Below are 117,673 nucleotides of genomic sequence, written 5' to 3' on the forward strand. Positions count from 1 at the left end.
ACACATGTGCTTTACAGGATAAAGGCGTTGTAAAAATGTTTTTCAGAGCTAAAGATCCTAACAACGATGTAGAGACAACACTGGTGGTAAAAGGCAATAGCCCACATCAGTTGTTAATGTTAATTCCTCAGGCTTTGAGCTCCAACAAGCTTTATGCCTAAATTCTCTGCAGGATCACTCATGGGCCTGACTGAGTTGAAAATCCAGGTTTTTCATCTGAAGTTATAAGTTGTGACTGGTCCCCGTGGACAAAGACACATTGGTCAGAAGTACTCCTCTGAGTAGAGTCACGCAGCCACCAATTACAAGAGACATCTGTCAGTCCTTCATTCAGCTCTATGATACCCCTGCCCCTCAGAGCAGGAGCCAAGTGAACATAAGGTACATTACGTTATTACTGTTGCAAAAAAAGGCCTCATGCAGACTTAAATTCGTTGAATAAAAGCGTATGACACTTTCCCAGTATCGTTTTTCATTTTTACATTGGACGAATATATATATTTTTATATTTTTTTGTTGAATCATATCGTAAGAACTGATCTCCTTGTAATACACACCCATACCTTGTGAGTTTAACTGAAGTAGTAGATAGAGAAATCTAACATGATGTCTGGCCTCTTTGGTGCTGTCCCTTTAAGCAGTCAGTATTGCTGTGATTGGCCTGATGAGCGAGTGTGTTTCAGCCTGGACTGCTGTAGTATGTGATGCTCCAGTGGGGTCCAGAGCAGCAGGTAGCTCCACTACAGTCACCCCAGTCCAGTCAGCTGAGCAGCATGCAGTGTCTGCTCCCACACTGACCTGTACACACACTCTGAGCAGAGACAGCATGAGTACAGTGTCTGAGCCTCAGGTTGGCAGCAGCAGGTCTCTGTCTGCAGCCAAGAGGCACAAAAGTATCAGGAAGAACTCCAGAAGGATTTATTCAGCCTACCAGGACCACCAGCAAGGGTGAGTTTGCTCTGCTCACTCTTCTTTTTCATTTGATTGATCTTATTTCTATCAGGATTTCTCCAAGCTTTTTCTGTCTCTGTCTGTTTCACGCTTTATGACTGTCATCTCTTTGAGCCTTAAATTACTTCCTGTAGCTTATACAATTAGTCTTTTTCTAAATCTAATCATCAGAGAAAATACAAAGAGTTTCCTGTGTGCTGTGTTACCATCGACTGCCATCCAGGGACATTCTGACCTGTTGGTCATCTAACGTTATGCGTATTTAGTTTATTAATCACACAAGATTAAAGAGTTTGATTCTGTGAATTATTCATATGATAGATATGTTGATCAGTTATGAATGAAATGTCAAAACAGATTGCAACCACTTTAATTTGTCATTAATGTAACATCAACCATTTGGTTTAATTCTGATAATAACTTGGTGATGGTGGAGCTCATATGTTATTCAAGTTCTTCCAGTGATTGTAAACCATGTTTGGATATGGAGATACTCACAACCAGCCAAAATCCCGTTTCTCTATTTGTATTGGGGAAGCATTTACATGATGGCTTGCTACGGAGGTTATTGATATATCTCGTTTATTTGGAGATTGCAATCTTTTATCATTTCCTTAGATATTTTCATCAGATTAACTCAATCTACTCAGCGGACACTAAAACAGCTGTCTTCATCTCCAGAGACTGTTTCTAAAATGTACACAACATGTATTACAAAAGGAGGGACGATGCGATTGAAGAAGTGCACTCGACATACAGAATTTCTTTCTCAAAGCTCATAAACACAAAATAATATACGATTTAATTATTGTGAGATGCAGCACAGGATATATTATACCTTTGAAGAAGATGATACACAAGATGAGAGGTGGTGAAATGTTATTTCCCATAAAAAAAAAAAAATAGACTGATACAACAATTCTCCCTCTTAATCATCCCTTCTGACCCACTAAGTGTGTGGGTGTGTCTGTATCTACAGGAACCCTGCCCTCAGCCTCTTTCTTCTGATTTACTTATTTTGTTATTATTATTCGGGACATTTCTGCATGCACAAGCACGCATTCAAGAGGAAGCTACGAAAAGGTGAAACTCCAAAACAAGAGTGAATCTGGGGTTTGGTGGTACACCGGGCTCTCCTCTGGCCACCGCGGTCAGGGGACGTTCGCTCCTGGTGTGGCTGAGCCACGGGAGAGGGGCCAACTTTGAATGATGTGTTTTCAAACAGCTAGAGAAGGGTGTATCTGCAGTCCAGAGGCTAAATGACACAGCCACTTTACTATGAGACCCCCCCCCCCCCCATGCATCATTTTGTAAATCTCCATCTTTGTTCATCAGCCACTAGATACAGTATTGATCAGCACTAATGGTAGTTATCCCATTCACCAGAGATCTAGGAACTTGCCAGCAATTGGAGCATGGATCAGGATTTTTGACAGAATGGAAATCAGCAACTTTGGGATGTTGTTATTATTAATGAAATAGTATTTGATGAATGTGCATCAATTAGGCCGAAAGCAGACCTACAATAAAATTAAAATCATATCAAGTTAGCTTGACATGTTATCTAATTAACTACTAATTGGTCAAATTAAATGAAACACATTGACAGTCACAGTTCTTTTTTTGAAATGTTTCTAATATGATCACTTCTGTGATGCACACACACATTCTTCAGTCCATGAGCGGTTAGAGGACACTTTAACTTTTCTGTTTCCACAGTAAACTGAACCGTAAACTAAGACACTCATGACATCATCACAAACCAAATCATCCATCCATCCATCCATTTTCCTCCGCTTATCCGGGGTCGGGTCGCTGTGGCAGCAGGCCAAGCAGGCTGACCCAGACTTCCCTCTCACCGGCAACATGTTCCAGCTCATTCTGGGGGATCCCGAGGCGTTCCCAGGCCAGCTGGGAGATGTAATCTCTCCAGCGTGTTCTGGGTCTCCCCCGGGGTCTCTTCCCAGTTGGACGTGCCTGGAAAACCTCCAGTGGGAGGCGTCCAGCAGGCATCCTAATTAGATGCCCGAACCACCTCAGCTGACTCCTTTCGACGCGAAGGAGTAGCGGCTCGACTCCAAGCTCCCTCCTGATGACTGAGCTCCTTACCCTATCTCTAAGGCTGAGCCCGGCCACCCTACGGAGGAAGCTTATTTCGGCCGCTTGTAGCCGCGACCTTGTCCTTTCGGTCATGACCCAGAGTTCGTGACCACCAAATCAGTGGTGCATAAAAGAAGTTTACCGGCAGCCTAGAGTTTAACAGACAGAACTGTTTTTTACTATTTACTGCACTGTTTGGGATAGCTGTCTTAAGGAAAATGTCCCCTCTGAGTATCATCTAATTGGTTTGATCTGATCCCAAACATTTCAGGCTACAACATCATCATTTATTTTTCTTTGTTGGAAAAGGTGGACAAACTGTCAGTAATAATAGTAACTTAATCCTCTTTTATTTAGTGAAACATAAGGGTCAGCCCAAAGCAGTCGCTGAGATGAGATCTTTATTGGTTTTTCTTTCAAATATTAGCAGACCGGCCCCTTTTTCATTGTGCCCCTGTGTCTTCTTTTGCAGCTCCTCAGATGATGAAGATAAAGAGGATGAGCGGGTGGACAGCAACGACCCAGAGGAGATGTTCCAGAACATTCAGTACCAGAAGGAGATCATTGCCAACATTCGGACCAGACCCTGGCCAATGAGACGCAAGCTCAAAGTCTTAAAGTACCAAGTGTGATTGTTCCCTCTGTATCTGTGGTGTGATAGTTCACTCTTTCCCTCCTCTTCTGCTCTTAACACACACAAACACACTCACAAGGCTATTTTTCTCAATGAAAGTGCTGTATATATGTTAATGTCATTGAATTGAAAGCAAGTATGACTCAGCAGCTGACTCACCAAAACCTCTGGAGGTATGAAGACTGTGTATCCTGCTGTGTTACTGAAATACATCCAAAGATCAACAGCTAACTGATACTATGCTATCTAACTGATCTCTTCTTTATTAGTTTGCCTCTTGTGGTGCATGAGTGTGACAAGACAACATCATCAATTACTCTTACAGCAACCCTGTCTTCTACAAATATATACTTTAATGCTAAATGCTTTGCCAAATGCATTTTGGACAGAAAGCAATTGCTGTGTGCATTATGTTCCCTGGCAGCAGTTCTTCCACTGCACAAAGTGCTGTGTGGGGAGAAGGGGGGGTGTACCAAGCTCTGGATTGTAACACCACAGACCAAGGTTTACATCCACAGGAGCATGTGATTAAGTTTAGGCTACTGAGGCACTTTGGTTCGGGAAATATGGTCCATCCATCCATCCATTTTCCTCCGGGGTCGGGTCGCGGTGGCAGCAGGCCAAGCAGGCTGACCCAGACTTCCCTCTCTCCAAGGCTGAGCCCGGCCACCCTACGGAGGAAACTCATTTCGGCTGCTTGTAGCCGTGACCTTGTCCTTTCGGTCACGACCCAGAGTTCGTGACCATAGGTGAGGGTAGGAACGTAGACCGACTGGTAAATTGAGAGCTTTGCCTTCCGGCTGAGCTCCCTCTTCGCCAAGACAGTCCGGTGCAGCGCCTGCTTTACTGCTGCAGCCACACCGATCCGCCTGTCGATCTCCCGCTCCATCTTACCCTCACTCGTGAACAAGACCCCGAGATACTTGAACTCCTTCGCTTGAGGTAGGCACTCCGTCCCCACCTGGAGGGAGCAATCCACCGGTTTCCGGCAGAGCACCATGGCCTCAGATTTGGAGGTGCTAACTCTCATCCCCGCCGCTTCACACTCGGCTGCAAACCGCCCCAGTGAATGCTGGAGGTCACGATCCGAGGAGGCCAACAGGACCACATCATCTGCAAACAGCAGAGAGGCGATCCCGAGACCCCCGAACTTGACGTTCTCCACCCCCCGGCTGCAGAAATATGGTCATTTGGGTTAAATACTGAAAAAGTAAAAAGGTCCTGCTCATATTTGAAGCTGCAATGTGTAACACCTGACCACATACTGCAAAGAAATAGGGGGCAGCATTTCACCTCAATACAATCTACATTTACAGTTATCAGTTATAAAAAGCCAACTACTAACTAACAGCAGGACAAGAATACGCAAGATTCAACCAAACCGCTGAAACTCTGAGAGACGGTCAAAATAACATGCTGTCGGTCTATAGTCCACGTCAGACATCTGTATGTTTACTGTGACAATAACCGGGCCTGTACGGTCTGTGTTCACTTTGATAGATTGTTTATTGTATTAAATCCAGGGGTTAGCTGGTTCGCATGCGTTTTCACTAGATATCTCTGCAACACAATACACAGATGTCTTTGACAAAACGTCAACACTGTAAACACTTCACATTCTGTCCATAGTATTAGTACATTGTTTTGTTATAAACAAAAATTATGACCAGATCTAACACGTTGCACCCAAAAGTCACTGTTGACTTTTTTTCAAGATAAATATTTCCCCCAACCTTGAGTTGCCTCAACATTACTATGTAGTTGCTACATGTGTATAGTTGCTACATGTGTATCTTGAAGGAAAGCACAATTAATTATGCTGTTAGTAAATATTTTGCAGATATATTCATTAAAACAGTGTCCTCATTATGTTAATAAAAAAACTATTATTTGCTGTTGCAGATTAATAGTACATGGATGTCATTTTGAGGAGACAGCATTGGTTCTCGAGGCGCTGCGGCGTGTTTTGTACATATTGATTGGCTGATTCATTTGTTCCTCCTTTAACTGCTTAGTCCTACTGGCAGTCACAGAGCTGAAGACATATAAGCATGTTCGTGAATGGTCATTTGTAGAAGACATCTGTATGAAATGATTTTTGTAAATGTTGTACAGCAGCATTTGAACTGAACATCATTTTTAAAATATATAAATATACTGTACTTACTACTCTGTTAACATTGACAGCAGACATCTCTGTGGGACAACATGTGTGAACATTCTGCCAGGTGTCCAAATGCTATATGAACCTTGTGAATGTCCGCATGTCTAAAGAAGCTCCTCCATAAGTGCTGTGTGATCAGACACAAAACTGTGAAGGCTGTTCTAACAGTTGACTGAATGTAATTAGACCAGTAGATAGAGAACAGGCTGAGCCAGAGAAAACCAGAGTAGATAGAGAGCTCAAGATGTGCTGAGTATGTGCCATGGATAACAGGTTTTATATGGGCAGTTTGTTATTACTGCAGAGGTTTTATTACCATCATCAGGGATGGGATGCAAGTCTGCCCTTTTACACCCTCTTTAATCTCAGGCTGAATGTCTGCGATTACTCCCACTGAAATGACTCATTGCAATGACTCATTTTTTTTACTTAGATTTCTGACAAACCTCACCGTAACAATAAAATATAAAAATATAATATGACAAAATAAAACCCATGTATAATTGTAAAAACTACAGTTGCTTTCCCTAGGAGAGTGTGTAAGGCAAGGCAAGGCACGTTTATTTGTATAACACATTTCAACAACAAGGTAATTCAAAGTGCTTCACATAAAACCATTAAAAGCATCAAAACATAAGGCAAAAGAAAAGTAGCTTTAAAAACAATTAAGAACATTCATTGAAACATTACAAACAGTCATTAAAACACTAAAAAGCAGTGTAAGAAATAAAATACAGTAGTAAAATGCAGAAATGCAGGAAATTGATTCATATCCTTGCATGTGGTTCAATTAAAGGCAGCAGCAAACAGAAAAGTCTTGTTGAGTGTCCGTTGATTGATACATGGCTCATAGCCCTCCTAGATGTCCCCAGTGCTGAATAAGCTGTTTCTTTGTCTAATGGACTGTAAAGCTACACAATCATTTTAGACAGTTTATTTCAATGGAAGCAGTCTGCTGCTCTACTGGTTCTAGAAGGATCTTGGTTTTAGTACTGGTTTGAAAGGTGGCCGACGAGTGCAAAACTTTTCCACTGGGACAAGTTTGCATCGTTTCTGTATTTGCTGCATGTTTCCGTTGTTGCGTTTTTTTATGATTCCCCTATGGAAATGGCAAACATTCACTTTCACTTTGAGGTTGTCCTGAACTCTCACTCATCCACTATCATCTTTACCAGGACACCCCCGCATGTGCAATCACCACTGATCATTCATTTTAAAAACGTCTTTCTAACAGTTAATAATCACATCCCTCAGATGGAGGTTTTGGATCAGAAAGTACAATATTTAATCTAGTGGAGTAGTACTAGAAGTGTAAATGTACACAAAATGGAAGTATTTGCGTAAAGAATACAACAAGTCCATTCAGTTTGTGAGTACTTGCACTACCACCTGTGTGTCTTTGTGTCCCAGGCAGGCCAGAGAGATCGTTCTGAAGTATGAGGGCCGACTCACCAGAACCAGAGGCTACCAGACTGCAGGAGCTGATGTATGTATGTCATTCATACTCGCAGTATGTTTTTGATCCCATAGCATTAAATGCAGTTTGCAGAGAATTAAAAACAGTTTGTAGTCCACTTGTAAAATGTTGCATAATGTTAACCTGCAAGGGTTCTTTGTGTGTGTAGAAACAAAAGAACCAAAGTTATTTATACCACCACTGATTGGTTAAAATAATAATACTAGCAAATCTGAGGATGACTCCAAATTGTTCTTTCAATGCTTCTGGTTTAGAATATGTATTGTATTCTCAAGGATCCTTTTGGTCAGGTTGTTCTCATACACAGTTCAGTAATGCACTATGTATATAACCCATGTAATCCATCTGATGTGATCCATGTAATCGTAAGGCAGGACCGATGACGTAGTATAAAGAAATGGAGGAGATCTGGGTGGACGGATGGGTCTCATGACCCTGGAGAGCGCTCCTTGTGTCCCATGTGAAACCAGAAGTCAACTTTGACATTTGTCACCTAACCAAACCTAAACAAGTAGTTTTATTTCCTAAACTCTTCGGGCTTGTGCAGGTGCAATGATCGCTCACGCTGCTGGACATTTGCAGGAGAAAGCACAGAAAATAACAAAATAACTTTTCTTAAGATATCCTATGAAGCGTTGTATGAGGATACATTCTTTTTGTAGATCCATGGAGCATGGTGGTTATAATCGTCAAGGGGTGACCAAGGCACCCACATCTCAAGCAGCCACAGAGAAAGATTGTTATAAGGACTTGTTTGTTTATTGACGATGTTGTGAAGGTGGATGAGAATCGAACAGATCTTGTCCTTAACACACACAAAATACAAAAAACATTGTAACAATGGGTCTGCAGGAATATGAAATTGAAAACAACAAAGGTGGCTCTGCTTTGGATGACCTAACATACTCTTATATCCAGTTTGTCACTCAGTAAAATATGTGCTCGAGACACAACTGCATTGATTTTGTCTGACTGTATGCTGAGAGGAGCTTCTTTCTGCTATTTTACTGCACTGCAGTAACTAGATGATTATAAAACATGCTGGATTTCCATTGTGCAGGCTGCCTCCTGTGAGCTGAACATACACATACTGTGGATAACTTTATATACTGTGTCTGTCTCTGTATTTCACACACTCATATCCAGAGAGGAAAAGGAGAGCTTTGCAGCTGTAGCACAGCAGCATGAGTGAATTTATAGCCCGTTGTAAAAGCTCTGTTTAATTAAAATGTTCAGGCCCCATTAAAATAAATTGAGTTTTAGTGAGCAGTCTGATGATGACTTATTTATTTTACAGTTTGGCTTCCAGATAATGAAAATGAGAATTATTGGTCCAGCTAATAATTATCATCTCAGTTCTGATTTTACTTTTCATCACATGAGGTGAAGAGCTTCACAGAGTCAGTTCTTATGTGGACAACATGGATACATATGTGCAACAAAATGACATCCTAAATAATGCTGACTATGTGAGAATGTGTGAACACTTGTCATTGATCTGAGACAGCTGTTACACCAAAGACTGTCCTCTCCAGAAACAGAAAACAGCTGGTTTTACTGCTCAAACACCTGGAACACCTATGATTGACATTTACTTGCCAAATGTTATGCTTCAGAAGCAAAGGCAGAAGTAGTTCATTGTTACACCTCTTCAAAACCTCTGTTTCAAGCCAAAAGTTATTGCTAGATTATTTTATCCATGACCAGGGCCTTTTGCTTAACCCCGACCACAGAGGTGAGAGGTCACAAAACACTTTGATCGATACACGTCTGAAAACAAATGCCAGATTAAGAGATCCGGCTACAATGATCCATAACAACAGATCTGACGATTTGTCATGAAAAACACAACAGTTAGAAGACCAAAAAAACGTTTTGTTTAGGATCGTCTAATGCATCTCAGAACTCAGAAGATAGTTGCACAAGATCAGAAAATGTTCATGTATTTAGATAGGCAATACAAATCATGTATTTTGTCATTAAGTTTGGAGGATTTGTTACAAAGTTTTTATGGAAGACACAGTACTACAATATGTGTTGTAAATATATTAGCATAGCTTTTATCATTGCTGCATGCTCATATTACTATTAGATATGATTCACATAATAGATATGATTTATGTCCTGCTCAATTATGCATTCGTATTCTGTTTTAGTTTGCATCTCTGTGTTAGTCCACAGCTTATCTCACATTCTGCTGAACCAAACTACATAAGATATGACTGCTGTGACCCGGCCCTCTGCCGGTAGGGCCCGCTGGTGTTACGCAGCTGAGTGCATCACCGCTGCTCAGCCGACACAGTTAGCGTGCACCTTTTAAGACAGTGCATCTATTGTGTGACACCTGCGAGTGAAAAACACGCCTGATGATCTTGTCTCGTAGTGGGGGGGGCGCCAATTGTAGGTTGATTTAATTCATCGTATTTCATTGCAGACACACCTGCCGGAGATCTGCACCTGTCTAGTTTTCCATGTAAAAAAACCTCTCTATAAATACAAAGTATTATCATATTATTATAAAGGGTTTTCTATCATCTAAAATGATCAGGTATGGACAGCAAAAGAGTTTATCTCGAATCCTTGCTAGATGGTCAAATCATTTTACAGTCACCACTGCCCATTATGGAGGTGAGTGTTACTCAGAGGTCTCAAATCTGGTTTCTCCTCCTGCAGCTGCTGAAGAAACTTTCACGTGTACTTTACAACATCGTGGTTCTGTTCATTCCCTGGGAAGTGAGGATCAAGAAAATTGAAAGTGAGTTTTTTCCTCAGAATGAATAACAGTAATGCTATCTTTTCTTTTGTTTTATTTCCAAGGATGTAATGACAGTTGACAGAACATTTTAGTACTTGACTCACCTAGACCTAAATTCCTTTTTTTCAAGACAGTCTTCTCTCAGTATGGTCATACTTTCTGGTGTTAGTCCTTTTCAGGGCACAGAAACATAAAGTAGAGTGTGTGACTGTGCAACAAGTCAACATGTCTCAGTCAGATGTTTCCTGTGTCTTGTTGAGGTCACTTTGGGTCGGGCGTGGCCTCCTACTTTATCTTCCTCCGCTGGTTGTTTGGGATCAACATCGTCCTCACCATCATGACTGGAGCCTTCATCGTCTTACCAGAGGTCAGCAAGGCTCTTTCACTTTACAAGTTTCATATATTGCACAATACTCCATATCATATATGAGTCATAGGCTTAAAGCTATACTGTGCGGAATTTTCCTAAAAAGCAATGTATGGACTTATACAAAAACAGCCTCTGATGACTCATTAGAAGTGTGTGTAGGCCAAGGATGTTGCTCTGCTGATGGATACTCCACCCACCGATTCTAAATAAGAAGAATAGATATAAATGACATGGGTTGATAATTCAAATGTATCGGTAACACTTTATAATAACTACACGCTATAAAGCATTAGTTAAGTATGAGTAAACACTTAATTCATCATTTATAAAGCATTGTTCCTACATTAATAATTTATTAGTATGCAGTTCATAACAACAGTTATAAATGTTTTATTCTTGATTAATAAGCTCGTCTATTATGTGTTTCATGATTGTGTTTTCATACTTTATAAATGATGGAGTCCCCATTTGTAAATGGAGTATTATATATATTACGAACCAATTATTATGGAGTTGTAGATGATTAATAAGATCATTTACAAAGTGTAAGTAAATGATTAAGAACTTATTTAGATGTACATTATTCATGCATTTATATATATATAATAATTTAGAAATGCACTAATGGTTTGGGACTATGTTAATATATGCTTTATTAATACTGCAATTCATGATTAATTCAGGTAGTTAGTCGTTAGTAAAGTATTTTGTGTGACCTCAACCAAAGTGAGGCTGGTGATTCTCCAGCAGCTACAGCTCAACCAGTTCAAGTACCAAACTGTGGTCAAGATCTAATGACAGGAACAAAATGCTGCTGATTTATGTTTGTCACTGACATCCAGACACAAGCAATTTCCCCACACATTACTCATCCTATCATTCCCAATGCCCGTTTATTTCATCTGCCTCTCCTTGTTGGAGCTAAGCTACCACTGTCTGCTCTGACACATCCGTCCTTTGTCTCACCTCTGCTTAGTGAGTCATATCGTCCAACATCACACATCATGGATGTTCTGTCACATTGATGTGTGTGCTTGTTTCCTGCTGTAAATGATGTGTCCACGGATGGACTGGAAAGTTATTATTATATCAGTTATTACTCACTTTTATTCCTGAAGTTTGCCTCTTTTTAAGTGTAACACTAAAGACACACTACGCTCTTTCATTTTGCTGAAGCACACAGGACTTTTCTAGTCAGAGGTTCTAGTATGTCAGAGGTGTCACTAAGTTCTTTTCAGGATGCATATGTGTCTATATGCAAGTTCTCGCTCCAAAAATGGACAGACCCAGATCCGGCTTCTCTCCAAGACTGAGATGAGAAAATTAATATCAATGTCATGTCGGTGTGTTAAATACAGAGCTGGAGTAGCTGCACTACACATTGTTGGTTGAATCAGAAATGTAAAAACAACAGGTCATGGTCTTTGGATGAGTTACGTGTTTCGGCTGTTATTAATAAATGACAGTTTATCCTTCAGCAGTTCTGTGTAGCATACACAGTTGCTACACAGATACAGTCAGTTAGTTTTTTAGAAGTGTTGGTAGGACAGAGCCAAGATAGCTGTTTCCCCCTGCCTCCAGTTTTTATGCTAAGCTAAGCTAACCATGTCCTGACTCCATATCCTGATGATATCAATCCTCTCATCTCAGTCTCAGAAAAAAGGAAGGTGTTGAATGATTCCTTTCAACTTGCATGTAGCTACTGACCTAACAATTGTCAGTCATCACAATGAACTGCAAATATATTTTGCTCCACTCTTGCCAGCTTATAACCAAATGTTTTACAAGGTCAAAAGTTTAAATCAACTAACTACAATAAGACATGAGTGTGTTATCACTGTATATACAGTATTTAAATGTCTGTATTAATATCATATTGTATTGGTCTGTGATTGTTTGTACTAGCTGCTGGCTGGAGCTCCTTTTGGAACAACGAGGAGTAAAACTATACCCAAGGAGCATCTGGCTTCAGCCCAGGACCTGGACACCATCTGGTCTCTTGGGGTAAGCCTCTCTTTCCTTTTACTGTTCTGTCAATAGCACATTACAGATACAATAGACCATTGTTCAAACATTACTTTACTGCCTCCCTGACCTCTACTCCAAGGCCACCCCACCTTTTATGTTAGTAGACTGAGCTTGTAAAGACCTGTTAGCATTATTATATACATTTTATTTGAAGGCAACAATGACTCCCTGTGCATTAAGCTGTTGTGATCAGTCACCTTTTTTGAAAGTTTCCTACCAGGGCAAGTATGTCTCAGTGTATCACTCCCTCCAGGAAATACACGACACCTTAGTTCATCTCAGTCAACACCACCGTCATCAATCCACCGTCGAACTGTTCAAATACATTTCAACATACAAAATAAGCTGGCGTTAACATTACACAAAAAAACTGTTTGCACGTTAAACAGTTAACATAAATAACATACCTCGCTGGGTGCACACAACCACGAGGGAAATGAGTCCACTTGAAAAACATGAATCTTCAAAAACAAACACTTTAACACTTAAACACTTAAACTTAAATCTTTGAGTGGAGTATATCAACTTCTAATAATAAATAACAAATAATAATATGTAAACAAGCATATTAAATAATGACATAAATAATATTTATGGCTGTTAAACTCCCACCAAATCACAATTTTTTGGGATTTTGCCTCACAAAAATAGCCATGACATTTATTCTGCTTCAAGCTGTAAAACTGTCTTTTGTACAGGCCTTTCAAGATAGACTGGCTTAGTGGTGCGTTTTCCCTGGTTATCTAAGGTTGAGTCACTCATTAACAGTTTTACCTTTCTGACTCTTCAATCACTGCTAGGGTTCACCTGTGATACTCTTGCTAATCTCAATTGATTTTGTGGAGAGCCGTCCTCGTGTAGGATGACAATGTCGTTAACCTTCGTATTTGTTTTATCCGTTTGCCATATTTGTCTTTGCTGAAGATTAAGGAGGTACTCCTTCCACCTTGTTCAGAATTAATTTGCCAAGAACTGCACCTGGCGCCATCTCTTGCGTAGGTAGAGAGCCTGACTAACAAATTGACCAGGAGGGGGAGATATTATGTTAGACTTCATCATGAGGATATGGTTGGACTTGTTGGATCATTTAAGTGCTCTGTTGTCAGTTGTCTGATATTTACAGTAGCCACTTCATACAGAAAGGTTCTAAGTGATGCACTGTCAAGTTTTTTAGCAGATTGATCAAGGATTGCTGTTGGAACACTTCTGATTGTCCTAATTTGTCTCTCCTATACACCTCCCATGTGACTTGATGATTGGAAGTTCATTGCAAACTCACATCCATGTTCCTTTAACTGTTCATGATCCAGGTCCTTCATTGCATTCATGAACTCTCCCATTGCGCCAACAAAGTTGGTACCTTGATCACATCTCAACTGTCTTACATTTCCACGTATTGCGATGAATGCACGCAATGCATTGATGAACGCATCCGTAGTGAGATCATTAAGCATTTCACTATGTATGGCTCTAGAACACATACAGGTGAAAAGAAGACCATACCTTTTCAGTTCCTTTCTAGCTTCTTTCATGTAGAACGGTCCGAAGCAATCTATGCCACCATATGTGAATGTGAATATGTGAATCTGCCATCTTCGGACCCTGTTTGTTCCTTCTATACTTTCTGCATGTTGTGCACTTGTACATGTGTGAGGCAACTGCGCTGTTGCATCCTGTAACCCATATTTCATTGGATCGCAATTAATTTACAGTTATTCCTCTTCCTTGATGATGCACCTTTTTATGGTAGTGCTTGATGAGTAAAGAAGACACATGACTTGCCTTTGGTACGATGGCATGATGCTTGACATGTGGGTGAAGGCTAGATCTTGTCAAACGTCCTCCAACCCTGAGCACACTGTATTCATCTACAAAGAGACTTAGTTTGTGTTTGTTTTGTCTTCAGGTTTTCCTTCCTTGCATTGATTTATACTTTTGATTTCATTGCTGAATGCTTCCGTTTAAGCTCTGGTTCCAGTCTTTCCTCAACACTTGTGGCTTCAGTTGTTTTAGGTTTGAGACCCTTGATTTGCTTAGCATTAGCATAAGCTGTGCTTTTCAACTAATGTTGACTACTTTTTTTTACCTGTGTTGGACTATGGTGATCTTCTTTATATGCATGCCTCTGCTAACTGTCTTCGTATGGTGGCCACAGCTTACCATGCTTCACTGCGGTTCATTACCAATTGTAAAGCTCTGACTCACCACTGTGAGTTATACTCTCGGGTAGGATGGCCTGCTTTGGCCACCCGTAGGCTCTGTCATTGCTACACCTTCATTTATAAGGAAATCCTTGGTGTGCTCCCAAGCTACCTGTGTGTCTTCATCATGCAGGAAAGTGTCGGACAATACTCCTTGCGTTGTCAGGACTTCTTTATGCTCACTGTCCCAAATGCCAGAACGGAAATGGGAAAAAGGGCTTTTGTGTACTCTGCACCCTCATCATGGAATATGTTGCAGAATGATTTAAAACTCAAAGAACTGATACCACTTACTGTTTTTAAATCTAAAATGAAAGAAATAGAGCCAGGTTCCCAAAAATGTCAATGTTTTCTGTCTGTAACTATGTGTTTCTTATGTTGCTGCCTGTCTTGGCCAGGTCTCCCTTGAAAAAGAGATTTTTAATCTCAATGGGACTCACCTGGTTAAATAAAGGTTTAAATAAAAAAATAAATAAATGGTGCTTGAGACGAGCAATAGCTTTGACAGCTCTTTTCCAGTCAGAAAACCTTGTCAGGTAGCAATGTCCAGTCCTCTTTTGCTTTGGTGTTGAGCACCTGGGCCTTTCAAAGTTCTGGATCGTTGTCAATAACCTCACTCACCTTGACGTCTTCTATGGGGAGCTCATTTTTCCACAGAAAATCTGGCCCATTAAACCAAGTTGAAGCGACAAGCTGATCTGCCTTTAGGCCTCTTGAAACTTGATCTGCAGGATTATCTTCGGAATGTACAAATCGCCATTGTTGTGGATCTGTAGTGGACTTGATTCTTTGGATTCTGTTCGCCACAAACACGTGGATTGTTTATAAACCCAAGAACAACCTTCGAGTCTGTCCAAAAATATTGTTGAAGACCATCTATTTCAAGCTCATTTCTGAGCATAACACTTGTCCTTACTGCTACTACTGCTGCAGATAACAAGTCGTGGTACTGTGGTCACCTTTGCGGGGGCAACACGTGCCTTACCCATGACCAACGAACAATGGACATCTCTATTAGTGTTGATTGCTCTGAGAAAAGTACACTCCCCATAGCCTGTGATGCTGGCGTCTGAGAAGTGGTGAAGCTCATACTGTTTGACATTCATGAAGTTTGCTGGAATATAGCACCTTCTGATCCTTACGTTAGACATGTTTTGAAGATCTTGTAGCCATGATTCCCACTGTGTCCTGAGCTCTTCTGGGAGTGACTCATCCCAACCGACCTTGTCTTGAGACAATTGTTGCAATATCTGCTTTCCCAGCATAATGAAAGTGGCTACGAACCCAGATGGAAGCTACTGTAGATAGCACTCCTCTTTTTGTCAGCAGGTGTTCCTTGACTGTAACTCTGAACTGAAAGTCATCAGAGGACACACACCATTGAACGCCGAGAGCTCTTTCCATGAGCGGCTCTCCCAAAGCCATATCAAGGTCTTTGACACTTTCAGCGCACTCTTCCTTTGGTATTGATTTCAATACATTCTTGCTGTTGGAAATTAACTTATGTAGTCTTAGCTTGCCTGTGCTGCAAAGCCCTCTTGCTTCCTTGACAAGATGGATTGCCTCAGCATCAGACGTTACACGTCCATCGTCAACATGAAAATTCCTTTGGATGAATTTAACAGTGTTTTGGTTAAATTGATCCTGACCTTCAGCGGCTAGATGTTTAAGACCAAAATTGGCACAGCCGGTTGAGGAGGCAGCCGCAAACAGATGGACTTTCATCCGGAAAATGAATGGTGGAGATGCTAGGTCACCATTCTCCCACCATAAGAACCTCAGGTAGTCTTGGTCTTCAGGCCTTACATCAAACTGATGGAACATTCGCGCCACATCACATATAATAGCAATCAGGCCCTTGCGAAACTTACAAAGAACTCCCACCAAGGTGTTTGTGAGCTCTGGCCCAGTAAGAAGGTGGTCATTCAATGATGTGTCTTGGAACCTTGCTGAACAATCGAAGACGACACATACTGTATCTTCCCAGGCTTTTGAGGGTGGTATACCCCATGGTGGGGAATATACCAGACTGGCTGATTGTTGAGTTCTTCTTCTGGAACCCACTCTGCATCACCACGAGCAATGATATATTTCATGAAGTTCACATAGTCTGAGCAGTATTTCTGGTCTCTCTTGAGCTTCCGTTCCAAGCACATTACACGCTGAACAGCACATGACTTATTATTGGGTAGATTTGGTCTGTCTTGTTTGAAAGGTTAGGGCATTGCCTAATTACCATCTTGTCTGTGTTTGATTCCATCTCTCAGCTTAGCCAAGAAGTGGCGATATTCCTGAGAGACAGTTGCCTCTTCTTCAACTATTTCACTGAAATCAGATGCTAGCACCTTAATTACATCATCTGGACACATAATTTCTTTGATCCGAGTCTTGCAAACATAGTGAACTTCACTTTTGAGCTTGACTGTTGGTTTGGGTTCAGGCGTCACTTGCCTTACAACGATGCGGTGACTTACTCCATAAGCATCGCTGTAGTGCTCTCGTGGGTCACCATAACTCACTATGCTCCAACCTAGTTGTTTTCTGAGCAAAAGATTGGTTTTCTTCCCCACATACGACTTCTCTAGGCATTAGCGTTTGTGGGCAATTGTACCCAATTGGGCAATTGGAGGAGCCTACACATCTCAAGGATATAGGAAGTCCAGTTTCAGCTTTTGCTTCAGACTGTTTTCAACTTCTGGAGCAAGAACTGAACTTCTGACTCACCCAGAATCTGATAGGTATTTTATTCTTGCTTCAACTAAGTTGTCTTTATAGCTGTACTTAGGCTTGCCTCAGTGGTGATTGGACTGAGTTTCTGCCTGTCTGAGGAGGTGTGATTTAGTCTCAGCTGCTGAATAGCTTTGCTTATTGCAAGGGAGGAGCCTACACTCCTGGCAGACAATCAGTAGATTGCTGTCCTTAAGCACTTCTGTAGGCTGGAAGCGTCAGCTTTCAAGCGTCTGGCAAACGAAGGCTAGGGCGAACAAAGGCAACTAGGCGACTTTTTCAAGCCCGACTTCGTCAAGCTAAGACTTCTCGAATGTGTAGTTATCTCATTTTTATTGTTCAAACCATGTGTTTGCATCCGATCTCGGTCCTATCTCGCTAACCTCATTTATCCTACTCTCTCAGCTCATGTTGAGCAAGTGGTATCGGGAGGGCTCTGGAATTGCCAGTTGGCAGTGCCGAAAGCTGAGTTTATCTCGGGCTACGCTTCCTTGCTCTCTCTCAGCTTTCTTGCTCTAACTGAGACCTGGATCACGCCAGAAAATACCACCACACCTGCAGCTCTGTCAGAAGTGTACTCTTTCTCTCACACTCCCAGAGCTGCGAGGCGGGGTGGTGGTACTGGCTTGCTAATTTCCCCAAAATGGAAATACACTCTTGTCTCGGTTCCTCAGTTCTCCCCGTCCTCTTTCGAATTTCATGCGGTTACTGTCACTTATCCAGTCAAGCTCACCATTGCTGTTGTGTATCGCCCACCAGGCCCTCTTGGGGAGTTCTTGGATGATCTCTACACATTAGTCTCACACTTCCATGATGATGGCTCCGCACTCATCCTGCTCGGAGACTTTAACATCCAGACTGATAAATTAGAACCGCTTCTTTCCTTCCTCTCCTCATTTGACCTTTACCCCGCCTCTTCTCCTCCTACCCACAAGGCCGGCAACCAGCTGGATCTTATCTTCACTAGACACTGTTCTACTGCTAACCTCTCCGTCACTCCCCTCCAGCTCTCTGACCACTATTTCATGTCTTACTCCCTCTCCCTCTCCTCTCCCCCCGTACTTCCACCACCTACCCACATGGTTTCTACCCGTAGTCATCTCCGCTCCCTCTCCCCGGCTGATCTTTCATCTTCTGTTACCTCTGCTCTCCCTGATCCTGAAGCCTTCTCTCTCCTATCCCCTGATATTGCTACTGATCTTCTCCTCTCCACCCTTTCCTCTTCTTTGGACAACCTCTGTCCCTTCACCTCCAGGCCTGCACGGCCAACCCCACCTGCCCCATGGCTGTCGGACTCAGTGCGTAATGACAGACGGAGCCTAAGAGAGACTGAGCGTAAATGGAGAAAAGGCAAACTCCCGGGGGACCTTCTTAACTTCTAAGCTCTTCTTTCCACTTTTTCCATCACGCTATCTACTGCTAAAGCTGCTTTCTTTCGCTCCAAAATCCTAACCTCTGCTTCCAATCCTAAAAAACTCTTAGAAACTTTCTCTTCACTCCTCCAACCCCCACCCCCTCCTCCTACTTCCTCCCTTCTCCCTGACGATTTCGCCAACTTCTTTGACAAGAAGGTAAACGATATCAGATCCTCCTTCTCTCAGCCCCCCTGTCCACTCTCTCCCTGTCCACCCTCTCTACCATCTCCAGCTCTTCCCCCACAGCTCTCCCTCCCCTCTCCATGCCCCATCTTACCCTATCTTGCTCCCCTCTCCCCTAACGAGGTCCTCAACCTTGTTACATCTAACCGCCCCACCACGTGCTCCCTTGACCCGATCCCCTCCCCTCTTCTTCAGTCTATTGAGACTGAACTCCTTCCTTTTCTCACCCACCTCATGAACACATCTCTTGTTTCAGGATGCTTTCCCACGGCTTTCAAGACTGCTGGAGTCACCCCCCTTCTGAAGAAACCATCACTTGACCCCTCTGATGTCAAGAACTTCAGACCGGTGTCTCTTCTACCCTTTCTTTCCAAAACACTTGAACGTGCTGTCTTTACTCAACTATCCTCCTATCTCCACCAAAACAACCTCTTGGACCCTCACCAGTCCGGGTTCAAAGTGGGTCACTCGACTGAGACAGCCCTCCTTGCGGTGACGGAGTCGCTTCATGCAGCGAGATCTAACTCTCTCTCCTCTGTCCTGATTCTCCTGGACCTGTCTGCGGCGTTTGACACTGTTAACCACCAGATCCTCCTATCCACCCTCGAGGGGATGGGCGTTTCAGGCTCTGCACTCTCCCTGTTTGCATCCTACCTGACAGGTCGATCCTACCAGGTGTCATGGAGGGGCTCTGTGTCGGAACCACGCATGCTGACTACGGGGGTTCCGCAAGGCTCAGTCCTGGGCCCCCTTCTCTTCTCGCTCTACACAACATCTCTGGGTTCTGTTATTCGCTCGCATGACTTCTCCTACCATTGTTATGCCGATGACACCCAGCTGGTCTTGTCATTTCCCCCCGGGGACACTCAAGTGGAGGCACGCATCGCTGCGTGCTTGGCTGACATCTCGAAGTGGATGACGACACACCACCTCAAGCTCAACCTGGACAAAACCGAGCTACTGTTCCTCCCGGGGAAGGGTTGCCCGCACCGAGACTTGTCCATCACCATTGATGATACCGTGGTGACGCCAACTCGGACTGCGAGAAACCTGGGTGTGACCCTGGATGACCAACTGTCGTTCTCAGCAAACATTGCATCGGTTACACGCTCCTGCAGATTCCTGCTCTACAACATCAGGAGGATTCGCCCCTTCCTCACTGATGAGACGGCGCAGGTGCTAATCCAGGCTCTTGTCATTTCCCGCCTGGACTACTGCAACTCACTACTTGCCGGAGCCCCAGCGTTGGCCATCAGACCTCTGGAGCTTGTCCAGAAAGCTGCAGCTCGCCTGGTGTTCAATCGCCCCAAGTTCTCCCACACAACTTGCCTTCTCCGTTCTCTACACTGGCTACCTGTAAGAGCCCGCATCCAGTTTAAGACTCTGGTGCTAGCCTACAGGGCAGTGAAAGGAACAGCTCCTTCCTATCTCCAGGCCATGGTCAAGCCCTACACCCCGGCCCGACCACTTCGCTCTGCTACCTCGGGGCGACTGGTTGCCCCGTCGCTCAGAGGTCCCTGCGGCCGATCGACCCGGTCGCGGCTGTTTTCTGTCCTGGCCCCACAGTGGTGGAATGAACTCCCCACTGACGTCAGGACGGCAGAGTCGCTGCCCATCTTTCGGCGCAGGCTGAAAACTCACCTCTTCAAGAAGGCCTACCCTTCCGCTTAGCACTTACTTAGCATCTACTGTATTCATACTAGCTTATTGCACTTATTGTTTTTATATTAGCTTGTGGCACTTATTGCATTCGTTTGTTTCTGCACTGTACGTTGGCTCTGGTTTATGCTCTTTGATGCTTGTTTGAGGTAGGGACATGCACTTATTACTTCTGGTGACTAGTTGTTCTCTCGAAAACCGATGTTGAATACACTTATTGTAAGTCGCTTTGGATAAAAGCGTCTGCTAAATGACTGTAATGTAATGTAATGTAATGTACCCGATCAGCAGACCAATTTCACATTCTTTTGGTGGCGCAATGTGTTCTGCAAGATCCTCCAAATGAGGCCATGCCATTGCGGTCTCTGGAGTTGGGATATGTGTCCAATTAGCAGGGATAAATTCACAAGTGTAAGTTGTTGGCACTGTGATCTTCTTAGAGGAGAATAGCCCTCTTATTTCTAGGCCTTTGAGTCTTTTACAGGGTACAATTGTCCTTTTTGACGACATTGTAGATAGTTTCAGCTTCACTTGTTCTGTGTTTGTATCTAGAATATTTGCCACTTCCTCAAGAATGAATGAAGAGTCACTTTGGGAATCTAGCAGAGCATAGACAAGAACTTCCTTGCTTGAATCATTTTGTGTTGACACATAGACAGGTACTATCGCTGAAGTCTGTGTAATATTGCCATCTTGCACAACTCTGTTAGATGTGGTTTCCTTGATAACTTGTTGTAGTTGTGTTGACTGTGGATTTCTTTCCTTGCTATAACTTATTTCCTTACAATGTTCTCTCCTTGGTTTTTGTTCTTGTTTTGAGCGATCTTCGTGTAGCCATGTAGGATGACGTTTTGAACAGGTGTCACAGACCATCCGGCTACTGCAGCTCTTGGATTGATGGCCAGGACTCAAACATCCGAAGCATAGTCTCTCACTCTGAATGACTGGCCTTTCAATAAGTTTGCAGCACTTGTGTAAACTGTGTCCTAATTTCTTACAAAACACACATGTGACTGTTTCTTTCACTGGTGTTGGTCATGTAGATCTTGGCACCTACAGTTTTGTTCTTGAAGGCCACTATGGTTTGGTTCTTGATCTTTGCTTTATCAGGTTCACTCTGTCATAATGCATGGTAAGATGTTATAAGGTTGCACGCAATACTAGCTTCCATTGTCAGGAATGTCACAAAATAGTTAAAGCTGTTGAACCTTCTGTGTTCCATCTGGTACTTAACCAGTCGGATAGTTTGGCTTTGGTTCGTTTTTGATTCTCAATATCATCATTAAGAACATTTAGACTCTCGTTGTGAGCAATAGCGGATTCACAACTGCGTAAAAAGTCCACACATTTTTTTAACTCAGCCCTCTCCCTCGAGGCTATTATTGGCCAAGCATGTAATTTGTCTCGGAAGGCTTTGGCAATTACATAAAGCTTGCCATATCGTTCATTGAGCAGGTCCCATGCTGAGTGTTATGAATCTTCTGAATCAATCAGAAAATTACCTTCTAAGGCCTCTGTAGCTGCTCCTCCCACATATTTCTGAAGGAAGAAGATTTTCTCTGCAGTTGGAATATTTTTCATCTCAATTAGTGTCTGAAAGGACGACTTCCAATTATTAAACTTGAGTGGATCCCCACTAAAGATTGTAGGCTCTGGAATGGGCAGCTTATTTGCTGATATAGCCTCAGCCAGTACTTTCACAAGCTCTCCCATGTTGTTTTGAAGCACACCTCATGGAGCCACATGTGTTAGTGATTGTGGGTGGTGATACACAGGGTTCACCTGATTACTTGCTTGCTCAAGCGTAGACAGCTCAGAGTTATGTGGTATAAGCCTTTGATCTGGATATAACTAATTTTCATCATAGACTTGAAGCCTTGCTCTGGCTGCATTCAGTCTTTGTAGCTCCTCCAAACGCTCAAGCTCACTTTTCAAGTCCTCTACAGACTTTTTTCTCGTAGCATTCTCTTGTTGTTTCTTAAAGAGAGCAGCTTCTTGTCGCTCCTTTTCTATCCTACGTTCAGTCTCTTACCTTTCTCCTTGAAGACAGCGAGTTATTGCAGCTGCTTCTTGGTCTGCAACTATCAGCTTGTTCTCAATTTCAAGTCTTTGCAGCTTCTCTTGGTGGCACTCTTGCTCAGCCATAATCTTCAACACAGCTTTGGTGGCTGCATACTCGGCAGCAGCTTCTTGTCTTTTAACTGAGGATACATTAGAGCGAATGGAAATAGCCTTAGAACACTTGGAGTCTGGAGATGAAACACTGGAAATCGTAGATGTAAATACAGAGCTTGCATCCGGCCAAATCAGTCCCTCCTCTGTTCCTTGAATTTGAGACTGAGCGTTGTGTACAACAATCTTGGTGACTGATATGCATTTGTCCAGCTTGCTGTCAATCCTTCAATATTCATCATAAACATTATTCAGTTCAGATAATTTCCTTTGAATAGTACTGATGTGTTCTTGGAGGATGTTACTGGAATCCTGTTTTGTTACAGATTTTTTAGCCACCTTAGTTATTGCTTTCCAGCATTCGTAAATACTGTCAAAGCGAAGCAGCAGCTCTTTTGTTTTTTCTTTCTGAAATTCTCTTCCTTTTTCTGTTAATATGCGGTCTCTTTCACTTCGTTGAGGCTCTTCAGTATACTCCTTGTTGTACAACACTAGACTCATCCATCTGCTCTGTCTCTGCCACTTGTTCTATGAGTGTGCATACACACTGACTCTCTTTACTTGTTTGTGACATTTCAAATTATTTGAAAGTGAGCTGTACAGAATCAAGTTGTCTCAAATAAGTAGTGCAGTTCACAACAAACATTTTACAAAAATACTCAAGAGAATATGATATATTAAATTAGGTCTGGAAAAGATTACAGTCACTTACAGTTGACAAAATATTAAACCATTAATACAAAACCTCCCTCCAAATGCCAGCTTTCTTAAAACACACAAAAATCTTCTTTTCTTAAGTAAATCAATTATCTCTTTTCAATGAAATAATGAATGATTAATCAGCCGTAACACTAAATCACTTACATTAATGCCCCTTCATATCTTGTGAAACACTGTTATGTTAATTGGCTACACAGCCCCTTGTAGTCTTTTTTTAGTTTTTCAATCCTTGTGGCACCTTTCAGAACACAAACTTAAGTGTCTGACTTATGGATGTCTTTATGAAAAAACAGATGAACTTTGTGTCCTTCAACGCTAAACAGTGGCTGATCTGTGATTCCGTCTTGACGAGCTCTCGGTCACGAGCAGGTCAGGGAAAGTTCATGCAGGTCCAAGTTTGACTGTCACTCCCTCCAGGAAATACACAACACCTTAGTTCTTCTGTTACTCATGGATTTATTCGTTTTACGTGCATCTCAGTCAACACCACCGTCATCAATCCACCGTCGAACTGTTCAAATACATTTCAACATACAAAATAAGCTGGCATTAACATTACACAAAAAAACAGTTTCCACGCAAATATGCACGACGAACAGTTAACATAAATAACATACCTCGCTGGCTGCACATAACCGAGAGGGAAATGAGTCCACTTGAAAAACATGAATCTTCAAAAGCAAACACTAACACTTAAACTTAAATCTTTGAGCGGAGTATATCGACTTCTGCCGCTTCACATGTTGCAACAACTAAATGTGTCCCAGCACAACATAGGACGTAAAAATAGTTCCCATCAAGTATAAAACCAAACAAAAGTCCATATTCATGAAAAGAAGTTGTACAAATAATAATATGTAAACAAACATATAAAAATTTTTTTATGGCAGTTAAAGGTAGAGCAGGTCGTCCTCAATCAGAGGGTTGGTGGTTTGATCCCCGGCTCCGCTAGTCCATGTCGATGTGTCCTTGGGTAAGACACTTAACTCCAAATTGCTCCAGTAGCTGTTCCTACGGTGTATGAATGGTAGCCCCTGCCATCAGTGTATGAATTGGTGTTAATGGGTGAATGAGAACATGTAGCGTTAAAGCACTTTGAGTGGTCGAGAGACTAGAAAAGAACTATACAACTCCAGTCCATTTACCATTTAACCCAAAAAGCTTTATTTGTTTTCTCCTGTTTGTCTAGACCTAAATAAGGATCTCCCTAAAATTAGAAGTCATATGAAGTTGCTTCACAATTGTCCCCAGTGCTAAATCGCAACTGCTGAATGGTAAAAAAAATGAATGTACAAATGCCAAATGACGAATTTAATTGATAGACATCAATCAATAATATGAGTCACTGATTCTACCTGGTCACATGCAATCCTTTCCATTTATTTTTGTTTCATCGTAATTCATTGTACTCTTCATCGTATTCTTTATTCATTCCATATATTTTGTTTATTTTATTGTTTATTAATTTATTTTCTGTTTAGTTGTTTAATTATGTAGTTAGTCCAATAAATATTTCATTTATAAAGAACTTGATCATTTGATTCTTGTGTATATGAAATAATAGGTCCTTGTAAACCATGACAAGAACTCCTTATCAACCCTGAGTTTGAGATTTAATTGATTAATATCAAATATTTCAAAGTTTTCTCTATTTTATTGGTTGGCTTCCTAAATTGAATATAATGTTGAATTATGTTACTTACACTAATGGTGTCTTACGAGTATCATCGTTCTTTTTTTATACAAATGAATTGGTTTATGATTCATAATTGAATAATTGTTAACCTTTACATATTTGATATTAATTATTATTTATTAAATTAGCTTCAAGCAATAAAACTACATATGTATCTGACGAGATCCATCAAACAGATTTAGCATTCATGATGATCTCTAGTGATTCTGTTTGCCTAACTGTTAATGTTGTTAGACTGCATACTTCATACTCTATATCAGGGGTCTTCAACGTTTTTCAGGCCAAGGACTCCCAAACTGATAGAGAGATGGAGCAGGGACCCCCGACTATATATATTGTATAAAATTGTGTTTTATATTAAACTGGGCCTAGTGCCATGTATAAACATACCTCTTTATTGTGCATTCAATACTAAGCTATTCAAATAATACACAGGTTCATATATTCATGTTTTTATTTTAAACATGTGCAAGGTACAGTGAGCAGGGAGGCCGTGCCACTGCCATTTATAAACATACCTTGTCAGCTGATACCAATGCCAATATCAGCATTGTCTGTCAATTGCATGATAATCATGCATACAAGCTATTCAAATTGATGTTTTCATTTTAAACATAAATGTGGAAACGAAAAATGAGTGATGGCCTATTAGTGCCACTGCTATGCATAAACATACCTGTTATCTTGCATACAATACTGAACTATTAAAATAATGGACAGATTCATGTTTAGAGAAATAAAAAACCCTGTTGAAGACCTCTGCTATAGATGTAGTTGTATACTGTAGATGTAGATGTGCTGTACTGTCTTGTTGTTTTCTTGTCAACATGTGTTGTGTGTGTGTTTGATCTCCACAGGGCTACCTGCAGTACTCTGTGTTATTCTATGGTTACTATGGCAGGCTGAGGAAAATTGGCAGTGCAGGGTACCGGTTGCCCCTCGCCTACTTCCTGGTTGGGATGGCTGTCTTTGCCTACAGTTTCATCATCCTTTTAAGAAAGTAATCATTAAGCTCTTTACAACTCATACTGACATGATAATGATTTGATCATAGAAATGGCCTGGTCACACCAGCATTTAAAACTGCAAAGTTAAGGAGCAAATGTAATTCATCTTTAATGGAGCTGCAATCAGCAGATCAGCTCACAAGGGGGAATTAAGTAAACAAAAATCTCGGTCTGAGAGTTCAACTTGAGGGAACTTTGTCATGCAAATGTGTGCTGTTGACCAAGTGCAAGCCATCTAGACAGTGCAGACATTTGAGGAGACGGAGAGTCTGAAACAGAGGAAGCTGTTAAAGCTCTTGAGACTATCTAGAACTAGCATGTTCCCAACTGGCTCTGTGTTTTGTTTAGGTAACACAACTACTTGGTTAGGAAAAAGTTGTGGTTTGTGTTGAAATAAGCTCATTTGCAGCGGTCTCATGGGTGAAAGTTCTTTGTTTGTTTGACCTGTTCATCCATGGAGCTTTCTTCCTATCTTTATTTAAGAATGTGTTTTTTTTCACATTCAGATTTTTAATCAGAATCAGAACCAATGCATTCCCTTAAAACCCTGTACTAACACTCAAATAGCATCTGCTTCAGTTTGGCAATTTCGGCATCGCCATCATGGATTACGGCCAATGCCATGTTGTTTTCCTTGCAACCAATGTTCGGAAGTTACCATATTTGGAATGCGGAGGAGAGACTTTTGGCGGCAGCGACCTGTCAATCACACAGTAAGTCACCCTAAAGCATTCTCCGCTTTATGGTCTATTTTTTACCCTAAAATGGACCATAATTTACTAAATGAACATCATGCTGTATTGAAGAAGACTTGCGATTGAGACCATAAACCCAATTTTACAATGTTTACTCAGGGAATAAATCAAGTGAGGAGGACTTCTTTTTGCAACCAGAGTAGTCGCCTCCTACTGGTCAGTAGAGAGAATGCAAGTTTTAAGACACTTCTGCATTGGTTCACTCGGCAGAACCGGAGGTTGCCGTCTGACAACAACCCTGTCAATATTCCCCAACCAATAGAATGCCATTGCAGGTGTAGTGTTGACCAATTAAATGATACCTGCCTCATTGTGGGTGAGTTTGCTTTACTAGAGTGTCCCTGACGGGCGGTTACTCTTTGACCTGGTTTATCCACTTCAAGGCTTTATTTTATTGCTCTCTTTACCACTTTTGGAATAAAATTAGTTATATATAAAACAGCGAGTCGCCAGTACTTTTTTCTTTTACTATAACAGCTACATCGGCCTCCTGTGCTAGAGAGGAACAAATAGTGGTGTCGGCATAGTTAGAGTTACTGTCAAAGGTAGCCGCCGCATATGCTATTGAGCATCTTTTCATGCCTGTGGGGAGAAGAACCAGTCCAACATGTATGAGTACTGAACCAACGGGCAAAGGAACTCAAAACCAGACTCAGGAGACATGTCGGTTGAATGTACGACCTGGATCTCTTTCTCTCCAATAATATCTTATCGATCTTGATGGCTACAGAGATTAGGGAATCCAAGTCAGCTGGTAATTCAAGGGTAGCTACTGGTCCTTTGAAGAGTGAGACAAACCATGGAGAAAGTTGTCAAACTGGGCAAAAGAGTTCCAGTCCCTCTCAGCTGCAATGTTGTGGAACTCGATTGCGTAGTCAAAGACTCTCCTCTTCCCCTGATGCAGACCCATGAGTGCCCTGGCTGCCTCTCGTCCCGGTGCAGTATCCTGGAAGAACCTGGTAAGTCCCTCTTCCTGCTGATGAATGCGCCTTCTTTGAGCCTGCAGCACGGCTCACACAGAATCCGAGTCCACTGAGTCCATGTTGGCCAGTTGATACATCCGTGCTGAACCAATGGGGAAAAGGACTCAAAAGCTAACTCAGGAGACAGATCAGTAGTAAGTAAAAACACTTTATTGAAGCAGGGTTTGGTACACAGGAGATCAGTCAGGATAAGGCGAAAGTACAAAATCGATAGGCTGAGGCAAAGTCCAAAAATCCCAAAACAGGTCTAACACTAGAGACTAACACTGGGACAGAGAACAGAAAAGCTGGAACACTACCCACAAGGAGTCCAGACAAACTGGCACGGACAAAAGGGAGCAAACAGACTAAATACACAACAGAGGAAGGGTAATCAGGAGCAGGTTAGGCCAATCAATGCTGGGCAGGTAATCACACAGGCAAGAAAAATACAAGGGCAGGAAGTGAAGACTGAAGCGAGAGACAACCGGTAAGTGTCAAAATATAACAGGAAACATGCTGTTGTAGTTTATGACCTTAGCATTAGGCTTCTACAATAGTCAATAGCAATTCCACTGACAATAATGCTATACAGGTGCTGGTCATATAATTAGAATATCATCAAAAAGTTGATTTATTTCACTAATTCCATTCAAAAAGTGAAACTTGTCTATTATATTCATTCATTACACACAGACTGATATATTTCAAATGTTTATTTCTTTTAATTTTGATGATTATAACTGACAACTAAGGAAAATCCCAAATTAAGTGTCTCAGAAAATTAGAATATTACTTAAGACCAATACAAAGAAAGGATTTTTAGAAATCTTGGCCAACTGAAAAGTATGAACATGAAAAGTATGAGCATGTACAGCACTCAATACTTAGTTGGGGCTCCTTTTGCCTGAATTACTGCAGCAATGCGGCGTGGCATGGAGTCGATCAGTCTGTGGCACTGCTCAGGTGTTATGAGAGACCAGGTTGCTCTGATAGTGGCCTTCAGCTCTTTTGCATTGTTGGGTCTGGCATTTCGCATCATCCTCTTCACAATACCCCATAGATTTTCTATGGGGTTAAGGTCAGGCGAGTTTGCTGGCCAATTAAGAACAGGGATACCATGGTCCTTAAACCAGGTACTGGTTGCTTTGGCACTGTGTGCAGGTGCCAAGTCCTGTTGGAAAATGAAATCTGCATCTCCATAAAGTTGGTCAGCAGCAGGAAGCATGAAGTGCTCTAAAACGTCCTGGTATACGGCTGCGTTGACCTTGGACCTCAGAAAACACAGTGGGCCAACACCAGCAGATGACATGGCACCCCAAACCATCACTGACTGTGGAAACTTTACACTGGACCTCAACCAACGTGGATTGTGTGTCTCTCCTCTCTTCCTCCAGACTCTGGGACCCTGATTTCCAAAGGAAATGCAAAATTTACTTTCATCAGAGAACATAACTTTGGACCACTCAGCAGCAGTCCAGTCCTTTTTGTCTTTAGCCCAGGCGAGACGCTTCTGACGCTGTATGTTGTTCAAGAGTGGCTTGACACAAGGAATGCGACAGCTGAAACCCATGTCTTGCATACGTCTGTGCATAGTGGTTCTTGAAGCACTGACTCCAGCTGCAGTCCACTCTTTCTGAATCTCCCCCACATTTTTGAATCGGTTTTGTTTCACAATCCTCTCCAGGGTGCGGTTATCTCAATTGCTTGTACACTTTTTTCTACCACATCTTTTCCTTCCCTTCGCCTCTCTATTAATGTGCTTGGACACAGAGCTCTGTGAACAGCCAGCCTCTTTTACAATGACCTTTTGTGTCTTGCCCCCCTTGTGCAAGGTGTCAATGGTCGTCTTTTGGACAACTGTCAAGTCAGCAGTCTTCCCCATGATTGTGTAGCCTACAGAACTAGACTGAGAGACCATTTAAAGGCCTTTGCAGGTGTTTTGAGTTAATTAGCTGATTAGAGTGTGGCACCAGGTCTCTTCAATATTGAACCTTTTCACAATATTCAAATTTTCTGAGATACTGAATTTGGGATTTTCCTTAGTTGTCAGTTATAATCATCAAAATTAAAAGAAATAAACATTTGAAATATATCAGTCTGTGTGTAATGAATGAATATAATAGACAAGTTTCACTTTTTGAATGGAATTAGTGAAATAAATCAACTTTTTGATGATATTCTAATTATATGACCAGCATCTGTATACCACGGCACCCAGGGCCCCGTTCCTCGTACCTGGCTAACTAAGTTAGCCGGATAATTTTCAGGATAAGATTACATAAATCAGGCTTTTCGGTTAAACGAAGCAAGTTTGGCAAAATCACCATAGCAACACATCCATAAACTTGAACCTGCTCCAGTGCAGGCTAACTTAAGTTAGCTGGATAAGCTTGCCACTCCCCCGGAAAAAAATGGCAGCTCCCTTCCTGAGAGATCCCATTGATGAAGGAGCGATATTAGTTAGATTAGCGTTTTATAGGGAGAGTTCTTCGACATCGCCAAGATCCGTTATCACATCATGATGACTTCCTATACGAGCGCTATCGATTCTGCCGACAAGGAATCATTTATTTACAAGACATTCTCGAGCCATACATTGCGAACACCACACGCCGCAGCCGAGCATTGACTGTCTCACAGACTGTATGCATAGCTTTGCGCTTTTTTGCGAGTGGTACATTTTTGTACAGTGTCGGCGATGCGGAGAACATCGGGAAAGCCGCTGCATGCCGTGCTGTTCATAAAGTTTATTTACCGCTTAAGAAACTTATGGATGTGTTCATTACATTACCATGGCATATATTGTATTGACTCACCATTCTGAATAATGTTTTTGTGCTTAGTTTTTACTTGCTCCCATGTCCTCTTGATGGCTGGGTTGCAACTACATGGGGGTTGAAAGCACTCATAATTATATGACAGTGTTATTAGTACACCATAGCATATCATTATTGTAGAAAATGATTAAGGTGGACTCATGATAAGAATAGAGAGAATCACACACAATTTCTTTTCACTGCTTCAATTGATTGAATTTCTGATTGTGAATAATACATACATACATACTGATCTGCCCACACAGATTCGCACACACATATTCAAACTCCTAGTTCTATATGGTAATCTACACATGCATGTATATACACATATAGTACATGATACATAAGCGCATACAGTACATATATCCTCATAAGTATCTATTAATTCGTGTCAATTAGATACTCTTTGGGCTTGTTTTTATCTACTTATTCTGAAAGAGTTGAGATAATTATTTTCGCTATATCTTATTCGATGATGCATTCCATTAAGCCTACTGCCAGCAGGCACGTTTAAAGAAATATAATCTGATTGATTGGAGTGATGAGGCACTTAAAATTAGCCTATACATTTTCCCAACACTTATGCATTTAACTTGTCTGCGATATTTTGCCATGCTTCTTGTCTAGCCCTCGCAGCGGTGGCAGTGTTAGATTTTGCCATGATTATGGTCTTGAATTCCTCATATGCGTTCATGATCATCTCCTGCTCGTCAGTGGAGAAAAAAGAGGCTCTTTCTTTGAGTTTATTTGCCATTGTACTGTTAGAAAATCATGGTTTCGGTGATCGACACTTCCCCCTTTTGAAGTAGGACGGGCACGCGCAATTATCCTGATTACTGAAGTCTGGTTCGAATTAACGAGATTGTTTGAGCGCGGATCAGCGTTTGAGAAACCGAGATAGCCTGACTTCAATCATCGGGTTCATTTAAGCTGGCTAATAGGACATTTGATCGACTTAGTTGAACCACGTACGAGGAACGGGGCCCAGACCTTCACTTACAAAAACATAGCAAAAGCACTACAGAGCTAACTTTAACTATGCAGTTTTAGCTAGCTTTAGAAAGCTAATGGCTCGCTCTCTGTGTGCAACTGTGAACAAGATGCGGTTGATTCATGGCATCCTTGTCAGTGTACAGCAAAATGGTTCGTTGTATTTAGTATATCGTAAAGGAAAAAATGAAGGCATTGGTCAGACACCCAAGCAACAATCAGACTATCATTTTATTTCAAAAGTTGTAAAGGAAGCAAGGGAAGTACCTACTGATGCCGTGGAGGGCCAGGTTAAAGAATAACCACCCATCAGGAACACCATAAGAAGAAAAGTGAACACATCCGCAATGAGGCAGGGATCATTTCATTGGTCAACACTAAACCTGGCATTCTATTGGTTGGGGAAACAATCCAAGAGCATATGAGAAATCTGAGTGCAGATGTTTCACGAGCACGTAGAAGCAGCCTGAAGAGCTGGAGCTGGAACTGGAGAGCTTTACAAAATCTGAAGTGAAATCAACAAGTCATGCTCTCAAATAAAAAAACACACAATCTTGAATAAAGGTAGAAAAAAAGCTCAATATCCATCCACCCCAACCTCCTATACACAGACCTTGCCGCTCTTTATACCTCGTGACTTCCTTAGAAGCCACCCTGCATGCCCTGGCTCAAGATAACGTGGGTTATATACGGACTGTAGTGTATTCCTTTTTGCAGATGTAAGTACTAAGACTGAATGAGAAGGGCAATGTTCATTACACCCCACACTAAAAATGTAGTGGACAAGACTGACCAACATATCTAAGAATGATACATTCATAATATTATCATTTTTAGAGCTTTAACAATAATGGAAATAGTGTCCATGTTGAAAAATAGCAAAGTAACCCTTCAAGAGTAGTTGGTTTGACCTGAGGGAGTCCCCATAAGAACGGGCATGTGAATTCAGGGAGGTATGATACATTTTGCAAAGGTCACAAATGTAAATATATCCTGAGGGTGGCGCCAGAGGAAAGGTTCACAAAATCATTTATTCTCCAGGAATCAAAAATATCCAAATATTTATGCAAATCTGGACAGAGTTTGTCGAGAATCTCACTGTGAACTAAAGTGTTGGACTGGACGACTGACTGATCACCCAACTAGCATCAGCGTCCTAAAATTATAGCGTTGATAATGTATTGTATGGTTTGATAACATGATGTGGATAAACTCCTGCAGAATGGCCAAGAACTCTCGTCTGAGCCTGGCCAGTGCCTCCGATGAGAACTTCACGTTCTGCTGGAGAGTTTTCTGTGCCTGGGATTACCTGATAGGAAACCCAGAGGCCGCAGAGAGCAAAGGGGCTGCCATTGTCAACAACATCAGGGTCAGAGGCACACTTGAACACACTGCACACTCAGATTGTACATATCCAGTAACACGTACTGTTGCAACCCGGGGGACGTGGAGGCGAGATTCAGAGATAAAACAGGTGACTCAGAGACAGTAACCATGTAACAAAAAGTGTCCTTTAATAAACAGGGTGGGGTAAAGGGGGATAGGGTCAAACTCAACAAAAGATTCCTCCCGGTCGGGGTCTTTGGCCTTCGGTCTACACCCAGTGTGAGACGATTCCTCCGTCCTGTTTGGGCAGAGCAGAGGAGAGAGGTGAGTCCGCTGAATTACCTCCGGTCTGCTGAAGCTCCTCTCCAGAGGTGCAGGAGATCCTCGTATTCTTCTGCCCAGTCTGTCTGCCGCTGCTGCTTCACAGCCCTGGGAACATGTGCTCATTCTAATTAGCTCATGGGCCGCAGGTGTGACCACTGCCACGTGCCTAGTGGCTGCAGCACCTGCACCGGATAGTATACTCCCTCTATCACCTCCCCCAACCTGAGCTTGGGGATCCGCCTCCTGTGCTGTGTCTGCTTGGCTTTTCCCCCTGGTTTGCCACACACCTCCTCCTAGGTGGGGGCTAGGAGCGTCGACGAACCAGCATTCCTCTCTCCTGGACAGGGCATCCGCATTTCCATTGGCTTTTCCAGGCCTGTGCTCAACAGAAAAATTAAAGCTTTGCAATTGAAAGAACCACCGTGTAACTCGTGCATTAGTGTCCTTGGCTGTTGACATCCATCTTAATGGTGCATGATCTGTTACCAGAGTGAATTTTCTGCCCAGGAGGTAATATCGTAGCTTGGTTAGCGCCCATTTAATTGCCAGACATTCCTTCTCTACAGTTGAATAGTTCCTTTCATGTTTTAGCAACTTACGGCTAATATAGGTCACTGGGTGTTCTTCCCCTCCCCTAACCTGGGACAGCACCGCTCCAACCCCTGATCCTGAGGCATCTGCATGGACTCCGAAGGGCAGGACTTTATGGTGATATAGGCCCTCCAGGGTAGCAAAGGCCGTCTTTTTCTTGCCTCCTTCTGTGAGGGGAACCTGCCAGTAATCCTTGGTGAGGTCAAGAGTGGACACAAACCGTGCTGGGCCTAATCGCTCGATTAGCTCATCAACTCTCGGCATGGGGTAGGCATCAAATTTTGAGATTTCATTCAATTTCCTAAAATCATTGCAGAATCCATCAGTGCCATCCGATTTGGGAGTTAGAACAATTGGGCTGGACCAGGCACTATGTGACTCCTCAATAACCCCCATTTCCAACGTCTTTCTCACCTCTTCCTTGATGGTCTTCCTTTTTGCCTCTGGGATGCGATAGGGCCGGAGCCTCACCTTCTTTCCTGGCTCGGTGATTATGTCATGCTGGATCACATCGGTGCGTCCAGGTAGGTCAGAAAACACATCCTAGAACTGACTGGTCAGTTCCACCACGTCTTGTCGGTGGGCCGGGCCCAACTGGGGGCCTAGAGGTACCTGTGAAGGGACAGGGTCTGGGATTTCAACGGTTAATGTTGCCATCGGAACACCGTCAGGGGCATGCCATTTCTTTAACAGATTGATGTGATAGATTTGACAGGTCTTCCTTCTCCCAGGTTGTCTCACCTTATAGTTAACCTCGTTCACCCTCTCAATCACTTCATAGGGTCCATGCCACTTGGCCAGGAACTTACAGTCAGCCGTTGGAACCAGGACAAACTAACCAGGCTGGAACTCCCGCACTTGAGCTTTCCGGTTGTAGATTCGGGCTTGAGCGTGTTGTGCTTGCTGCATATGCTCCCGCACTAGGGGCCATATTTTACCCATCCTCCCTTGCATCTGGTCCACATACTCTATTATGGAGCGGTGGGGTGATGGCTGTTGCTCCCAGGCTTCTTTAGCCAGATCCAGCATGCCCCTGGGTCTCCGTCCATACAGCAACTCGAACGGCGAAAACCCTGTGGAAGCCTGTAGAACTTCTCGGATTGAAAACAAGACAAAGGGGATTAGTTGGTCCCAGTTCTTCCCATCCACATCAATAGTATTCCTCAGCATTTGTTTTAGTGTGTTATTAAAACGTTCTACGAGGCCATCTGTCGGTGGGTGGTACACTGAGGTTCTTATTTGGCTCACCTTCAACAACTTGCACATCTCCTTCATGACCCGAGACATGAAGCAGCTTCCCTGGTCGGTTAGGACTTCTTTTACAATGCCAGCTCGACTAAAGAGTAGGAATAATTCCCTGGCAACTGCCTTAGCATTTGCAGTGCGTAATGGGACTGCCTCTGGGTAGCGGGTGGCATAATCCATGATGACCAGGATGTAACGATGCCCCCTACTGGACTTTGGCAGGGGTCCTACTATATCCATGGCCACTCTATGGAAGGGGACATCAATTAAGGGTAACGGGATCAAGGGATTCTGATAGTGTACCTTTGGAGTGGTCTTCTGGCACTCCCGGCAGCTTTTGCAATAATCCTGGACCGCCCTCTTCACCCCAGGCCAGTAGAAGCGACCCAGGATTCGGTCGTAGGTCTTCTCTGCCCCCAGATGAGCTCCCAACAGGTGTGAATGGGCTAGGTACAGCACTTTTGGAACATAGCATTTAGGGACTAGCAACTGTTCAACAAGTTCCCCCAGCTTAGCTACCCTATACAAGAGGCCATTTTTCACCGAAAAATGTGGAAAAGTGGTAACACTCACCCCTTCTACCGGTTTCCCCTCGACCACCCCCAGGTTCCGTCTGGCTTGTTCCAGGTTGGGGGTCTTCCAACTGGGCGGTCCCAAACTGGCCTGGGCGGATAGCATTTTCCTCTTCTGCCTGGGGGAACTCAGAAAAAACTTCGTTTGACGAAGCCTCATCCGGCCGTGGATCCTCCCTCACCAGGGCCTCCGCTGGGGCTAGGGCATCCTCATCTGTCTCCACTCCAGATGAAACGGTTGGGCTAGATGGTGCTGCACAGGCATGTACCACCTTGGCTTTCCGGTTGCCCCGAGGTTTCTTGTTTGAACAGCTTCTCCTGTGGCCAGCCGCCCTGTGGGCCCACAAATGCCAAAATATGGGGCAGTCTCGCCCAATCAGCACTGGTACCGGCAACATTTTTACCACCCCCCCATGACTTCAAAAGTGCCCCTTGTGGTCTGAACCTTAATGTGAGTGGTGGGGTAATTCTGCAAATCCCCATGGACACAGGAGACTGGGATAGGGGGCCCTCTGGGCCCAGTTGTCAGTCCTGGCCGTAGGAGAGTGACGGCACTCCCAGAGTCCAGTAGGGCTTCTGCATCCTGGGCCCCTATTCTGACGGGAAGCTTTGGGGCCCTTGTGCCCTCATGGGCCCAGCAAGTAGTAAGATAGCTGCCGGCCTTCTGTTGTGCATCTGATGAGCCCGCCGTGGGCATCATTACATCACCCACCGGACAATTCCAAGCTAAATGGCCCTCTTGGCCACAGGTGAAGCACTTCCGGCGGTCCTGATTCACAAGGGGTCAACGGGGGAGGGGTGGCCTGGGCTGGCCCCCCTGGGGGATCTGGCAGTGGGGTGGTGTCTCCGGGTCACCCTTCCTCAGCCTTGGCTTGTCTTCCCTGGGGTCAGAGCGGCTGGGTCGTAAGGGCTCTTGCCGACTGCTCTGCATCAGCTCCACTGTGACCTGGTGGTTTCCCAATAGCGCCACCAGGTCATCCATTGTCTCTGGGCTGCTTTGGGAGGCATGTCGTTTGGCATCCCCTGGTAGTGCTCTAACACACCGGTCCATTACAACTCTGTCCATGGCTGAGGGCCCATCCCCCGTGGTTAATAACCAATTACGTGTCAGGCGCATAAGGGTTGCAACCTGCGGTCGCACTGGGGCAGTGGCATCATAGGTCCAGGAGTGGAACTGTTGGGCCCTTGTCTGGAGGTTGTGACCGTAATGGGCTAAAATGGCTGCTTTTAATGCCTCATTATTCACTTCTGTGGGGGAGAGGTCCCGACAGGCTTTTTGCGCTTCACCTGTTAAAAAAGGGGCTAGGATCCCTGCCCACTCTGCTTTAGGCCACCGCTCCCTCTCTGCAGTTCTCTCAAAAACTTCTAAGTAGGCCTCAATGTCATCTTCACCGTTCTGTTTGGTGAGCACTTTACTGGGTTCTGTAGGCCTCTCTGGTTTTATCAGATGCTGGCCCAGAGTAGTCATTGGATCCTGTAATGCTCTAAGGCTCTCGGCCTGCTGGGTTTGGATGTATATGAGCTGTGCTAGTGCGTTCTCCATAGCACTGCGTGTCTCTCTCTCCGAGTACCTATTTTATTCTGAATCTTTAGCGACGGATCACCGTGCCCACATTCTCCACCAAATGTGGCAACCCGGGGGACATGGAGGCGAGATTCAGAGATAAAACAGGTGACTCAGAGACAGTAACCATGTAACAAAAAGTGTCCTTTAATAAACAGGGTGGGGTAAAGGGGGATAGGGTCAAACTCAACAAAAGATTCCTCCCGGTCGGGGTCTTTGGCCTTCGGTCTACACCCAGTGTGAGACGATTCCTCCGTCCTGTTTGGGCAGAGCAGAGGAGAGAGGTGAGTCCGCTGAATTACCTCCGGTCTGCTGAAGCTCCTTTCCAGAGGTGCAGGAGATCCTCGTATTCTTCTGCCCAGTCTGTCTGCTGCTGCTGCTGCTGCTTCACAGCCCTGGGAACATATGCTCATTCTAATTAGCTCATGGGCTGCAGGTGTGACCACTAGTGGCTGCAGCACCTGCACCGGATGGTATACTCCCTCTATCACCCGTCTCCTGTCCTGTGTCTGCTCGGCTTTTCCCCCTGGTTTGCCACAGTACCTACACTCAAGCAACAACACCCCTGTCCCCTTCTTGTATTTCTGTGTTGATGCATCTCACAACACTTGTCCTGCACAGAACACTTTGAATCAGAAATTGTGACTCACTGTGATTTACCCTTAAACTAATAACAGCAAGGGTCATCACAAATGTTATCAAATGTTTCTCTGCACAGGAAGCCATCGTTGAGGAGCAGGAAAAGAAGAAGGATATCAGTCTGTAGGTGTCTGTATTTGTTTCTTGTTTTTGCATGTTGTCTGTCTTGTTCTTGTTCTTCCTCCTCCTCCACCTCTTTCCCCCTTTGAATCATTTTCAAACCCTGCTGATTTGCAGCACCCTCTGTGTGAAATCCCTATTGATGTGCATCTTGGATTATTTTTAAGAAATTGACAGTAAACCACAAAAAGGACATGACTGGAGAGACAATATATTATAATGTCCTGTATGTCCTACCTAAGCTATCACATTAGATGTTATCCTCTACTCTGACATACAGTTGTAAAAAGTAATTTTAACCTTTATTTTTAAGCAAATTGATCATTACTAGTGCAGTAGCCGTTGAAAACATGCCTGTGCAGAACGAGGTTGTCCTGTGGTGTTGCTACTTGCAGCTTTCTGGAGAATCGCTCATACAAACAACTTCACACTCAGCACTGAGCTTTCTCTGGTCCTCAGCAACACACCTGACATGAGATAGTTCCATCACACACCCATGTCTTGGCTATTCACAGTCAGAAACAATACATTCTGGTTAAAAGAAAAAACAGCAGGGACAGACTTTGCTGTTAGGAAAAATAGCAACCTGGTCCAGCAGCTTTAGATTAATTGTTATGTTTAGAAATGAAAAACATTGAATTGTGTTACTATTATAACTCTTTGTAGCCTGAAATAACTTAAAGAAAGCTCCCAAATCTCTTCAAACAATGCAACTCATCTGTATACTACTTACTATGTACTTATACTTGAGAGGAAAACATTGCACTACTACATTTACTTGACAGAGAAATGTTACTGGTTACATTGCAGATTTAGATTTGATTCATAAAATATAACAATTAAAATATGATGCATTATTATTCATGAAAGGATCCAGCATCATATTAGAATTGAAGAACCACCTTGAACAGAGTTAAGTATATTTACGCACATTGGGCTCTATCTTCTCTTCTCTTCAAGTAAACCTCTGAATGTCCAGTATTAATAGTTTCACTATTAATAGTTAATAACTTTATTTCAGAAAAAGGATTTTGAGAACTTATTTTAGCATTGCCGATAGCAACATTCCAAATTAGAGAAAGGGTGAAAAGTAAAGCAGGACAGTGTTTGCCGGGAGCCGTGAAAAATACACCAAGGTCGGGATTACTCAATGAAATACACTTAGCGAAGGTGATTTCCAAATAGGCTTTGGTCTCTTACTTCACCAAAACCAGCTATAAAGAAGATCATGGATTTAATTAGCGGAGGCATTTTGCTGGCAATATTAAAATATTAGTGTAATACAGTGGCGGGCCTGCATTTTATACCTGGGCCTTCTGTGCTGTCCTACTGAGCTACGGTTATTTGTTTCTATTGGTGTAATAATACACGTATTCGTATTAAACCGTTCGGTACGAGGCTTACAAACCGAATAATACGTTTGAATAATACTAGTGCATTTGGAAAATGCAGAAGCTTAAATTGTGGGACATATAATGTTTTCGGGGGACTGCGCTCACGTAACAGACAACGGGACAGTGGCGGCTGGTGGAAATTTTTCTAGGTAGGGCCATCCTATCAATTTCAGCAAACATCCCAGTATGATTTAATGCAAAAAAGTTAAAGTATCAAACACGCATTACTACTTTGCAGTTAAATATTTAACATTTATTCCAACACGAAAACACCCAGTAAATAACACTTTGATAAACATGTCAGGACATCTTATTTTAGTCACCCTCACAGGGAATTCAGTATAATATAATATATATATATACAGTATAATATATATCATATAATAATATTCAGTATAATATAAAACACACACATATATAGATATATATATACAGTATATATATATAATATAATAGAACATGTTTATTTATTGAGATGCCCCTATGGACCTTGTTATAGGAGGTAACGATCAGGAGAAGTACATGAAGTGTAATTATGAATACTGATGTTAAATTAAGCTATGATGAGTTTTCACTGTTAATTCACCATCTCAATTAAATGTTGATGCCTCCATGACCAAGTTAAGCAGATGAGACTGAGGACAACTATGTAGAAGAAAAGATGTTCACTTTGCCTAATATGTAGCTTGACAGAGTTCTCCATGTGTGTCCTGGTGTTCTCATGTTTCCTTACTTCCTCATCCCTCACTCCCTAACTGTCCGTGCTGGATCTGTCCCCTTTGTTTTAAAAAGCTAAATAAGTTATTAGCATGACGTCATGCAGCTAGCCAAACCTGTCTGGTGTTCAGCTAGTACAGAAGCTTCGCATGTACTGCTTCCCTTTCCCGCTAGTCTGCTGTCTGATTGTGAGGTCAGGCTGATCTGGGATCAGCTCTTTGGCCTGAAGAATCTCCGCCAAAGTTCTCCTCTCAAACGAGACTTGGAGGAGTAGTACCGGCGCTGGCGCTCGCCTGTAGAGACTTCTCCTGACGAGAACGCGCAGCTTTGGGCAAAATCGTTTTGGCCCCACGCTGAATCTATTTGAGGACGCTGATTGGCTAAATTGTATGTCACTCGTTTATATCTTCAATCAGCAATTGGCTAAACTGCTTCATAGACCCGCCTCTTTTGGGCCAAAACGATTTGGCCCCCCTAGCTGCGCGTTCTGAGACGTGTCGTGCACAGAGGCGAAGAGGACGAGCACACAGGCGGAGAGGACGAGCAGGAAAAGCATATATTTTGCGCAGATATCATATTTTACACATATTACTGTGTACATTCCATAGTTCAAAAACACAAATATTGACAATTTGTATAATTTATTATTATTATTATTTTTTTTTTTTTTTGTGGCTTAAGGTGGGGCCAGGCCCCATGGCCCTCTATTGGCCAGCTGCCACTGGTTGGCTATCTACTCAATTTGACTTGAGAGAAGTGAAGAAGGGTTGTAAAGTGAACTTACGTCAATGAGCTGCTGGACTCAGTCTGCAGAGCGATGAAGCCCCACCCCTACTGCTGCACAAAGCGCTGTGTGTGTGTGTGTGTTTATCAAAGGTTATTTATATTTAACGTGTTGCTTGTCCAAATTGAACCAAATTCTAGAAAAACACTCCATGAATTCAATACATCCACCAAGTTTGAAGTAGATCGGATGAGCTATTCTTGAGCTATGTGAAAGATACACACACAGATAGACAGGCAGAGAGACAGACAGGCAGAGAGGCAGACAGACAGACAGACAGACCTACAAACAGACAGACATAGAGACAGGCGGACAGACAGAAAGACAGACAGACAGAGAGAGAAGTACAGAGTTTTTCTTCAAAACATTTTGAAGAAAAACTGTGAACTTCCAGAATTTTGGGAGATAAAAACTTGAGCTCTTCCACCAATCCATGTATTTCTCTGTATTTGTGTGTTTCTTCAGGGCAGTTCTGATCAGTCTGCGTATCTTAGCCAACATCCTGGTGCTGCTGTCTCTGGCTGGCAGCATCTACATCATCTACTTTGTGGTGGACCGTTCTCAGAAGCTAGAGCAGGAGAAGCCGGAGCTGACGCTTTGGGAGAAGAATGAGGTACAGACATCATTAGTTTGATTAGATTATTCAACATACAATACTGTTCCAAGGAATCAATGACAGTGGAGAACCGTGACTGATTCAGTACAGCTCATCATTTCATTCCCTTCAGAGAGGCTGCTGTTCTACCAGCCAAATAATTATATGATCAGTTCGTCAGATCAGCACGTGAGAAGAAGATTCTGATGATCCAATTTCTAAGTCTTATGTTTTCTTTCCTGTGTTCATGACTGAAGAACAGTTTAAACAAAAGGATCATTTTTGTGATAATTTCTCCAATCACTTTAAACACAAGATTATATAAATTAAAGGTCACCTTGAAGACAACATGAAGACTTTGCATCCTAATTAGAAGGTAGTGCTCTTCAGCCTCTTCGGGCTGAAATGAAGAACAAACACTCACTGTCTGTTTGTACATTTTTTTAAACTTAGAAAGATTAAACTTAGAAAATGGATCACCACAGGTTTTTGTTTGACTGTTTTCAACTTCTGGAGCAAGAACTGAACTTCTGACTCACCCAGAATCTCATAGGTGTGATTTAGTCTCAGCTGCTGAATAGCTTTGCTAATTGCAAGGGAGGAGCCTACACATCTCAAGGATATAGGAAGTCCAGTTTCAGCTTTTGCCTCAGACTGTTTTCAACTTCTGGAGCAAGAACTGAACTTCTGACTCACCCAGAATCTCATAGGTATTTTATTATTGCTTCAACTAAGTTGTCTTTATAGCTGTACTTAGGCTTGCCTCAGTGGTGATTGGACTGAGTTTCTGCCTGTCTGAGGAGGTGTGATTTAGTCTCAGCTGCTGAATAGCTTTGCTAATTGCAAGGGAGGAGCCTACACTCCTGGCAGACAATCAGTAGATTGCTGTCCTTAAGCACTTCTGTAGGCTGGAAGCGTCAGGCAAACGAAGGCTAGGGCGAACAAAGGCAACAAGGTTACTTTTTCAAGCCCGACTTCGTCAAGCTAAGACTTCTCGAACGTGTAGTTACCTCATTTTTATTGTTCAAACCATGTGTTTGCATCTGATCTCGGTCCTCTCTTCTGCTCGGTGGTCATGTAGACATTGGGCCACTCCCAGGTGCCGTGACCCCGCTAACCTCATTTATCCTACTCTCTCAGCTCATGTTGAGCAAGTGGTATCGGGAGGGCTCTGGAATTGCCAGTCGGCAGTGCCGAAAGCTGAGTTTATCTCGGGCTACGCTTCCTTGCTCTCTCTCAGCTTTCTTGCTCTAACTGAGACCTGGATCACGCCAGAAAATACCACCACACCTGCAGCTCTGTCAGAAGTGTACTCTTTCTCTCACACTCCCAGAGCTGCGAGGCGGGGTGGTGGTACTGGCTTGCTAATTTCCCCAAAATGGAAATACACTCTTGTCTCGGTTCCTCAGTTCTCCCCGTCCTCTTTCGAATTTCATGCGGTTACTGTCACTTATCCAGTCAAGCTCACCATTGCTGTTGTGTATCGCCCACCAGGCCCTCTTGGTGAGTTCTTGGAAGATCTCGACACATTAGTCTCACACTTCCATGATGATGGCTCCGCACTCATCCTGCTCGGAGACTTTAACATCCAGACTGATAAATTAGAACCGCTTCTTTCCTTCCTCTCCTCATTTGACCTTTACCCCGCCTCTTCTCCTCCTACCCACAAGGCCGGCAACCAGCTGGATCTTATCTTCACTAGACACTGTTCTACTGCTAACCTCTCCGACAGACGGAGCCTAAGAGAGGCTGAGCGTAAATGGAGAAAAGGCAAACTCCCGGGGGACCTTCTTAACTTCCAAGCTCTTCTTTCCACTTTTTCCATCACTCTATCTACTGCTAAAGCTGCTTTCTTTCGCTCCAAAATCCTAACCTCTGCTTCCAATCCTAAAAAACTCTTCGAAACTTTCTCTTCACTCCTCCAACCCCCACCCCCTCCTCCTACGTCCTCCCTTCTCCCTGACGATTTCGCCAACTTCTTTGACAAGAAGGTAAACGATATCAGATCCTCCTTCTCTCAGCCCCCCTGTCCACCCTCTCCCTCTCTACCATCTCCAGCTCTTCCCCCACAGCTCTCCCTCCCCTCTCCATGCCCCATCTTACCCTATCTTGCTCCCCTCTCCCCTAACGAGGTCCTCAACCTTGTTACATCTAACCGCCCCACCACGTGCTCCCTTGACCCGATCCCCTCCCCTCTTCTTAAGTCTATTGCGACTGAACTCCTTCCTTTTCTCACCCACCTCATGAACACATCTCTTGTTTCAGGATACTTTCCCACGGCTTTCAAGACTGCTAGAGTCACCCCCCTTCTGAAGAAACCATCACTTGACCCCTCTGATGTCAAGAACTTCAGACCGGTGTCTCTTCTACCCTTTCTTTCCAAAACACTTGAACGTGCTGTCTTTACTCAACTATCCTCCTATCTCCACCAAAACAACCTCTTGGACCCTCACCAGTCCGGGTTCAAAGTGGGTCACTCGACTGAGACAGCCCTCCTTGCGGTGACGGAGTCGCTTCATGCAGCGAGATCTAAATCTCTCTCCTCTGTCCTGATTCTCCTGGACCTGTCTGCGGCGTTTGACACTGTTAACCACCAGATCCTCCTATCCACCCTCGAGGGGATGGGCGTTTCAGGCTCTGCACTCTCCCTGTTTGCATCCTACCTGACAGGTCGATCCTACCAGGTGTCATGGAGGGGCTCTGTGTCGGAACCACGCATACTGACTACGGGGGTTCCGCAAGGCTCAGTCCTGGGCCCCCTTCTCTTCTCGCTCTACACAACATCTCTGGGTTCTGTTATTCGCTCGCATGACTTCTCCTACCATTGTTATGCCGATGACACCCAGCTGGTCTTGTCATTTCCCCCCGGGGACACTCAAGTGGAGGCACGCATCGCTGCGTGCTTGGCTGACATCTCGAAGTGGATGACGACACACCACCTCAAGCTCAACCTGGACAAAACCGAGCTACTGTTCCTCCCGGGGAAGGGTTGCCCGCACCGAGACCTGTCCATCACCATTGATGATACCGTGGTGACGCCAACTCAGACTGCGAGAAACCTGGGTGTGACCCTGGATGACCAACTGTCGTTCTCAGCAAACATTGCATCGGTTACACGCTCCTGCAGATTCCTGCTCTACAACATCAGGAGGATTCGCCCCTTCCTCACTGATGAGACGGCGCAGGTGCTAATCCAGGCTCTTGTCATTTCCAGTTTAAGACTCTGGTGCTAGCCTACAGGGCAGTGAAAGGAACAGCTCCTTCCTATCTCCAGGCCATGGTCAAGCCCTACACCCCGGCCCGACCACTTTGCTCTGCTACCTCGGGGGGACTGGTTGCCCCGTCGCTCAGAGGTCCCTGCGGCCGATCGACCCGGTCGCGGCTGTTTTCTGTCCTGGCCCCACAGTGGTGGAATGAACTCCCCACTGACGTCAGGACGGCAGAGTCGCTGCCCATCTTTCGGCGCAGGCTGAAAACTCACCTCTTCAAGAAGGCCTACCCTTCCGCTTAGCACTTACCTAGCATCTACTGTATTCATACTAGCTTATTGCACTTATTGTTTTTATATTAGCTTGTGGCACTTATTGCATTCCTTTGTTTCTGCACTGTACGTTGGCTCTGGTTTATGCTCTTAGATGCTTGTTTGAGGTAGGGACATGCACTTATTACTTCTGGTGACTAGTTGTTCTCTCGAAAACCGATGTTGAATACACTTATTGTAAGTCGCTTTGGATAAAAGCGTCTGCTAAATGACTGTAATGTAATGTAATGTAATGTTTCTCTCACTTGCCTCACAGGGCTTCTCCAGATCAGTGTTCAGCTCTGCATGAAGATATAGTCTACAAGTCATGTATTGTAACCATGATGGCAAAGAATCCACTTCTGATCGGTCTAATTTAATCTTCAAATATCAAACACGTGATGTTTTAAAATATACTTATTATGGCCATATAAGTTCAAATTTAGAGAACCGTTGCAACTAACAAATATTGTTATTTGTGATTTATCAATTATTAATATTCTGTTTAATCATTGCATATTTGGTCTCAACAAAGGTCAAAACCCCAAAGATATGCAATTGACAATGATACTGCAATGACTTAGTTTGTGTTAGAGTATGATACCGTAGAAAAACAAGAAATTCTCACACTTGTAGAGCTTAATGTGACCAGCACATAAGGATGTGTATGGTTGTCATTTTCTTGATACAGCTACTCATTGGTTGCTTGTTGGGTTCTTTAGATTTGTGTGCAAGGAAAACAGATTACGAATGGATTCACTGCTTAGCAGGTACTGCTGGTAGGATGAGGGCCTGGTCTCAGCATCAATGTCTTTAAGAATTTGCCAAATGTAAAGCTACATGGTGAATTAGGCTTTTACACTGTAAGCCTGACGAGTTCCTTATGGTGATGTCAAACATACCGAATAGGGAGGACCAGTATGTGCTGTGATTGTATGAGGTAAACATATCAACTCTCATTTGGACAAAAAGGACTGTGGCTTAAAAATGTTTTTAGAATTCTTTTTACACTTAATGAGATTATAATTTATTCTGTTTTTGCTTGTTTCATTAAATTGAAGTTTTATGATAATTACATGAAATGAAATATTCAAATACACGTTTTTTTTTATAGGTACATACATCATTCATTGTTATTCTACTATATCCACTTCTGCTACATTTTTCCATTATTTTTATACTTACTACTCTCATTATATGAATCATTTATGTCATATGCATTGAATGTGTTGTAACTGTTGTGTTGTTCATTCTATTCACATGACATCTGTCACACATCCTGATTGAGGATCCTCCTCTGTTCCTCTCTCTAAGGTCTCTCCCTCTTTTCTCCCCGTTAAAGGGTTTTTTGGGGGAGTTTTTCCTGTTCTGATGTGAGGGTCCAGGGACAGAGGATGTCATTATGTGTACAGATTGTAAAGCCTTCTAAGGCAATTTTCAAATTTGTGATTTGAATACAAATTAATTGAATTGAATTCCAAAACAAAATATTAAAAATATTTTATTCTCTCTCCCAAATTTTGCCTCACATATTTGTAACTTGTAATGGGAAAATATGTTATAGTATCATGTGAAGTTTTAAAGAATGTACAACTGAAAGTGATGAACACAGACAGACACAAAACAGCAGTCCTGCAGAAGTAGTTAATCAATTTATGAACCAGATGTCCTGTTTTCTCTTACTTTTGGTTTATCACTCACTCCCACACAAGAAGGGGAAGTGAAGACTGTAAGGGAAAAATATATTTTACTCTTTGTGACCGAGTTGTGAACCCGAAACTTACGTGTGTTAAAAACTATGCAGTAATGAGGAACTTGTTGTAAATCTCATTTCATCTTGATAACAGTGACTGGTTCCCAGCTAACACAATTGACAGGAACTAAATAATGAGCAGAAGCTTTTAACCTGTGTCAGAAGACCTCTTCTCCCCGGTGTATGATTTATCTGCAGAAGAGGACCTCTCCGTGTATAAAACGGTGATGAATCCTGTAGTTAGTGGAAGCATTCACACAGTCTACTGAATACGTAGCTGTCGGGCTTTCTTCCCTCTTGCAAGAGAATAAACGGACAAAGACAACTTTGAATCTTTTGATGACTTTATTATTGATTTGTGAACAAAAACTCTCTTCTCCCGATTAACCTAGAAATTTTCCACCACAAACTCCACTTAAAATAATGGGAGTTAGTGTTAAGTTCACTGTAATTTAGTTGTGTGCTTGGAACAAACAGACTAATTTTACATCTCTGCTGATAAAGACAGAGGCAGAGTAAAGTGTCTATCTGCATATGTATAATCAGTTTTAAGGTGAAATCTTAATTCTCAAAGGGGAAATACAATATAGTCTCCGTGTTCTTCCTCTCTCAGGTGAGTGTGGTGGTTTCTCTCATCACCATGATTGCTCCGTCTGCTTTTGAGCTGGTGTCTCAGCTCGAGATGTACCACCCACGAACCTCGCTGCGTTTCCAGCTGGCCAGGTACTCCGTCACTACATTACTGCTTCCGAAGGCAGCACTAATTACACACTGTACATCCCAGGTCTTACAGCACACTAACATTGGTCATGTGTCTATGTGTTTACAGAGTGCTTGTTTTGTACCTGGGGAATCTCTACAGCCTAATTATTGCCCTCCTTGATAAGGTCAACATTATGAGCTCTGCTGTGAGTATAGAAAATATAGAATTATTTTGTTGTTATTTTCATAGCCATCATTCCCAATGTGTTACACCTGACCACATACTTTGCATTTCACCTCTACTGGGTACATACAAGTTATAGAAAGCCAACTACTAACTAACAGCAGAGCAAGAACATTCAACCAAACTGCTCAAAACTCTGAGAGACGGTCAAATTAGCACGCTGCCTTAGAATCTTCAGGTGAGGCATCGGCCCATCTGTGTGTTTACAGTCTGTGTTCACTTTGATATTTAATTAATTCGATCAAATCCAAAGAAATTAGAAACGACCCACACCTTCAGGAGAAATCGTACTCACCACTGCCAGGAGAACACCCTGCTGGGAGTTCCGGGATCAGACGCCCAGTCAGCAGCAACAGCAACTCAACGCTGGTGGAGTGCTGGGTCTAACCTGTGTAACGGAGGCAACAGAAAGTTTGGTGATCTGGCGGGGAGTCAGGTCAGTCCCTCAGGATCAGACCCCCGGTGCTCGGGTTAGGGCTGGCTGAATTTGAGCTAATTGCAAGCTGGGGGTATGTCACCTGGAACTGCTGCACGCTCTCCTCCCGGAGAAGTAGTCACCTGGCAGCAGGAAGGACGAGGCAAGGGTCTCCTTTTTGCCATATGGATTTAATCCAATAAACAATCAAAACTCACTCAGATCATGGATATTTTATTGACAAGCCCTCGGAGCAGCTCTACTTTTTGTTATCTGGACTGGGGGCAGACTGGACGCTATATTGACTCACTATCGGCTTTCAAAGAACAAGTTGTATTTCAGGACACTTTGCTGATTGGCAGTAGGGATCTCTGCAGCACAATACATTGAGATATCTGGCATAATGTCAAAACTGTTACTTCTTCACATAAATCTCATTTGGACTGACCCCAATGCTTCAAAGCTTTGAAGTTTCGACCATTGCCATGGTAATCGCCATCCAAATTAGTATTAAAATGCCTTTTTTTACCGAACAACATGTTAGCCTGCTTGCATTTCACTTCATCCTGTTGCATGGCCTGAGTCATCTCAAAAGTCATGTGTCTGAAATAATTTCACAATTTGCGAAGATGACCCCCAAAAAAGCCAAAAGCCAGATATGCTGAAGGAAACTTGCATATCCCAAATCTATAACGAGTTTGGCAAATCACCTGAAAACTGTAAGTAACAGCTTCGCTATTTTGCAATTCCTATTGGTGAGCAATGATAGCTAATTCTTATCATGTTATTGTTGGTTCATCTACTGAAAACTAATGTTTCCCTGGCCCCTCACAAAAAACACTCGACTCTATGGCGGTAAAACCCATTACAGAGAAGAGAAAGAGAGTCATAACTGATGCTGTAGTGTCATTCATTGTTCATGACATGAGGCCCCTTAATATTGTGGAAGGGAAAGGATTGAAACAAGTAATGAAAACACTGGAACCAGGCTACACTCTGCCTACGTAAAAGAGTGCTGTATTTCTTGTGCAGTGACAGCAAGGTACAATTATGCAGCGTTCTCCTAAAATGTTCGGCCCTCAGCCAACGGTCAAGTCAACAAATGGAGGTATACATGACGGTGACGGCTCATTGGATTAACATTGACTAAAAAGCTGCAGGTCTGCCGAGACCCTCAGCTCCTTTAAATCAAGATTGAAGACTTTGCTGCTACCTTTAATTGAACCAGATTCAAGGATATTAATCAATTCCCTGCATTTCTGCATTTTACTAGTGTATTTTATTTCTTAATTACCACTCCAGTAAAATTTGCCTAAAACACCTATCCAAGGCATACCCAAAGTAAATTGAAAGCTGTTCTTGAACCATTTGGAGTACATGCATGGGTTTGGTGTCTTTTGAAAGGTAACACTCTGAAGTTTTTTCCCCAATAGTCAGAATCACTGTAAGTGGCATTGAGTAATAGTTTGAATACACTGAAGTAGAACGTTTTTATTACCACCTGAAAATATTTTGCAAACAGATGCCTGCCGATGACTATAGCTGGGACTTATTAGCTGGAAAACACAATGGGACCACAGCATGAAGCCTTACCTAGTCCATGTTCAAATCTGATAACAATACCACAGAAAATTAATATTTTACACATGTTTGTCTAAGGTTTATGTCTAGGCACTTTCCAAAAAAGGCCATTTGGAGATGCTTGGTAACCTTGGTCACATACCTAGGCTAAAAAGGCCTAACCCACTCCTGATCTGAATCTACATCATATGATTGCCTATTATGTAATTTCTCTAAATCTACCCACTCAAGCAGCACATCGTCATTTTCGAAATTTCATTGGCTGTACGAAGCGTCAGTCATCAGAACGATCGGTTGCAATTGGCTCGGTCATTATACAAATGAAGGGGGGCAGGCACTTTCCTTAAACGCGGACTCTCGTTGGCTATTGTAGGCTGTGGACAGGACATAGACATGACCCTATTGGGTCAAGTGAGGTGTCAATCGAAAGGTCAGAGTGCAGCCGCCATTTTGAGACCCAGATACCGGCAATGTTAACATGCGAACTGGAGTTACTACGGAAAATACATAACTAACTAGGCATATCTGCCGGCTAATTTGAAATGATGCAACAGCAGTCCGTGGGTATTTATTGACGTAATAATGTGTTTTGGACTAAATATTGTACTGGATTGGATTGCGTGCTGTCAGTTTCTTTTAGTGGCCATTTAGTAAATGTATATTGAGTACATAATTGTAAAGGTAAAATAATACAGCCTTGACTTGGTTTAACACAGGACATGAACAACGGTCTACTGGGTGGAAGTCCTGTCTTTCTTTGACCCATTCAACCTCACCTCCCAGCCACACATGAACTTTCTCACTCTTTATACTCCTTCAGTTGTTCTGACCATCTCATAATTACATGGATGTGTTATCATCGGAGTCAGTTGAAAGCCCGGAGCGTCTCATACAGACTCTAAAGGGAGCCTCAGTGTGACGCACTGAGAAACAATATATTTTATTTATTTATTAGTTTTTGGAGTTAGTATGCAAGCTTCTATTTGCCTTTATTGGACAGTTGATAGTGAACTACATTTCTCTTTGTATTTGGATTTTCCGCTGTGTGCAGTCTTTATGCTAAGTATTAACTATTATGAACTATTACTTTCACACCACTAAGTAGCTATCTCATAATTACTTGCCCATATAAGCGTGACATAGCATGTAGCTGGTAATGGATCCTACTTTTTTGTCTTCCAGGTCCCAGTGAGTCCAGTTAACTGGTCTGACTCCAGCTCCTTCCTGGCCACCATCTCTCAGCCTGACAGCTTCTCCACCCTGGTTTCTGAGATCTCTGTCTCTGAGCATCGCAACAGCACCATAGCGACCATTGCCACACTGCTGGACGTTAGGAACACCAGCACAAGCAGCTCAGGGACCATCTTCAACCAGACAGCTCTGTTTGAGAAGAACACCCGCTCTCAGCAGGAGCAATGCTGGGAGACCTATGTTGGACAGGTACTTTCTTCTGATTACCATACACTACACTCATATTCATGTGGCATCTTTCTTCTTTTCTACAGTTGAAAGTAGGTCCAGAGAAAACTGTGAGGGAAGTCACACTTTTCTAATGACTGTCTAAAACTAGATTGCGGTCACTTTTACTAGTTATCTGAAGGTGTTCCCTTACACTAAAAATGGTATTAAAACATTGAATAAGGTTTTTATTTGTTTAAGGGCAATACATTTGTTAGAATTAGAGATATAGAATACTGGCACAAAAAATACTGTAGCTCTCAATCAGAATACAACATATAAACATTTGCTAATTAGCAATAAACACAAATTAGAGCTGAGGCTGAAGGGAATGACATTAACATAGCAGGTATTGTAGTAGTCATAAAACCATGTTTGGACAAAGTGAAATTTTGACGATTCTTTTGAGGATGGCAGTGGAGGAAATGTCAGGAAGTTATTACAATTCTTCCGAATTCATGCATTTTTAACAATTCCATGGCAATCCATCCATACATTTGTTAAGCATTTCAGTCTGGACCAAAGTAGCCGACATACGAAAAATAAATACAGTTCATGAAGGCTTTCTCTGCTTTCTGTTGATGTACACATCATTAAGCAGTATTACTTTATATGTCATTCTCTTTGTACAGTACCTACGAGATAACTGTCAAAATACATTTCTGACATGCTCATCTTAATGCAATCTCTAAAAACAGATATCTACCTTTGAATGCGGAGTCAACGAAATAAGATTTCAGTATCGGAAGTGTTCTTGTTTTTTCTTCCGTTTGCAGTCCACATAGTCTTGACCAATCACATTTGAGCAGGTTTTGGTTTAATGCTGGTAAACAACCCGTGTGGAGGGCCAAATGCAATCTGGGATGTCACCAGCCACGATTTAGCTTTTTATTAGATGGCTAATTGGCTCCTTGTTAAACAATCCGGTCGTAAATGTCGTGTCTAAACTCCAACTCCAGTCGCTCGTTTCAAGTCTCAGACTGTAAACAATGACCTGCGTTTTATTTGATTATATATTAATTTATTTTACTTCTACTTTAATTGTTTTTATTATTCTTTTATTATTTGATACTCTTTGTTTTCTTCTTTTTTCTCTTCCCTCCTCTTGTCTTGCTCCTTTTATCTTACTTGTATTTTTGTTCATATGGAGATATTTGTATATTTATGGAGATATTTGTGTATATGTACAGTATTTGTGTATTTTTTGTTGATATACGTATATCCATCCTATATTACCACTTACACACAGCCTCATTCAACACCTCTCACTCACCATTAATCGGATCTCACAAACGATGAACACACGCATCCATCTCTATACATTTTGCCGGACCTCCGTTTTTCACACTTATACCATCAGTCTATTGCATTTGTCCCCTCTGCTTTTGTTTTTGTCTTTGTCTTACTTTGTGTTGTCTTTAGTCGTTTATGTGTTCATGTACTTATTTTGTAACCCCAGAATTATAGCCGTTGTCCCCAGAGGCTAAATCGTCGTCAGACTGATAGGCGATTGGGATGCATTATACTGACAAGAAGAATTAAAATGTATTCTCCTCCTGCAAGTCCTGACTGTGCAGACGTCCGAGTGCTTAAACAAACAGCAAAAAACAATTCTGAGCAGTTTTTGTCTGTTGAGTGGTGGAAAATGTATCGAACTGCACATATTGACGTTTGTATATTGACATAATGTACACACAGTGTGTGTGTGTGGTGTGTCTCCAGGAGATGCTGAAGCTGTCCATCATTGACATGATCTTCACGGTGGCCAGCATCCTGCTCATTGACTTCATCAGAGGTTTGGTGGTTCGCTACCTGAGTGACTGCTGCTGCTGGGATTTAGAGAGCAAGTTTGTAAGTTGTGCACAATTTGAGTTTTTGTGTTATAAAACTTTAAAATGATTTACTTTGACCAATTGCTGGCAACCAGTGAAGACTTCAGGAAGTTACTACTTGTAGCCAACAAATAGTCCAGCACATAAATCCAGAATTGTCATTTTTATACTTTTTGTATGGACTAAGCAAACAAGATTTCATGTGTTAATCAGTGAGCTCTGGAGGAGCTGGTAGGCACATTTTGTTACCTTTGGACACAGCCTGGCTAGCTGTTCCTCCTGTTTCTAAGCCAACCATCTCCTGTCCGTAGCCTTGGACAGATAAGAGAGAGCTATTGATTTTCTCACCCTCTCCACCATAAGTGAAAAAGCAGATTCCCTAAAAATATCAAAATAATTCCTTGTGGAGTTTTCTTGTAAACAAACAAAGTTTCTGTTTATCAATTGTACCTGCTGTTGTGATTGTATCTTGAAAGGGTTTGCATAAATCGAATCACAAGAATCTTAGCTCTCCAGAGATATGCCGTATGAGTATCTACCTATAAATAGCAGTTGTGTACATAACACAGATGTACAGTTAACACTCCAAAAGACCGTGGGCGGGCCGTCGGAGTGTTAGCAGCAATGAAAAAAACAACTCCCGACTTCACAACATCATCAAAGTACATCTTTTGTGATTGTTTTGATTGAAAGACCCCTAGCGGCAAAAATGATATGCTGTGCTTTGAAGAACATAAATACAGGATAGAAGTATTTGAGCTTCATTCAGAAGCAGTGCAGAACATAAACCTTTTTAACCTGGGTTTAAAGGTGATTAAAGTCGGTGCAAGTCTAATACCTACCGGAAGTTTGCTCCAGCTCTGTGGTGCACAGGAACTGGTTCTCCATGCTCCATGACCCTCCATCTGATGACTTGAGGGGCTGAGAGGGGCTGAGAGGGTTCATATGGTTGAAGACATCAGGGATGTATTTCAGTCCGAAGGCATTGACAGATTCATAGACACGCAGTAGTACTTTACACTCTTTTCTGTGGCACACTGGAGGCCAGTGCAGAGACCTGAGAATGAGTGTGATGTGTTCACTTTTCTTGGGTTTTGTTAGAACTCTAGCAGCAGCATTGTGAATGAGCTGAAGTAGTCTGAGGGTGTTTTGGGGAGACCTGAGAAAAGACCATGACAGTAATCTAACTTAATTTTGTTCCCATTCTGTTTAGTGTGTCACATTCATTCTGGTGAGCCAGCATGCACAATGCCAGAGCCCTGGCCAAACTAAATGGAACAGTGCCATGATTAACGTTATGAATAACACGTGTTCACCCTACAATGACGTGTCAAAATGGCTGCTGTGAAAGAGCCTATTATCTCAGTTTTGTCTGTATTTAGATAGAGAGAGATTAGACACATGCAATCAATTATTTATTTACTTTTCAAAATAAACTCCGTTTACAGGAAACAAATTGGTTTAGTTTTGGCAACAAAATGACTTGGTAAGGTTTAGGAAAAGATTGGTGTGTTTAGGTTAAAATAACTAGCCCTACATTTGTTATGCAGATAAGAGTGTTAAGTATGTTACGTTATGTAAAATGTCACATAACTTAAATAGGGAAGTTAAGTATGTTACGTAATTTATATAGGTTACAATAACTTAACGTTGACTTTTGGTTTTGTACGGAACATGAAGTTACTTCCTGGGTGAAAGTACTTGTACTTGATGTTAAGTAAAGTATGTCTTGTAAGTTTGTTACTTAACTTAACTCATACAAGGTTAAAGTGTGTTACGTAAAATCTATTCCGTCCTCCTTCCTGCTCTTTATACTACGTCCCCTGACTTCTTCCTTCACTCCCACCATAACTATGGTCACCTTGAGGGTCATGGTTTGACAAATAGGGCCACTGGCCAAGCTGCTGTATTTGACGCCTTGGGAGTGAGAACGGGCTGTGGTGGGCACAATTTCTTCCAGAGTTCTGTGGTCAAACGCTTCAAATCCAGCCAATTTAATATTTATTTCTGACAGGCTGAGGACAGATTGTGGCTGATGAGGAATGGCTATTCAAATTTGATAAATATAGGGGCATCATTCTCACTCTACGTGTCAAAACGGTGATTCGGACAGGATGTGCAGTTGTTAAGCCTGCTCTTTGGCGGTGATGGGGTCCAAAGGATGCAGTGGGTCCATGCTCAATAGAGGAAAGTAGAAGGATGTTGGGGAGAATAGACACGGGGCTGAGATTTGACTGGCAGTTATTTGAAATGTGGCAGTGCTGATTAATGGGGGTTGACTGATGAGGAAAACTTTTGGTGACTTTGCTTATCAAGCCTGTCAGCTTGGGCAGGAGAGAGACGTTTTCTCTTTTTGTCGTCTTTGTTATCAGCTAGGTTGGTGTCAGAGTGTGCTTGGTTGGGGTGGAGGCTGACGACGTGGTAGTGACTGCAGGGTGAATGTAATGACAGCGTTAGCCAGTGTTTCTATTTTATCAGTGAATCCCAAAAGCACTGAGGCACGTACATGGGGGAGTGAAGGGCGGAGGAATTAGGAGACCGATCCATGAGCTGGTTGTCAGCATGTTTTCAGGCTGTAGTGTTTTGTCTTTGTGGTGCAGAGGCTGCTGTTTATGCTCACCTTTGTCTGTCTGTCAGATGTCCTTGGCTGGAGTTGGCTGAGTTTATGCCGTAAATGTTGCCCTATGGGAGTACATTCCTGCAATTATCTTTAGGTTTGGCAGCCAGATCCCAGCAGGTAAAAAATACTAGTCCCCGCACATCTCTTCACTGGTTTAGCTTCAGTGAAGCTGGGGAGATTTATAGAGTCATTTAGAGTCAGCTGTCCATTGAAATCAATAACTCACCAGCGGGAGACACCGGCAGAGTGTCATGGAGTTCAGAGTCTTCTCCAGTGCAATTATCCTTGCTCAGAGGCACGTTGTCTAAGGTAGGTCTGTCAGAAGACCAGTAAGTTGCTGTTTGGGAACTAAAGGCAGTTGAATGATGATTGTGACCCAGAGTTTTAATCATTAAGGAACCTCCCAAATATCTTTTAGACAAAAAAAAAATGATTAAGTTGATTTTGGCAGAGAGCCACCTTATAAACAGTGTGATAAAAAAAGTAGTAATGCACCAAAAATAATATCGAAATGAAAAGAGAGCAGAGAGAAAGAGCAAAAAGAGCCATTGCACTGTAGCAAAGCAGGAAGTAAACTTAGATTAGCTTTCGTACAGTTTATTCTGTTCAGCTCGTTCCAATATTTTGTCGAAGCCAAGCTACATGATGTGTTGTTTACTCTGACTGAAATATGTAAACGTTAAGACTCTTGAGTAGGTGCACGGTTGTATGGTTTAAATTTCATCATCATTAACATAATCGATGCGCCTAGAACTGCCAATTGACAAGGTTACCTGTTCAAGTGCTGAAATCAGCAGACAAAAAGATAAGTGAAGCAGTTTCAGTAGTGGTACTAGAGGACACAAAACTATTAGAAATATGAATAACACAGAATAATATGAATGAAACGATGTGTCATCAGAGCAGAAATAAAGAGGCGTTCCATACCAAGTGAAAGAGGTGGTCGAGAGAGATACAGTATAACATTGCCTACAGTAGGGGATGGTGCTCCACAAAGGATGATACTGGGCATCTACCTGCAGAAAGACCATGAGGCAGCTATAGACCCTTTTACAGCCGACGTCATCAGAAATATGCGCGCATATGTTCTGCCCCAGCTGTCCAGACGAGTTTGAAGTTTTAAACATTTAATTAAAACTGTTACTATATGGTGAACAGAAAATGAATTTTCTTCGTCATCTAATTATAGTTACAGTAATATAAATGTTTTTAAATCCAAATTCATTCAGATTAGAGCATTATGATTTCAGGTCAGTATTTTTCCCCAGTGGAGGGAGATAGAATATATAAATGACATTACGAGTTCATGACTCAAACAACTGGAACACTTGTGAATTTCTGTTCCTAAACCAAAGAGAAAGCTCTAAGTACAAGAAAACTGGTGAATTGGTGCAACCAATTGTTTTTAATCATTTTTACGCCACTTGAGAACAATTCTATTTGTACTAGTTGACTTATTTTACCCTTTGTTTTGTTACGTAACTATCATACTTTAAAAACATCAGCTGTGTAACAAACACAGGCCAACTTATTTTACGTACTTATTTTAACCCTAACCACAATCCTTTCCGAGGCCTACTCTGGTGCCTAACCCTTACTAGGTTAACCGAAAGCTAAGTAAACCTTTGTTGGAAGTTTATTTTGACACACCATGCATGTAATGAGGAAACTGGCACGCTGTCTCTAAAGCTGACACTAGAGGGGTACCTAGAGCATCATAGTTTAAAGCGTAGGGCCACGGACCAAGCGTTGGTGTTTGACGAGTTGGGAGTGAGAACATGTTGAGATTTAAGGTGAGCACAGAGCAGATGAATGTGAAAACAGCTTTCTAGTGTCAAACTGTTACTTAACAGTGAGTAACACATTTTTGAGTGGAGGGAGACTTTAAATACATTTCTTGGTGGCACAAATTATTGACATTAAACATGGTGATAGTGTAAACATATTAGCAAAAGGAAAAAACAAAATAAACAGCCTGTTTAACCTTGAGTTAACATTGAATGCATCATTTAAGGACTCTATGGTTAAAAAATTGAAAGGAAAAAAACACAGCAACACATTAATGATTTTTCTGTCTTTTTTCAGCCTGAATATGGAGAATTCAAAATAGCAGAGAATGTTTTGCATCTGATTTACAACCAAGGGATGATCTGGTAAGTCCAAAAATGTCTCTAAAATCATCAACAGAAAATGAAATATGGAGGATATCTTTCTCTCATATACCTTGGCCCTCACTGTGTGTGTAATAGAAGATGTAATTCAGAGTTAATAGTCTGGCCGGTGCTGACCAGTCTCCATGACCCTGTTTAAAAGAATGTGGCCCTCTGTGATCTCTCCATTACACCTCTGTGTCTGGCTCCACTGTATTTCCTCAACTCATTTCAGAAATGTCGCCTTGCAGCAATAAACATAATGAAGCAAAACCATGAGCCACAGGATGTAATGTGTGTTATATGAGGTGTGACCCCAGTGGTTGTGTGTGTGTGTGTGTGTGTTACTGACTTTTCTCTTTCTCTCCTCCAGGATGGGAGCGTTTTTCTCTCCCTGTCTTCCTGCCTTCAACGTGTTGAAGCTGATTGGTCTTATGTATCTGAGGAGCTGGGCCGTCCTCACCTGTAATGTTCCCCATCAGCAGGTGTTCCGAGCCTCCAGGTTTGACATACACGTATACACACACACACACACACACACACGTTTGTGCATGTATGTGGGTGCTGTTAATATGCTGTATATAACTGGGTGTGTCATTAACCTTTGCTGATATCAAGAATAACATTTTTAATAATCAAATGTGTTGATGTCACCACACTGACATCCAATTATTACTAACATCAAACTGCATCTGCAATGATAAGTTTTGCAGATGAATAAGGCATACCGTATTTTCCGCACTATAAAGCGCACCGGATTATAAGGCGCACCTTCAATGAATGGCCTATTTTAGAACTGTTTTTATATATAGGGCGCACCGGATTATAAGGCGCATAGAATAGAAGCTACTACAGTCAAACGTTTGACTGGGGTTGCGTTATGCATCCACTAGATGGAGCTGTGCTAAAGGGAATGTCAACAAAACAGTCAGATAAATCATTCAGTCAAACTGTATTGACGTCGTAAGCGTGTCTCTTGAAAGGTGCCATTTTGGGGTCTTTATACACACAAGTGGTGTTGGACTAGGAGTAAGCACAGTACCAGTGTTTACCGCGGTGCGGCTTTGTAGTTTACCAGTCGTACTGAAACATTTTGACAGAGCGCCGTGTACAACCAGTATGGATCAACCAATTAACCAATTGATCCATATATAAGGCGCTCCGGATTACAAGGCGTACTGTCGTTTTTTGAGAAAATTAAAGGCTTTTAAGTGCGCCTTATAGTGTGGAAAATACGGTACATACCGAACATAGTATCAGTCTCAACTAATGGGGCATCTAAACAGACAAAGATACACACTGCCAACGGAAACAGCTGATTATCTGAGAAACAACCATGTCAATCTAATTCCTACTTATTTACAGTACGCTATCAGTATTTACAGTAGCCTTTTAGCTAGGATAACATAACCATTGGTGATTGGACTGAAGTCAAGCAGTATAACAGTGATCCAACTGTTGGCCCTGGCAGCAGATTATTTAAAGTTTGGAGGTCCCTTTGGGCCCGCAGTTGACCCATGGCCTGCAACAAGTGACGCGGTGTTCGCCCTCTATCGGCGGCCCTGGCTACATGCATTTAAAGGTTCTCTATATACAATATTTAGATCATTAATATATCATCTGACAACTATCATCTATTTAAAGATATAGTGGACTAATGTCGACCTGAGCAGAGCATGAAGTCTCTCCTTCTGTGTGTTCTTATCAGAGCTTCTCTTTGCTTTGTTCACAAGTATGATCCTAGTAAGTGTCCTCAAACTTCATTCTCTCTAATGGCCACCAGGGGGCGACTCCTCTGATTGTATAGAAGTCTATGAGAAAATGACTCTACTTCTCTCTTGATTTATTACCTCAGTAAACATTGTAAACATGAGTTTATGGTCTCAATCTCTAGTTTCAATTCTTCTTCAACACAGCATGCTGTCCATTTAGTAAATTATGGTCCATTTAGAGTCAAACAGACCATAACGCAGGGTGGGGTTAGGGCGGGGCTAACTTGTGATTGACAGGTCTCTACCAGAGCCATGTATGGCGTCCCTCACTCCTCCTCAGTCCAAATATGGTCACTTCCATTAACTGGTTACAAAAAGCCAAGATAGCGACGGCCAAAACACCGAATTTGAGGCTTCAAAGTGGAAATTTACAAACCAATGGGTGAAGTCACGAGAACTACGTCCACTTCTTATGTACAGTCTATGGTAAAAATGCAAGAAAATTGTTGGGATCTGACTATGTGCCTCGCGATGTGCTTTGAAACAAAGGGATCTGAGCCTGCCTATTCTGCAAGCAAGGCAGAGCCTGATTTGAGTTTGATAAGCATTCAAACCCCCACTAGAAAGAAGTTCATATCAAGGTGTGAACTCTTCACCCAAATGCAACACTGCGATCTAATTGGCCGAGGGCCACAGACACCCCAGGACCCCTGTGGTTTGGCACGGTTTCCATAAAACAGTCTCTCTCCCTCAGCTCCTTGCTTATCCCGCTGATGTCGAGTCGGTGAAAGGAGGCACGCAACGTTGCTGTGTTTAAAAGAAAATCCTAGGTTTTAAACTGTTTTATATTCGCTAGACGAATCTACTGGACTGTTTGTTTGTTTTGTTTCGCTTCCTGGGAGAGGAAGTGGACAATTTTCCTGCAGAAGTGAAGAAACGGATTCTTCAGAGAGAGAGAAGCACATTTCTCCTCTCCACCGAAGCCGCCTTTGTTCCAGCCGTAAGGAAAGAAAGATTCCACGAGCCAAAGAAATTCTCTGACGCACAGAGAGTTTTATCACTCCTGTCTTCCTCTGTTGCTCTGCTTCCAGCCTGCAGCGCTGCTTCCAGTGCAGCTTGTTTTAAGTAGAGCTTTTATCCAATCAGATTTCACCCCTATGTCTCTATGTAAGGAGAGAGGCCCAAGGTCCTCTTGGTAGACTTTGCAGATTAAGTGAATGGGGACGATATTGTTGATTGTCATAGTGTTCAACCAATCTGATCTTTAGTTTGACATGTTGGGCGTATTCTTTGATGTGCCGATGCTACCCAGGTAGCCTGCTAAGTACGTCAGCATTAACGTGCGCCGTGATTGGTCAGTGGGCGAGCGCGCGACTAATGTGAAATTTAAGGAAGCTTAAAGCTTGTTCCTGGCTGACAGCGTTGCACATTTCATGGCTGGGAATGTGTTTCATTTTAACTGAGCATCTTGGTGTTTGGAGCTATGCTACGCTAACCTGTGGACGCCATAGCACGGCAGGACACTACGGTACTTTTGAAAACTTTTGGGAGAAACCCGAGTGGAGATCAACACGTTCGCAGGGAAACGCAGCTCCACAATTGCGGTCCGCCCGCAGCTGGGGGCTGGCGGTCGCGGTCGGTCCGCGGCTGGGGGTCCGCGGCCGGGGGCCGGCGGTCCGTGGTCGCAGTCGGCTGTCGCCGGCCGGTCGCGGTCGATTCGTCCATGAATCGAGAAGGACTTCTTACTGGAACTGAAACCATGTACTGGGATTAAACTCTTTAACAAAGAAAGGAGGATGGACTTTGTCTTTAAGTGAACAGCATTCGATAAGTGACAAACTGCATTTGTTTTTTACATCTGCAGTAACGTTACTACTGTTCATTTGTTTATCGTGTCGTTTTTATGAATAATATTTGAATGGCTCGTGCTCTTGTGTGGTGGAATGCATGGATCCGCTGCAGCTCTGCTGGATTGATGTGTCATGCTTTGTTGTCATATAAATATATGTGACTGGTTCTTATGACTTTGTTGTTGTCATTGTTGATTTGACTATGCATTGTCCGTTAATGACGCAGCGTCCCGTCATACACGGATTCATGTATCTGCACCGTAGCTGTTCAACTGTAGTAGGACAGCACAGAAGGCCCAGGTATAAAATGCACGGCCCGCCACTTTTGTGCATGTATGTGGGGGGTGTATGTGTGTAGGGGAGGAGTGAACTACTCAGACAGTGGTAGAATGTAATCTCAAGCGGGGCCGGGGCCCGTGGGCCTACAAACAAGATGGCGGAGGTAAGAGAACTACTACAAAATAGGGGGAGGTGGCTATGTACGTAACCACGTGGATCGACGCACAATGTGGGTTGAGACAATAGACTACGTTCACCTACGTGTCTGAGATGGTTAGCTAAATCAGTATGTGTGTCTAACTATGTGTGTGCGTGTTAGTAGGAAGAGAGAGAGAGAAAGAAAGGAAAGCCGAACTCTAAAGCACGGCACTTAGCGCCGCCGTAAGATGTAAGAACAGCTTTTCTATCACGTAAAAACTCTGCCACGTTTATACAGTGATAGTTACAGTTCTAAATCCTACTCACGGAGCCGATTGAAAGAAGAGAAAACAAAACGAACAAAATAAAATAATCCCCAAATCAAAGCAGATCTTTATCACCGCGGTGAAATATGAATATTACTTTGCTTTCTTATCACCCCGGAACCTGGCCGGCGAATCGAGGTTCGGCCCGCCGTGGTTCTGGTCTTTAAAGTAATAAAATCACAATCTCCAAATTCACTGGCAGTGACTGATCTAATACAACACGGTTACAGCTGCAGGAAATACACAGTATAGCAGGACTCAGCGGTCCGCGATGCTTGCACAATAACACCTTCTAAACACAACATTAAACAAAACAAGCTAAGGAATAACACACTAAATGACCTAAATTAAGCCCAGACACCAGATAAACTCTTACTATGAGAAGGTTTCTTTTGGTCGGATTGGTCCTTCGAGTGGGGAACTCCACTCGGTTGCACAGCTCCAAGCGTGGCTCAATTCAGCCTCAGTCTCTGCAGAGAGGAGGGCTCTTCGGGGGAATTGTCGTCCTTTGGCCGGCACTGTATACAATAATGGTGAGAGAACGGGTCGTAGAAGTTATCCGTTCTCTCACTGCAGGATCCAAAAACAAAAATATAAAACAGTCTATGTTCGTCCAGCGAATTTGACTTGAGACCTAATAGAATTTCTTGAGAGGCAAACGTTTCCTTGTGGACCTCCTGGCACCAAACGAGTTTGGACGGAAAGGGGAGATTTGAAACTCGCGCTTGGTTTTATCAGATGCCTGTCCTCAGGTCATAAAACCGGTGGGGGGTCCCTTTTGTCCAATGAGGGGCCAGCATTTAAATTTGGCTGGAGCTGTTAGGTGTGGCACATTCCTTAGATCTTGAGTGTCGCATCTACCAGGATCAGGCCTCTTGTTAAGCATCAGGCCAACATATGCTCCTTTGTTTAAAAGCACATGTGAGGGCCTTAGTCAGCCATCAGTTCAGAGTCAGACCCCAACACACATCATATACACACGCACAGTAGAAGAGAGAGAACTATTTTATCTCACACACTCAGTGAACTAAATAACACATGACTTCATGTCCATATTTTCTCTGAAATCCCACACTCCTGTGATCTTCTCTTTGATAAAGATGAAACAGCATCAGCACCAATGTGCGAAACACAGGGAGTCTCAGGGGTCCGAGACTTCTTGATTGACACTTCAGACCCCCTGCAGCCCCACTGGCGGGGTCTCTTAACCTTTTAGTGACTACAGCCCCCTAGCCCTATTTTTAGGCCTCTGCTCGAAAATTGCATACCCATACTTAAAGACTGTAGATCTGAAACTACAAGGTCTATTTTAATAATTTTGATGGTATAATACAGGTAAAACTTGTGAGAGACTTGTTCAGATGTGTAAATATTGTGTATATGTTACTGGTTAATAGTGAACGAAGATGGCACACAGCTCAAATTGAAAAGTTTCAGGTTCACCTGAAAAAAAAGCACTTTTATTGAACATTGTTTTTGAAATAATGCAGATTGAAGCCTAAAAATACTCCACAGTCATAGCACAACAGGTTTGTGGTCTGTCCAAGCTAATTTTACTTAGCAGGCCAGCATAAATCAGGTCTGAGTACAGAATTTCAAGCCAAATTTTCATTTTTGGAACCAGATTTTGCGCTGCTCTTTTCTAATTTTATATACTATATAACTACATATTAACTATATATTCACTTGCTTTATCACTAAGAGTGTTCAATACATCGTAATAAAGCAGTTTGCAATCATTTTCAGCCATGTTCAGTTATTTCCAGATGTCATATGTCTCATCCATGAAAAGAACCTGCTCTGACTCAGTGTGTATGTGGGATTTGTAAGGCCTGTGATTTGCGGATTTAATCATATGACACGTTGTTAGGTCCGGAATAGTCCATTGAAATCATAACACAATTATTTGTCACTTGCAATTGTCACTCAAATATGTTTTAAAAGCCTATTAATGTCCAGCAGATTTTATCAATCAAACTGCACAAAACAAAATTCACAAATATGAGTGCGAGAGAAGATTTTCTGCCTGAAATAACACAGAGCAGCAACGGGTTGCAGAAATGAGCCTGTCTTTATGTCTGTTTGTGGACCTAAACAGACTCCCTTTGGACAAATTTGATCCAGTGCCTTTCGTGAGAATCTCAATTAAAGCAGATTATCATCGGCAACAAAAAGGAGCAGAGCCAAGGTGTGTGTGTTGGGTTTCGAGCCTGTGCATGTGTGTTGGGTCAGGGTGAGAGAGGCGAGTGTACTATGTGCATTCTGCTGCAGGGCAGAATTTGGAGACGGGACCCTCCTAGGAATTTTACACACTGATCAATACTCTCATTATTAATTATCACTAATGGTTTAATTTTCCAGCTCTGCTGTGGTAGTGACAAATCAGTGTGTAGTCCTACAGTACTCAAACACACACTCACACACACACACACACACGCATGCACTTTGTTAGGATGCCCGAGCGGCCATGGAGGAAAATGAGCAGATCAGGAGTCCGGACGAGGTTTCAGCTGAAGTTTCATTTAGTGATGTGACCTTTCGTGTCAAGGCTTCGAAGCTTGTGTCGAGTAATCCAGGAAGATTTTTGTGAAGCGCGTGTGGTGACGTTCGAAGCCTCCCGAGCCGACCGTACCACGTGTATGAAGGCAAATCACTGTCAAAATCCGAGAGCCCAAATGAGATCCATGCGCGCGCGAAAATCAAACAGCCGCTCGCGTATTTTACTTTGACGAGCGCTTTTACGTCACTCCGCGAGCAAAATTCACTCTCGTGCGAGCAAAATTTTAACCCACTCGCTCGCGAGTCTTTTTCCTGCTCGCTCGCAAGTAGTTTTTCTTTTTGACAGTAAGTGGGCGGACCCAGTCGCCATTGTATCTCTACATCTAATTGGTTACAATCCTCGTCTTGGGATAGACCGGATATCACTCTGACACAGATGCTAGTTCTGATAGAGGTGGTTTTCAATCCGCCACTAAACACTACTCCACTACATCTCAAGATGTTCTACATTTGTCTGACAGGTTTTGTAAACTTTTCAGACTGTAGAGGCTGATGAAATACAAATTATGTTAATAGAGTTGTTAAATACAACAATTAACAATGTGTTAAAGTCAAGTTGCTCAGATTGGTTTAAATTCACCCCATCATTCTATTACAGACAATGTGTGTTTGATACTCAAACCTCTTGTGACAAACAGCTCAAAGAAACTCTTTGATCTTAATTGATTAAAACATGATGTGATCATATTTAATCATAGTGTTGTGTTTACAGAAGAGATATAATATAGTTGTATATAATATGAGCAACAATTTGGACCTGCTCAAAGATCTGGAGCCAAGATTAGGGACCACCGTTTGTATATTAACTGTTAAATCACTGACAAGTAATTAGTGGATGAAAAAGTATTCAGATCCTTCACTGCAGTAAACGTACTAACCATACTGATGAAACAATAATCCACTACGAGTAAAAGACCTGCATTCAAAACCTTAGTCAATGTTATTATCAGCAAAATGTACTTTAAGTGCAGAAAGTAAAAGTACCCGTGCAGTAAAATGTACATTATTTGCCCCTGACCTGCAATCTGAAAATCTCCCCCTAGCATCTGTGTCAGAGTGATATCCGGTTTATCCAAAGACGATTGTAACCAATTAGATGTAGAGATACAATGGAGACTGGGTCCGCCCACTTACTGTCAAAAAGAAAAACTACTCGCGAGCGAGCAGGTAAAAGACTTGCGAGCGAGCGGGTTTAAGCTTCGCGAGCGACTTTTGCTCGCGCGAGAGTGAATTCTTCTCACGGAGTGACGTAAAAGCTCTCGTCAAAGTAAAATACGCGCGCGGCTGTTTGATTTTCGCGCGCGCATGGATCTCATTTGCGCTCTCGGATTTTGACAGTGATTTGCCTTCATACACGTGACTGATTCAGGAAATGGTTCATGGGTCTCGCGTGCGATTCGAAATCTAAGGGGCAGCGAAACGCAATGGATCCCCTGTCACATTTTGTGTACTTCGGACTTTATTGCATGTTTGTTTGCAAACTATTCTCTGTACCCCAGCTTCATCTGTGCCATGTGAAAGGGTGTTTTCTAAAGCAGGCGAAACAATCTCAAAAAAAAGAAACCGCCTGAAGCCCAGCACTGTGGAAAAGTTGTTATTTTTAAATACAAATGAATAAAATGTTGTCCCTAGTAACACAAGCACATTCACATCACAAACCTCTCCCCAATTTGTTTCCACTTTCCCTTTTGACCCTGCCATTGTATCATAAAGACAGACACCATATTAATAAGTTCATAAGTTATGTATTGGCATCACAAACATCATTCCTTCATTTATTCAATTCAATGCTTCACACACCAAAGCCATGGCGTCTTTATCATCACTCTGTCTGTTTTACACAGTGGTGTATAAAGTACTCAAAAGCCATACTTGAGTAAAAGTAAAGATACCTTACTGGAAAACTACTCCAGTAAAAGTAAAAAGTCACCTATTAGAATACTACTTGAGTAAAAGTCTTAAAGTATCTGATATTTATTGTACTTAAGTATCAAAAGTAATTTTCTGATATTAAATGTACTTAAGTATTGAAAGTAAAAGTACAAGTAAACGCTGTTAATAAAAAAGCAAAGCGTCAGAATTATGAAGTTTATTCTTTTAAGTGCTGTGGCCACCATGACCAAGGACAAGGAGTTGTGTTGAACATAATTGTGTTGGCTGTGATCCATCCAGGAGCAACAATGTTCAACATAATATATTGTACATAAGTATACTTTTGCATCTACTATGAACTTATCATCATAATTCTCCGAAAAGCAATATGACACTATGAAGGAGTTGTAACAGTGTGTTTATAAGTATGCTCATTCCGACTAGAGGATGTAGAGGGCAAATGCATAATATTATGTTCAGCAAGAAATATCCACTTGATGCATCAGGTCAGTGTTGTGAGAAAGGACACCTGACTTGTAAACTCCTATGGGCCTGATTTGAACACAACAGGCAAAGGTTTTGCTCAAGCTGAATCTGCAATTGGGCGACTGCTACCATCATAACTCCATCTGATCATCCACAAAATGACTCAAATATCAAAACATGATCAATACTAAAGCAGCACCGAAAGTAACAACCCAGTCATTACTTGAACCTGAAAAACGTCCTGTTCATCTTCAAAAGAAGTTGGTTTTCAAAATTGCGAGAATTCCGTCTCGCTCTTCTTGGGCTGAAGACTAGTCCTGCGATGCTAAATAGCCTTTCACAGGCCGCTGAGGCAGGTAGAGGTGTGTTCAGCTTCACAGACAGCTTGCGCACAGCTGGGAAGGATTTCCCTAATGCTGCGCTCTCGCGGCTCCTGTCAATCCTATGGTGTAGTGGCTCGCTAACGTTAGCCAACTAGTGCTGCACAACTGTCAACACTTCCTCAGCTCACTAACTCGCTAGCGATCCCCAGGTGTTGGTCTTCGTCACCACCGTAGTTTGTTGCGGGAGTAGCAGGTGCTTCCATTTCTGCTTCCATCATGAAATCAGTCATCGTAGAGTGGAATTATACTCATGTAGTCGCTCGCTAGCTATAGCATATAGCATCCTGGGCATCACTGGGAATCAAAACACCGCGGCTTTGAGAGCACTTGTTTGCAATTGCGCATTAACGTGATTAACCAACGATTTAACTTGCAAGCTAGGACCACTGATTCACCAAACCTGCTTGCTTGCAGTCTCTGTTCCACCACAGTCCCTGACGTTGGTCTCATGATTCATTTTGTTTCTAAAGATAGATTTGATTTTGTAGCGAGTAACGAAGGTTTCAGGGGAAATGTATCGGAGTAAAAGTATCAGTTTTCTTTGCAAAATGTAGTGAAGTAAAAGTAAAAGTAAACAGAAATATAAGTAGTAAAGTACAGATATCCAAAAAAACGACTTAAGTACAGTAACGAAGTATTTCTACTTCGTTACTATACACCACTGGTTTTACATTTATTGTCCACTTGATGGCACATTAGAGCAAATGAAGCACCATGAAGCTTCATTTCGCCATCACTAGTTTCATTTATTTGGCTATTCAAAGCGCCCACCATCAATCACACCAGTGTCTACTAGTCTCCACTCGTTCACCCTACACAACAAAATGAGCCCCCTTTTATACACCTGATGAATTAGACCAGACAGACCATCCACAGGTAAGTATATCCATAAGAATATATGTACAATAAATAGTCACATGATTTCACCAACCCCAAAGTTATCAATAATAATTTACCAATATTTACCATCCCTATAAATAGAGTAAATTATAAAGAAATAATTAATCTAAATAAACAGAGCAACACATATCGTGACTTCCCCCCTACCCGCTTCCTGTGGTTGGTATGTCCCGGAACCATAAATCGGTGCTCGAGCCCCCGGGGAAGTATTTTGCCCGAACACACTGGGAAGAGGAAACAGGCAGAGGTGACTTAACCTTTGTCTTTGCAATCTATACACAATATTATTCTGCCACATAACTAATTAGACAATCAAGTCTGTTCAATCAGTCATTAACTGCCGTTGTCTATTTGTTTGTTGGCAGGGAGAACAAAAAGGAACACCTCTTTGTCCTAGCTGTGCACATGGCTCCCAGCATTCACAGTCCTACAATAAATCTATCCAATAACATTGTGTGTGGGCATTTTCCTTTGTCATCACATCACATTTCAAATACATTTCAAATACTGTCCGCAGCATAGGTAACTGCAGTGCGTCGTTACACACCTACACACACACAGGCCTGAGGCGATCAGCCTACTCTGCATTTATGTAACAAGGCTGTCATGGCCTCTTTCAGTCCTTATCAGTCACTCCCAGACGTAGTGGAAAATCGGAGCAGCCACACACACACACATTCCACCATACAGCTGAGTGAACATCTAATGTAAGCCATTGTATGCAGTTGTGCTGGATGAGAGAGACTGATAGTGAAACGTTGCTGATAGTAAATGAGGTGTTGTGCTAACCCTGCTCTTGATTGTGGAGTGCTGAGAACACTGTGTAACACTGACAACATGTCTGTTGGTGATAATATGGATTTAGTTCTAGCATCCTTCAAGTAGTCTTGTGTTTCTGGCCTCACACAAGAAATACAGGAACTACAATGGCGATGTGTTTGTCAGTTGGCCTTCACAGGTGCTAATGTATAATCAAATACTGTCAAAAGTTCATAACACTCAAAGGAGCACCACACCTTGCAGTATATTACTGTGCAAACAATGAATTGTGTTGCCATATCAGTGAAAACATACAGCAACAGGTCTTTATTCACAGAGATAGTTTTGTGAGTGTTTAGAGAACTAGCTTTAAAGAAATGGAAGCGTAATTTGGAAAATGTTTAACGTGCACAGCTAAAATATGTATTTCCCGAAAGTTTTGTGGGTTAAACATGGAGCTGGAGTGAGGGCGTAATTAGCCTAGCTTAGCATAAAGATTAGAAGCATTGGGAAACAGCTAATCTGGCTCCGTCCAGTTCAAAAATCAACGTGATCTACGTGAAATGTATGCGACCTCTTAACAGTGCAATATCATGTTTTGGGGTAAAATAAGTATGTTTGCTACGTAATTTTAACTGAAGTAAACTCTGACTTTTAGTTAAACTGGGACACAAACACAGGTCTCCTGGGTGAAAGTCCTGTGTTTGCCCTATCTGTCAACTTGGACCCCCTCACCTCATAGACTTTGATTAAGACCTTATTCTGTTGGACCTAAACATTTGTGTCTACCTCGACAAAGGATCCTAAATGACTTTCCATTGGTATTGTTTAAGTGGTGCTGGCACATCATTTTAACATATGGTGTGCCGCCACCAGGAGACATTACGTCTGTGTATTTATATCTGTTTAAATTTATAGCCCCTGACATCAAGTCGACCACAGATGGCAGTGTAGGTTATTGTGGCAGGTGAAATGCTGGTCAGGATAGTTGCTGAAACAATAGGGTCCCATATCATCCTTCAGCTGCTGCACTCATGACAGTGCAGTCAGGAGACATTGTGATCACACTCTCTGGCTGTTAAAGGAAGTGGACTCATTTCTATTGTCTTTCAAAGTGTGGATGGTGTGTACCAGAATGAAGAGCTGAACAGTTCTAGTGAGCACAGCTGCTTTGGGTTTTAAATCTGTTCATTTATGTCTGTTCCAAGAGGCAATTGTCAGCTACATGTACCACACTTCTAAAGATTTGCTGTCATTTTAAAACTACATTTGAATCATGCAGTAGCCTATACTCATTTTCCAACAGTTACTTCAATTTCTGTTGCATTTTGCTGAATTGAGGTATGAAAACAATGGGAATGTGAACATGTTTAAACACCAATGTTGTCTTTGCTTTGCTTTTTTTGTTCAGATCAAACAATTTCTACTTGGCTATGCTGCTTTTTATGCTGTTTCTGTGTATGCTGCCCACCGTCTTTGCCATAGTGAGGTACAGACCGTCACAGCACTGTGGACCATTCAGGTAAAAACATAGTTTATAGTGTCAAAAGATGTGTGTTGAAAGGAACTGCTGCGATTTATATTCCCTATCAATGGAAGGATGGACGTCCTGTAAAGGCTGTCTGCCTCCTCCTATTCTTGAAAAAAACGAAAGTTACGAATGTAACTACGGTTCTATGAATCCTGGATGACCGCCAGAGGCAGTGCTTCACACTGGATATCTTCTGTCTCGCGCATGCGCAGGTCGAATATTTATACCAAAAAAGTCATCTGTGACCTCGGATGACCCCCGTCGTCTATAAGTTCCGGTGTCATCCCGAGTTCAGTCCTATGGAATCTTCTCGCGAGTTCACGGGATTCCGAGTGACCAAGAACTCTGGCGGTCATCCAGGATTCATAGAACCGTAGTTACATTCATAACTTTCGTTCTATTTCATCCTTACTGACCGCCAGAGGCAGTGCTTCACACTGGATGACTTATACCAAAAGAGTCACGAGGAAGCACAGTAACTACCTCGTATAGCTCCGGCAGAGAAAATTGGCCAAAGAACCCTCCCCAGTGGGTGAGGGGTGGCAACGTTAACTCTGTAGTGTTTGGTGAATGTGCTCGGTGATGCTCATGAGGCCGTAGCACATATATCCTCCACAGGCACACCTCTCAGGGCTGCCCTTGGCGTGGAGACACTCTTGGTAGAGTGACCCTTCATCCCGGATGGCCGAGCGCAGTCGCTCGCCTTGTATGTATAGGCAATGGCCTCCACTATCCAGTGGGATAGGCGCTATTTTCTTTTTTGAAGTAGCACAGCCCTTCTTAGGCTCACCATAACTGACAAAGAGCTGCTCCGACTGCCGTATGCAGGCGGTGGCTTCCACATAAGCTCTGAGGGCCCACACTGGGCACAGCAGCATTGACCTCTCCTCTCCCGATGGGGGGGTCAACTTTGCCAGCTGGATAGGCTGGTTGATATGTGAACGTATCAACACCCTTGGGAGAAACACTGCATTAGGCCACAAAGTGACACCCAAGCCATCTGAGTTCCACCTCAGACATGATTCTTTCACCGACAGGGCATGCAGCCCGTCCCCACATTGAGCTGAATTGACGGCAAGGAGAAAAAACGTTTTGGCCGATAGCCATCTCGGCTCCGCCTCTGCCAGGGGTTCAAAAGGAGACAAGCATAAGGTGTCCAGTACCAAGGGTAGGTCCCATGCAGGGGAGACCGGCCCTTACCTAGGAGGGACTGTAGAAACTCAGTACAGCAGGCACGGGGCGCTGTACTGGGACCCTGTTCTGAGCAGCACACCAGTCAGAGAACAGCTTCCACCTGTTTTTGTACTGCAGGCAGGTAGATCGCGCTGGCATTCAGAATAGTCAATCTGACTGGTTCTATGCAGCCACTCAGCGTCCGGTCGGGCCCTCCCGTGACCCATAGTTGAAGGCGGCAGGGATTGGATTGCCAAATCCGCCCTCTAGTTGCGACAGGAGATCCCTCCTGTCGGGGAAGAACTCTGACAAGCGTTTAGTAAAATCAGAGGGAATGGTGGAAAGGCATAAAGAAGATCCTCTGGCCACGTGTGAGCCAGGGCATCTTGACCCAGAGGACTGGTCCTCTCCGTCAGGGAGACCCAGTGGGGGCAGTGGGTCGACACGTCTGGGTGCAGCCGCCACTCTCACGGTGGATGCTTGTGACGGAACAGGAAAACCACAACCTGGTTCCGTTCTCCTGGTGGGTACAGGCTGGTCAGGCGAGGGGCCTCCCAAGTCAGAAGAGCACGGTGATCCCCGTAGCAACTTCTGCAGATCTGGTGCCCCATTGATAGTTTATGTGAAATCACAGCAGAGGTGTTGTCCAACCGGACAAGCACATGCTTTCCCTTCAAATATGGAAGGAAGTGCTTGAGCGCTAGCTCTAGAACCTTGACCTGCCCCTGTGGTCTTTGAGCAGACAACTGCTCCCAAGCTGTCTGTTCTGTCACACTGCACCCCGCCTTGAGAGGCAGGTATCTGTTGTGACAATCTCCCGGTGGAATGGAACCGAGCCCATGGGGACACTGTTTGCCAGTTATGCACTCTCCCTCCATGGGGATAGAGTGAGTAGGCACTGTTTTGATAATATTATTGCCCTGTATCTGTGCCACTTGGCATCCAAGTGAAGGCTGTTCAGCCATCTGCAAACCCAAGGGAACGACAGTTGAGGCAGCTGTCAGTTTACCCAATAGTCGGAGAAAAGGATGTAGGGCAACCGTCTGCCCCCTCGGAAGGGGGAGAGGTTGTGGTGGTTGTTGTCCACATGCTGTGGTGACAGACAGGCCCTCATAGGGCCACACTAATGAAGGTTATGCTCTGAGAAGGGCTCAGGTAGCTCCTCTCCATGTTCACCTTGAGGCCCACCGGACTGCGTGAGAGAAGGCGAGCAGTGTCCTGTGGCGCCTGAAGCCGGGATGGCACCCAGGTCAGCCAGTCGTCTAAGTACGGCAGTATGTTCACGCCCTGTGATTGCAGGGGGAAAGGACAGCAGTAACACACCTTGTGAACACCCATGGGGAGATGGGAGAGTCCGAATGGAAGCACCCTGGACTGAAAGTGGCGGCCTTAAAAGGCGAAACATAAAAACTGCCTGTGGTGATGCACTATGGGAATAGGCGTCTGTCGGGGGGCGACTATTCGTCCCCAAGTTCGGAGGTTGTCTGGGGGGGGGGACATAGGTAGGGTTGTATGGGTAGCGGCCCGGCCTCTCAGCAGGACGCTGAGGCCTGTGTCGGCTACTAGGGTAAGCTGGAGGCTGAAAAAAATGGCCTTGTGGGGCCAAAGTGGGACCTCTAGGTCTGTGGGGTGCAGGCATGCCCCTGCGAAGACCAGAGAACTGCTGCCTGGTCTGGCTAGCTTCAACAGTTCGCTGAAGCGCCTGTATAGCAGCTGACTCGAACAGCTCACCAGATTCCACTGGGACAGTACAGAGGGTCCTCCTACATGTCTCAGATAGGGGTGACTGCGCCAGCCAAACCTGGCAGCGAGTCTAGACCAGGGTGGACATCATACGTCCAAGTTGCCTCGACATGAGCGCAAACGCCTGCAATGAAGCATCACTGAGGCTGGAGGCGGAAGCGTCGAAGTAGCCTGCTGCAGAGAAGCTGCGAGGGCAAGTATGAGGTGGGAGAGGGAGTTGTCGATACGGTGCACAGCGCTGCTGTGTCATAAGCCCTGGATAGCAGGTCATCTTTGACCCGACGTTGGGTCGAGGGCACCTGGCATCGGGCCTCAGAGTCTCCTCAGGGGAAACAGGGGGAGGTAGACCTCACGTATCAGGTGTTCCACTTCGGCCAGCCTAGCAGACCTTACTGCTCAAGGCGTGATGCCGCAGGTCCTGCCTGAGTTCTCCGAGAGGCCCTCCCTCAGATGCTCGAGGCTAAGGCAAGAGGTCAGGGCCGTCCTCAGGCTGAAGAGGAGCTATACAGGTCCTACAGCCGGGAGAGTTTAACATGGCCGCGATTCTGGTGGAACCCTTGTCCCACTAGTTGATGCGGAATTCCAAATCAGTCTGAGCGGGAGCGCTCTGCTGAATGTTGAGAGAACAGGCAGGGGGCAGTCAGAGGAGAGTGATCTTTTCGGACACTGTCTTCACTTGGACAGTCGCTGTGGATATTGGTGACCCACCAGTTAGCCTGAGTGAGAGCACTCTGCTACTGTGGAAACAGACCCAAAAAACAGTCCTTACAGTGAGAGGGGAGCGAGGACACTCTCTTCACGAGGACAGTCGCTGCGGATATTGGTGTCCCACCAGTTAGCTTGAGCGAGAGCACTCTGCCACTGTGGAAACAGGCCAAAAAAAAAAACAGTCCTTACAGTGAGAGGGGAGGGAGGACACTCTTCACTAGGATATGTGCTGCAGATATTGGTGACCCACCAGTTAGCCTGAGCGAGAGCACTCTGCTACTGTGGAAACAGACCCAAAAAACAGTCCTTACGGTGAGAGGGGAGCGAGGACACTCTTCACTAGGACACTCGCTGCGGATATTGGTGTCCCACCAGTTAGCTTGAGCGAGAGCACTCTGCTACTGTGGAAACAGACCCAAAAAACAGTCCTTACAGTGAGAGGGGAGCGAGGACACTCCTCACTAGGACTGTCGCTTGTAAATAGTGGTGTCCCACCAGTTAGCCTGAGCGAGGACACTCAGCTAACTGTGATAGCCGTAATGTTACAAAATCAATGGACACAATCCCAGTATTAACTTAGTCTAGTTAGTGTCCCACCAGGTTAGCCTGAGTGTGGACACTGCCAGCTACGACAGCCGTAATGCGTAAAAAGCATCAATGGGCACAACATCAATGTTGATTTAGTATAACTAGCATTCACTGAGTTAGCCTGAGCGAGAACACTCTGCTAACTGTGATAGTTGTAATGCTACAAAGTTGATGGCCACAGCCCCAGTATCAGCTTTGTTTAGCTAGCTTCCCCCTGAGTTAGCCGGAGCGGGGACGCTCTGTTAACTGACAGCCGTAAGGTTACAAAGTTGATGGACACAGTCCCAGTATCAGCTTTGTTTAGCTAGCGTCCCACTGAGTTAGCCTGAGCAGAGACGCTCTGTTAACTGACAGCCGTAAGGTTACAAAGTTGATGGACACAGTCCCAGTATCAGCTTTGTTTAGCTAGCGTCCCACTGAGTTAGCCTGAGCGGAGACGCTCTGTTAACTGTGACAGCCGTAAGGTTTACAAAGTTGATGGACACAGTTCCAGTATCAGCTTTGTTTAGCTAGCGACCCACTGAGTTAGCCTGAGCGGGGACGGTCTGTTAACTGTGACAGCCGTAAGTTTACAAAGTTGATGGACACAGTCCCAGTATCAGCTTTGTCTAGCTAGCATCTCACCAAGTTAGCCTGAGTGAAGACACTGCTAACTGTGAATTATGTCAGATGTAAAAATTAAATCTCAATGGACACAATGCCAATGTCGATCTAGTCGAGCTAGTCTCTCACCAAGTTTGCCTGAGCAGGAACACTCTGCTCAATGTGATCACTCTGAAGGGCGGGCCGACAGCGTATATTCTACGCTCTAGTTAGCACGCCACTCGATTAGCTAGAGCGGGAGCGCTCTGCCAACCGTGGAAAACGAACAACGGTTATAGAAAACAATGTTAATCGATCTCACCGATTGCTGTCTTCACGACTTAGGTGGCCCTTATCAGACTGGTGACGACCGATGATAGGGGCGTCCACCAGTCCGGGGCTCGATGTCCGAACGGCGAACACACCACTCCATCCGAAGAGGGACAGCTTGTCGCAGCCCTTGGAGGGCGAAATCCGCAACTCCGACCGGTGGTCACAAGGCTACAGCGACAAGCTCTAATATGTCTTGATCGTAGACACATCTTTGTTTATGCTACCATGGTAGCTAACCTGCGTAGCGAGAAGATGAAAAAGGACTGAACTCGGGATGACACCGGAACATATAGACGACGGGGGTCATCCAAGGTCACAGGTGACTTTTTTGGTATAAATATTCGACCTGCGCATGAGCGAGACAGAAGATATCCAGTGTGAAGCACTGCCTCTGGCGGTCAGTAAGGATGAAATAGAACATATATGTATATATATATTTTTTATTTTTTTGCAGCTAAAGTAATATGTAAGGTCCTTGTAATGACATTCCACTTTCCTCTGTGTTTTCCAAAGAGTAGCTTAATTACACACAGTAATTTGTAACTGATCTATATAGTCACGAAATGTACAATGCAGGTTGTTTGTTTGCATTTGGCGCTCTGGGTTATGTCCACAAGTTGGTGGTAAGGGTGCAGCAGATGACAGGGATGCCAAAGGGGAAAAGAAGCTAAAGTACTTGCTCGAGTCTGCTGTGTTTGTGCAATATGAGGAGGTCATTACATCTGCCACCTGAACCCTGAGGTGTGGTATTGTGTTTATATTGTTTCTAAATGTTAACTACATAAAAGTACTTAAATGTGTGTTTCAGTGGTCAAGAGAAGATATATGACATCATCTCTGAGACAGTGGCCAGTGACTTCCCCCTGTGGTTCAGTAAAGTGATGAGTTACGTCACTAGCCCTGTCGTAGTGCTGCCAGCACTGCTGCTGCTGTTGTAAGACTAAACACACACACACACACACACACACGCACACACACACACACACACACACACGCACACACACACACACATACATACATTCCTACATTAACAACAGTGGATTATCACACTACTCCAACCAAGTGTGGACTCCTGTTTCTGGTCTTTTTGACAAAACAAAAATAGAATAGAAATTTTACTTTTAAAGTATTTTCCCACAGAATTACTGCAAATGAAATCAAAGGGTTTTAGACAGGAGTTTAGGGTGATTTAATTAGCCCGACGCCCTTGGGGGCTCTCGGGCTCAGAACCCCTGAAAATCACATGCGGAAAATAGCCTGATTGTTCGCCAGTATTGTGGATTGGCCCAGTTTTTTTTTCGGATGAAACAGCAACGTATGGGCAACACCATCATATAAGTCATTTCTTACACACTCCAAACACAACTATAGGCTACTCATATAAGCATCTATAAATCGTGGCATAAAAGCATGAAATCCTGGCCAGAAATCGCCGTTATGAGTACCGCAAATCAATGTTTGCACCCTGATGCTAGCGGCTACCAAGCCATGCAATGCATTTAATAGCATTAGCACACGTGGCCGAACACGTAACTAACTTCGATTTTCCGCTCCGTGGGAGCACTGGACAGCTGTGAGTGGTCAAACTACCTTCGTGCTGCCCTCCGCCGAAAAAAATCGTAGGTATGTGGCCAAGTTTTATGAAAAATGAGGACAATAACGTCGCAGATTATCCGTTTCAAAGCTGGAGTCATTGTTGCCAACTGCATCCTGTTTACTTCCGAGCTGTTTCCAGAATAAGAGCGGTCAACCCAGCATGGGCGAGCGGTCAGACTTCCTGCGAGCGGAAATTTACGCCCGGGGACACGCGGCACTTCTTGCAACTTGACTGGTTGAAACTTCTGTCAATCAACACCAAATTCGACAGAGGCCTTCCTGAGACTCTGACGCGTCGAAGGAGGGCTTATTTACTGAAATCGACCGAGGATAGGCTGAGATATAGCGCCATACACACACATGAACTGAGAAAATCCTATAGATGACAGCCAAAACAGGCTCTGATGATGTTATGAATCTCAAAATGATTCCTAACATCTGTATTTGGATGTATTGAATAATATGAGTGATAAAAAAAGTGAAATATATAGTTATATAGTATATAAAAGTACCATGTAAGAGCTGCAACAGCTGGTTCGAAAATGATGACCTCGCTTGACCGCTCTCTACTAAAGCCTCTTATTCTTCACTTTATTCCACTTTAACCTTTATTCAATAACTACTGATCAGTTGTGCTATGATTTGGGAGAGTTTTTAGGGAGCTATCTGCATTATTTCAACAACCTTTTATCAATAAAAGTGCTTTTTTTTCAGGCGAACCTGATTATTTTCAATTTGAGCTGTGTAATGTCTTCATTTACTATATTAACCAGCAACATATACACAATATTACCCATCTGAACAATCTCACAAGTGTTGTGATCTGATTATATCAACAAAAATTATTAAAATCGACCTTGTAGTTACAGAACTATGGTCAGTTTTGTAGGGCTATGCCATTTTCGAGCAGAGACCTACAAATAGGCTCCGAGCTTAAGAGGATTTATTAAAGCATGACCAAGAGGGGACTTCCAAAATATCCTCTGTTGCACACACACACACACACACACACACACACACACACACACACACACACACACACATCTTATCATTTGTCCTTGTGTGTTTCAGCATGCTGATATACTATCTCCAGGCCATTGCCAGATCCCTCAAATTCACCAACAACCAGCTGAGGATGCAGCTCCAGACTGTAAGTTTCTGATGAATCATTCGCAGAGTGGGTAAATGGTAAATGGACTGTACTTGTACAGCGTTTTCTAGTCTTCCGACTACTAACAGCACTTTCACACTACATGTCAACATTCACCCATTCACACCCATTCATAAACTGATGACAGGGGCTACCATGCTGTATTTATTTTCAACATGTATGCTTTGTAAGACACAATATAGTCCATGTCGACGTTTCCTTGGGCAAGACATGTCTACATCCCTCTCGCACATTTGCACATTTGCATTTAGCAGATTTGGTTGCCCCATATGAAAGGAAGAATACGGCAGGAATATGATCAATTATATTGACCGGTGATAATTCATTCGAGCTGTCTTCAAGGAGCTTCTTAAAATTTAGTTTTGTGGGTCCAAAACAATAAAGGCAGAACGATACTGGATTTTTGATGGCGATAGGATATCAATATTTTAGAACAAGAAATCATACGAAATCAAGCAGATTCACCAGAAACTCTTTCAGCTCAGACTCCAGCAGGGCCTCCAGCAGAGACCAGCCCACTGCCAATTGACCCAAATCCGCCAATGCTGCCGGTAGAGCAGGTCGTCTTTCAATCAGAAGATCGGCTCGATCCCCTGCACTTACAGTCCATGTCGACGTTTCCTTGGGCAAGACACTGTTGGGATCTGACCCTGCTGTCCTGGCTGGCTGAGACCTTCACACGTGCTTTTCAAACAAAGGAGCAGCCATGTTCCTTCCTTTCACCAAAACGCCTGACCTGGGGTCTGCAAGAAACCTCATGCCGGATGACCACACCCCCCAGCTCCAGCAGAAACCTGATGCTGGTCCCTCATTGGCCAAGAAAGGGCCCCCCACTGGTTGTGCCACCTGGTTTATAAGCCTGAGCACAGTTAGAATTCTTCCTCTTCCGTCCAGACACCGCTGGTGTCAGGAGGTCCACAAGGCCTCTTCCCTCCGGAACAAGAAGATTCACGAGGAACCGCGGCCTCATCAAATCCTATCAGGTCACATGTAACATTCGCTGGTCGAACAGACTGTGTTTTATTTTGAGTTTTGGATCCTGTAGTGCAAGAACGGATAACTCCTATGCCCCGTTCTCCCACCCTTTTTGTGTACACACCGCCGGCAGAAGGTAACAATCTTTCCTCGCCGAAGATTTCCGGGAAGGACGACCCAAACCTCGTCCCTCAGCCGAACTTAAAAAGCCCCTCTCTGCATCGAGGAGGCCGAGTCTGCGCCAGCCAGCCCCGAGGCCGCGCCACCGGGAGCCCTCATCTCTCGAGGACTGACTGATCCCCACCACGGGAAACGTACCCTATCGAACGAAGCTTCTACAAGTAAGAGTTACTGGTATCTGGGCCTAGCTTAGCTTAGTTTAGCATTAGCTTAATTTAGCCTATTCGTTATGTCGTTGTTATTCCTGTATCTTGTTACGTTAAGTTACTGTCGTGTTATAACGTGTTATTGCGCAAGCATTGCGGACCACGGAGTCCCGTTATATTGTGTATTTCCTGCTGTAACTGTTTGCATTAGATCCGTCGCTGCTAGTGGATGTGGAGGTTGTGACTTTATCACTTCAAAGACCAAAATCACGGTGGCGGAGCCTCGTCTCGCCGACTGAGTTTCGGGGTGATCAGAGAGCAATACTCGCATCTCACCGCAGTGATAACGATCTGCTTTGTTTGGGGATTATTTTATTTTGTTTGGTTTTATTCTCTCTTCTTTAAATCGGCTCTGTGAGTGAGATTGAGAACCGCAACTATCACCATACAAGCGTGACCGGTCGGTTCAGAATCCGACCGCAGAGTTTGCGAGTGATCAGCTGTTCCTCACATTCTCACTGCAGCGCCGAGCACCGCGCTCAGAGATCTTCCTCTCTCGCTCGCTCGCTCTCTCTCTCTCTCTCCCTACTAACCTGCACACACATAGTTAGATTCACTGATTTTTGTTGAACCTCTCAGACTCATGGTTGCGTAATCTATTGTCCCCACCCACATGGTGCGCCGCCCCACGTGGTTACATGTGGCCCCCTCTCAGCCATTTTGTCGGAGGTCTCTAGACTCCGCCATCTTTGCTTGTAGGCTCACACGCCCCTTTTTAGGTTACGTACATCACTGTTTGAGTAGGCCCTCCCCCCTTTGTTTCCACACACTCACACACACACTCACACATGTACATATATCTATATACATATCCTTACCCCACTTTATTCATTTGACTTTAGGTATTAGACATATAATTGTATGATAGTGTTTGTTGATTTTGATAGTACTTGATTTGATCATTTATTATTTTATTTAATAAACTCTGTTATATTTTAAAGAGCAGTCGTCTGTGATTACTTGTGCATATGTGTGTAATACTAACTGGATGTAGTGGCCTGTGCTCGAACTTAAACCTTCACTTTCACTCTGAATGTGTAATAGTACTCAGACTATTGACATTATGAGTGAACGCTAATTATGAGACTTAGTTTTATTGTTTGGTTATTGGTCCCTGTTCACAGGGTGGTGCCCCGTTATTATTAATAATCATTAATAATTGTTACTGACATTAATAATTCTATTGATGTCAAGAATTTAGTTTCTTAGATGCTGATAACCCAAACACGCTCCTCTACGTTCCCAACAACACTTAACCCCAAACTGCTCCCGAAGGCCGTGTGGATGCTTAGTTATGGATAGTAATAGATAGTGGCACCTTGCAGAGCCCATGCCATCAGTGTATGAATAGAAAGACGCTATGAAAGCTTTTCTAAAGGGACTCTGGTGCTCGTAAAAACACTACCGCTTTTGTCCAAAGGGACCGCCAAAATGAAAGTGGCTTGTAGTAGCTTTAAGTAATTTTAAGCTAAAATGTAGAAAATATTTAAGGTGGAATTTTCCTTTAATCTCTTTAGGAGCGGACCGAGGACAAGAAGAAAGTCTTCCAGCTGGCTGCAGGTATCTCTGGAGTTTTTTTCACGTGTCCTGTGTGTGTTCCATTATTTCTTGTAGTGTCGTGACCCTCACCCTGTAACATTTACCCCATCTTAGCGAGATTACAGGCTCCAGAGGCTGCGGCTGACCAAAAGCCGGATCAGCAGGAGAGTGACATCACGAGCCAGGAGGCCTCCATTCACACTCCATCTCCCCGACGGAATGGCAGCGTTACAAATTTTAGGTCTCCTGTTCGTCATGGAAACAGCATCCGCACGATCACCCAATCAGCTTCTAGGGCGGACCTGAACAGAGGAAGTGTGGCTGGATCAGTCAGAAGTCCAACAGTGACCATACTGCCTAAACACAGGCCGGAGCACATACCCAACAGGTCTGACACACACTGATATTTTGGTTTAGCCAATCAGATTGTCTAAAGACAACAGGATTATATGATGGATCTATACAATTTCATTGATTAGGAATTTATTGTAGGATTGATAAATGGTGAAGATATAGCCAATGGGGATGTCTTAAACTAGATTGTAGTTTTAGGGTTATTTTACAACCTAACCTGTTTGGTTTGGTTAAAACAAACTCTGTTTGCCCGGGTAGTACGGTTCCTTTGAAAGCTGTTAATTGAACCCTAATAGTGCGTTCACACCAAACGCGGCGCAAATTATTCGCGCGAGTAGATTCAAAGTCTATGTACAGACGAGATGAGACTGGAGTGACGCGAATTTGCGATTGCGCGGCGCGATTGACGTGAATTCGCGGCGTGATTGGCGCAAATTCGCGTCAAACGCCAAATCGCCCCATCCGAGCCCCATTGAGAAGACAAGTACAAATTGGCATCATTACGTAGTTATTTTGGAGTCCCTTTTTGTCAGTTTATTGCCGTTAAATCACAGCCAAATCAGTTTATTTTGTGTTCATACAGCTGTAGTAAACAGCAACGTGTGGCTTGCTAGACACAGTGAATACAGCTCGATAAAATCCACGGAGCTCCTCTGGACAATATTATGAACCCAGACATGACGGCGTTTAGTTTCCCGGGATATCTGTGACTTCCACAACACATATTAAGCAGAAATAGGTTATTTTTTCCATGGTTAATGGCGGACAGTTGAACGGCTTTCAAGGCAATAAGCCATGCCCCCTCTCCGGCGCGTCCAGCGCGATTCACGCGAATGAACACAAATAGCCCCCGGCGAGACCGATGGCGCGAATACGCGGTGCGAACACGGCATTAGTGGGGCTTGGTCTATTTTTTTCCTCCAAATAATTAGCCTGTTAATGTATATTTTATTTTAGCGAGTACTTTCATATAGAATGCAGAAGAAGAAGGAAAAAGCGACGCAATTCTTTTTCCGGAACAAGGCTGATTTTTCTGAGCTTACGTACCTCAAATAAAGGCATCAATCAATCATGTTGTGGGAAACGTACATGTTAAAAATATGCACTGTAGCGTGCAACAACACAGAGGCTCCGTACCAAGACAACAACAAACTTTATTAATCCTTTCAACCTTCGCAAAGGCAGAGCAGACCAGATCCACTCCTTCAGGTCATACCTTTTACAATAAAAGCTAGATACAGTGCTTAACCATTTATTTTCTTTAAGCAGATTCTGCATTCACATGTATAATCTCTAGGCAACGGGACAAGAATTGGCAACGGAAGCATTCTGGTGTCCGATTGTAGTCTGTTTAGTATTGACTAATCACTTTCAGCAGGCTTTGGTTGAATGCAGGTAAATAGACTGTGTGGAGAGAAAAAGAGGCGGAACGATTTGGCAGAAATGTAATCTGTGAACCGGCTACACCAGAACCCAGAAATATAGATGGGTTCGAAGATTGCTGTTTACCAGAAGGAACACTCAAATTCACTCAGCAGGAAGCTCAATACATTAACTTACAGGAGTTTAAACTATACAACAATTTTCCTCAGACTGCCAGAAGCTGCCCTGGGTCAATCGGATCCTGGGTGGTGGTCCTCTGCCTGCCCAAATGTACTAAAAGCTTTTATTGAAACAGTGTCTTATCGCTGCTGGTATGAATAGTTTGAATGTTATTTTGCAATTTACTTTTAGCATTACTCGTCCAATCCCGTTTTGTTAAGCATCTTGGCCTTAAGATGCTTTTGGGAAACAAGGCCCTGGCCAAACGCTGGTCATTGACACTGTAGCTCAAGCTATAGCAGCTTGCTACATTTCTGTAGTTATGTAACATAATGTGGTATTTACAGAAAGACCGACTTCTTGGTTGATCATTTTGAAGAGCTTAAAGCTTTTCAAACATCAAAATGTTAGTGCTTCTTAATTGAGGTTTGTCCAAGTGTTAGTGACAGTCTTAACTATATTAAAATATTACTTTCAAGGCGTGTTAGGATTGTTACAGAACAGGTTTAGGGCAACGAGAAAAATGTATTTGAGTTATTTAGAAATCTGAGAAAAGTCAGAGTTCTGAGTTCAAATTCAGAAGTCAAATACATTTTTTTAATATTTGAAAAAAGAAAATCTGACTTTGAACTTAGAATTCTGACTTTAAACTCTGAACTCATCATTTTTCACATGTTGTCTGAACTCAAATACATTTTTCGTAGATTGTAGATAATGTTTATCCAATTAATAATTACAATTGTGACTCCTGTGAAGAGATGTTGCGATTTTTATATAAAAACGATTCATTGTTCAGTCCTACGCTGAATACTTGTAAGTTACGGGAATGTTTTTTGGCATGAAAAAGGTCCAATTTAAACCTGCTGAATATTGGCTTTAAAGGAACATACCAGTGTTTTGTTTAAAAACATTTTGACCAAATAGCATATACATTACATCACTGCTGACCAATATGCAAATCATACCAAAGTTGTTTTTTAAGTGTTTATTCAAGCTTGCTTTACTGTTTTGAACCATGTTTAATTAGCCATTACAGTGAACAATATGTCCCCTTATATTTTGTCAAAATTGCATTGTAAACATTTGATAAAGCATTATGCAATGATAACATACCAACAATAATATTACATCATAGTTATCTAAGTTCATTCTTATGTGTTGTCCTCTCTTGTAACAGGCCCCCACTCTTTCTTGGTGGCCCTAGTGGTACCTGCAGGTCCAAATCCTACCACCAAGTGGCGTATAATCTACCAGCTCGCTATTCTGACAACATCCACTCTGACCCCCTGTACAGGAAGGCCATACGCTCCATACATCCAGTCGAGGCTGCCGGGATCATCACTGCACAGAGTTATGGAGGACGGCGCGGTCACACCACCCGCTATGTGATTGTCAATGAGCCCAGGAAGAAACTGCTGCGCTCATCCACACGGATCCCACGCCATTACCTCATGGAGGAGCCTGCAGAGATCCTCGAGTTGTACCCACGCAACATCAAACGCTACACACCCCGCAACGCTCACCACCAACCACATCCTCACCGGTCCCACCCATCGCATCAGCATCTGAGTGAAGAGGAAGAGGAGGAGGAAGAGGGAAAAGGCAGGAGAAGGATGGCGTCAAAGGCTCATCGGCCCCGGTCCCTCTCTGACCTTCACCAGCCGCCACACTTCTACATTGGGGACTGTGTAGAGGGCCACGTGTCTGTGGTTAAAGGCGGTCACACTCGAGCTCGGGGCAGATATGGAGTGCAAGGAGAGGGTGAAGGGGAGGATGGTGAAGGAGAAATGGACTGGGGAGATTTAGAGTCAAACTCCCGGGCCCAGGCCAATGTGAGAGGAGCAGACTCGCTCCTTGTACGAACCAGGCGTCACATCCATTCCCCAGGAAGACATTGTCAGTCCCCGGCCAGGACCAGGCACATGGAGTCTTTTGTGAAGCCCAAGACCAGACCAAAGCTAGAGACCCCTCTGACCGAGTCAGACTCCGCTTCCCTGGCCTCCAGCAGCGACCAGCAAAACAGCAGCACTGACCAGTACATTCAGGTCATCCACAACAAGGAACACCATCTCAAGACTGATGCCGGGCAAGGGAAGCTGGCCAAAAAGAAGTCCAAAACCAGCTTTGATCTAAATGTCATTGAATCAAATGACCTTGTCTGCTCAAATGTATGACATCTTTGCTAAAATTATGTATTCTGTTAAAATGTGTCTCAGAAAATCAAAGATATATACACTACTAGTGGTTAAAAGGGTACAGTGATTTAAAAGCACAACAAGAATATTATCATAAATGTGATATTTTTTTCTTCTCCGATATGTGTCCATGTACATCAGATAATTAAATGGGTTATTGTAGCATTGTGTATAACAATCAAACCATACTGCACTGAAGCTATAACAGCTATGGAACACACCGTTTACATAACACCTGCTTCCCATCCAATCAGAATAGAATCGATAATCATTTTTCATTGATCCGTCCTGCACATTGAATAAGCAGCATTTCGGATGGGTTGACATGAACACTACAATTCCCAGCTTGCTCTGCTGCAACATACGAGGACTCCAGCTGCAGGTGCGTGATGCCATCAAGATTACGAGAAAGAGTCGGGGATTTTTGCCTTCAAAATAAGATACTTGGTACTTTTCGCTTACGTAAATGTTTTGCTGTGTTAAAAAACAATATCAACATTCTTGAATAAATCAATGAACACATTGAAAATGTAATGAAAGATTTGTAATAGCGCATGATACATTTTCATAAATGCTTAAGTATGTGAGATGGAGTTTTCTTTTGAAAGCTATACCGGCAAAAAAGAAATCTCTGAATGATTTGACGCCGCTGCTAACAATTCTTATATTTCAGGGAATTCATTCAAATAGTTTCGAATTGAAACGTTCTGGCCGAGACAGGTGTGGGCTGTCGCACGGCCATAAAAGGTTTACAGTGAACAGCAACTGGCAGAGTTGTCATATCCATTAGACACGTGAGCTAGCTGCTTGTTAGTGAACGATGCGGGCATTGCATAGCACATTTCATTCATTTTGGCTAACGCTAGCTCTATAGTAGCGGTTCTACTTGCTCATGTTAAGTAACTTCAATTGTCGCTGCTGCATTTGAGTCGCACAGCTCAGCTACAGTGTCTCTTTGAGTTTCTGTTGAATTAAAAGATAACAGGATATCGTGTATCCACCATTAGCCGCTGTGCCGTCAGCTAACGTTAATGCCAATTGAATTAACGCTAGGTTAGCAAGGTAACGTTAATTTACACCAACTACTATGGATTATGAACATAAAGCGAAGGCAGTGGGTGACTGCTTGCTGGGTTACAAGACGGATGAGTCTGGCTGGAAAGTCTGCAAGAAATCGGTAAATGTTTTCTGTTACTAATGTCTGATATGGAATCGTACGACATGTAACGTTAATATCCACTGTGCACTGACGCATGCTGTTCTCTGGTATGGTCACAGAGCACCAGCGGGTAGCTCCATTGTTCGGTGTTAACGTTTCTTGATTCATTGCTCACCGACTAGGTTAGCTTGCGTCACGTGACGGAACTTTAGAATCAGCTCTTTAGTTCATTCTGCACGTGTAACGTTAAAGGAACTCTTGGTTCTGTACAGACTTGGAGAACTCATTGATGTTAGTTCCTACAGATCTGCCAGTGAGTGCTGGTGGCTCAGGGTCTGCTTGAGACAGACTCTTCCTCCCTTTTCCAAGTCACAATACATGAGATGGTGAATTAGTTTCAGGTTATCGATATTCAGCATATATATTGTCAGTTTAACAGAGCTAAACTAAAGGTGTGATGCTCTCTCTACAGGCGATGACGACACAGTCCTCCACAACAAACAGACATCATGCATTGTCTGTTCCACCTCTGACTGTTACAATACTATTTAAAACATCACTGACCCTTTACAGTGCCAGCACTGCTTAACATACTGCAAAAGCTCCTGACAATGGTGCATCACCTCATACTGGCCTCTGTCACACTCGCGCTCCTCAAGACTGCAGAAAGACACGACCCATGACCTCTTTTGCCTTTTTGAAATATGTTGTGTGTTTACCAGGGCTGTTCATTACACTAAAGCAAATGTAGCTCACTGTAAATTGTTTTCTTTGGCAGAATGACGTGGTTGTGTCTTGGCGTCCCTCGTCGGAGTTCCCAGGGAATGTGTGAGAAACCTCAACTTCTTTTGTTTTTCTCATCACGTTTAGATTTCATCAACAGTTGAACACAATGCATCATATCTGTAGATGGAACTTTTCAGGTCATGTGACGGTAAACACAAGAATCAGGACATCAGTCAGGGCTTGTGTTTACAAAGCTACCTTTCCTTCATAGTATGATATCTAAAACTGCAGACAGTTTAAAATCACCATGCTACTTAATCTTTTACATGATATTCAAAAGATATTATTAGATGCTACCAGCAGATACTTTAATACCACTTTTCAAGATACTTAGATTGTCAAATGTGGTTTGAACACAGTTTTGTATGAAAGTCAGACATTTCAAGTTCCAATTGTCGCAGAGTTGTGAGAACGTATGAGGGGTGAAAGAAACATAAATTCATTGGTAAAAATAGAGGTGATTAAAAATGCATGTTTCAAAAAATGCAACCATAAAAGATGGTTGTGATATGAACACAGAGCCATGTTTCATAATTTCCCCTGTCTTACATTCATCATTCACAACACAAATTTGTCCTCAAGGGTGGGAGTGATGAAGTGATGAAAATGTTTACCAATTAATAATATAAGTGATTACAGAAAGTACCAACATTCAAATCTAAGTTTAACCTTTGATGGAAGGAGTCATTGCCCGGGTAGATCTCGTTCATCGTTCTGAAATGAACTTCTTTTGCCATAAGTGGACTTCTGAAATACAGGGAACTAGTTCAATTCTATTCTATTCGACTCAGTTTATTTTTGTATAGTCCAAAATCCCAAATTTGTTTCAGAGGGCTTTACAATCTGTACACATGTGACATCCTCTGTCCCGGGACCCTCGCATCGGAACAGGAAGAACTCCCCCAAAAAACCCTTTAACGGGGAGAAAAGAGGGAGAGACCTTAGAGAGAGGAACAGAGGAGGATCCCTCTATCAGGATGGACAGAAGTGCGATAGATATCATGTGTACAGAATGAACATAACAGAGTTACAACATATTCTATGCATAATTTATTTATTAAAATCCCTCTAATAGAATCCCTCATCAGGTGTTGTCTCATGCAAACCTGATGCAACTAATCAAGGGCCTCATTATTTGCATCAGGTGTGCTTGAGATAGAACACATCAAAAAGCTGGACTGGCAGTGATGTTTGATTGCATATTAGAAATATGGGTAAGTCAAGAGAATTGTCCAAAAAGAGATCATTGCTACAAAAAGATAGCAAAGGCACTGAATGTTGCTAGACACCGTTGGAAGCTGGCTACACTACCTGGACGTGGCAGAAAGAGGAAGCCATCAACGGCTGCCACCAGATTTCTGAGGAGGCAGGTAGCCAAAAACCCTCGAGTGACTGCAAAAGACTTGGTGGCAGCAGGCACTGAGGTTTCAGTTTCCACAGTAAGGCGCATACTAAACGCTGAAGGTCTCCATGCCCCAACTCCAAGACGTACACCACTACTGACCCAAAAGCACAAGAAAAGTCGGCTCCAATATGCTCATAACCATATTAATAAGCCACAGAAGTTTTGGGTTTCTCTTCTGTGGATCAGCGGTATGTCTGGAGGAGGAAGAACGAAGCATGCGCTGAGAAGAACACCCTGCCTACAGTCAAGCATGGCGGTGGCTTGGTGATGCTCTGGGGCTGCTTTGCTTCTTCTGGAAACCTGCAGTGTGTGGAGGGCAAGATTGATTCAATCAAGTATCAGGAAAAAAAAAAAGTTTGGCGTCATTGGACCTTCCAACAAGACGATGATCCCAAGCATACTTCAAAGTCCACCAAGGCTTGGTTTCAGAAAAAGTCCTGGAAGATTCTGGAGTGGCCGTCACAGTCGCCTGACTTGAACCCCACAGAAAATCTCTGGTGGGATTTGAAGAAGGCGTTTGCAGTGCGCAAACCCAAGAATATTGGAGAGCTGGAGGCCGTTGCCCATGAGGAATGGGCTAAGATTCCTCAGGAACGCTGACAGAACCTGGAGTCTGGCTTTGCATCAGGTCATAACAGCAAAAGGGTGCTCTAAGTACTAAAGATGCTCGTCATGAAGAAGTTGAACCATTTTGAGACTGCAGTAGTCATTAACAATGTCATTTTGTTTTGTCTTAAATTAGGAGAAACCACTTGTAGTATTGCTTGTGTTGAGCTATTTAAATTGTTCTTTGAGATTTTGTCAATAAACCTAATTTGCAATGGGGGTTGAATAATTGTGAGTGCAACTGTATGTTTCCTCTTCAAGGGTGGAAACAAACTGATGAATAGTCCTTAATCTGTTATTGCATTATTTCATCTTAAAAGCTACATCCATCTATAACTGATGAAGGTATTTTTGTAATGACCACATGATAACCTGGTTTTCCTTTTGATTCAAAAGTATCAATGCTCGCAGCATTGCCTTAATTACTGTCATATTACCTTTTAGTGCAAACATTGTATTTCTCAGTGAAAGTATTATATGTCCAAACCATTATCATATAACATAACATAACATATAATAAACCAGATACCTTTTTCCCTCCATTCTTTGTCTTTATTAACATGCTTGTATTAGTCCATATTGGGATGCTTTTGTGGGGTAAAGTTCTACTTCTATATTTTCCCATAACCCCCTGACTAACTGGCTCTGCTGTTGAAATGAGAAGAAAGGAGAGGGCTCACTTGTGAGCTCCATCATCTGCTCACCAAAAAGTATTTTTTCGTTCAGAATGTTATCGATTATGACTTTTATAAGAAACTTATGAACACATCTCTGGTAAACACAAAATGTAAAGAGGGGGATTTTGTGATTCTTTACGGAGAAACCTATTTTTACAGATCTGTCTATCAAATCAACTAATCAATCAGTCAAAAAAAAAACTCTTTAAATGTATATGTGACACTTATTCACCTCAATGATACGTTGTCATTTATTTATTATCCCTGGACTTTAGTTGCTCTTGTGTGTCAGCAAGATTTCTGCTCATGTTCAAAACTTTATATTCAAAACATATCGGTGTTTTCTGAGAATGAAGAATAAAGTCGTAATAAATAAATCGCCCTGCCTTATAAAACAATCTAACAGAAAACACTTGTGATTAGGCATAACTCTCACTGTCATGTCTGATTGTCTACACAAATGTTAACTTCACCACCAAGTACAGGCTATAGATCCACTCATAAACATTCAAACCGCAGTGTTTGTGCTAATGAACCATAACTATTCCATAAGCACCTTTTAATCCCAAAAGAGATAAGCCAACTCAAATTTTAACTCGGTCATTAGAAATCCAAGAAACCATCAAATAGCCTTAAAGAATGGCACAAAAGAGCATCTGCAGTTTCTATAATATTTTCTATTGCTGTGCATTTATCAACGAGTAGGATTTCAGTCTTCATACAGTTCTAGTGTTTAAAAGGGCTGCAGTGAACCCGACTGAACCTCTTTGGAAAGGCCTGGAAGTACTCACCAACTACAGGAGACCATCCCCCCACTGAGGCCAATCACCAACTGGCTGACGACCTGAATGTTTTCTACTGCAGGTTTGATAAGCCCACTTTCACACCACCTGCCCCATCATCAAACAACCACCTACACCCCCTGCCTCCTTCTCACCTCTCCCAACCGACCCCCACTGGCACTGAGGATCTGCGAAGAGGATGTGAGTCGACTCTTCCACAGACAGAAGATCAGGAAGGCACCAGGCCCAGGCAGTGTGTCACCCTCGTGCCTGAAAGTCAGTGCTGACCAGCTGGCCCCCATCTTTACACAGATCTTCAACCGATCACTGGAGCTCTGTGAAGTCCCCTCCTGCTTCAAACGCTCCACGATCATCCCGGTTCCCAAGAAATCCTCCATCACAGGATTAAATGACTACAGGCCAGTCGACTGACCACGTCAGTCTGTGGTCATGAAATCCTTTCAGAAAATGTTGTTGACCCATCTGAAGGACATCACAGGGCCCCTGCTGGACCCCCTGCAGTTTGCCTACCGTGCAAACAGGTTGGTGGATGATGCAGTCAGTGTGGGACTGCACTACATGCTGCAACACCTCGACTCCCCAGGGTCATATGCAAGGGTTCTGTTTGTGGACTTCAGCTCAGCGTTCAACACCATCATCCCAGCAATACTCCAACCCAAACTCTCCCAGCTCACTGTGCCAGCCTCCACCTGTCAGTGGATCACTAACTTCCTGACTGACAGGACGCAGCAGGTGAGGCTGTGAAAAATCACATCCAGCACCCGGACTATCAGCACTGGCGCCCCCCAGGGATGTGTGCTCTCCCCACTGCACTTCTCCCTCTACACCAGGGGTATTCAATTAAAATTCCAAAAGGTCCAGATTGAGAAAATCTCCTCGGGCAAAGGTCCGGAACATTACAATAATATCTAACTTGCGCTATTTAGTGCTATATATATATATATATATATATATATATATATATATATATATATATATATATATATATATATATATATATATTCAAGAAGCCTAGTAACATCTCTGTGTAGTCAACAACTGTCAAATCAAATAAAGAAAGTATACATCAATTATATTTTAACAATTATTATTCTCAGTTTTCAAATTGAACTGGATGGATTATAAATAATACATAGAAATACATAAATACATGTTCTCTAATTTCAAGTAAAATAAGAGCTGCATTAAAGAATAACTGACATAACGGAAAGCTTTTCAAAAATGTGCATCTTAAAATAAAGTAGGCTACTTCATTTTAGAAAAATTTATTTCACTGAATTGCCCTGCAGCTTTAAATTCAGTTCATTCAGGTGTGAAGTGATGTCAATCAAAAAAGCCACGATATTATATTTTTCTCATCTTCTAAAAAGATAAATCGGTGAGCATGGACTTTATCTGTGGTTATTAAACAACTTTTTTCAGCTCTATTCTCTCTGGTAACATCATTGTTGGTCAGTGAATTCATGCGTTAGGATTCTGATCATATTGTACTATAGGTTTACTATTAGGTCATATAGGTTTATTATCTGTGACTTCATATCAGATGTGAGTGGGTGCGTTTGCTCAAAAGAGTTGTGCTTTGTCTCGTAGTGTCGCTTCATTTACCGCTTTCAATCATCGTCACGGTCTCTAAACATAAGAGACACAGTGGTTATAAACTGTCCGTGTGAAGAATGAACCTATAAGAGTCTGTTCATTCTTGGTTAAAGACTCTGGTCTCTTTGACCACTTTTCTCTTTTTGGAGAACATTATGTGAACTTCTCTGACTCATGTATTATTCTCCTGCTCTTCCTTCTCTTTCGTCGTCTCTCCCCCGGTGTGTGTACATCTCACTCCAGTCAGGAAACGTGTCGGAATACCCATATTTGATTGGCTGAGCTGTATCACGTGATGTGATTTAAAACGATTGGTCAGTGCGTTTCCTGCACCGCTGAACAAGTGCCGTAAAGGCTGAAAAAGCTGCGCCGGTTAAAATAGAAGCGCCCTGTCAAAATAAAATCGATTTTAGGTCCTGGGTCCGGATACAACGGCGTCCGGATCCGGACCGCGGCCCGCCAATTGGCGACCCCTGCTCTACACCAACAACTGCACCTCAGAGGACCCAACTGTTAAACTCCTGAAGTTCACAGACGACACAACGGTCATCGGCCTCATCAGGGGCGGTGATGAGTCTGCATACAGACGGGAGGTTGAACAGCTGGTCCTCTGGTGTGGTCAGAAACAACCTGGAGCTGAACAAGCTCAAAACTGTGGGGATGATAGTGGACTTCGGGAGGAGCCCCCTAACACTGCCCCCCCCCCCTCACCATACTCAACAGCACGGTGTCCGCTGTGGATACCTTCAAGTTTCTGGGATCCACAATCTCCCAGGAACCTGAAGTGGGCCCCCAACATCAACACCATCAGGAAAAAGGCCCAGAAGAGGTTGTACTTCCTGCACCAGCTCAGGAAGTTCAACCTACCTCAGGAGCTGCTGATCCTGTTTTACTCCACTATCATCCAGTCTGTTCTCTGCTCCTCTATCACTGTGTGGTTTGGATCGACCACCAAACAGGACAGAAACAGACTGCAACGGACTGTCAGGTCTGCAGAGAGGATCATTGGTTCCAGCCTGCCGTCCATCCTGGACTTGTTCACCTCTAGATTCAGGAAAAGGGCTGGAAAGGTCACTGCAGACCCCTCACACCCTGGACACAAGCTGTTCCAACTCCTCCCCTCTGGTAGGCGCTACAGGGCTCTGTATGCCAAAACCACCAGACACTTTCCACTGGCCATCACTCTGATGAACAATTAATAAGTCATATTGCCTCTGCCTCTGTTTGCACTATTACCACCACTTGCTCTATCACCTCAATTCCATTGCCATTGTTTATAGGTTTATGTTATATATATATATATATATATATATATATATATATATATATATATATATATATATATATATATATATATATATATATATATATATATATATATATATATATATATATATACAGTTGTGTGAAAAAGTGTTTGCCCCCTTCCTGATTTCTTATTTTTTTGCATGTTTGTCACACTTAAATGTTTCAGATCACCAAACAAATTTAAATATTAGACAAAGATAACACAAGTAAACACAAAATGCAGTTTTTAAATGAAGGTTTTTATTATTAAGGGGAAAAAAAAATCCAAACCTACATGGCCCTGTGTGAAAAAGTGATTGTCCCCCCCCCCCCTGTTAAAACATAAATTAACTGTGGTTTATCACATCTTTGGAAAGCTGAGTTCAATTTCTCTAGCCACACCCAGGCCTGATTACTGCCACACCTGTTCTCAATCAAGAAATCACTTAAATAGGACCTGCCTGACAAAGTGAGGTAGACCAAAAGATCCTCAAAAGCTAGACATCATGCTGCGATCCAAAGAAATTCAGGAACAAATGAGAAACAAAGTAATTGAGATCTATCAGTCTGGAAAAGGTTACAAAGCCATTTCTAAAGCTTTGGGACTCCAGCGAACCACAGTGAGAGCCATTATCCACAAATGGCGAAAACATGGAACAGTGGTGAACCTTCCCAGGAGTGGCCGGCCGACCAAAATTACCCCAAGAGCGCAGCGACGACTCATCCAAGAGGTCACAAAAGACCCCAGAACAACATCCAAAGAACTGCAGGCCTCACTTGCCTCAATTAAGGTCAGTGTTCATGACTCCACCATAAGAAAGAGACTGGGCAAAAATGGCCTGCATGGCAGAGTTCCAAGACGAAAACCACTGCTGAGCAAAAAGAACATAAAGGCTCGTCTCAGTTTTGCCAGAAAACATCTTGATGATCCCCAAGACTTTTGGGAAAATACTCTGTGGACTGACGAGACAAAGTTTAACTTTTTGGAAGGTGTATGTCCCATTACATCTGGCGTAAAAGTAACACGGCATTTCAGAAAAGGAACATCATACCAACAGTAAAATATGGTGGTGGTAGTGTGATGGTCTGGGGCTGTTTTGCTGCTTCAGGACCTGGAAGACTTGCTGTGGTAAATGGAACCATGAATTCTGCTGTCTACCAAAAACTCCTGAAGGAGAATGTCCGGCCATCTGTTCGTGACCTCAAGCTGAAGCGCACTTGGGTTCTGCAGCAGGACAATGATCCAAAACACACCAGCAAGTCCACCTCTGAATGGCTTAAGAAAAACAAAATGAAGACTTTGGAGTGGCCTAGTCAAAGTCCCGACCTGAATCCGATTGAGATGCTGTGGCATGACCTTAAAAAGGCGGTTCATGCTCGAAAACCCTCCAATGTGGCTGAATTACAACAATTCTGCAAAGATGAGTGGGCCAAAATTCCTCTACAGCGCTGTAAAAGACTCATTGCCAGTTATTGCAAACGCTTGATTGCAGTTGTTGCTGCTAAGGGTGGCCCAACCAGTTATTAGGTTTAGGGGGCAATCACTTTTTCACACAGGGCCATGTAGGTTTGGATTTTTTTTCCCCCTTAATAATAAAAACCTTCATTTAAAAACTGCATTTTGTGTTTACTTGTGTTGTCTTTGTCTAATATTTAAATTTGTTTGATGATCTGAAACATTTAAGTGTGACAAACATGCAAAAAAGTAAGAAATCAGGAAGGGGGCAAACACTTTTTCACACAACTGTGTGTGTGTGTGTATATATACACCAGTGGCGGGCCGTCAGGGCCTGCAAGGCCTTCTCTGCTGGCCTAAACAGAATCACAAAGCTATATCTATTTTATAATTTAATATTTTTTCTTAAATACACTACATGTATTATAATTTATAAAAATATTTTTCCCATTATCTTATTTTCTCATTGCACAGCTACTGTCTTCCTCAGTTGCTCTGCTTCCAGTGCAGCTTGTTTTAAGTAGAGCTTTTATCCAATCAGATTTCACCTCTGTGTCACTAGGTAAGAACAGAGCCAGAAGCCTGCACACTCTGCGCGCTGGCCTATAATGACGTCGGCATTACATGCCGCTCAGTGTCCGTGTGTAGCTTTCCCGCGAGGTACAGAGTGTGCTGTGATTGGTCAGTGGGCGAGCACGTGACTATCGTGAAACGAAACTTAACAGCAGAGGCTGATGGGTAGTGAATCACATCACGTGATGCAGCTCAGCCAATCAAAATGCATTCTGACTGAATGAGATGCACCATGAGAGAGGGTGCTGAGACGAGGAAAGACATTGCAGAGCAGTACGTTCAAGTACTAAAGTAAAATCCTTTAATAATCTCTTTGGATCGCGGCTTGTCATTAAGGAATGACGGTGGATCCCACAGCCAGACAAGCTGAGAACATTATATTTTCCTGAATTTAGGCTTTTGCATTTTCTAAATGCTCTAGCATTATTCAAACGACTCGTACCGAACGGTTTAATACGAAGACGTACATAGTTACAGCATTAAAAATGAATAATAGCTGTGGTGCCGTAATGTGGTTACAAGGTGGTATTTCAGCTGCAGGACAGCAGTGAAGGCCCAGGTGTAAAATGCACGGCCCGCCACTGATATATACACTTTTTTTTGGATATATATTTATACTTATATTGTATATAGCTGTTAAATGTTTATACCTACATCTGTTCTACTTTTTTGCTGCCCTGTTTTATTCTTTATATATTTTTTCTTGTTTATTGTAAAATAGTGTTTGTACATTGAGAGCGGAGTGGAAACCGGAGACAAATTCCATGTATGCGTACGCATACATGGCCAATAAAGCTGATTCTGATTCTCCGCTCATCTCGCCACCACAGAGTGCTGTCTTATTGATGGCTTAGAAGTGCTTGTGAAAGCTAATGAAAGCTTAGAAGTGACTTCTAAGCTGTCACATCAGTCAGATGCAGACAGTGGGCTTTTTAGAAAAGAATCACAGCCATGTTGTTCTCACCAGAAGTCTCTCTCTCTCTCTCTCTCTCTCTTTATCTTTTGTAAAGGTATCACTCTTTTTCACATACATTTTCATCACTTCCCTTAAATTCTTTCTTGTTACTCCCACCCTTGAGGCCACTTTCCTTCAATGATAAATGGCAATTTTGTGTTGTGAATGATGAATGTGCGACGAGGAAAATTATGAAACATGGCTCTGTTTTTAATATCAAAACTCATCAATTACATTATTATCAATTGATTTTTTAAAACTTTTTCCCCTCATAAGATGCAACTTTCTCTGGTCCGATAGCGATACCTGGGATTTGGGTATCGGCTGGTACCGATCCAATAGCAGTTGAGCTCGATGCCTCACTGTGTGGACGTGACTGGGGATCATTCTTTTATGTGTGAGGCAACATCAGACTTGACTTAAACTTGGCTTTCTTAACTCCATAAAACAATATAACAAATAAATACCTAAATATACAGGTGCTGGTCATATAATTAGAATATCATCAAAAAGTTGATTTATTTCACTAATTCCATTCAAAGAGTGAAACTTGTCTATTATATTCATTCATTACACACAGACTGATATATTTCAAATGTTTATTTCTTTTAATTTTGATGATTATAACTGACAACTAAGGAAAATCCCAAATTCAGTATCTCAGAAAATTAGAATATTACTTAAGACCAATACAAAGAAAGGATTTTTAGAAATCTTGGCCAACTGAAAAGTATGAACATGAAAAGTATGAGCATGTACAGCACTCAATACTTAGTTGGGGCTCCTTTTGCCTGAATTACTGCAGCAATGCGGCGTGGCATGGAGTCGATCAGTCTGTGGCACTGCTCAGGTGTTATGAGAGCCCAGGTTGCTCTGATAGTGGCCTTCAGCTCTTCTGCATTGTTGGGTCTGGCATTTCGCATCATCCTCTTCACAATACCCCATAGATTTTCTATGGGGTTAAGGTCAGGCGAGTTTGCTGGCCAATTAAGAACAGGGATACCATGGTCCTTAAACCAGGTACTGGTTGCTTTGGCACTGTGTGCAGGTGCCAAGTCCTGTTGGAAAATGAAATCTGCATCTCCATAAAGTTGGTCAGCAGCAGGAAGCATGAAGTGCTCTAAAACGTCCTGGTATACGGCTGCGTTGACCTTGGACCTCAGAAAACACAGTGGACCAACACCAGCAGATGACATGGCACCCCAAACCATCACTGACTGTGGAAACTTTACACTGGACCTCAAGCAACGTGGATTGTGTGTCTCTCCTCTCTTCCTCCAGACTCTGGGACCCTGATTTCCAAAGGAAATGCAAAATTTGCTTTCATCAGAGAACATAACTTTGGACCACTCAGCAGCAGTCCAGTCCTTTTTGTCTTTAGCCCAGGCGAGACGCTTCTGACGCTGTCTGTTGTTCAAGAGTGGCTTGACACAAGGAATGCGACAGCTGAAACCCATGTCTTGCATACGTCTGTGCGTAGTGGTTCTTGAAGCACTGACTCCAGCTGCAGTCCACTCTTTCTGAATCTCCCCCACATTTTTGAAATCGGTTTTGTTTCACAATCCTCTCCAGGGTGCGGTTATCCCTATTGCTTGTACACTTTTTTCTACCACATCTTTTCCTTCCCTTCGCCTCTCTATTAATGTGCTTGGACACAGAGCTCTGTGAACAGCCAGCCTCTTTTGCAATGACCTTTTGTGTCTTGCCCTCCTTGTGCAAGGTGTCAATGGTCGTCTTTTGGACAACTGTCAAGTCTGCAGTCTTCCCCATGATTGTGTAGCCTACAGAACTAGACTGAGAGACCATTTAAAGGCCTTTGCAGGTGTTTTTAGTTAATTAGCTGATTAGAGTGTGGCACCAGGTGTCTTCAATATTGAACCTTTTCACAATATTCTAATTTTCTGAGATACTGAATTTGGGATTTTCCTTAGTTGTCAGTTATAATCATCAAAATTAAAAGAAATAAACATTTGAAATATATCAGTCTGTGTGTAATGAATGAATATAATAGACAAGTTTCACTTTTTGAATGGAATTAGTGAAATAAATCAACTTTTTTTGATGATATTCTAATTATATGACCAGCACCTGTAAATGTACTGAATTGTTATTTACCAAAATGATAGTATCCGATACCAGATTGACCCATAGTCCCGATACCTGATCCTTTTGAGGCAGTGTCGGACCGATCTCCGATACCAGTAGCAGTGCATCTCTTATTATTTTATTATGTTATTTTAAACAGTCTATTGTTGCACACATTATAACATTGTATTTACTGTATTAAGTATTTTTTATGATTACTAAATGATTTGTAACCCTTTAAGAAATCGATTGTAAAATATCTAGCAACACTATGGACCAGATATTTGCATCCCTGTTGTTGCTAATGAATGGTTTATAACGTTAAAATAACACAATTTATAGCATCTCTAATCATTTCATTAGTTAGAATGTCATTGTTTAAGTATAATTAGCTATCAATTGACCATGTTATGTTTAAGGAAGGTGTGGTCCTAACCAAAATCTGTGTGGAGGGGTTAAATCATGTGCCTGTCCAATAACGTATCATCTCATTTGCAGCAGATAGACTGCTCTCCTGACCATGTCCTCGTCTGTCTTCCTCTGCAGTTATAAGGGGGAGGGGGTTGTCGGTGGCAGCCCAGAGAGAGTGTGGCAGTGTCTCAAACCAGTACCCAATGGGCTCCGAGTCAAGTGGGACAATAATGTCAAAAAGTTTGAGCTTTTGGAACAAATCACAGAGGTGTGTTACTAATTTCTCTCTTCTGATTACAGGATGTTTTGTCATGACCATTCTGTATATGTTAACCCAGGTTTCAGTCCATACAGTAGTCACATTTCTTTAGATTTTAATCAAAGATGTATGATTGTAATAATAGATTATTATTATCATTATTATTGATGCCACATGTAAGATACTGTTGGCTGGTGTAATATATGGTGAAGCATTGTTTTTCATTTACTCACTATAATAAATGTAGTGAAGTAAAAAAACATTTCCTTCTGAAATGCAATGGAGTAGAAAGTAGCATCTAAAAATGTAGGAAAGTACGGTACTTGAGTAAATGTACTTAGTTACATTCCATCGCTGATTACCATCATGCTGTACCAAAAAAGAGTGCAGTGGAAGTCCTACTACACTGCAAACACAGTGTCTAGCCATAAACTGGCAGAAGAGGTCGTTGATTTACCCCGGTGTGGATATGAGTTTGGTCGCCATGAGAGCAAAGCTGTCTCACGCCAAGCGGAATGCGCTGAACTCTTTGTTGTCCCACATTGTGCCTACAGAGTGGTGATGGTGCTGTTAGTGATGCGCCCTCTAGGCATGATGTCCACAAACCGTATGGTTGACCCCTGGGAAAGATGTCGTCGTTTGGGGCCCTGCGCCTCAATCCAGTTTGGCACCAAAGGTGAATGGTGACTCCCTCCCTGAATGCACTCAGACCTGGCATACTGTGGTTTTCCCTTGGGACAGTGACGTCACACATATCGGTGTGCGCAGACGGGTCACTCTCTGGATGGATGGGATGTGTCTCATGTTGTGAGGAAAATGTGGAATCCTCCATCCCTCCATGTAATCTGTCTGGAGCTATCCACAGTGCTAAAAGTACAGAACCGCTTTGTTTCAAACAGACATGGTGAGGACAGGAAATATGACAGCGGCAGCACATATCAACAAACGGTGCAGGTGTTCAGCATGGCTGCTGGAAATAGCCAGGAGCCTGCTGCTTTGGTGGCTCACACAGACACCTACCACCATGTATGATGTATACCACTCTGCAGACCTAACGTCTCAGAGGTTCATCCCACAACCAGTGTAAATTGAGTCTCATGTTCATTTAGATATTGTGGATCTCATGTCATGTCCCATGCCTATCATGTTAACATACCTTCAAACCTTGGTAGATAACTGTTTGGCCCATCTACAGCTGAAGTGTATGCTGCAGCCATATCTGCCAGCCACGGAGGGTACGAAGGGAGAATTGTTTTTGCTGAGATGACAGTCTCTGACTTCTGTAGCTCCACGTTATTTTTGCTGCGATGAGTAAAGAATGGGGGCAAAACGCCGCTCGCCAAGTGCTTTGCCATAGTTCATCCCACCTTTCAATTGGAGATGACGTGGTGGTGGCTCAGTCAAAACAGCGTCTGTCTCACTGGCTGCGTGACACCATCACATAAGCAAATGTTACAGGTCCCAGCATGAATGGGCCTGATCATAGATTTTGTGCCTGAGAAAAACAGGAAATAAATTAAACAGGCAAACGCTGTGGCTTCTCGCTTCAGTGTCCTCTCAAGCTATCTTTATTTTTACACTTCTTTAAGTGAAAACAGTCTTCTGTATATGTTTCTCCATTTCAAAACACAGGAAAAATATATTATGTTGTAATAAACAAAATAACAAAGGTTACACTACTATTATTACATGTTTGATCAACATATCTGTTGTCTCTTGGGCTAAAACCCTCCTAACTGCACTTTGGCAATGTGCTCACAGCCACTGTGGCGTACGTGAGACAGACACTCTTCCAAATGGCGGCGGTGCGTCACCAGTACAGCGAACAGCTAACAAATGCTAACAAACATTCACAACACTTATATACATATTACAGTCACATTAATTAACATATTTAGTATGGATCGACCTAACAGAACATAAAGAGTCGATTCATTTCATCATAAAGAAAAAGTTCATTGTGTAGGAGCCAGATAAAAACAAGGGATGTAACACAGGGCTACTATTAGCTTAGCTAGCACTCAACAGTCAGTCTTAACAGTCAGTAGCGATCAAACAACTACATAAAAAACACAAAATACTCTATACAAATGTTACGTACACATTGGTCCTGAATTCATGTGTCTTTTGTGCACTTTTCATGTTACTAACCTGAGAAAAACAGGAAATAAATGAAACAGGCAAACGCTGTGGCTTCTCGCTTCAGTGTCCTCTCAAGCTATGAGAAGACGCTGAACGCGCACCTACAAATCTCTGGTCGCGAGGCAGATCGACAGCGCTCCACTGCCACCTACTGGGCATAGATAAAAATACACTTCTAAAGGAAGTTTAATTATGATAGGCAAATCACAGAAATTCGTTCAAATATGAATCTAATAACAAAAATGTGACCATACATTTTGTGTGCGTCACACAAACAGTGTCACGGGAGTGGAGCCTTTGCAGAGTGTTTTATCCTCTTACATGGCCCACCTCAGAGGGATGACCGGGGCAGTGGCATTCTGGGTTTCTGCGCGTCCTTCATGCGTTTCTACTCACCCTCATTCTGTGTTAAATATGCTGAGACAGTAGGTGATATGTTGCCCGGTGTGGTGATTTTACGCACATGTCGAACAGTGCGCTCATCATGGATTAGTGGGCTGCGTGGACTCCATTATAAGACAGTCTTTGTCCCACTCTTCTACAGCGGCAGTGCTGTATATAGAGAGTGTAACATATTGTTTCACCACACAAGCTGACGTGGTGTTAACTGTGGCACAGTCAGTGAAATGCTGTATGTTGTCTTCTTGTGGACCTTGGTGTCGCAGTGACTACATCAGCTTTGCCGTTAACCCAATAGCTACAGCTCCAAACAGATCCACATACTTAAGAAAAAGAAAAGACAGAAAATGTAGCCCGGTCCAGCTTTAATTGCATACATGTGATACGAGAGTTGTTATTCATTTGCTTTTGCTTTGTTCGACCCAGTCTTTGAGACCATTCCCTTGTCTCCCTCTCTCTCCAGGACATCTCTATATGCCGAACAGTCACGCCCTCAGCAGCTATGGGTATCATAGCTCCACGAGACTTTGTAGATGTTATTTTAGTGAAGCAATACGAAGATGGCACCATTTCATCAAATGGTGCGTAGCGACTCATTCCTGTCTCATCTACTTCCTGTTTGTTTCCTTTGTACTTCCTGAGATTCATTGTGCCATGCAGCAGAGGCTGGACTGTTTTACCTGTGGAAGTGATTGTGACAAGGCTGTATGAGATTTAACTATGTTGCAGATACACTACAAACATGAACAGAATAAATACATTAAATGTCACACATTAAGGATGGACAGATTAATAGGAACTCAAGAATTGAACCTGCATTCACACTGTAGGAACCTAGTTCAAGTCTTAAGTTAGTACTTATTGATAAGTCTGCTGTACTAAATGAACCAGGGTTTATACACAGATAAAAAATATATATAAAAAAATGAATTAGCCCTGCGGTATGAAATTTGACTGACTGGTAGAGCTTAGAGATGCTGATCACGCAAATCTGTTTCAAATTTCCAATGCTTTACCAGTCACATTTCCACATGTGTGCTACTGGCTCATGGTAGTAATACACCTTAAAAACATTTGGAACAACTAACTTCATCAGACACTGATCATGTTGTAGTTCATTCCCATCAAGCTGCTCAGAGTAATCTGAGTAAAGCTCTGCTACAGTGTTGGTTCATTTGGTGTTGCTCCAAAATGATTTTGGTAAAAGCGTGGCTATAATCAGCCACTTTAAGGGTCACTGCAGGTGAATATGATGTTAGCTAATACTTATCACCATGAAACTTCCCCAGTTGATTACTTGCATTAAGACAATTGTTTTTTGTATTACAACTTTTCTGAAATGTTATGTTTAAATACTCACGTAAACATGTACTTTGGATGTTTTCTTTCCACTAGTCTGAAAGTAGCCAAATAGCCCAAAGTCTCAAAATGTGATCTGTGCATAAAGGTTTTTTGTGTCTGGAGTGTCTCATTTTAATGGAAAGGAAATTCTTCAGGCACTCTGTTTAGTTTTGGTTGAGAGCCACAGATCTCACAATATCAGCATAATGTAGACAAATGTGTATGTGCATGTGTGTTTTGTGTCCTCTCAAACAGCCACCAACGTGAGTCACCCGGGCTGTCCGCCCCAGTCTGGCTACGTGAGAGGACTTAACCATCCATGTGGTTGCATCTGTGTCCCCATCTCAGGGTGAGTACACTGACACCAAGCAAGTCCAGTGTGTGGTTTGTTCCTCTCCGCTGTAGGACACATTTTCTCTTGTTCTCTCAGAATAGAGAAACGAGAGTGTCGGAAAGCTGAGCGCAGGTGGCAAAAAACAAATCTCCAGGTTCACTGTGACATCTATAAAGAGAGACTTCGCAATTATAATTTGGAACTTATAAATGCAATCTTCTCTGACATCATAACCAAAAACAATAACAATACACGCGCCTTATTGGCTGCTGTTGACAGGCTAACAAACCCTTGAGTGTCAGTAGCTGCTGAGCTCCAATCCACCTCAATTTGCCTCCTTTTTTACTGACAAAATTCAGTAAATTAGACAAGCAGTCAGTGCCTCCACACCAACCACAGGATATGTGTTGTCCCCTTCTCTGAATAACATCCATTCAAATATCATGACACAATTTCATTCAATCGACCGTAGAAGCCTAGAAGACATTATACAACATCTGAAGTCATACTCCTGCTGCTTGGATATTCTACCAACACACTTTTTCAAAAATATTGCAAACTGCATGACCACTGATCTTTTACAAATTGTAAACCAGAGGTAGCCAACACGGTGCCCGCGGGCACCACGTGAGTCGCCCGCGAGACATGTTCTAAAAATAGCACTAGTCACCATTGGAGCTCCGTCTAAAATTGTAGTTGCTGTTCTTTTTTAATCAAAAACGCTTGCATTAGTATAGATTTTAAAATGACAGTATTTCTTGTCATAAGAGAGTTGGGTACCCGGAGGCGCACGGCGGACAGCCAGGACGAGGCCGCCGCACTAGGTTTTCAGGTTCCGAATCGCGGGCGCTTCCCGTTGGCGCCAGACGCGCGCCGCGAGCGCACCCCGTCGTCAGGTCCGTAAATCCTCGGAACAGGCCGCGGGGCAACAACTCAGGGGTGGCGGGGGTAGAGGCGAGGCAACGCAATCCGACCGAAAAGGCCCAGACTAGAGGTTTGAACGCGGGCGCCCGAAGACGCTCGCGCGCCTAGGAGGGTTGGATCCCCCGCTCGGCTATAGACAAGACTGGTTACTAGTTTCTTCGTGGAGAAAAAGGTACCGTTGGAAAAGCTGGTGTCGGTGACAACAGACGGGGCTCCCGCGATGACGGGCCGGCATGCGGCTTCATTGCGCAATGCAAAGGTGACCCAGACTTCCCAAAATTTCTACATTACCACTGGATCATTCACCAGCAGGCGCTATGTGCAAAAGTAACCGGCTTTAATCATGTGATGATACAAAAATATCAGAGATGTGATACCTCTGACTTTCAAATGTTGAAACATTTACAAAAAAACTAAATACAGACAGACTCCTGCAACGAGTCCTTCTCCTGCATCTGGTGCTATGTTAATGTAAAAGTAGAAATCAAGATGGTAATCAAGATGGTAGTCATAGGTAGAGGTCCTACATTTATTTTCAGTACAGAAATAAAAGTTGCATGTTTAAATATGTATGTGTAGCTATACTACCATCATTGTTGTGGAAATCATTATTAATAATTATTGTGAGGAATAATTAACTGACATGTGATCAAACAGTCTCTTCACATATATTATTATTATTAAAAGGTGATCTGTGCAACTTTGTTATTCAGGAAGTTTGTATCAAATAAGTAGCCCTTCGTACTACTCGGACCCTTGAAGTACCTCTCAGTTTAAAAAAGGTTGGTGACCCCTGTTGTAAACACATCCCTTCTTTCAGGTGTCTTCCCACAAGCCCTAAAAACTGCAGTTATTAAACCGCTCCTAAAGAAGGCTAGTTTAGACTCCGCAACAATGAAAAATGATAGGCCAATATCAAACCTCCCATTTTTAAGTAAAATAATTGAAAAAACGTTTTTTCAACAGCTGAACAACTTCTTGGCCGTAAATAACTGCTTTGATGTCTTCCAGTCAGGCTTTTGACAGCACCACAGTACTGAAACTGCTCTTGTTAAGGTTTTCAACAACATCCACTTAAACACAGACAATGGCAGAAGTTCAGTCTTAGTATTACTGGATCTCAGTGCCGCATTCGACACGGTCGACCATGCCATACTACTAGAAAGACTAAAAATCTGGGTGGGACTCTCTGGCACAGCACTTAACTGGTTTGAATCCTACTTGAAGGACCCAGAATACTTTGTATCTGTAGCTAATTACACATCAGAGCTGACTAAAATGACATGTGGTGTTCCCCAAGGTTCAATACTGAGGCCTCTTCTGTTCAACATCTACATGCTTCCACTAGCTCAGATTATGGAAAACAACAAAGTGTGTTATCATAATTATGCAGACAACACACAAATCTACATAACTATATCACCAGGGGACTATAATCCCATAAAAGGGCTGGGTCACTGCATTGAACAAATCAACAACTGGATGTGCCAGAATGTTCTTCAATTAAACAAAGATAAAATAGAAGTAATTGTTTTTGGTACCAAGGACGAACGGCTTCAATCACTGATGTTAAAAACCACAAACCAAGCCAGAAATCTAGGTGTAGTTATGGATTCAGACCTCAACCTGAACAGCCATATCAAGACAATTACATAATCAGCCTCCTATCACCTGAAGAATATATCAAGGATTAGAGGATTTATGTCTCAACAGGATTTGGAAAAACTTGTCCATGCATTTATCTTCAGTAGACTGGACTACTGTAACGGTGTGTTTACAGGTCTCTGTAAAAAGTCAATCAGAAAGCTGCAGCTGATTCAGAACGCTGCAGCTCGAGTCCTCACTAAGACCAAGAAAGTGGATCACATCACTCCAGTTCTGAGGTCTTTGCACTGGCTTCCTGTCCAGCAAAGACTTGACTTTAAAATCCTGCTGCTGGTTTATAAAGCACTGAATGGTTTAGGGCCAAAACACATCTCTGATCTGTTGCTACCTTAAAAACCATCCCGACCCCTTAGGTCGTCTGGGACCGGTCTACTTTCTGTTCCCAGAGTCAGAACTAAACATGGAGAAGCAGCATTCAGGTGTTCTGCTCCACATATCTGGAACAAAGTCCCAGAAAGCTGCAGGTCTGCTGAGACCCTCAGCTCCTTTAAATCAAGATTGTTTGCTGCTGCCTTTAATTGAACCATATTCAAGGATATTAATCAATTTCTGCATTTTACTATACTACTGTATTTTATTTCTTACACTGCTTTTTAGTGTTTTAATCTCATTTTCTTTTGCCTTATGTTTTGATGCTTTTAATGGTTTTATGTGAAGCACTTTGAATTACCTTGTTGTTGAAATGTGCTATACAAATAAACTTGCCTTGCCTTGTTTCTTCTAGAGAGCCCAACAAAACCCAGGTGTTCAGCTTCTTCCAGACGGACCTGGGTGGCTTCCTCCCTCGCTCCGTGGTCGACTCCTTCTTCCCCTCCAGCATGGCTGAGTTCTACAGCAACCTGGCCAAGGCTGTCAAATCCCTCAAGGACCTTTGACACTAAGAGTTGAGACATGTACCTTCAAACCTGAGCCCTACTACTGGTCAGGTTTGTTGTATTTTAAACAGTCCAAACTCAACAGCAATCAGCACACTGAGATCGCTGACTTCAAATAGAACCAACCCACGATTTTTGTTTCTACATTCCTATAGTCCCGTGTTGCTGCAGGAGGAATCCAGTGAATCTTCAACAGTCAACCCTCTTATTGAAAGCAGTTCACGCACTGAGATGTCCCAAAATCAGAATGAGGGCTTGCATTTGACTAAACCTGCATTTCAAACTCCAGTCTCTTTACATCCCCATCAGTGGGATGAATTCCTTTCCTTCAGTCTGAAGAATGAATATAGAAGTAATAATCTATATTTGTACATGTGTTTAATGATAGAACATGTGTGCTTTTTACCACGCTGATGAGACACTAGACATTTCCTCTTCTTATTATCGCATACTTCAGTGTGTACAGTAAGCATGCATGTTGCATGGACCTTATTTACCCTCTGCTGGTATCAGGTTGTTGGTTTGGAGTTTTGGCTCATACCTCACATTTAGTTGTTTCTGTTGTACTTGAACTGCCATTTGCTCATCTCCAACTCACCTGTTAACCGTGATTATCTGCCTCTTTAATCCGTCACACTGAAGCACAGGTGGGGGAATAGGGTGTGTTTTATGCTGCTCTATTGAGCAGAAAAAAGTGTCTTCTCCTTTTTTTCATGGCATCAGTTTGCAAGTACATTTCCCTTTTTCTTTTTCTTCATATACAGTCCCTGAAACTCCTCATGCAGAGTCAAGATTAGAACCCTTCCAGCTGACACGAGAACTTTCATAATAAAAGGCATGTGGTGTGGTCACATGTTTTAAGATACAATAAGATAAAACTGTTATGTAAAATAATAACACCACACTATAAGCTGCTTTTTTCAAGACATCAGGCTGCTTTCAGTAGTTGTACTGTAAAAGTGAGTACTATCACTAAGATGAAACTATTCCAAGGCATAATTATGAGCAATGCAAGGACTCAAGATCAGACAGACATACAGTTGTGTGAAAAAGTGTTTGCTCCCTTCCTGATTACTTATTTTTTTGCATGTTTGTCACACTTAAATTTTTCAGATCATCAAACAAATTTAAATATTAGACAAAGATAACACAAGTAAACACAAAATGCAGTTTTTAAATTAAGGTTTTTATTATTAAGGGGGGAAAAAAATCCAAACCTACATGGCCCTGTGTGAAAAAGTGATTGCCCCCCCCCCCCCCCCTGTTAAAACATAAATTAACTGTGGTTTATCACATCTTTGGAAAGCTGAGCTCAATTTCTCTAGCCACACCCAGGCCTGATTACTGCCACACCTGTTCTCAATCAAGAAATCACTTAAATAGGTCCTGCCTGACAAAGTGAGGTAGACCAAAAGATCCTCAAAAGCTAGACATCATGCTGCGATCCAAAGAAATTCAGGAACAAATGAGAAAGCTTTGGGACTCCAGCGAACCACAGTGAGAGCCATTATCCACAAATGGCGAAAACATGGAACAGTGGTGAACCTTCCCAGGAGTGGCCGGCCGACTAAAATTACCCCAAGAGCGCAGCGACGACTCATCCAAGAGGTCACAAAAGACCCCAGAACAACATCCAAAGAACTGCAGGCCTCACTTGCCTCAATTAAGGTCAGTGTTCATGACCCCACCATAAGAAAGAGACTGGGCAAAAATGGCCTGCATGGCAGAGTTCCAAGATGAAAACCACTGCTGAGCAAAAAGAACATAAAGGCTCGTCTCAGTTTTGCCAGAAAACATCTTGATGATCCCCAAGACTTTTGGGAAAATACTCTGTGGACTGACGAGACAAAAGTTGAACTTTTTGGAAGGTGTATGTCCCATTACATCTGGCGTAAAAGTAACACAGCATTTCAGAAAAGGAACATCATACCAACAGTAAAATATGGTGGTGGTAGTGTGATGGTCTGGGGCTGTTTTGCTGCTTCAGGACCTGGAAGACTTGCTGTGGTAAATGGAACCATGAATTCTGCTGTCTACCAAAAACTCCTGAAGGAGAATGTCCGGCCATCTGTTCGTGACCTCAAGCTGAAGCGCACTTGGGTTCTGCAGCAGGACAATGATCCAAAACACACCAGCAAGTCCACCTCTGAATGGCTTAAGAAAAACAAAATGAAGACTTTGGAGTGGCCTAGTCAAAGTCCCGACCTGAATCCGATTGAGATGCTGTGGCATGACCTTAAAAAGGCGGTTCATGCTCGAAAACCCTCCAATGTGGCTGAATTACAACAATTCTGCAAAGATGAGTGGGCCAAAATTCCTCTACAGCGCTGTAAAAGACTCATTGCCAGTTATTGCAAACGCTTGATTGCAGTTGTTGCTGCTAAGGGTGGCCCAACCAGTTATTAGGTTTAGGGGGCAATCACTTTTTCACACGGCCATGTAGGTTTGGATTTTTTTTTCCCCTTAATAATAAAAACCTTCATTTAAAAACTGCATTTTGTGTTTACTTGTGCTATCTTTGTCTAATATTTAAATTTGTTTGATGATCTGAAACATTTAAGTGTGACAAACATGCAAAAAAATAAGAAATCAGGAAGGGGGCAAACACTGTTTCACACAACTGTAAGTCAAAAGTAACCTGGCAGAAATGTATTGGAAATGGTGTAAAGAAGACTTGTTTATTGTATAGAGATGTCTCAATGATATCAGAACCCTTTAAATTGCATTGAACAAACAGACTTATTATATTTTCAAGTGTGTTTGTGGGTAGTTTAGCGTACGTGATGTAGAGACAAGTATCTTTATTGCTGTTGGTGAGTGGAGAGAGGTTAACTCCTTGGCGAATGTGTCTATCAAACTTGAGGTAAGCTTTTATTTTGGTAGCGTGCATTAATCTTGTTGCTCTTGTCATGTTTGGACCAAGTCCCCAGGAAGAGTGGCAGTCTTTGTGGCAAATTTGACGTCGTGGCCAATGGTGGAATTCCAACTTCTGGGTCGATCACGTGACGCCATGGGGCCCAAAAAGACTTTTCCTCAGACTTAGGCTGTAACGGAAAGTCCTTTTTGCTTAGGAAGGTTCCTAACTGAGTGAAATGACCCGGAAGTATCTAAGTGGCCGCTATGATAAGAGCTTTTTGAATTCTCTAAATGCTAAGGAAAGGTGCTTCAATGCTTCCTGTATTAGCTCCTTTAGCATAGGAAACACTGGACCTTCCTGTACAAAAGGAAAGAAGATGATTCCGACCCACAATTCCTTGTGGCGGCAACATTTAAAGTGACGCACCATTCGGCCGTCCATGAAAACAAACGATGTGTTTATCTTACACAGATTTAACAATTATACTCATACAGTCATAAAGTAATGGGATTCATGTTGATGAATATGAACAGACAGTGACAATCCTTTAGTTTAACTTCATATGTATTTATTTACTTTGAACATGTAACAAATAAGTAAAAAACAGAAAACGAAATAAAATGAACAGTAAATATAGAGAACTGTCGAACAAATTCTCGTTCTCAATAACAAGAAGCATCAGTAAATTCCATAAAGGTCAAGGAGAAGTGGTTAGGATAGACGTTAGGAGCCTTACATTGGAAAAGAGACACCTGTGACTCAGTGGATAATTGTCTTTGAGGTGAATCAACATCCCAGTATGAACACTTGATTGGCCCTTGTTTAAATGATTAGGTTCTAAAAGTTGTAAAATGCACTAACAGCTGAATGCAGAGTGATTTCCCTTCCTCTGTCCATGTGGATGAGCCTGCGGGCTGGGAGGCGGGGTTAAAGGAAACGCTAGTGCGCTTGTTCTATGGGCCCAGTGATGGAGGAGATCTCTGATATACAGTGGGTACGGAAAGTATTCAGACCCCTTTAAATTTTTCACTCTTTGTTTCATTGCAGCCATTTGCTAAAATCAAAAAAGTTCATTTTATTTCTCATTAATGCACACTCAGCACCCCATCTTGACAGAAAAAAAACAGAAATGTTGAAATTTTTGCAAATTTATTAAAAAAGAAAAACTGAAATGTCACATGGTCATAAGTATTCAGACCCTTTGCTCAGTATTGAGTAGAAGCACCCTTTTAAGCTAGTACAGCCATGAGTCTTCTTGGGAATGATGCAACAAGTTTTTCACACCTGGATTTGGGCATCCTCTGCCATTCTTCCTTGCAGATCCTCTCCAGTTCCGTCAGGTTTGATGGTGAACGTTGGTGGACAGCCATTTTCAGGTCTCTCCAGAGATGCTCAATTGGGTTTAAGTCAGGGCTCTGGTTGGGCCAGTCAAGAATGGTCACAGAGTTATTCCGAAGCTACTCCTTTGTTATTTTAGCTGTGTGCTTAGGGTCATTGTCTTGTTGGAAGGTGAACCTTCGGCCCAGTCTGAGGTCCAGAGCACTCTGGAAGAGGTTTTCTTCCAGGATATCTCTGTACTTGGCCGCATTCATCTTTCCTTCAATTGCAACCAGTCGTCCTGTCCCTGCAGCTGAAAAACAGCTGCAGGGCCACTCTGCCATAAAGCCCTGACTGGTGGAGGGCTGCAGTGATAGTTGACTTTGTGGAACTTTCTCCCATCTCCCTACTGCATCTCTGGAGCTCAGCCACAGTGATCTTTGGGTTCTTCTTTACCTCTCTCACCAAGGCTCTTCTTCCACGATTGCTCAGTTTGGCTGGACGGCCAGGTCTAGGAAGAGTTCTGGTCGTCCCAAACTTCTTCCATTTAAGGATTATGGAGGCCACTGTGCTCTTAGGAACCTTGAGTGCTGCAGAAATTCTTTTGTAACCTTGGCCAGATCTGTGCCTTGCCACAATTCTGTCTCTGAGCTCCTTGGGCAGTTCCTTCGACCTCATGACTCTCATTGTTGGAATGCTGTTAAGCATTCCAACTATTGTTCTTCAAATCTTTATTGTTGGAATGCTGTTAAGCATTCCAACTATTGTTCTTCAAATCTTTATACTTCTTCTTATTTTTTTAATAATAATTATATTTCTTCCGTACGCTTTTTGAAACTCTTCTGCTCCTTCATATTTTAAGCTACAGAAACCGTTCAACTATCAAAATGTTCAGCTCTTTCAGCAGAGGGGTGCTATGACTTTTCATATTTCTAACCTTTAAACTTTATGAATTATTAAGCTTTTTGCAATATTTATTTTGAATGGGTTTCTATGGAGAAAATGTTCAAATTCTCTTCAACTTTCAAATCCTTCTACTTCCTCATACTTTCAGCTACAGACACCATTTAAACTTTAAAATGTTGAGAAAATCCTGATCTATTGCCGCATTATTCAGCTTTTTGATATCTTTTATACTTTTTGAACTGTCCCATTTTAACTTTTATGATTTTTTCACTCCTTTTCTGACTTTATAATGGGTGTGTATTGCGCAGTTTAGAGTGCGTGATGTCACCGCTAGAGTGAAGAGCAGCTTGAGATTCTTGTGAAAAAAACATTTGTCTTTTGCCACTGTGTCCACAATCTTCACTCTTCATGCATAATTTCTGGATGTAGAAGTAGCTAATCTTGTCCTTGTCGTAGACAAATTACTGTGGAATCCCACAGATTTACACATTTGACACAGAAGCCTGTAATTGAGAGGAAAACCAACTTTCTGCTCCATAGAGACCAATGTTAAATTTTGCTTCAAAAACATCTTCCACAGAACACGGTACCCCATTTCTAAATCGCCAGTTCAGCCACATTTTTTACACTACAGACACAATTTTTACAGGATCTGTTCTTCAACTCATCCTTCCTCTCATTTATTAATATCGGAGCAATAGGAGCTACGGTTATGGGAGTTTTGAGGATTTGTTTGAGAGGTGTTTCCCTGTTTAATCTCCATGAAAAGGCTGCAAGGACACAGGTGTTTCTGATTAAGCTCATTAGTGATGTTGATAAACACAGACTCACAGACACACACACGCACTCCTCTCTCTCTATCTCTATCTCTGTATGTCTCTCTCCCTCTATCTCTGTATGTCTCTCTCTCTGTGTGTGTCTCTCATACAGTCATTCAGGTCTTACAGCTTTTTACAGGACTCCCCTCCCCCCACTCCATTTTAAAATAAAAGCCCTACAGAATGAATTCTAACTGAAATGCTTATGATGAAGCCTGATATTTAATAACCTGCTTGTGTTTATCTAACATTATAAGTCCACCCCCCCCCCCCACACCCCATTTCAAAATAAAAGCCCCACAGAGTGAATTCTAACTGGAATGCTTGTGATGAAGCCTGTCATTTAATAACCTCTGTATGTGTGTTTCATACTTTCTGATTCTGTCTCCTCCTCCTCTCTCCCCCACCCAGCCCCACCCTTTCAAAAATAAAAGCCCTATGGATTAACTGTATTTAAACGTTACGAAACCGTTCGAATATCAAAATATTCAGCTCTTTCAGGAGAGGCGTGATATGAATTTTCATATTTGTAATCTTTAAATTCTTTGAAATATTAAGCTATTTGCAATTTTCTTTTGAATGGGATCTCTATGGAGAAAATCTTCAAATCCTGTTAAACTTCTTCAACTTTCAAAGCCTTCTTCTCATACTTTCAGCTACATATGACTTCATATTTGTAATCTTTCAACTTTTTGAATTAAGCTTTTTGCAATTTTTTTAAAATTGGATATCTATTTTCAGCAATGTTTTTGAGATTCATTTCAGCTTTCAGCATTCCAACGCATTTTCAGCAGGAAATGCATTTTCTAGTTCTTCCTTATATTATATTTCTTCCGTACACTTTTTGAAACTCTTCTGCTCCTTCATATTTTAAGCTACAGAAACCGTTCAACTATCAAAATGTTCAGCTCTTTCAGCAGAGGGGTGCTATGACTTTTCATATGTCTAACCTTTAAACTTTATGAATTATTAAGCTTTTTGCAATTTTTATTTTGAATGGGTTTCTATGGAGAAAATGTTCAAATCCTCTTCAACTTTCAAATCCTTCTACTTCCTCATACTTTCAGCTACAGACACCATTTAAACTTTAAAATGTTGAGAAAACCCTGATCTATTGCCGCATTATTCAGCTTTTTGATATCTTTTATACTTTTTGAACTGTCCCATTTTAACTTTTATGATTTTTTCACTCCTTTTCTGACTTTATAATGGGTGTGTATTGCGCAGCTTAGAGTGCGTGATGTCACCGCTAGAGTGAAGAGCAGCTTGAGATTCTTGTGAAAAAAACATTTGTCTTTTGCCACTGTGTCCACAATCTTCACTCTTCATGCATCATTTCTGGATGTAGAAGTAGCTAATATTGTCCTTGTCGTAGACAAATGACTGTGGAATCCCACAGATTTACACATTTGACACAGAAGCCTGTAATTGAGAGGAAAACCAACTTTCTGCTCCATAGAGACCAATGTTAAATTTTACTTCAAAAACATCTTCCACAGAACACGGTACCCCCATTTCTAAATCGCCAGTTCAGCCACATTTTTTACACGACAGACACAATTTTTACAGGATCTGTTCTTCAACTCATCCTTCCTCTCATTTATTAATATCGGAGCAATAGGAGCTACGGTTATGGGAGTTTTGAGGATTTGTTTGAGAGGTGTTTCCCTGTTTAATCTCCATGAAAAGGCTGCAAGGACACAGGTGTTTCTGATGAAGCTCATTAGTGATGTTGATAAACACACAGACTCACAGACACACATGCGCTCCTCTCTCTCTCTCTCTCTCTCTCTCTCTCTCTCTCTGTCTCATACAGTCATTCAGGTCTTAGAGCTTTTTTTACAGGACCCCCCCCCCCCCCACACACACACACACACACCCCATTTTAAAATAAAAGCCGCACACACATGATTTAGAGATATACGTGATGCAGCTCAGCCAATCAAATATGGGTATTCTGATAAGTTTCCTGATTCGAAGGAGATAAACACACACCGCGACACAAGAGGGAGAGACGAGGAAAGACATGGCAGAGCAGGACAATAGTCATGTAAGCTGTAAATGATAAAACATAGGATAATCTCCAAATGAGAAAGATTGCCAGAGAGATCAGAGTCTCTCTCTCTCTCTCTCGCTCTCTCTCTCTCTGTCTGTGTCTCTCTCTCATACAGTCATTCAGGTCTTAGAGATTTTAAGGACTCCCCCCCCCCCCCACACACACCCCATTTTAAAGTAAAGGCCCCACAAAATGAATTCTAACTTAAATGCTTGTGATGAAGCCTGTCATTTAATAACCTGTTTGTTTATCTAACATTATGATTATGTCTCCTCTCCCCCCCCCCCCCGCCCACACCCCATTTCAAAATAAAAGCCCCAAAGAGTGAATTCTAACTGAAATGCTTGTGATGAAGCCTGTCATTTAATAACCTTTTTATGTTTATATGTTTATCTAACATTATGATTATGTCTCCTCTCCCCCCGCCCACACCCCATTTCAAAATAAAAGCCCCGAAGAGTGAATTCTAACTGAAATGCTTGTGATGAAGCCTGTCATTTAATAACCTGTTTGTGTTTATCTAACACTATGAGTCCATCTCCTCTCCCCTTCTCCCCCCCCCCCCACACCCCATTTCAAAATAAAAGCCCCACAGAGTGAATTCTAACTGAAATGCTTGTGATGAAGCCTGTCATTTAATAACCTGTTTGTGTTAATCTAACAATATGAGTCCATCTCCTCTCCCCTTCTCCCCCCCACACCCCATTTCAAAATAAAAGCCCCACAGAGTGAAATATAACTGAAATGCTTGTGATGAAGCCTGTCATTTAATAACCTCTGTTTATGTGTCAAACATTATGATTATGTCTCCTCTCCCCCTCTCTCCCCCACCCATTCAAAATAAAAGCCTCATGGATTAACTGTATTTAAACATTAAGCTGAAAATTAGGCTTTTTTGTTGAAGTAATGAATGCTCTTACTAATACTGCGACAACTACTACTATTGCTGCTAATATTTCTAGTATTACTACTACTGCTGCTACTACTACTACTACTACTTCTACTACAACTTTTGCTGTTGCTACGATTACTACTGCTATTACTGCTACCATCAATATTATTACTACCACTACTGCTATTACTACCACTACTACTATTACTTATACTACAACTGCTATTCATGCTACTACCAGTACTAATACTACTACAGCTATTAGTACGACTGCTACTAGTACTACTACTACTGCTATTACTGCTACTTCAAATACTGCCATTACTATTACTACTACTACTACTTATACTACTACTGTTATATTAAATACTACGACCACTACTACAGCTATTACTACTACTACCGATACTACTACTTCTTCTAAATACTAACACTTCTACTACTAATGATACTTCTACTACAACTACAACTTCTAGTACTACTAATACTACAAATATCACTACTGCTGACATTTTTTAAGTCACAGAAACCGTTCGAATATCAAAATGTTCAGCTCTTTCAGCAGAGGGGTGCTTTGACTTTTCATATTTGTAATCTTTTAACTTTTTGAAATATTAAGCTATTTGCAATTTTCTTTTGAATGGGATCTCTATGGAGAAAATCTTCAAATCCTGTTAAACTTCTTCAACTTTCAAAGCCTTCTTCTCATACTTTCAGCTACATATGGCTTCATATTTGTAATCTTTCAACTTTTTGAATTATTAAGCTTTTTGCAATTTTTTTAAAAATTGGATATCTATTTTCAGCAATGTTTTTGAGATTCATTTCAGCTTTTAGCATTCCAACGCATTTTCAGCAGGAAATGCATTTTCTAGTTTGCTCTGACATGCACTGTGAGCTGTAAGGTCTTATATAGACAGGTGTGTGCCTTTCCTAATCAAGTCCAATCAGTTTAATTAAACACAGCTGGACTCCAATGAAGGAGTAGAACCATCTCAAGGAGGATCAGAAGAAATGGACAGCATGTGAGTTAAATATGAGTGTCACAGCAAAGGGTCTGAATACTTATGACCATGTGATATTTCAGTTTTTCTTTTTTAATAAATTTGCAAAAATGTCTACATTTCTGTTTTTTTCTGTCAAGATGGGGTGCTGAGTGTACATTAATGAGAAATAAAATGAACTTTTTTGATTTTAGCAAATGGCTGCAATGAAACAAAGAGTGAAAAATGTAAAGGGGTCTGAATACTTTCCGTACCCACTGTATGTAATGTTCACTAAACTAGCTAGCAGTTATGAACGTTATGAGGTTTCTCAACTCAGATCCCAGTGGTGGAAAGTAGAATTATACTGACACGTATCATAAAGTACAAATGAATGCTGCTTCAGTTTTTTTACATGTAGATTGTCAAAGACCAGGACCAGTACGGTATCTATCAGTCCAGTTCCTCTTCAGGCCAACTCACTGGCTACAC

At 42.6% G+C, this 117,673-nt stretch overlaps 2 protein-coding genes and 2 pseudogenes across 2 annotated transcripts; all 4 read left to right on the plus strand.

The window, feature by feature from the left end:
• Positions 1 to 826: 826 nt before the first annotated feature.
• tmc3 (transmembrane channel like 3) lies at positions 827 to 85,593 on the plus strand. The gene is made up of 22 exons (XM_076110141.1): positions 827 to 948; positions 3,524 to 3,670; positions 7,260 to 7,335; positions 10,000 to 10,081; positions 10,342 to 10,448; positions 12,357 to 12,455; positions 26,110 to 26,252; positions 33,010 to 33,157; positions 38,129 to 38,172; positions 41,530 to 41,677; positions 47,546 to 47,655; positions 47,762 to 47,840; positions 51,057 to 51,314; positions 53,055 to 53,183; positions 57,870 to 57,937; positions 58,308 to 58,436; positions 70,610 to 70,720; positions 76,665 to 76,790; positions 78,524 to 78,602; positions 81,502 to 81,544; positions 81,638 to 81,911; positions 84,597 to 85,593. The coding sequence occupies exons 1-22, from the start codon at positions 827 to 829 to the stop codon at positions 85,591 to 85,593; spliced, it is 3,519 nt and encodes a 1,172-aa protein (XP_075966256.1).
• On the plus strand, positions 16,690 to 20,682 carry LOC142969738 (uncharacterized; annotated as a pseudogene).
• On the plus strand, positions 42,691 to 45,190 carry LOC142969739 (uncharacterized; annotated as a pseudogene).
• A 1,108-nt stretch (positions 85,594 to 86,701) lies between the features above and the next one.
• stard5 (StAR related lipid transfer domain containing 5) lies at positions 86,702 to 107,622 on the plus strand. Its single transcript, XM_076110286.1, has 6 exons — positions 86,702 to 86,791; positions 87,552 to 87,601; positions 99,549 to 99,681; positions 102,677 to 102,794; positions 103,810 to 103,903; positions 107,202 to 107,622. The coding sequence occupies exons 1-6, from the start codon at positions 86,702 to 86,704 to the stop codon at positions 107,350 to 107,352; spliced, it is 636 nt and encodes a 211-aa protein (XP_075966401.1). The 3' UTR covers positions 107,353 to 107,622.
• The last annotated feature ends 10,051 nt before the right edge of the window (positions 107,623 to 117,673 follow it).

Source organism: Anarhichas minor, unplaced genomic scaffold, assembly GCF_050575085.1.
Source record: "Anarhichas minor isolate MPS153535 unplaced genomic scaffold, ASM5057508v1 ptg000042l, whole genome shotgun sequence".
In the NCBI taxonomy this organism is placed as follows: domain Eukaryota; kingdom Metazoa; phylum Chordata; class Actinopteri; order Perciformes; family Anarhichadidae; genus Anarhichas; species Anarhichas minor.

Coding starts and splice junctions, on each gene's coding strand:
- stard5 (XM_076110286.1), top strand. CDS start 86,702: ATGGATTATGAACATAAAGCGAAGGCAGTGGGTGACTGCTTGCTGGGT. Junction 86,792..87,551: donor GGAAAGTCTGCAAGAAATCG/GTAAATGTTTTC, acceptor TTTCTTTGGCAG/AATGACGTGGTTGTGTCTTG. Junction 102,795..103,809: donor TGGCACCATTTCATCAAATG/GTGCGTAGCGAC, acceptor CCTCTCAAACAG/CCACCAACGTGAGTCACCCG.
- tmc3 (XM_076110141.1), top strand. CDS start 827: ATGAGTACAGTGTCTGAGCCTCAGGTTGGCAGCAGCAGGTCTCTGTCT. Junction 10,449..12,356: donor CCTTCATCGTCTTACCAGAG/GTCAGCAAGGCT, acceptor TGTTTGTACTAG/CTGCTGGCTGGAGCTCCTTT. Junction 41,678..47,545: donor CGCTTTGGGAGAAGAATGAG/GTACAGACATCA, acceptor TTCCTCTCTCAG/GTGAGTGTGGTGGTTTCTCT.